Source organism: Staurois parvus, unplaced genomic scaffold (assembly GCF_062004578.1).
Source record: "Staurois parvus isolate SC_StPar_1 unplaced genomic scaffold, SC_StPar_1.0 ptg000827l, whole genome shotgun sequence".
Lineage (NCBI taxonomy): Eukaryota > Metazoa > Chordata > Amphibia > Anura > Ranidae > Staurois > Staurois parvus.
The window spans coordinates 8,479,736-8,623,914 of NW_028318623.1; the positions used below are offsets into that span (position 1 = coordinate 8,479,736).

General features: G+C 44.4%; 1 protein-coding gene across 2 annotated transcripts; it reads left to right on the forward strand.

Moving 5' to 3' along the window:
* Window positions 1-47,387: 47,387 nt before the first annotated feature.
* LOC149443914 (pregnancy-specific beta-1-glycoprotein 7-like) lies at window positions 47,388-117,661 on the forward strand. 2 transcript variants are annotated; one of them, XM_089655146.1, is made up of 11 exons: window positions 47,388-47,495; window positions 54,154-54,465; window positions 74,483-74,767; window positions 77,557-77,832; window positions 84,034-84,273; window positions 87,547-87,858; window positions 95,347-95,460; window positions 99,661-99,764; window positions 103,485-103,529; window positions 109,718-109,793; window positions 117,526-117,661. In XM_089655146.1, exons 1-10 carry the CDS (start codon window positions 47,453-47,455, stop codon window positions 109,757-109,759), a joined length of 1,773 nt encoding a protein of 590 aa, XP_089511272.1. In that variant the 5' UTR covers window positions 47,388-47,452; the 3' UTR covers window positions 109,760-109,793; window positions 117,526-117,661. The 2 variants fall into 2 exon arrangements, with proteins under 2 accessions (XP_089511272.1, XP_089511273.1); XM_089655147.1 differs by having other exon boundaries at window positions 109,718-109,803; window positions 117,526-117,651.
* The last annotated feature ends 26,518 nt before the right edge of the window (window positions 117,662-144,179 follow it).

The window sequence follows — 144,179 nt, forward strand, 5'->3', positions numbered from 1 at the left end:
CAGTAGCTGGGCGGCATGTGGTTAAAATATACTGTATACATGTAGGGCTCAACCCCAAAAGGGCCGCTGATTTGTGTCCCACTAGTGGCAGTCAGGCAAACAGCATAATTCACTCCTTTTGGCTCAATGAACAGTCTAGGAGTATTTTCTCTTTTTGTTTCTTTTTATTTTTGGGGTAACTTGGATAGGGAATTGTATGGATACTCCAGAACTAAGTACAAACAGAACGACTCACTTACAATAGCTGTACTTCAGATACCGATGTTTTCTGCCAAACTAAGAACAAAATCTTCTTGTGAGAGCTTAGTAGAGGCCAGAGTTATGTAACCCTCAGGAGCAGGGGCGGACTGACAACTCATGGGGCCCCCGGGCAATAGGGGATCATGGGGCCCCTGTGTCCTTGCCTAAACTAAAAAAAAGCCTATGAAAAAGGTAGGCCAGGGGCATCTCATGTGGCCCCCAACTGACCCCGGGCCCTCGAGCAGTGCCCGAGTTTCCAAATAGTCAGTCCGCCCCTGCTCAGGAGAGGGACTACTTGACTTCCAGGTTCCAGTTCTCCTACGATAATAATGAAGAGATTGACAGTATGAATCCCTAAGGCAGCCTTTCTCAACCTTTTCAGCACAGAGGAACCCTTGAAATAATTTTCCGGTCTCAGAGAACCACTACTAATAATTATTATATCTACAACTCATGATACATTAGTGAGATGGTCAGGGGGAAGAATTCTCCCTACACGTGTGATCATTGGGAAGAATTACCCCCTTACAGATAACTAAAAAGATCAATGGTGTCAGTGGGAGCTTATCTGAGAGGCAGAACTTGCTTATTGTTAGAGGAACCCCTAATAAACACTGGAGGAACCCTAGGGTTCAGGGAACCCTGGACAAAAATCCCTGATCTGAGCAGAGAAACTTTTTAGTCCAGACTTAGTAAACAGTCTTTAACAAACGAAAAGAAAATGGTTGGTATGTACCTCTCAGGAGAGGAACTACATGGCCCAGCAGTCCCAATAGTGCACAGTCCCAAAAGAGAAAATGCCAGGTCAGATCAATACTCACTATATCCTTTGGGTAACTTGTAGGCAGGTGCAGTCTACTTTCTTCACTGCCGATAGTGCTCCTCCGCAGCGGCACCACTGCTGGAAAGGAAGTCAAGAGGAACTCTATGGGTCTCCGGGGAAGTGCCAAATTGGATGTTGTGGCCTCATGTGATTCTGGTGGCCATCTTGGGTCAGGCAGTGCCTATTTAAGTCCCTGAAAAACAAAAGAATAGCAGCGCGGGATCCTTATCAGCAACATAATACATTTTATTCAATAAAATTAAAATAGTACACTCACGTGTAAAATTCTTGACAATCGGCTCAGGTGATGAAATCAGCAAAATAGAATTATCATCAAGCTGTAATGGGTTGTCAGCTAATGTAGTTCCCCAGCCGGCATATCAGGGAACTGGAATCTGACAGCTGTCACAGACCGCCAATGGCCAGGATCCAGCACTGTTATCTCTGTTGGGGATACAACAGCATGTACTATATAGTACTGTGTGTTAATATCACTTGACCAGTAGATGGCACTGTACACTAAGGTTACCAGTTGTGCATATCTGAAAACTTGTTGGTTCTCTCTCTTTCTTTCTTTCTTTCTCTCTCTCTCTCTTCAAAACCAAGATGTCTGCTGTTACAGTCTGCTGAAATGCTTTGTATGTTTGCAACTTAAGCCACACAAGTAAACCAAGTTCTGCCTCATCACAAGCTACCAGTGTCTTCTCTAACACATAACCAACCATCTCTGCCTCATGGTACACACACTGATGGAAAGTGGGAGGGAGAGTATAGTACAGGGGGGCGGTAACATGTTTCAGAAGACACTCCTTCTTTGTCATAACCTCTTATGGATCCCTCTCCCAGGGATTGGCTGAAACAGTATAAATATTCATGCTGCCCATTTGCCTTGCTCCACACCTGTGTTCCAGAACAACCCACAGTTTTCTAGTATGCAGGGAAGAACCTGCAGCCTGTGAAAACCAGAAACAGACAAAAGCAATCAACAATGATCCACTGACTACAGAGGAGCCAAAAACTAAACAACCTAGTAACATAATAACAGTTTTGCATTTTGCTTTATACTGCCTCAACGAAGAAGTCTCACTTCCATTTTATTATTCTGTTCTGTTCCCCAAGGGACAAAGTGCTTTGTGCCATCTTAGTATGTGGTGTCTAAGGCTCGCTAGCTGTGAGGTCAGACAGATCACACCTCCTGCCTCCACGGCTGTCCAACAACGCAACTAGCAAGGAGATGGCTGCCTTGACAGATGGCACTTTTCTCCATCCCCAAGCATTTGCCCGAGACAAGTGTATCACAAGGAATTCAAGGTAGGGGGGGGGGCGGAACACTGTTCAGCTAAAGTCTTCCATGGAGGCAAGCAGTTTCTTGGAGATGGAGAAAGTGCTGCCTGTCAAAGCTTGGCTGCATTGCCATATGGGCCTGGAGGTAGGAGGGATGTCCCGGTTGTCCAACCTCACAGCTAGCCTTGGGCAGCACATAGGAGGATGGCACAAAGTGTTACATGTAAATTGTCCCTTGGGGAACAGAACACAACTATTAAATTTGGAAGTGAGATTTTCCTTTTACTGAGGCCTTAATGAAGGCCGTATATCATTAATTTGGGCTCATTAGCAAAGTGCAAAGGTAGCTTAAGAAAATTATTCATAATTCCAATAATTCCAATAATACAATCATCTTGACTGATATAAAAAAAATTATAATCATTAACATTCATAGTAGGTTCAGAATAAACATTGGTAAGAAACAAACTGATCATTTTGTGTTGACTTTTTTTGGCTCCTGTCCTCCAAGTGTGTTGTAAAGGTGTATTCCCCGACTGTTCTGCTGCTACCTTTATCCTTTACCATTCTACCCTTATCACTCACACAATCCAATTTAGAAGTTTCAGTTTTGGGCTAATAGTGTTCGGTATAACTATATATTTTATATTTTTTGGGGAGTCAGTGGTTGACTTTTATTCACCAACCTTCCCAGCTTCTCCTACTTGCTTCAGCCATTACAAGGAGTCTCATTGTTCTTGTTGAAGTGTTAATGTAATTACATTTTAGTGCAGCAAAAATAATGAGACTTCCAATAAGACTCAATAGCAGAGGCTAAAGCCAGCAAGGTGGTCCCATAGATAAACATGAAGCTATAGGGTGTTTCAGTCTACCATTGTCAGGCCATAACGCATACATTAGATTTAAGAAAGTTAATGCATTGTTGTCAATTGGGATGAAACACAACCCATGAAAAAAATAGGCGCTGCAAGACTGGTGTAAAGGGGCCCTTAAAAATGTTAACTTTTTTTTTTCTAAACTGGTGATTAAGGGTGAAGAAAACCTACGTTTCGAATTGATTTGTTTACTTGGTAGTGGCAGCATATCTTGCGCAAGGGTAGATTTCCAAGTAGGAGGTTTAAAAAAACAAATCTCAAGCCACATTTAATTGCAGTTTTATTGATTATTCTTTTAATTTAAGTAAAGTTACTCTTTTGTTTCTCTTATCCTTATCTAGTAACCTTTAGACTTTTTTTAATGCTAGTTTGATAACACAGGTACTTACTGGCACCATTTTGCAAACCTGCTGCAGGCTCCAGCACACAAATGTTTAAATTGTCCCAAACTCAGAAAGTGAAAATTTTCTATCTAAAGGTGAAAGATCTGTAAACATTTATTGTGCCTGAGTAGTACCCCGAAAAACATACCTTTCATCTTGAATTCTCCCTGAAAATAAGCAGTGCACTTCCTGCACCTAGGCGCTCTTGTACCTTGTTGCCTCATAGCTGCCCATCTGCAAGATGAGATCATCTAAGGTACGGGTGTCAAACTGGCGGCCCTCCAGCTGTTGCCAAACTACAAGTCCCATGAGGCATTGCAAGACTGACAGTTACAAGCATGACTCCCAAGGGCAGAGGCATGATGGGACTTGTAGTTTTGCAACAGCTGGAGGGCCACCAGTTTAACATCCCTGATCTAAGGCATTGCTACCTTTGACTGATAGTTTCACCAACATAAAGCAAGATTTTAATGCTTAATTCACAAAATGAGGTTTGTTGTCATTGACAATAGTGTATGAACCTGGATAGAAAACTGGTTGCAGGGGCACATCCAGAGGGTGGTAATAAAGAGCGTATCTTCTGATTGGTCTGCGGTTATAAGTGGTACCTCAGGGCTCTGTCCTAGAACCAATCCTGTTTAACTTGTTCATAAATGATATAGAGGTTGGGATAAATAGTTCAGTCTCAGTGTTTGCTGAGGACAAAGCTAAACAGCATAATAACCTCACAGCAGGATATAGAAACTCTACAGGAAGACCTCAATAAAATAGAGGGCTGGGCAAACACATGGCAAATGAGGTTCAATGTAGGGAAATGTAAAATAATGCACTTGGGGGCTAAAAATATGAATGCAAGCTGCACGATAGGGGGAGAACTTCTGGGGGAATCGAGGATGGAAAGCATCTGGGGGTCCTGGTTGATGACTGACTCAGCAATAGCATGCAATGCCAAGCTGCAGCAAGCAGGGCCAGTAGAATTTTAGCATGCATAAAAAAAAGATAAAAAATAAGAGATAAAACTTTACTTCTACTACTTTACAAAACTCTGGTTTGGCCACAACTTGAGCATGCCATCCAGTTCTGGTCACCAGTACTCAGGAAGGATGTGCTGGAACTGGAGAGAGTCCAGAGAAGGGCAACAAAGCTAATAACGGGACTGGAGGACCTCAGTTATGAGGAACCATTACAAACATTAAACTTATTCTCTCTGGAGAAGAGACACTTAAGAGGGGATATAATAGTGATTTACAAATATCTCAATGGTGATTCCAACATTGGAAGGAAACTATTCAGTCTCAGGTCACTCAAGAAGACATGGGGTCACTCAATGAGGCTGGACTAGAAGAGGTTCAAACTGCGTAAAGGGCTTTTACTGTTAGAGCCGTAAGGTTGTGGAACTCCCTACCACAATCTGTGTTTTCAGGGAAATGTTGCTAATTTCAAAAACCTCTTAGATGGACAACTTATTGAGCACAATATTAGGGGATTTGGGAAGTGGAAGAGACTTAATGCACATACACACACACAGGTTGAACTGGATGAATTGGTGTCTTTATTCAACCTTCCAACTATGTAACTGTGTAGATTTGGTGATGTCAGTACTGTGCTGATCAATGTTCTCCTTGCTGGACAGGAAGCTGCACCTGATGACCTGCAGTGCAAAAATCTCTCTGTTTCTGCTTCATCCTTTATGTGGATCTTTGCTTTCTCCAATTCTGCTCCTGCTTCCTAATCATTACCCTACCAGTCAGCATGTAAAAAAAGGCACAAAATATAATGAAAAAAAGTCAAGAAGCAGACACTGATGATGAACTTAGGTTTTTTTCTATTGTTCAACAGTCACAATCAAACAGCTTTAGTAGTACAAAACTTGCTGGAAAAATAAAAACGTTCTCTACAACTGTTGAGAAATGTGGACAGCGTGACAAGCTTGGATAGGTGCCATAGGTAGAATGTTCTTGTAGAATGTTCTTCATGTACAGAAAATGATCAGAAGACTGTAGTCACTGGTCCACCTTCCTTCCAGGCAGTCTCAACGATCAATGTTATTTACTGGGAGCTGTGTCGGGATCAAGTCCCCCACTGTCTCGCTCTAACCTTTAGTTCCTTATCTTCTTGCTATCATACCTACCAAGATGTTGGAGCACAACTAAGATCCTCCACTGGCTGTCAGGAATGGATTGGCCAGCTATGGTGGGACTCACCTGCCTTTTGATCTGCAGTACCAGGGCTGGCCAGCGGGTGTTCCCAGCAATCAGAGACTCAACTTTGCAGCCAGCTAACACCTGTAACTGATTATGCTGGGGTATTTAAGGGATGGCCAGACCCACAGACTCTGCCTTGGTGTGTGTTTGTCCTGGGCCCTGCATCCTGTTTCTGTCCTGCATCCTGTTTCTGAACCGCTGCTGACTTCTCCTGCTCTGATCCCGGCTCGCTCCTGACCATCCCTCTGTCTGACCCTCTGTACCACGCTGCTTGCTACCTGTTCTGATCCCTGGCTTGTGACCCTGACCAATCTCCGCTTGCTCCCCCTGTACCTACCTGCCCTATTGATATTGACCCGGCCTGCCTGACGACGCTTGCTTGTATGTACTGTTATCTGTGGGTGGTTTGGTTTGGTTTGTTTGCACTGTATTATATTTTAGTATTGCACTGCGTTTATGTTTGTATTGTTAGTGTTAATAAATTATATTGTTTATAACATATCTGAAGTCTGCGTTTCCCTGCGTCAGTCACACATCTCTGGTCACACCTGGGAGCCCTGACATTACACCAAGGCCAATCCTGACCAGAAGTGGCTGCACAGGGAAGCCATCTTGGCTTGTTGATGGGAAGGATGGATCTGGATGAGGTTGAGTATTTATCTCTGCTAGTGCTTGATGACAGAGAGTATGCTTATCAGACTCTGAAGGAGTATCCCCGGGATGAACTGCTAGAATGTATCCGGCTCGCTCATGTTCTAGTAGATCAGGGCACAGATTTCTCTATGGTGCAGCCATTGATTCAGGTTTGTGTTGAGTTGGTTTCATCTGGTTCCCCCGAATGCAGGGATGAATTTTTGCCACCATTTAGTGCAGACCAGGTAGAGTCCCTGGTGTGGTTATTAGAGGATGATGTGGGTTACTTTCTGGAGCGTTATTCCACATGTTCACCACAGACACTAAGAGATTGTATAAACGCAGTGCAGTCATTGACCAGACAGGCTTTGTGTAAGCTCAGCTTTGTTCAACCCATACTGCAGACATGGACAGACTTGTTGCACCCAGCCTCAGTCAGCTTACAAAGACCCAGTCCTGCTTCTAACTCTACTCCTGTATTCCCACCAGCTCCTCCAGTTACAGCCCAGTATACTTGGCTATCTACCGCATGTCAGTCCCCTGTTCCCACTCGCTGCACCTATCCTGCCTTTAACCCTGTAAAAAAGCCCTCTGTAGCAACTGCTCCCTCTCCTGTTCCATCCTCCAGTTTTTCTCTGTCTCCAGCTGCTCCATTCGTTTGCAGACCTGCGTTTACTTGCAGTGCTCCAGTAGTTAAAACCAGAAAAAAGCGAAAATTCTTTCCAACCAATACCATCCTGCCAGTATCCAAACCGGTGAACCTGCCTTCCGTGGTTCAGCCTGAAGCCTGTACGCAGCCTGATGCCTGTACGCAGCCTGATGCCTCTACTCGGCCTGATGCCTCTACTCAGCCTGATGCCTCTCTTCAGCCTGATGCCTCTCTTCAGCCTGATGCCTCTCTTCAGCCTGAGGCCTCTCCTCAGCCTGAGGCCTCTCCTCAGCCTGAGGCCTCTCCTCAGCCTGAGGCCTCTCCTCAGCCTGATGCCTCTCCTCAGCCTGATGCCTCTCCTCAGCCTGAAGCCTCTCCTCAGCCTGATGCCTCTCCTCAGCCTGAAGCCTCTCCTCAGCCTGAAGCCTCTCCTCAGCCTGAAGCCTCTCCTCAGCCTGAAGCCTCTCCTCAGCCTGATGCCTCTCTTCAGCCGGATGCCTCTACTCAGCCGGATGCCTCTACTCAGCCTGATGCCTGCATTCAGCCTGATGCCGCTACTCAGCATGATGAACTGATCCAGCTCGACGATCCTATTAGGCCAGTTGACTCGATGCCCGCTGTTGATCCAGATGATCCGGTACCTGATCCAGTGCCCGCTGTCGTGCCAATTGACTCAGAGCCCGCTACCTGATGCCGCTACTCAGCATGATGAACTGATCCAGCCCGACGATCCTATTAGGCCAGTTGACTCGATGCCCGCTGTTGATCCAGATGATCCGGTACCTGATCCAGTGCCCGCTGTCGTGCCAATTGACTCAGAGCCCGCTGTCATACCTGGTGACCCGGTGCCCACTGCCTTGCCAGATGACGCGGTGCCCGCTGGCAAGCCAAATGACCTGATGCCTGGTGACCCAGTGCCCGCTGTCATACCTGGTGACCCGATGCCCGCTGTCGAGCCAGACAATCCGATACCTGATGACCCGGTGCCCACTGTCGTGCCTGTTGACTCGGAGCCCACAGTCTTGCCAGACGACTCGGTGCCCGCAGTCTTGCCAGACGACTCGGTGCCCGCAGTCTTGCCAGACGACTCGGTGCCCGCAGTCTTGCCAGACGACTCGGTGCCCGCAGTCTTGCCAGACGACTCGGTGCCCGCAGTCTTGCCAGACGACTCGGTGCCCGCTGTTCCGCCAGTTGACTCGGTGCCCGCTGTTCCGCCAGTTGACTCGGTGCCCGCAGTCTTGCCAGACGACTCGAAGCCTGCTGTTCCGCCAGTTGGCTCGGTGCCCGCTGTTCCGCCAGTCGACTCGGTGCCCGCAGTCTTGCCAGACGACTCGGTGCCCGCAGTCTTGCCAGACGACTCGGTGCCCGCAGTCTTGCCAGACGACTCGGTGCCCGCAGTCTTGCCAGACGACTCGGTGCCCGCAGTCTTGCCAGACGACTCAGTGCCCGCTGTTCCGCCAGTTGACTCGGTGCCCGCAGTCTTGCCAGACGACTCGAAGCCTGCTGTTCCGCCAGTTGGCTCGGTGCCCGCTGTTCCGCCAGTTGACTCGGTGCCCGCAGTCTTGCCAGACGACTCGGTGCCCGCAGTCTTGCCAGACGACTCAGTGCCCGCTGTTCCGCCAGTTGACTCGGTGCCCGCAGTCTTGCCAGACGACTCGAAGCCTGCTGTTCCGCCAGTTGGCTCGGTGCCCGCAGTCTTGCCAGATGACTCGGTGCCCGCTGTTCCGCCAGTCGACTCGGTGCCCGCAGTCTTGCCAGACGACTCGGTGCCCGCAGTCTTGCCAGACGACTCGGTGCCCGCAGTCTTGCCAGACGACTCGGTGCCCGCAGTCTTGCCAGACGACTCGGTGCCCGCAGTCCCGCCAGTTGACTCGATGCCCGCTGTTCCGCCAGTTGACTCGGTGCCCGCTGTTCCGCCAGTTGACTCGGTGCCCGCAGTCTTGCCAGACGACTCGGTGCCCGCAGTCTTGCCAGACGACTCGGTGCCCGCTGTTCCGCCAGTTGACTCGGTGCCCGCAGTCTTGCCAGACGACTCGAAGCCTGCTGTTCCGCCAGTTGGCTCGGTGCCCGCAGTCTTGCCAGACGACTCGGTGCCCGCTGTTCCGCCAGTCGACTCGGTGCCCGCAGTCTTGGCAGACGACTCGGTGCCCGCAGTCTTGGCAGACGACTCGGTGCCCGCAGTCTTGGCAGACGACTCGGTGCCCGCAGTCTTGGCAGACGACTCGGTGCCCGCTGTTCCGCCAGTTGACTCGGTGCCCGCAGTCTTGCCAGACGACTCGAAGCCTGCTGTTCCGCCAGTTGGCTCGGTGCCCGCAGTCTTGCCAGACAACTCAGTGCCCGCTGTTCCGCCAGTCGACTCGGTGCCCGCAGTCTTGCCAGACGACTCGGTGCCCGCAGTCTTGCCAGTCGACTCGGTGCCCGCTGTTCCGCCAGTCGACTCGATGCCCGCTGTTCCGCCAGTTGACTCGGTGCCCGCAGTCTTGCCAGACGACTCGGTGCCCACTGTCGTGCCTGGTGACTCGGTGCCCGCCGCTTCGTCTGGGGGCCCGAGACCTGTTGCTCCGCCTGAGGGCCCGAGACCTGTCGCTCCATCTGGGGGTCCGGCGCCCGCCGCTCCGCCTGAGGGCCCGAAACCTGTCGCTCCATCTGGGGGGCCGGCGCCCGCCGCTCCGCCTGAGGGCCCGAGACCTGTAGCTCCGCCTGGGGGTCCGGCGCCCGCCGTTCCGCATGGGGGTCCGGCGCCCGCCGCCCCGCCTGGGGGTCCGATGCCTGTCGCCCCGCCTGGGGGTCCGATGCCTGTCGCCCCGCCTGGGGGTCCGATGCCTGTCACCCCGCCTGGGGGTCCGATGCCTGTCGCCCCGCTTGGGGGTCCGATGCCTGTCGCCCCGCCTGGGGGTCCGATGCCTGTCGCCCCGCCTGGGGGTCCGATGCCTGTCGCTTCGCCTGAGGGCCCGAGACCTGTCGCTCCATCTGGGGGTCCGGCGCCCGCCGCCCCGCCTGGGGGTCCGAGGCCTGTTGCTCCGCCTGAGGGCCCGAGACCTGTCGCTCCATCTGGGGGTCCGGCGCCCGCCGCTCCGCCTGAGGGCCCGAGACCTGTCGCTCCATCTGGGGGGCCGGCGCCCGCCGCTCCGCCTGAGGGCCCGAGACCTGTAGCTCCGCCTGGGGGTCCGGCGCCCGCCGTTCCGCATGGGGGTCCGGCGCCCGCCGCCCCGCCTGGGGGTCCGATGCCTGTTGCCCCGCCTGGGGGTCCGATGCCTGTCGCCCCGCCTGGGGGTCCTATGCCTGTCGCTTCGCCTGAGGGCCCGAGACCTGTCGCCCCGCCTGGGGGTCCGGCGCCCGCCGCCCCGCCTGGGGGTCCGAGGCCCGTCGCCCCGCCTGGGGGTCCGATGCCTGTCGCCCCGCCTGGGGGTCCGATGCCTGTCGCCCCGCCTGGGGGTCCGATGCCTGTCGCCCCGCCTGGGGGCCCGAGGCCTGTCGCTCCATCTGGGGGGCCGGCGCCCGCCGCTCCGCCTGAGGGCCCGAGACCTGTAGCTCCGCCTGGGGGTCCGGCGCCCGCCGCTCCGCATGGGGGTCCGGCGCCCGCCGCCCCGCCTGGGGGTCCGATGCCTGTCGCCCGCCTGGGGGTCCGATGCCTGTCGCCCCGCCTGGGGGTCCGATGCCTGTCGCCCCGCCTGGGGGTCCGATGCCTGTCGCTCCGCCTGAGGGCCCGAGACCTGTCGCTCCATCTGGGGGTCTGGCGCCCGCTGCTCCGCCTGGGGGTCCGATGCCTGTCGCCCCGCCTGGGGGTCCGATGCCTGTCGCCCCGCCTGGGGGCCCGAGGCCTGTCGCTCCATCTGGGGGTCCGGCGCCTGCCGCTCCACCTGAGGGCCCGAGACCTGTAGTTCCGCCTGGGGGTCCGGCGCCCGCCGCTCTGCCCGGGGGCCCGGTGCCCGTCGCCCCGCCCGGGGGCCCGGTGCCCGTCGCCCCGCCCGGGGGGCCCGGTGCCCGTCGCCCCGCCCGGGGGCCCGGTGCCCGTCGCCCCGCCCGGGGGCCCGGTGCCTGCCGCTCCGCCTGGTGGCCCGCTGCCTGCCGCTTCGCCTGGTAGCCCGATGTGCCTCTGCCCGATGTGCCTCTGCCCGATGTGCCTCTGCCCGGTGTGCCTCTGCCCGGAGTCCAGCCCGATGTGCCTCTGCCCGGAGTCCTGCCCGGTGTGCCAGTCTTTGATATCCCGCCAGTTACCAGACCCGGGCGGTGGAACATTTTTCCCAGCTAGGACTGTTTGGAGCGTCCTGAGGCCGCTCCTTGAGGGGGGGGTACTGTCAGGAATGGACTGGCCAGCTATGGTGGGACTCACCTGCCTTTTGATCTGCAGTACCAGGGCTGGCCAGCGGGTGTTCCCAGCAATCAGAGACTCAACTTTGCAGCCAGCTAACACCTGTAACTGATTATGCTGGGGTATTTAAGGGATGGCCAGACTCACAGACTCTGCCTTGGTGTGTGTTTGTCCTGGGCCCTGCATTCTGTTTCTGTCCTGCATCCTGTTTCTGAACCGCTGCTGACTTCTCCTGCTCTGATCCCGGCTCGCTCCTGACCATCCCTCTGTCTGACCCTCTGTACCACGCTGCTTGCTACCTGTTCTGATCCCTGGCTTGTGACCCTGACCAATCTCCGCTTGCTCCCCCTGTACCTACCTGCCCTATTGATATTGACCCGGCCTGCCTGACGACGCTTGCTTGTATGTACTGTTATCTGTGGGTGGTTTGGTTTGGTTTGTTTGCACTGTATTATGTTTTAGTATTGCACTGCGTTTATGTTTGTATTGTTAGTGTTAATAAATTATATTGTTTATAACATATCTGAGGTCTGCATTTCCCTGCGTCAGTCACACATCTCTGGTCACACCTGGGAGCCCTGACACTGGCACTTTCCAAACCAAATCACTGCTGAACACCAATGCAGCCTTCCTTTGATGACAAGGGAGCACCGATTCTCCAGTGGAAGCCGTGCCAATGGACCCATAAGCAGATCACCAGTCATTAGTGGGGCTCTAACATAAGAAGCAAGGCCCCACTCTTCCACCAAGTGGGTAACCTCTATACAGAGACAAGGTGTGCAACAAGACAAGTCAGTAATGGAGCAAAATATACATTGTAGCGAGATCACAGGCAATGCAGCTGTTTGATTGTTTGCTGATCCCATCATTTTAATCAAACCTCACTTTGATTGTAAATTGAAAGTGTATGGTAACCATAAAGGTTCCTTTGCCAGAGCTCACAACCCTAATATGGCAGTTTTTGGCCACTGAAACTTGTTTAATATGTCATTTTAGTATTGTCCTCTGTCCTTCCTTCCTGTTTAGTACTAGTTTGTTTAGTCCTAGCTAGACACACCCCATTTCTTCCATGCTCCCTCAGTCAGTGTTAGCTTTTCACAGTGACAGACATGAGCCATTACTAAAAAAATTAATGTTAACAATTTTAACAATAATGGAAAATGTTTTCATGAAATTTGTACCTGGACTCAATCTGAACAGAAAAAAGGGTCTTCCCTGCTTTTGCATGTTAGCCACCTTGACAGCTACTACCCTCAACATTGGAAGACCATACGTATTCCTATGATGCAAGTATCGGTTACTGTACTATCCCTCCACTATCACATGAAGAAATTTACCTGGCTATACGATCGGCTACTGTAGACAACGTATATGAATACTTGGACCACCTGGGTCGAGTAACATCGATTCCTTGACCAGGGGCGGACTGACCATTTGGAAACTCGGGCACTGCTCGAGGGCCCGGGGTCAGTAGGGGGCTCCAAGAGATACCCCTGGTACCTTTTTCATAGGCTTTTTTGAGTTTGGGCAAGGACACAGGGGCCCCATGATCCCCTATTGCCCGGGGGCCCCATGAGTTGTCAGTCCGCCCCTGTCCTTGACATTCTAAGATGCCTTGATACTTTCATAATGGCCTCATCACGATTTTGGTGTTAATTTTTTTCTTTTTCTACCCTAACCCCTTGAGAATCTAGTGTTCCTGCACTAGTACATGTGAATGGAGGGTGCTGCAGTAATTTCCCATTAGGGAGAAGGGCATACCTCCCTGTATTCACTATAATGTCCTGTATAGAGTCCTCTAAAAATGCTATATGGGTTTATTTACTAAAACTGAAGCACTCAGAATCTGGTGCAGCTGTGCATGGTAGCCAATCAGCTTCTAACTTCAGCTTGCTCAATCAAACTTTGGCAGTAGAACCTGGAAGATGATTGGTTTCTATGAAAAGTGACACCAGATTTTGCACTCCCTGGTTTCAGTAAATAACCCCATAAAGCCTTTCCGATTAAAGCGGAGCTCCGCCCAAAAGGGGAAGTTCCGCTTTAAGCCTTTGTCTCCTGCTCCCAATTAAGGATTGGCACCTTTTGGGGAGCGGGGGGGGGGGTATCCAAATTTGACAGGTACCTGCTCCCACTTTCGCTGCGATTGCCTAGGCGATCGGCAGCAGAAGTTGTCCTTCCCTCTCCATAGTCTTCTGGGACATGTGACAGGTCCCAGAAGACTACGGGGCCATTCACAAAGTGCAGCGCTTCTCGCTCATGTCATTGAGCTTCAGAGGACCCAGATACTGAGGACATCTTGTGTTAGAATAGAGGTACTGCAGAGGAAAACTTTGTTAAATTCTTACTAAGCCAAAACCTACTCCCACCCAGGGGCGTATTCACCACAAGGCAAACAAGATGTATTTTTTAGGGGGGTGGCATAGGGACCAGGTGGGATCCATCAGAAGCTGTGGGCTGCTTGACTGTGTATGCAGACCCCAACTCTCGCTCCTAGGGATGTCCAGAGCTGTGAAGGTGAGTGTCTCCCTCTCTTGCAGGGGGTGTGTGTGTGTGGGGGGGGGGGGTATGGTGGTGGGTGTATGGGGGTGGTGGAAGGCTCTCTCAGCCTGTGGGGGTATTTGGTTGACTGTTGTTGGTCATTGTCAGGCTTTCTCTCCAGGGTTGATGTGGTGTTGGTCGGTGTCAGGCTCACTCTGCACGTATGGGGGGTGTATGGGGGTGGTGATGGGTTTATGGGGGTGGTGGAAGGCTCTCTTAGCCTGTGGGGGTATTTAGTTGATTGGTGTTGGTCATTGTCAGGCTTTCTCCCCGGGGGTTGATGTGGTGTTGGTGGGTGTCAGGCTCACTCTGCACACGTGGGGGGGCTCTCTCAGCCAGTGGTGGTAATTGGTTGGTTGGTGTTGGTCAGTGTCAGGCTTTCTCCCTGGGGTTGATGTGGTGCTGGTCGGTGTCAGGCTCACTCTGCACTTGGGGGGGGGTTGATGATTTTTGTGTTGCCTAGGGCAGCACAAAACCTAAATACACCACTGCTCCTACCCCTGTTTTAAATCTACTGTGAAAAGAAAAAGATGAATGTAGTTACTTAATCTGAAATCAATTTGATCCGCTGCCCCATAAAAAGTCTATGGGTAATGTCATTGCTTGTCGCTGCCTCTCCTCTGGGACCCGATTGTGTGATCGGACCGGAACGGTTTCAGAATAGGCAAGTATAGTCATCTTTTCTTTTCTTTCACAAGGTAGATAGAATAGTCTCAGAATAGGGGTTGGAACAGTTTTAGGCTTAGTTAGAATTTAGTTAGAAAGGTTAGTATTTCTAAGCTGTTTTTGTTATTTTTAACACCTGGGAGACAAAAAAAGTGAGGGGGGGGATCCTGGACTTGAGCTTTAAAGGAAATCTTTGATCTGTCCATAGAGGGCAAATAAACATGTTCACTTTAATGCCCAGTTGCCCAGCAGCACATTTCCTTTGCTTTCCAAAGCTGTGTAAGCTCCAAGTTGCTCAAGTTAGAGCTTACACAGGGATAAGGACTATCTTCCTGGCCACCTTGTGACTGTGCTGAGCCAATCACCAAGCACTAGCCCTGTCCTATAAAAAGAAGGGAGGTGAGTGACATGCTTCTCCATCAAGGTGAGTATTTGCTGATGGGGAGGGGGGCCTTCAAGAAACAGGTTGACTGAAATGTCAGCCTCCACAGCAGCACACACTTATCTTCCCTTAACCCCCTCTTCCTTCCCACTTCATTCATCTGCCAGGACCAAAGAGACACCTTGGTATAGAGCAGATGTGACTTACTCCCCTACATCCCATACCACAGAACCGAGGCAGCCCGCTGACCTGGAGGTCGCACACAGCGTTATCTCTTCACTTTCACTGACCAAACAGAGCAGTGGGGGAGCAAACAGGAGTTGAGTATCTGCAAAGCAAGGGTTCAAGTGTATAAAGTTGTAGGGATTTAAATAGACATTTACACCATAGCTGTTCAAATCCCCATCAATAAAAGCTGAATGACCTATAGGGCAGTGGTCTCCAAACTGCAGCCCTTTGCTTGCTAGCTTTTATCCAGCCCTTGGGGCACTATTAAATCCACTGACACTGACAACTGGGCATATGTCCTCCCACTGACACCAACGGAGGGGCACAATTCATTCCAATGACATCAATGATAAGACACTATTCCTACCACTGACACCAACAATGGGGCACAATTCCTCCCAATGACACCAACGATGAGGCACTATTCCTACCACTGACACTAAAAATGGGCATTGCTTACTCCCGCTGACACCAGGACATTTTCTACTCCCACTGGCCTCAGTCCAGTACCCCTGCAGTATGAAGGACAGTATACTGGTTCTTTGATTAGAAAGTTTGGAAAGCACTGCCATTGGGTTTCCGAGCAGCTGGCTATAGATGACTGCTATTGAAGTGTTACTAAACCCTGGACCCTGCCTTCACTATATCCGGTCTCCCCGGACCCTGCATTCATCTGGTCTCCCCGGACCCTGCATTCACTATATCTGGTCTCCCTGGACCCTGCCTTCACTATATCCGGTCTCCCCGGACCCTGCATTCACTATATCTGGTCTCCCTGGACCCTGCCTTCACTATATCTGGTCTCCCCGGACTCTGCATTCACTATATCTGGTCTCCCCACACCCTGCATTCACTATATCTGGTCTCCCCAGACCCTTCATTCACTATATCTGGTCTCCCCGGACCCTGCATTCACTATATCTGGTCTCCCCGGACCCTGCATTCACTATATCTGGTCTCCCCGGACCCTGCATTCACTATATCTGGTCTCCCCGGACCCTGCATTCACTATATCTGGTCTCCCCGCACCCTGCATTCACTATATCTGGTCTCCCCGGACCCTGCATTCACTATATCTGGTCTCCCTGGACCCTGCCTTCACTATATCTGGTCTCCCCGGACCCTGCATTCACTATATCTGGTCTCCCCGGACCCTGCATTCACTATATCTGGTCTCCCCGGACCCTGCCTTCACTATATCTGGTCTCCCCGGACCCTGCATTCACTATATCTGGTCTCCCCGCACCCTGCATTCACTATATCTGGTCTCCCCGGACCCTTCATTCATTATATCTGGTCTCCCCGGACCCTGCATTCACTATATCTGGTCTCCCCGGACCCTGCATTCACTATATCTGGTCTCCCCGGACCCTGCATTCACTATATCTGGTCTCCCCGCACCCTGCATTCACTATATCTGGTCTCCCCGGACCCTGCATTCACTATATCTGGTCTCCCCGGACCCTGCATTCACTATATCTGGTCTCCCCGCACCCTGCATTCACTATATCTGGTCTCCCCGCACCCTGCATTCACTATATCTGGTCTCCCCGGACCCTTCATTCACTATATCTGGTCTCCCCGGACCCTGCATTCACTATATCTGGTCACCCCGGACCCTGCATTCACTATATCTGGTCTCCCGGACCCTGCATTCACTATACCTGGCCTCCCACAGTACACAGAACATGGAAATACAATTGTAAATCTCAAAATAAGTGAGCGCTTCAAACAACTAATACAATCAATTAGTAAATAGAATAAAATAAGAAGAAAGCAGCTGAACACCAAAGGTACCATATAAACCTTCACAGTAATCAAAATTGCATACAAGGGAGAGGTGCAGCGCTAGCTGAATAAATATGCACTTAAATGCTTATTAAATATACACTAATATAAATCAATAAAAGTGCTAATAAAGTGCAAAACAGTGACTAAATGGTAAGTATAGTCCATAGCGTGCTCAAAAATCCAAGAGAGTCCTTAAAGAGCTCCAATCCCTGGATTCGTGGATGAGGTGATAAAGATAAGAATTGCGCACTCACCAGATACGCAATTCAAGTGCGCATTTAAAGCTGACAATTAGAGATGAGCGAATCGAAGTATCCGAAGTGGAATTCGAGTCGAATTTCGGAAAAATTTCGATTCGTGCCGAATCCGAAAAACAGCCTAATTCGGACGCGCGAATCGAAATTTTTCCGAAAATGGCGGCTGACATGTGCGGCGACGGAGCGGGGATGTCGGGGAAGGCGCGCAGACAAGGCGCGCTGCCCCATAATGCATTCCTCAACGACATGTGATCGCATCAGCCAATCAGCAGCCAGCCAGCCAGCACTGTGTAATGGTCGAGGTATATATAGCGGCCATTTTGGAAATCTTCATTTGCCTGCAGTCATTGAACAGAGGCAGACCGCTCTGTACTAGGGACAGGGACAGAGTTAGGGCCACAGAAACGAGAATTGGGGACAGAGAGAAGTTACTTAGGGACAGAGAACCATTACTCAGGGACACAGACTTGTTAATGAGGGCCACAGAATCGTTATTTAGGGACAAAGAAACGCTAGTTAGGGCCACAGAATTCATACTCAGGGACAGACAGAATTGTTACTCAGTGCCAGAGAATTGTTACTTAGGGCCACAGAAACGTTATTAGGGCCACAGAATTTTTACTCAGGGACAGACAGAATTGTTACTGAGTGCCAGAGAATTGTTACTCAGGGACAGACAGAATTGTTACTGAGTGCCAGAGAATTCTTACTCAGGGCCACAGAATTCATTCTCAGGGACAGACAGAATTGTTACTCAGGGACAGACAGAATTGTTACTGAGTGCCAGAGAATTGTTACTCAGGGACAGACAGAATTGTTACTGAGTGCCAGAGAATTGTTACTCAGGGACAGACAGAATTGTTACTGAGTGCCAGAGAATTGTTACTCTCACAGACACAAAATTGTTACTTGCACAGACACAGAATTGTTACTTGCACAGACACACAATTGTTACTCAGGGCCACAGAATTCATACTCAGGGACAGACAGAATTGTTACTGAGTGCCAGAGAATTCTTACTCAGGGCCACAGAATTCATACTCAGGGACAGACAGAATTGTTACTCAGGGACAGACAGAATTGTTACTGAGTGCCAGAGAATTGTTACTCAGGGACAGACAGAATTGTTACTGAGTGCCAGAGAATTGTTACTCTCACAGACACAAAATTGTTACTTGCACAGACACAGAATTGTTACTTGCACAGACACACAATTGTTACTCAGGGCCACAGAATTCATACTCAGGGACAGACAGAATTGTTACTGAGTGCCAGAGAATTGTTACTCAGGGACAGACAGAATTGTTACTGAGTGCCAGAGAATTGTTACTCTCACAGACACAAAATTGTTACTTGCACAGACACAGAATTGTTACTCGCACAGAGACAGAATTGTTACTCAGGGCCACAGAATTCATACTCAGGGACAGACAGAATTGTTACTGAGTGCCAGAGAATTGTTACTCAGGGAAGACAGAATTGTTACTGAGTGCCATAGAATTGTTACTCAGGGACAGACAGAATTGTTACTGAGTGCCAGAGAATTGTTACTCTCACAGACACAAAATTGTTACTTGCACAGACACAGAATTGTTACTCGCACAGAGACAGAATTGTTACTCAGGGCCACAGAATTCATACTCAGGGACAGACAGAATTGTTACTGAGTGCCAGAGAATTGTTACTCAGGGACAGACAGAATTGTTACTGAGTGCCAGAGAATTGTTACTCTCACAGACACAAAATTGTTACTTGCACAGACACAGAATTGTTACTTGCACAGACACACAATTGTTACTGAGTGCCAGAGAATTGTTACTCAGGGACAGACAGAATTGTTACTGAGTGCCAGAGAATTGTTACTCAGGGACAGACAGAATTGTTACTGAGTGCCAGAGAATTGTTACTCAGGGACAGACAGAATTGTTACTGAGTGCCAGAGAATTGTTACTCTCACAGACACAAAATTGTTACTTGCACAGACACAGAATTGTTACTCGCACAGAGACAGAATTGTTACTCAGGGCCACAGAATTCATACTCAGGGACAGACAGAATTGTTACTGAGTGCCAGAGAATTGTTACTCAGGGACAGACAGAATTGTTACTGAGTGCCAGAGAATTGTTACTCTCACAGACACAAAATTGTTACTTGCACAGACACAGAATTGTTACTTGCACAGACACACAATTGTTACTGAGTGCCAGAGAATTGTTACTCAGGGACAGACAGAATTGTTACTGAGTGCCAGAGAATTGTTACTCAGGGACAGACAGAATTGTTACTGAGTGCCAGAGAATTGTTACTCTCACAGACACAAAATTGTTACTTGCACAGACACAGAATTGTTACTCGCACAGAGACAGAATTGTTACTCAGGGCCACAGAATTCATACTCAGGGACAGACAGAATTGTTACTGAGTGCCAGAGAATTGTTACTCAGGGAAGACAGAATTGTTACTGAGTGCCATAGAATTGTTACTCAGGGACAGACAGAATTGTTACTGAGTGCCAGAGAATTGTTACTCTCACAGACACAAAATTGTTACTTGCACAGACACAGAATTGTTACTCGCACAGAGACAGAATTGTTACTCAGGGCCACAGAATTCATACTCAGGGACAGACAGAATTGTTACTGAGTGCCAGAGAATTGTTACTCAGGGACAGACAGAATTGTTACTGAGTGCCAGAGAATTGTTACTCTCACAGACACAAAATTGTTACTTGCACAGACACAGAATTGTTACTTGCACAGACACACAATTGTTACTGAGTGCCAGAGAATTGTTACTCAGGGACAGACAGAATTGTTACTGAGTGCCAGAGAATTGTTACTCAGGGACAGACAGAATTGTTACTGAGTGCCAGAGAATTGTTACTCAGGGACAGACAGAATTGTTACTGAGTGCCAGAGAATTGTTACTCTCACAGACACAAAATTGTTACTTGCACAGACACAGAATTGTTACTCGCACAGAGACAGAATTGTTACTCAGGGCCACAGAATTCATACTCAGGGACAGACAGAATTGTTACTGAGTGCCAGAGAATTGTTACTCAGGGACAGACAGAATTGTTACTGAGTGCCAGAGAATTGTTACTCTCACAGACACAAAATTGTTACTTGCACAGACACAGAATTGTTACTTGCACAGACACACAATTGTTACTGAGTGCCAGAGAATTGTTACTCAGGGACAGACAGAATTGTTACTGAGTGCCAGAGAATTGTTACTCAGGGACAGACAGAATTGTTACTGAGTGCCAGAGAATTGTTACTCAGGGACAGACAGAATTGTTACTGAGTGCCAGAGAATTGTTACTCTCACAGACACAAAATTGTTACTTGCACAGACACAGAATTGTTACTCGCACAGAGACAGAATTGTTACTCAGGGCCACAGAATTCATACTCAGGGACAGACAGAATTGTTACTGAGTGCCAGAGAATTGTTACTCAGGGACAGACAGAATTGTTACTGAGTGCCAGAGAATTGTTACTCTCACAGACACAAAATTGTTACTTGCACAGACACAGAATTGTTACTTGCACAGACACACAATTGTTACTCAGGGCCACAGAATTCATACTCAGGGACAGACAGAATTGTTACTGAGTGCCAGAGAATTCTTACTCAGGGCCACAGAATTCATACTCAGGGACAGACAGAATTGTTACTCAGGGACAGACAGAATTGTTACTGAGTGCCAGAGAATTGTTACTCAGGGACAGACAGAATTGTTACTGAGTGCCAGAGAATTGTTACTCTCACAGACACAAAATTGTTACTTGCACAGACACAGAATTGTTACTTGCACAGACACACAATTGTTACTCAGGGCCACAGAATTCATACTCAGGGACAGACAGAATTGTTACTGAGTGCCAGAGAATTGTTACTCAGGGACACCTAATCGTTGAATTAAATAGTATGTCAGACAACATGCAGAGGAGTGGCAGAGGAGGCAATGTTTTAGGAGCGAGCAGACGTGGCAGCAGAGGAAGGGGTCGAGGCAGCAGTATTCGCAGCCAGAGGCCAGTGCTCCCGGTGTCATCCAGCGGTCGTGTCTCCACCGACAACCCTGCCGTCATTGATTGGTTGGCTCGGTCGTCTTCCTCTTCCCAGGTCACCTCTGACACCTACAGCCAACGGTCGGTGGGTACGTCAGACACAACCGTTAGTTGGCATGGCCCGGGACCAAGCCCACTGAAATCACGTGTCCTCTACCTGCCCCTGTCCTTTGCTGTTCCCTCACCAAGCGAAGTATCGCATGCTGTGGGCTCAGCCCCACTGTACAGTGAGGAAGAGCTAACAGAGGGCGGTCAGGAACGGGGGGAGACATCGGCCTTTTCAGCAGCCAAGCGAACAAGTACTGGCGAGGAGAGTGGCTCGGTAGCCGGTCTAGAGACAGGTCTGTCTCCTGACCCAGACGCAGCCGAGGGGGCTAGTAGTGAGGCGGAGACCCTACTTGATGATGAGGAGGTTGATCGCACTTGGCAGCCTCGTCGTCATCAGGCAATTTCTTCCGCATCATCAGGAGAAGAGGGTGGCAGCTTGGCAGCGAGCAAAACAGTCGGTGGGTTGCCCAGGAGACAGCAGCAGGGTCGCATCAGTGTCAGTGGAGCCAAACGTCCACGGAGTAGAGCACCAGCTCCACTGCAGCCTACCACCACGGCCAGTAGTGGTGCCGGTGCGCACGGAGGAAGTAGCAGTCAGCCAGTGAAGAGTAGCGGGGGCAAAGTTTCCTACTCGGTGGTGTGGCAATTTTTCCTCAAGCCGCCCGAGGAAGTAAACGTAGCCGTATGTCGACTATGTGGCCAGAAATGCAAGCGTGGCCAGGGGGCCCATGTTGGGACTACAGCGTTGCGTCAGCATATGCAGCGTCACCATTCGGTGGCCTGGGAAAACCGTGATAAACATACGGCGGTTCTGCCTGCCCCAGCCCCCGCTCCATCACCCGCTCCGTTACTTGCTCCGTCACCCGACGTCGTCAATCGCCCTCTATCAGCCAGTCAAGGCTCCAACACCTCTGCTGAGGGGAGTTGTCGCTCATTGGCATCTTCCGCTCGTTCAGATGCTCCTTCTCCTGCTACTCCTCTTCTCGGATTCCGTCAACAGTCTTTCTTGGAATCCGTATCCAAGAGACAACAGTTTGCGAGCACGCACCCGACGGTGCAAAAGCTGAACGTCCTCCTGTCCAAGTTGCTGGTGCTGCAGTCCCTCCCTTTCCAACTGGTGGACTCAGCACCTTTCCGAGAAATGATGGCTTGTGCCGCGCCGCGGTGGAGAGTGCCAAGCCGTCATTTCTTTGCCCAAAAGGCAGTGCCAGCCCTGCATTCACATGTAGAAGAGATGGTGGGCCAGTCTTTGAGCATGTCGGTCTCTGCCAAAGTGCACGGCAGCGCCGACGTGTGGAGCTGTAACTACGGTCAGGGACAGTACATGTCATTTACGGCCCACTGGGTGAACGTGGTGCCGGCACAGCCGCACCAGCAACTTGGACAGGTCACGACGCTTTTGCCTCCACGTTTGCACGTCCTTGGTCCAGCAAGCATGTCCGCCTCTACCACCTCTTTTTCCGCCGTGTCCTCAGCCGCCACCCCCGTGCCAAGTCCCATTACCCGACCGGCATATCACATGTGCAGGGCGCAACGGTGTCACGCTGTGCTGCACCTGGTATGCCTTGGCGAACGTAGTCACACAGGGGAGGAACTGCTGAGTGTAATGAACAGAGAAATCGACAGATGGCTGTCTCCGCGCAAACTAAAAATCGGAACCATGTTGACTGACAACGGAAAGAACATGGTGTCTGCTCTGCGTCAAGGAAGGTTGTGCCATGCGCCATGCATGGCTCACGTGTTCAATCTGGTTGTCAAGCGGTTCCTAAAATCCACCATCCCACTGCAAGACATCCTTAAAATGTCACGTAAACTGTGCATGCATTTCAGCCATTCCTACACCGCAAAGAACACCCTCATTGAGCTGCAGCGGCAGAACGGAATTCCACAGCATCGCCTGATCTGCGACGTTGCAACAAGGTGGAATTCAACCCTACACATGTTAGACCGCCTTTACGAGCAGCGAAAGGCCATCACCGATTTCCTGATGTTACAAGCGGATAAAGGTACTCCCCTGTGTAACTTAGATGTCAGCCATTGGCAGCTCATGCGTGACACCTGCCGCTTGCTCAGGCCCTTTGAGGAGGCCACGCTATTCGTGAGTCGGCAGGACTATGGGATGAACGACGTCATTCCTCTGTTGCACGTCCTGGAACAAATGCTGTTAACAATGGCTGGTCAGGGTGCGGTAGACGTGGCGCACAGATCTCAACGCCACATGACCCCTGTGGGGGCAGGACAGGAAGAAGAGGAGGAGGTAGAGGAGGACATTTGTGCTCAGGAATTATTGAGTGAAATGGGTGGTTTTTCCACTCAGCGGACAGGAGTGGAGGAGCAGGAGCATCTGGTAGAGGAGGAGGAGGAGGAGACAGAGGACCCAGACGCACCGTGGCAGTATGCTGTGGAGATGGAGGCAGGGAGTCCCTCGCATTCCTTGGCACAAATGGCCCATAGCATGCTCGGTTGCTTGCGTAGCGACAGCCGAATAATAACCATCAGACAGAGGGATGACTTTTGGCTGTCCACCTTGTTGGACCCTCGCTACCGGTCCAAAATGGTGGCCTTTTTCACACCTGCTGAGAGGGAGGCCAAAATTACGTACTATAAAAACCACCTATGTAGTCAGTTGGTCTCTGCCTTTGTGCGCCAACGTCCATCCTCAGACACTGTGGGCCCTGTGCGCTCGCGTTCCGCTGGCATGGCAGCAGGGGAGGGGTGGGGTGGTAGGAGCAGTGGCAGCTCCACCAGCAGCGGCTGCCTCAGTCTGCAGTCGATGATGAGTAGCTTTCTTCACCAGCGCAGTGAGGAAACTACTAACCAGCCGCAGCAGCAGCAGCAGCATCAGGTGGACCTGGAGCAGGAGCTCAAACAACAGGCTTGGGCCTACTTGGACAGCACCCTGCCAACCGAGGTAGACAATCCCCTTGACTACTGGGCAACGAAACTTGACCTTTGGCCCCAACTAGCTGAATTTGCCCTTGAAAGGCTGTCATGCCCGGCCAGTAGCGTGGCATCGGAGCGCGTGTTTAGTGCGGCAGGAGGTATTGTAACTCCGCGGAGGACACGACTGTCCACCCAAAGTGTGGAGAGACTCACGTTTGTGAAAATGAATCAGGCGTGGATTAGTCTGGATTTCAAACCACCAGTTCCTGACACAACTGACTAAATCCGCCATGAATCATGCCTCAAACATGTGCCACTTTCAGGTCTCCTCACACTGCTGGTGTGTTGAATTTTTTGACATAGGGTGCTGGCAGATTACGGGCCTCCTATAGCTGCTGCCAGGCCCCTAATCTGCCATAGGCCCCTATATACCGCCTCCTCCTGCTGCTGCCAGGTCCAGAGTCTCTCATGGGTCCCTGTACGGCCTCCCATTGCTGCTGTCTCCATCGCCACACTCTGCTGCCATGTGCCACTTTCAGGTCTCTTCACACTGCTGGTGTGTTAAATTTTTTGACATAGGGTGCAGGCAGATTACGGGCCTCACATAGCTGCTGCCAGGCCCCTAATCTGCCATGGGCCCCTATATACCGCCTCCTCATGCTGCTGCCAAGTCTAGAGTCTCTCATGGGTCCCTGTACGGCCTCCCATTGCTGCTGTCTCCATCGCCACACTCTGCTGCCATGTGCCACTTTCAGGTCTCTTCACACTGCTGGTGTGTTAAATTTTTTGACATAGGGTGCTGCAAGATAACGGGCCTCACATAGCTGCTGCCAGGCCCCTAATCTGCCATGGGCCCCTATATACCGCCTCCTCATGCTGCTGCCAAGTCCAGAGTCTGTCATGGTCCCTGTACGGCCTCCCATTGCTGCTGTCTCCATCGCCACACTCTGCTGCCATGTGCCACTTTCAGGTCTCTTCACACTGCTGGTGTGTTAAATTTTTTGACATAGGGTGCAGGCAGATTACGGGCCTCACATAGCTGCTGCCAGGCCCCTAATCTGCCATGGGCCCCTATATACCACCTCCTCCTGCTGCTGCCAGGTCCAGAGTCTCTCATGGGTCCCTGTACGGCCTCCCATTGCTGCTGTCTCCATCGCCACACTCTGCTGCCATGTGCCACTTTCAGGTCTCTTCACACTGCTGGTGTGTAAAATTTTTTGACATAGGGTGCTGCAAGATAACGGGCCTCACATAGCTGCTGCCAGGCCCCTAATCTGCCATGGGCCCCTATATACCGCCTCCTCATGCTGCTGCCAAGTCCAGAGTCTGTCATGGTCCCTGTACGGCCTCCCATTGCTGCTGTCTCCATCGCCACACTCTGCTGCCATGTGCCACTTTCAGGTCTCTTCACACTGCTGGTGTGTTAAATTTTTTGACATAGGGTGCTGCAAGATAACGGGCCTCACATAGCTGCTGCCAGGCCCCTAATCTGCCATGGGCCCCTATATACCGCCTCCTCATGCTGCTGCCAAGTCCAGAGTCTGTCATGGTCCCTGTACGGCCTCCCATTGCTGCTGTCTCCATCGCCACACTCTGCTGCCATGTGCCACTTTCAGGTCTCTTCACACTGCTGGTGTGTTAAATTTTTTGACATAGGGTGCTGCAAGATAACGGGCCTCACATAGCTGCTGCCAGGCCCCTAATCAGCCATGGGCCCCTATACCGCCTCCTCCTGCTGCTGCCAGGTCCAGAGTCTCTCATGCCATGTGCCACTTTCAGGTCTCTTCACACTGCTGGTGTGTTAAATTTTTTGACATAGGGTGCAGGCAGATTACGGGCCTCACATAGCTGCTGCCAGGCCCCTAATCTGCCATGGGCCCCTATATACCGCCTCCTCCTGCTGCTGCCAGGTCCAGAGTCTCTCATGGGTCCCTGTACGGCCTCCCATTGCTGCTGTCTCCATCGCCACACTCTGCTGCCATGTGCCACTTTCAGGTCTCTTCACACTGCTGGTGTGTTAAATTTTTTGACATAGGGTGCAGGCAGATTACGGGCCTCACATAGCTGCTGCCAGGCCCCTAATCTGCCATGGGCCCCTATATACCACCTCCTCCTGCTGCTGCCAGGTCCAGAGTCTCTCATGCCATGTGCCACTTTCAGGTCTCTTCACACTGCTGGTGTGTTTAATTTTTTGACATAGGGTGCAGGCAGATTACGGGCCTCACATAGCTGCTGCCAGGCCCCTAATCTGCCATGGGCCCCTATATACCGCCTCCTCATGCTGCTGCCAAGTCTAGAGTCTCTCATGGGTCCCTGTACGGCCTCCCATTGCTGCTGTCTCCATCGCCACACTCTGCTGCCATGTGCCACTTTCAGGTCTCTTCACACTGCTGGTGTGTTAAATTTTTTGACATAGGGTGCTGCAAGATAACGGGCCTCACATAGCTGCTGCCAGGCCCCTAATCTGCCATGGGCCCCTATATACCGCCTCCTCATGCTGCTGCCAAGTCCAGAGTCTGTCATGGTCCCTGTACGGCCTCCCATTGCTGCTGTCTCCATCGCCACACTCTGCTGCCATGTGCCACTTTCAGGTCTCTTCACACTGCTGGTGTGTTAAATTTTTTGACATAGGGTGCTGCAAGATAACGGGCCTCACATAGCTGCTGCCAGGCCCCTAATCAGCCATGGGCCCCTATACCGCCTCCTCCTGCTGCTGCCAGGTCCAGAGTCTCTCATGCCATGTGCCACTTTCAGGTCTCTTCACACTGCTGGTGTGTTAAATTTTTTGACATAGGGTGCAGGCAGATTACGGGCCTCACATAGCTGCTGCCAGGCCCCTAATCTGCCATGGGCCCCTATATACCGCCTCCTCCTGCTGCTGCCAGGTCCAGAGTCTCTCATGGGTCCCTGTACGGCCTCCCATTGCTGCTGTCTCCATCGCCACACTCTGCTGCCATGTGCCACTTTCAGGTCTCTTCACACTGCTGGTGTGTTAAATTTTTTGACATAGGGTGCTGCAAGATAACGGGCCTCACATAGCTGCTGCCAGGCCCCTAATCTGCCATGGGCCCCTATATACCGCCTCCTCATGCTGCTGCCAAGTCCAGAGTCTGTCATGGTCCCTGTACGGCCTCCCATTGCTGCTGTCTCCATCGCCACACTCTGCTGCCATGTGCCACTTTCAGGTCTCTTCACACTGCTGGTGTGTTAAATTTTTTGACATAGGGTGCTGCAAGATAACGGGCCTCACATAGCTGCTGCCAGGCCCCTAATCAGCCATGGGCCCCTATACCGCCTCCTCCTGCTGCTGCCAGGTCCAGAGTCTCTCATGCCATGTGCCACTTTCAGGTCTCTTCACACTGCTGGTGTGTTAAATTTTTTGACATAGGGTGCAGGCAGATTACGGGCCTCACATAGCTGCTGCCAGGCCCCTAATCTGCCATGGGCCCCTATATACCGCCTCCTCCTGCTGCTGCCAGGTCCAGAGTCTCTCATGGGTCCCTGTACGGCCTCCCATTGCTGCTGTCTCCATCGCCACACTCTGCTGCCATGTGCCACTTTCAGGTCTCTTCACACTGCTGGTGTGTTAAATTTTTTGACATAGGGTGCTGCAAGATAACGGGCCTCACATAGCTGCTGCCAGGCCCCTAATCTGCCATGGGCCCCTATATACCGCCTCCTCATGCTGCTGCCAAGTCCAGAGTCTGTCATGGTCCCTGTACGGCCTCCCATTGCTGCTGTCTCCATCGCCACACTCTGCTGCCATGTGCCACTTTCAGGTCTCTTCACACTGCTGGTGTGTTAAATTTTTTGACATAGGGTGCTGCAAGATAACGGGCCTCACATAGCTGCTGCCAGGCCCCTAATCTGCCATGGGCCCCTATATACCGCCTCCTCATGCTGCTGCCAAGTCCAGAGTCTGTCATGGTCCCTGTACGGCCTCCCATTGCTGCTGTCTCCATCGCCACACTCTGCTGCCATGTGCCACTTTCAGGTCTCTTCACACTGCTGGTGTGTTAAATTTTTTGACATAGGGTGCTGCAAGATAACGGGCCTCACATAGCTGCTGCCAGGTCCCTAATCTGCCATGGGCCCCTATATACCGCCTCCTCATGCTGCTGCCAAGTCCAGAGTCTGTCATGGTCCCTGTACGGCCTCCCATTGCTGCTGTCTCCATCGCCACACTCTGCTGCCATGTGCCACTTTCAGGTCTCTTCACACTGCTGGTGTGTTAAATTTTTTGACATAGGGTGCAGGCAGATTACGGGCCTCACATAGCTGCTGCCAGGCCCCTAATCTGCCATGGGCCCCTATATACCACCTCCTCCTGCTGCTGCCAGGTCCAGAGTCTCTCATGGGTCCCTGTACGGCCTCCCATTGCTGCTGTCTCCATCGCCACACTCTGCTGCCATGTGCCACTTTCAGGTCTCTTCACACTGCTGGTGTGTTAAATTTTTTGACATAGGGTGCAGGCAGATTACGGGCCTCACATAGCTGCTGCCAGGCCCCTAATCTGCCATGGGCCCCTATATAACGCCTCCTCATGCTGCTGCCAAGTTCAGAGTCTGTCATGGGTCCCTGTACGGCCTCCCATTGCTGCTGTCTCCATCGCCACACTCTGCCATGTGCCACTTTCAGGTCTCCTCACACTGCTGGTGTGTTGAATTTTTTGACATAGGGTGCTGGCAGATTACGGGCCTCCTATAGCTGCTGCCAGGCCCCTAATCTGCCATAAGCCCCTATATACCGCCTCCTCATGCTGCTGCCAAGTCCAGAGTCTGTCATGGGTCCCTGTACGGCCTCCCATTGCTGCTGTCTCCATCGCCACACTCTGCCATGTGCCACTTTCAGGTCTCCTCACACACTGCTGGTGTGTTGAATTTTTTGACATAGGGTGCTGGCAGATTACGGGCCTCCTATAGCTGCTGCCAGGCCCCTAATCTGCCGTAGGCCCCTATATACCGCCTCCTCATGCTGCTGCCAGGTCCAGAGTCTCTCATGGGTCCCTGTACGGCCTCCCATTGCTGCTGTCTCCATCGCCACACTCTGCCATGTGCCACTTTCAGGTCTCCTCACACTGCTGGTGTGTTCCATTTTTTGTCATAGGGTGCTGGCAGATTATGGGCCTCCCATAACTGCTGCCAGGCCCCTAATCTGCCATGGGCCCCTATACCGACTCCTCATGCTGTGACGTTGCAACAAGGTGGAATTCAACCCTACATATGTTAGACCGCCTTTACGAACAGCAAAAGGCCATCACAGATTTCCTGATGTTAAAAGCAGATAAAGGTACTCCCTGTGTAACTTAGATGTCAGCCATTGGCAGCTCATGCGTGACACCTGCGCTTGCTCAGGCCCTTTGAGGAGGCCACGCTATTCGTGAGTCGGCAGGACTATGGGATGAACGACGTCATTCCTCTGTTGCACGTCCTGGAACAAATGCTGTTAACAATGGCTGGTCAGGGTGCGGTAGACGTGGCGCACAGATCTCAACGCCACATGGCCCCTGTGGGGGCAGGACTGGAAGAAGAGGAGGAGGTAGAGGAGGACATTGGTGCTCAGGAATTATTGAGTGAAATGGGTGGTTTTTCCACTCAGCGGACAGGAGTGGAGGAGCAGGAGCATCTGGTAGAGGAGGAGGAAGAGGAGACAGAGGACCTAGACGCACCGTGGCAGTATGCTGTGGAGATGGAGGCAGGGAGTCCCTCGCATTCCTTGGCACAAATGGCCCATAGCATGCTCGGTTGCTTGCGTAGCGACAGCCGAATAATAACCATCAGACAGAGGGATGACTTTTGGCTGTCCACCTTGTTGGACCCTCGCTACCGTTCAAAAATGGTGGCCTTTTTCACACCTGCTGAGAGGGAGGCCAAAATAACGTACTATAAAAAACACCTATGTAGTCAGCTGGTCTCTGCCTGTCTGCGCCAACGTCCATCCTCAGACACTGTGGGCCCTGTGCGCTCGTGTTCCGCTGCCATGGCAGCAGGGGAGGGGTGGGGTGGTAGGAGCAGTGGCAGCTCCACCAGCAGCGGCTGCCTCAGTCTGCAGTCGATGATGAGTAGCTTTCTTCACCAGCGCAGTGAGGAAACTACTAACCAGCCGCAGCAGCAGCAGCAGCATCAGGTGGACCTGGAGCAGGACCTCAAACAACAGGCTTAGGCCTACTTGGACAGCACCCTGCCAACCGAGGTAGACAATCCCCTTGACTACTGGGCAACGAAACTTGACCTTTGGCCCCAACTAGCTGAATTTGCCCTTGAAAGGCTGTCATGCCCGGCCAGTAGCGTGGCATCGGAGCGCGTGTTTAGTGCGGCAGGAGGTATTGCAACTCCGCGGAGGACACGACTGTCCACCCAAAGTGTGGAGAGACTGACGTTTGTGAAAATGAATCAGGCGTGGATTAGTCTGGATTTCAAACCACCAGTTCCTGACACAACTGACTAAATCCGCCATGAATCATGCCCCAAACATGTGCCACTTTCAGGTCTCCTCACACTGCTGGTGTGTTCCATTTTTTGTCATAGGGTGCTGGCAGATTACGGGCCTCCCATAGCTGCTGCCAGGCCCCTAATCTGCCATGGGCCCCTATACCGCCTCCTCATGCTGCTGCCAAGTCCAGAGTCTCTCATGGGTCCCTGTACGGCCTCCCATTGCTGCTGCCTCCATCGCCACACTCTGCCATGTGCCACTTTCAGGTCTCCTCACACTGCTGGTGTGTTCCATTTTTTGTCATAGGGTGCTGGCAGATTACGGGCCTCCCATAGCTGCTGCCAGGCCCCTAATCTGCCATGGGCCCCTATACCGCCTCCTCATGCTGCTGCCAGGTCCAGAGTCTCTCATGGGTCCCTGTACGGCCTCCCATTGCTGCTGTCTCCATCGCCACACTCTGCCATGTGCCACTTTCAGGTCTCCTCACACTGCTGGTGGGTTCCATTTTTTGTCATAGGGTGCTGGCAGATTACGGGCCTCCCATAGCTGCTGCCAGGCCCGTAATCTGCCATGGGCCCCCGTACCGACTCCTCATGCTGCTGCCAGGCCCGTAATCTGTCATGGGCCACTGTTGTCGCTTGTTGGCATATTCCGCTCGTTCAGATGCTCCTTCTCCTGCTACTCCTCTTCACGGATTCCGTCAGCAGTCTTTCTTGGAATCCGTTTCCAAGAGACAACAGTTTGCGAGCACGCACCCGACGGTGCAGAAGCTGAACGTCCTCCTGTCCAAGTTGCTGCTGCCAGGCTCGTAATCTGTCATGCGCCCCTGTACCGCCTCCTCATGCTGCTGCCAGGTCCAGAGTGTGTCATGGGCCCCCGTACCGACTCCTCATGCTGCTGCCAGGCCCGTAATCTGTCATGGGCCCCTGTACCGCCTCCCCATGCTGCTGCCAGGTCCAGAGTGTGTCATGGGTCCCTGTACGGCCTCCCATTGCTGCTGCCAGGCCCGTAATCTGCCATGGGCCCCTGTACCGACTCCTCATGCTGCTGCCAGGCCCGTAATCTGTCATGGGCCCCTGTACCGCCTCCTCATGCTGCTGCCAGGTCCAGAGTGTGTCATGGGTCCCTGTACGGCCTCCCATTGCTGCTGTCTCTATCGCCACACTCTGCCATGTGCCACTTTCAGGTCTCCTCACACTGCTGGTGGTTTCCATTTTTGTCATAGGGTGCTGTATGGCCTCCCATTGCTGCTGCCTCCACCGCCACACTGTGGCTCCACACTCTGGTTTTGGCCCCGTGACTGCCCAAATGAGTGAAGTGTGCGGTGATTCTAAGATCGACGGCACTCATCTGCATGTCATACTGACTGACAGTATTATTTCTCTTCCCCAGCAGACTCCAAGGGCATTTAAATTAAAGGTACAGTGTTCTGCACTAATATTAAGTCTCTCTGAAGCCTAGAAACACCCTTTTTTAAGTTAAATTCACAGCGAATTTATTCGACTCGAATCGAATATTGTCCACGAATTCGCCGAATCAGTCGAATCGAATTTTTCATTTCTTCGCTCATCTCTACTGACAATCTCAGGGTCCTCATATGGATCTGGTCAGATCTGGTCACAGAAGCCTCTCATCACCTTGGTAGTGTTTTCCACACACGGAAGAAAGGGCCGCTCTGCAGATGTAAAGGACTCCCACCAGGAGAGCCCCAAGAACAAAGGAGGCCAGATAGTGTGATACCTTATATATAGGGGTGTTTTATTCCCAAAGACACACAGTATACAGGCAGAGGCAGGAAAGATACTGACCATACATTTGAAAAATAAATGGCCGCCGGGGCCCTCGTGGCGCCGGTCGGCGTGACGTCACACCGCTTGTAGCCGCTCCCTGACGCGTTTCGTGCGAAGGCACGTAGTCATAGGGGGTAAGCTAACCCCCTATGACTACGTGCCTTCGCACGAAACGCGTCAGGGAGCGGCTACAAGCGGTGTGACGTCACGCCGACCGGCGCCACGAGGGCCCCGGCGGCCATTTATTTTTCAAATGTATGGTCAGTATCTTTCCTGCCTCTGCCTGTATACTGTGTGTCTTTGGGAATAAAACACCCCTATATATAAGGTATCACACTATCTGGCCTCCTTTGTTCTTGGGGCTCTCCTGGTGGGAGTCCTTTACATCTGCAGAGCGGCCCTTTCTTCCGTGTGTGGAAAACACTACCAAGGTGATGAGAGGCTTCTGTGACCAGATCTGACCAGATCCATATGAGGACCCTGAGATTGTCAGTGACAATCTCAGGGTCCTCATATGGATCTGGTCAGATCTGGTCACAGAAGCCTCTCATCACCTTGGTAGTGTTTTCCACACACGGAAGAAAGGGCCGCTCTGCAGATGTAAAGGACTCCCACCAGGAGAGCCCCAAGAACAAAGGAGGCCAGATAGTGTGATACCTTATATATAGGGGTGTTTTATTCCCAAAGACACACAGTATACAGGCAGAGGCAGGAAAGATACTGACCATACATTTGAAAAATAAATGGCCGCCGGGGCCCTCGTGGCGCCGGTCGGCGTGACGTCACACCGCTTGTAGCCGCTCCCTGACGCGTTTCGTGCGAAGGCACGTAGTCATAGGGGGTTAGCTTACCCCCTATGACTACGTGCCTTCGCACGAAACGCGTCAGGGAGCGGCTACAAGCGGTGTGACGTCACGCCGACCGGCGCCACGAGGGCCCCGGCGGCCATTTATTTTTCAAATGTATGGTCAGTATCTTTCCTGCCTCTGCCTGTATACTGTGTGTCTTTGGGAATAAAACACCCCTATATATAAGGTATCACACTATCTGGCCTCCTTTGTTCTTGGGGCTCTCCTGGTGGGAGTCCTTTACATCTGCAGAGCGGCCCTTTCTTCCGTGTGTGGAAAACACTACCAAGGTGATGAGAGGCTTCTGTGACCAGATCTGACCAGATCCATATGAGGACCCTGAGATTGTCAGCTTTAAATGCGCACTTGAATTGCGTATCTGGTGAGTGCGCAATTCTTATCTTTATCACCTCATCCACGAATCCAGGGATTGGAGCTCTTTAAGGACTCTCTTGGATTTTTGAGCACGCTATGGACTATACTTACCATTTAGTCACTGTTTTGCACTTTATTAGCACTTTTATTGATTTATATTAGTGTATATTTAATAAGCATTTAAGTGCATATTTATTCAGCTAGCGCTGCACCTCTCCCTTGTATGCAATGGAAATACAATTATTTTAGTAAATATGCTAAATATCTTTTCTCACCAGCAGTATATAGCAGTATTTTGACTTCTATCAGTGTCCAGCCGAGCACTGGTTAAAGCTTGTAGGAGGAGTTTTCATTCTGCTGTAGGAGGATGTCTGGACAGTGCTGATTGGCCCTCTGCTGATTACATTCACTCTCCCAAGCAAAAAAAAAACCAAACCTCTCTAGCAATACACACCAAACTGAGCATGTGCAGAGTGACTCCACACGAAATGTCTTATCAGGAGTTAAGAGGGGACACTGGAAGAAGGGGAGGATCAGAGAAGACAGGATCAAATAGCATTTTTACACAATGCAGACGATTGACCCCTTAGGTTCCACAGTGAGTATAACAAGCATGCTTTACTGCATATAGAGACTGATTTTACTGTTGTGGGTTTAGTAACACTTTAAATGCATTCCAAGACAGGCTCATCTCTACAACTCACAGTGAAGAACAGTGACAAATCAATGGGATAATAGCCTTACCTGAGCTGGGTATCTGTTGCGTATTATTTTACTAGAATTCTGAACATAGTCAGCTGCAAGATTTTTTAAGATAACCCTGCGGTCTGATGGCATACAAAAGTTAATTTCCCTTCACTGGAAAATCTTATCAGACTTGAGGAATAGTAAAGGTTAGAGAAAAAATAACCCAGCACAGTTGGAGGACAATAGCTGTCTGGAGATCGAGAGACTGATAACATTGAGAGTTTTTATGGATCGATAGAACTTTGTTTTAATCAATGGTCTTCTGCTAATTTTAGAGAACATTTAGAAGATTTTCATGAACTGCTATAGTTATGGAAGATTCCTGAGAAAACTGTCAACCCCGTTTGTTCAGATCCCGCATAGAGAAACACAAAGGCCCCTCCCCTGCAGAGCCTAGGAACAGGGGCGGACTGACCATATGGAAACTCGGGCACTGCCTGAGAGTCGGGGTCAGTAGGGGTCCCCATGAGATGCCCCTGGTACCTTTTTCATAGGCTTTTTTGAGTTTGGGCAAGGACACAGGGGCCCCATGATCCCCTATTGCCCGGGGGCCCCATGAGTTGTCAGTCCGCCCCTGCCTAGGAATCATCTTCAGGAAGGAAAATGGCGTTAAAATCTTTTATCCAGGGCACCATCTGCTGGTGAATGCTGGTATTCCACTGCAGCCATAAGATGCAAAGGTTTAGTATGTGGACCAATGTGGTTACTAGTTGGACTCCAGTCTGCCAAGTCATGTAGGCTCCATTGGGAAGGTGGTCCAATTGTCAACAAAGTGCAGATGGCAGTAGAGACCCATGGATTATACATACTGAGTGCACTCAATGTTAAGGAAATTAGCTTCATGCACAAAAGGTGGCCATTGTGTGTCAATGATTTCAGTTGTTTCCTATATATTGTTTGTAATTCTAAATATATATATATAAGGGCAGAGATATTTGTTTATTACACATGCAGACTCTACTTCCTTTTTAGTAGTGGTGCACAACAGCTGGGCTTTTATGATCCTTTTCGTACCTTGCAAGTCTACTATACATGGTCTATGCAGACTATCCCCCCTTCAGACTATCATGAATGTTACTGCCAATCTAATCCACCTATCCAACCGCTGAAAGTCCAAGAACCCTCTCAATGTCCCTAAACCCTTCAAAATTTTAACTGACACATACAAAGCGATTCAAAAGCAATCAAACTGTACCCAGACATCAAGTGCTATAACCCAGCCACTAATGCTCTTTGTCTATCACTGCACTTACAAACTTTACATGTCTTCTAAGCCTTCATAGTTGAGGAACCATTAAAGTCCAACATACAGTATCTCTGCAGGGCCTGGAACATCCCATATGGAAGAAAAATATATTTGAAATATATTTTTAAAATATTCTTCCCCAATATATTGACATATATTTGAAATGCTACAATTTTGGCCATATGCAACAATATATTAAAAAAAAAAATATTTCAATTTATGGGGATGCTGACTTCATTTTCCAGCAGGACTTGGCACCTGCCCACACTGCCAAAAGCACCAAAACCTGGTTCAATGACCGTGGGATTACTGTGCTTGATTGGCCAGCAAACTCGCCTGACCTGAACCCCATAGAGAATCTATGGGGCATTGTCAAGAGAAAGATGAGAGACATGAGACCGAACAATGCAGAAGAGCTGAAGGCCGCTATTGAAGCATCCTGGTCTTCTGTAACACCTCAGCAGTGCCACAGGCTGATGGCTTCCATGCCACGCCGCATTGAGGCAGTAATTGCTGCAAAAGGGGCCCAAACCAAGTACTGAGTACATATGCATGCTTCTACTTTTCAGAGGTCCGATATTGTTCTATGTACAATCCTTGTTTTATTGATTGCATGTAATATTCTAATTTTCTGAGATTGTGGATTTGGGGTTTTCATGAGCTGTAAGCCATAATCATCACAATTATGACAAATCACGGCTTGAACTATCTTGCTTTGCATGTAATGAGTCTATCTCATATATTAATTTCACCTTTTAAGTTGCATTACTGAAATAAATGAACATTTGCACTATATTCACATTTTTCAAGTTTCACCTATACTGCATGTTGAGAAGATTTATTACAAAAAATATGAAAAATATTTTTAAAAATACATTTCAAATATACTGTATGTCTTTAAAAATACAAATATACATTTTTGGAATGCATTTTCAAATATATGTAAAAATATATGTTAACATGACTTTTTTTTATATGTTAAAAATAATCTGAAGAATATATTTTAAAAATATATATTTTTTTAAATATATATTTTTTAAATATATTCTTCAGATTTTTTTTAACATATAAAAAAGTCATTTTAACATATTTTTACATATATTTGTAAATGCATTAAACATTGTAGATTATAGACATACAGTATATTTAAAATGTATTTTTAAACATATTTTTTGTATATTTGGTAATAAAAATGCATTTCAACTTGTAGTGTATATATTGTATATATATATTTATTGAAATATATTTTGAAATATATTGAATATGGCCAAAATTGTAGCATTTCAATTATATATCAATATATTTGGGAAGAATATTTTTAAAATATATTTCAAATATATTTTTTTTCCATGTGGGATAGGTCATCCCTACTAAACAATCTGGTGACATCTTCCACCTCTTTTGGAAATCTTTTAGGGCACCCCCTCCTCCCCTTCCCATATCCCTCCCCCAGTTTTGGTATACCTTGCATTCTTTTTTATTTTTCCTATCCTCTTTTTCATTTTTGACTTCCTTTTTCTTTACTATTCTGTCCTTACTACTTCCTCTTTTCTACATATAAAAACTACCAGCAGACTTCCACACCTTTTTTTCTCTTGGGTGTTTCCAAGCTCAATTTATTTAAATGGTGGTTTGGTACGTTTTAAAATTTCATGCAGCCTTACATTTGTAGGCAAATGCCTAAAAGGGCAATGAAAATAGTAGCAAGTGAGTTAGTCTGCCCAGGTTAGGGAAGAGTTAAGTGATTGATCAACTGCTTCCTGTTTTTTTGGGGTCCTTCCTTCTTTATCGTTCGATATATATAGGGGGAAGGCAGGGCTCAAGGGTCGCTTCTTTTTGGTACAGGATCCCATGGTTACCATAGGGTCATGTCATCTGGAAGGATGTAGCTTTCATCTGCCACCCTAAGGGATTCACCAATATTGGACACTGCCAGTTATGGACTCACACCTCACAGGTATGCCTGGGCAGCCGCAATACAGTTAGCCAGAAATTGTGGACTGTATAGCACTTTATGCTGTACTGTCACAGAAACATTCAGCAAATATACAGGATGGAGCAGTTGTATTACAGGGGAGAGGATAAAAGTGATACATTTAAGAATACCTGGGGCAGTTTGGTGTTTAAAACATCAAGGAGATACTTAGACCTGACTAATATAAATATCAGAAGGGAAGGATAAAGGAAGGGGAAAATAAGAGGTGAGTAATAGAATAGGAAAATGGAATAGGAAGAAAGAGGTGTGGAAATAGGGTGAGACTATCAGGAGGGGGAGGTAAGAGGGAAGGAGATGGGTATATGTTGATATATATGTTGATATGGAGAATGTACGATTGAATAAATGGAAAATTGTTAAATTAATATTGACGATAAAAATGAATAAAAAAAAAAATTAGAAAAAAGAAACATTCAGTAATGTTGGTAAAAATGTTCTTACGCCTGGTCTGAAGCGATTCGAAGGGGTGCATGGTGGTAAATGGAATATGAAAGGAACAAGGCTTGTAAAGCACATACTGGGTACAGGAGGAAAGCTACTATGAAGGGTTAACTCGGTAGAAGAAGTGAAGAAAGAGAGTATTTGCCACAGGTAACCAAGAACTGGTGGAAGTGTACAGCAGCCAGTCAATAAAGAGTGGTTCCTGGAATAGATGACAGGTTCTCTGGTAGCGAGGGGGTCAGTTTTCTGACTTCCTCCCTAGAGGTTGGTTCTCCAAATGTATCTGAGACAGAACTTGCAGTACAGAGAGACCCCATGTACCTGTCCGCATGGTATGAGAGAACAGAAAGAGTTAATTTTGTGCACACATGAGCTCCATGCTAGGTGCATGGCGGGACCCCATTCTGTCATTGGGAGTGAGTTACACTGGACTAGTGGATAGGGCATAGGCTCAGCAGTGTCCCTCCTAAATGCAGCATACAACAGGGAAGGTATGTAGTCACACAGGATGGAATGCTTCACAGAGGAACTCTGTAGGTCCTACAGCTGCACAACGTGTACAACTCAACTCTAAGCCGGGGGACCACCATAATGTTCACTTTCACATGAACGTGGCCCAACCTGGTCCTGTGCATTGATGGTCGTGCACATATGGGATGGTACCCCCATGTGCAGGGCAAGTAGACCTCGCTCACAACGTTTTTGTTAGCACATTTAATGCCAACAATTTTTATTTTAACCACTTTATGTACATGGGCCAGACGAGAGCAGTGCAGGAGTGGGTTGCTGTTTATAAACGTCCTCCCGCTTCCCTGCCTGTGCGTGATCCCTGGGAGCGCACAGCACCGCTCTCATGTTATCACCAAGAATCAAAGTGGAAGAAAATTCCAAATTTTGGATTGTCACCAATACAGGAAAAAAGGGAAATCTTCCAATGGGGGCAACCAGGGATTTCATTCACTTTGTAGGGATTTCCCATCAATTCCTGTTTGGACTAAAGAACAGGAAGGAAAGGTAAATCTCCTCAACAGCAAATATCGAAGACTATAGATGCATGTAAAAGGCATATATCTTAATGGTGCCTCATCCCTTGCATTACATAGAAAAATTGAACACAAACTAGGAATGAGATTTTCAGGGTGCTTAAGCCAACTAGAACGGACAATTAAAATTTCATAATTTTACTTACAAATATTGTTTAAAATCCATAAACAACATTCAAAAAGAATTCCTGGTAACATCCAATGTACAAGCTGTGATAGTATTGATATTAGCAGAATCCTTTATACAATGTCTTCTACCTGTTTCGCCCCCTGGTTTCTTCAGGAATGTACAGTATGTATATATATAGGATACTATTACAAATACAAAAATACAAGTAAAATACAAGAAAACATTGACTTAAGCAGTATACATGCACATGCAGACATACAAGAACACACCCAGTCACAATCCAACACCCCAAAACTTGGATTCCACACCCTGAAAATCCAAGTCACTGGATGGAACCTAAACAAGGACTTCACCGTGGCCACCTGGGGTGGGTCTGGGGTAGGGCAGGGTCAACTGCAGTTATAATGACGAAGGAAAAATTGTATAATATAATTCGCACTCTTCTGTAGGGTACATTTTGGTCTACATATTGCCCTATCTGCATAATTTCTACTTACGAAGATCATAAAAGTAACGGTCCCCTAGAGGGAGCCAGAGTGCCACTTTGAACCAATGAACCAGTATATATAAATAAATAAAAAATGCATTTCAACATGCAGTGTATATATTGTATATACATATTTATTGAAATATATTTTTAAATATATTGAATATGGCCAAAATTGTAGCATTTCAATTATCTATCAATATATTTGGGGAGAATATTTTTAAAATATATTTCAAATATATTTTTTTTCCATGTGGGATAGGTCATTCCTACTAAACAATCTGGTGACATCTTCAACCTCTTTTGGAAATCTTTTAGGGCACCCCCTCCTCCCCTTCCCATATCTCTCCCCAAGTTTTGGCATACCTTGGATTTTTCATTTTTGGCTTCCTTTCTTTTTCTTTACTATTCTATCCTCACTATCCATGTTTCAGATGACCGTGCAATTTATTATTATTATTATTATTGTTATTATTATTATTATTATTATTGTTATTATGAAGGATTTATTTCAGCGCTTTACAAATTAAAGGGAAACAACACAGCAACAATACAGATCAATACAAGAGGGTTAGGAGGGCCCTGCTCCTTGGAGCTTACAATCTAAGAAGAAATGTATGCAGTATAAAGGCCGGTTCACACTATGGAAATACAGTCCATATGCGTTTTAGACGTGTTTCCACATGCATGTTGTTGATGCATTTCAGTGCATTTTTTATGCATTCCAATTAATTTTTTCCCCTTTCTCTTTTACTTCAATTTAAATAGGGACATGTGCATTTTAGTGCATTTTTGTTGCGTTCCAGTGTGTTCCTTTGAGTTTTTGATGCGTTTTACTGCGTTCCAGTACAGTTCTGTGCAGAAAAAATGCAGCCTGTTCTACTTTAATTTCTGCATCCGGAACGCACTGGAATTGCAAGCACTGATGTGAACTATGACATTGACAACCATATAACCTACTTCTTGTGTGTATTGGATGCAAAAAAAAAAAACATCTGAAATGCATGTAGTGTGAACTGGCCCTAAATGTAAAAAGGGGGTTTATATCTATAGAAAACACTGTATCATGAATCCAAAACACTCCGGGGTATACGCAAAATCCCCCATTTAAATCTACACCTACATCCCAGTTCAAACCATGGCAAATCCATACTATGTCCTAAATATGTGAATAAAGATCACAGACCTATCAGGAGCTTACAGGCTTTAATCCCATCCAAAAAAGTAATTGTCCACCAAACATTAGAGAAAAATTACAATAAAAGTCAACTCAGGAATACTCACCACCAATACTCCTCAACAGGACTTGAATAGCAATAAAAAAAAAAAGAAAGAAAAACTATCAGGGGTTATAACCCATCCTTACACTATTTAAAATATAAATAAAGTTTTGGCTTTAGTTCTACTATAAGGCACCTGATATACTGTATGCTTGCATACTGAATAATTGAATAACTATAAAGGGAATAAATACATAACATAAAAATAAATGCCATACCTTTAATTTTTATGGTATTAAAAAACTGAGGCTTTATTAGGGCTTTAGGGCTTCAAGCACACGGACATACAAGGTCCGAGCAATGTGTAGAGCCTGCATAATGGCATTTCTGAGACCCACTGCCACCACAGACAGCTGCCCATTGAGATGCATTAGAACAGGCAGCTGTAAGCAGTTGTATGCCGTTATATAATGTCATTATGCAGGCTCTTTACGCTGTATGATCCCTCTGCGGCTGTGTACTTGAAATCTAAAGAATAATTCTCATGTTTGACTGGATATGTTAAATGTGTACATGAAAATTCTGCTGTGTGTTGTTACAGATAGATGCGGCGGGACCTGGGGAGTCTGTAGACTTCACTTTGCCTTTCCCTACATCCAAATATAATCACTTCCAATGGTATTTTCAGAAACCATCGCGACGCATGGGTCTGCACATGCGTAGGTGTCTGTCAAGACATGCAGGCAGCAGGGCACTAGGACCCAGGCGCACCCGTCATCTATGACAGTGCTGGGCAGGCACTAGGACCTAGGCTGCGCCTGTCAGGTCCAGGGCGGGCTACTTAACACTTGTTGCCGAATGGTCTTTCTGCATATCCTGTTACCTGTGTTGTGAGTACTTTGATCCGGATTATCTGACCTAGCTGCTTTCTCCTGTCCTGACCCCTTGGCTTGCCTGACTCTGCTCCTGGATGTTCCCCTTTAGATTTGATCTCCTGTTATTGACCCAGCGTGTGACCCGACCATTCTTTGCCTACTGTTTTGTACCGCACCGACCCCCCCGGCTACTAACACGGCTTGTTTGACTCTGCCCTTGCTCATTCCTCCATCCATCCATCCCTCAGGGATCCCCGGGTCCCCTCACATCAGACTCTCACCCTGCAGGAGCCTCCGGCAGACTCCTCTACCACTGATAGAGATATCCGGTAGCTGCGACCTGGTCCCGGGGCACTCCAAGTCCATCCCCACCATCAGGGGCCCTGGTGAAGAAGTGCTCCGGAACTTAGACTCTGGAGAGGCTCTATCAGGGGCACTCTGGAGAGGCTCTATCAGGGGACTGATAGAGGTGCTGTCAGGTGGTCCGTTACAGGTATTCTAAAGACAAGGTGCTAACAGAAACTCCCTACGCAAGAGCCCCTTCAAAGTTTCGATGAATACAGACTGAGGTGCCATGAGTTTGCTAATGGAACCCTGAAACTGGACAATATCAGCTATCATCATATATGATATTTGAGGATTACCTGCTATCTGTGTGCTTTATTATTTCACTGTTAATTGTAAATTCCCTCTGTATGCTTACCCCCGCAGGAACTGCTGGTGATGACAAGTTCTCTGTTTCGCCATGACTCTTAAAGCTGGTTGGTTTCCATTGACACACCTGGTTGTAGGTTGGAGACTGCTCACACCTGAGTAATTTAACTTAGTATGCTACCACTCTATTATGGTATGCTGAAATAGGCCACAAGCAACTGGTGGCAGAGTAAATAGATGTATTAAGGCAATGCATCATTCATCAGGCAAATGGGCAGATTCAAAGATGCTGTACTAGGTAAAGCGGACACTAACCAACAGGATGGCAATTAATTAAACTATAGAAATATTTAACCAAATTATAACTGGTGCAAACAGGGTTAAAGTAGCAACCAAAGCTAACCCAGAGAAAACAAGGGTCCTTGTGTGCACACTATGCATACAGCCAAAACAGTGGATGGGCATATGCGTTCCTGACGAAGGGGTACCCCTGGAGGTGATTGCAGGGTACTTGGTACCTAAATGGCAATGTTGGCAGTCTTTTGTTGGGGCCCTGCTGTGATGTGGTGCACATGGAGCTATCACTTTAGTAAGTAAAGAGCATTAACTGTGTTTAGCAAGGAATTAAGTACTTCCATCCACCACTCTTGGCATACAATAGGCCTGGTCCCAAAAGCTTTTCCAGAAAAAATACACATACAGTATCTCACAGAAGTGAGTCCACCCCTCACATTTTTGTAAATAATTTAGTCTATCTTTTCATGTGACAACACTGAAGAAATGACACTTTGCTACAATTTGATGTAGTGAGTGTACAGCTTGTATAACAGTGTAAATTTGCTGTCCTCTCAAAATAACTCGACACACAGCCATTAAAGTCTAAACCACTGGCAACAAAAGTGAGTCCACCCCTAAGTGAAAATGTACTCACTTTTGTTGCCATCGGTTTAGACCTTAATGGCTGTGTGTTGAGTTATTTTGAGGGGACATGTTAATTTACATGTTATACAAGCTGTACACTCACTACGTCACATTGTAGCAAAGTATCATTTCTTCAGTGTTGTCACATGAAAAGATAGAATAAAATATGTACAAAAATGAAGGGGTGGACTCCCTTCGGTAAGATACTGTATAGTCCTGAAGAAGCCAGGGGGTGAAACATGTAGAAGACATTGTATAAAGGATTCTGCCAATATCAATGCTATCACAGCTTGTACAGTGGATGTTACCAGGGATTTTTTTTTTACGTTTTTTATGGATTTTAAACAATATTTGTAAGTAAAATTATGAAATTTTAATTGTCTGTTCTGGTTGGCTAAAGCACCTCGAAAATCTCATTTCTAGTTTGTGTTCAATTTTTCTATGTAATGCAAGGGATGAGGCGCCATTAAGATATATGCCTTTTACATGCATCTATAGTCTTTGATATTTCCTGTTGAGAAAATTTACCTTTCCTTCCTGTTCTTTAGTCCAAACAGGAATTCATGGGAAATCCCTACAAAGTGAAGGAAATCCTTGTTTATCCCCATTGAAAGAATTCCCTTTTTTTCTGTACTGGTGACAATTCAAAATTTGAGATTTTCTTCCACTTTGACTCTTGGTTTTATTTCTACCTCCTTTCCAGTTTGAAAGTTAACAGGGATAAATCGCAGATTTTACCTATAGATCAGGAAGCATGTAATCGGTTGGACCCAGGACTACCCTTGAAGTGGACCTCATCTGCCAAACACTCAGGGGTGATGGTATCCCCAAGGATCTCAGATTATTGCTCTCTGAACCTATTACCTTTATTGCAAATGGCTAAACAACGCATGTCTTCTTGGGCACACCTCCCCTTTCACTTATAAGTAAAATTAACCTCATTAAAATGAAATTGCTTCCCTCCTTCTTATACATTTTTAGACATGCCCCTGTATAGAGCCAAAAATGGGTATGCCCAATAGTCTTTGTTTTGTCAACATGTCAACCCATGTACTACACCCAGAAACATGAGGTTTGCAGTTCAATGCTTTAAACAAGATTTTGAGAATGTGAGTGCATAATTTGGAGATTTGGGGTTTATATTTCTGCTTTGAATAAACGGTATTATGCTATGGAAGCTTTTTGTGTTTTAATGAGATTACTGGCCATATCTTGCCTGGAGAGGAGCTGCATTGCTACTTAGCCTGTCCTAGACCACTGTGGAGAGAGGGACGCAATCCCAGAGGAGTCTCTTGCAAGGAGGATCCTGTGTAGTGGTCCAAAAAGTGTTTTGACTCCTAGCGGGTCGAGACATGGAGGTGAGCGCATAATACAGCCACCTGTGGATACGTATCATTACCCACTTTCACAGGTGTTTTTGGAAGAATTAGGTGTTTTTAAACACCATTTTGGACTTTTGTTATTTTTCATTTAAGAAACATGCGTTGTTCCTGAATACTCAAGATATTCATGTTTGTGTTAGTTTTATATCACTATCACGCATGCGTTTTTGTGTATGTCATTGCTATACGCTGGTTTTGTATTTTTTGCCTATTTGTTTTACATTTGTATGTGTACACATGCGTTTTGTTCTTTCTGATTATTCTTATTTTGATATCATTGGTCCCATTTGGACTGTTCTGTTTATCACCATTTGGACCCTAATAGGGTCATTTTTGGGCACTATTATGTAATAGTCGCACTTGGAATATTTCTTCACATTTATATCATTTGTTGATCTTATGGAGATCATTTCACTTATCCAGTAGTGTCATTACTGGAGTTTACTCACTTGTATCTTGAACACATTTTCTTTTTTCACCTATTCCTGATCCTTGTGTGATCGTGGTTTATGTTTAGGATTTACGGCCCACAGGCTGTACTCTTTATGATCAGTCACTATTTATATTAGTCACTTTGTTTGGTGTCATTTTTACATACGATTTATTCCTACCAGCAGCCTCTTCTCATCCTGATGCCAAACTTGCAGGTATGGTGACATCAGTTAGAAGAATGACAAAACTAGTCAGAAAAGCAACCTCCTGAGATTGGTCATCACAACCAGGGCTAGCAAACACTGATGAGCTAAGGTTGAGGCTGATTCCATGGGAAACATGGGACAGCAGGCAGCCAGCCTAATCAGCTGTGGCCTAGGAATTCACTGCCCCACAGCTGCATGCAACAAAGCTAATGATATTATTGATGAAATATAGCCACACGGCCATATATCATGTGCCAGTTTCCCGAGGATTTGGGCTATAGCCCATCCCCTAGAATAAATGGAGGAAATAATAATTATTATCTCAAAGTTGCCTTCTATCATGTGTCAGGTTCCAGTTGGTCTGAACCATAGCTCTTCACAACTGGCAAGGAGAAAGGCTACAGTTCTGTTCATTCAGGTTTTACTATGTGTTAACCCAATCCCTAGAAAAACTAGGATTTTATTTTATCAGCTGGGTAGGGGAACAGTTTGAGTTATTTTATCACAGTTCAAGGTTAAGCTTTAAATATAAGTTTGATGAGTTGACCTTTTCAAATTTAAGTATAACCCAAAGTTTTTTATTTACTTTTGAAAGGAGGATGGTTAGACCTTTTGTCAGTGTTTTTTCAAATGATGATTGTGTCTGATCGGGGAGTTCCTGTTGCTTCCTGTACTAATGATCACACAAAAAGTAGGAAGAGCTCCCCAATGGGAACAAAATCAGCAATGAAAACCGAACAAAGGTTTTACTATTGCGCACACTATCACAATTTTAAACTGATTTTGTGCTGAAAAGAATTTTACAGCTAATAACATTTTTTGCTCTGAATACTTCTCCTTCTGAGAGATAACAATCATTCTAGTGGTTTAAAAAAAAATTGCATAATTTGATAACGCCATGTGACATGAACTTTCACCTGTTTTATGACTGTTGGAATATATTCTTGGTTTTGTTAAAACAAGATACAATTATTCTATTAACTAGCAAACTCCAAAGCTTAAAAGGACTGAAAATTGCAACCTATGAGCACCCAAGTAATGTGTCGGCGTTAACCAAAGCCTTGTTCTTGTGTTGGGACTATGCTGGGCAGTGCTGCCCAACACAGCCCCATACGGTTAGTGTGAACAAGCCCTTATCAGTTATATGGTTCTGAGGACCTCACCCATCTAGGTTATACACAAGAGGACCAGGGGAGATGCAAAGCATCATATGGTGTCACTCAGTACCCCCAAGCAATCTACATCTTGGGAAAACAAATTCAGATGAGGAAATTCTTCCTCTGTGCCCTGAAGCTCTCAAAAGTGTAGCATTTGCCGGAAGGTTTCGGGGCTGATTGCTGGACAACTGGAGATGGACACCAAAAAAATGCTGCTATTTAACAAGGTACATGTGTTATATAGCTGTATAATGTATATAGGAAAATTCTAGGGTAAAATTCCACTATAAGGTGTCCCTGTAAAAGAATAAGTTCTATATTTACCTTTCCATCAGCCCATGTCTTCAGTAGCTTGCTGCTCCCCAGTCACTGCAAGAATTCAACACTTTGGGCTCCTGCTGCCACATGTTGCATTTCATCTCATCAGCTCATACATCGTAATAGGCAGAAAAAAAACAAAACATAAAATGCAATTTTGTAGCTAAAAAGAAGAGTTTATTCAGTCTATCAACATCCATCCTTAGCAGAAATATCGGTTTTGGGAGGAATGACCCTTACATCAATCTGTGCACATAATGAATTGTCAGCACACTTTTACTTCCTACACACACAACAGATGCAAATGAAGTATTGGTGTTATAAATACCTTATTGGTAGTCACTCATCATGTACACACTAAAAATCATATTACCTTCCTCATTACTATCTTTATTGGCTGATATGCTGCCTACTCTCACATAAACACGCACGCTGCACACTGCTACAACCTAGAACATTGAATAGAGTGCTTTCTACTGATGGACACAATGATCTTCCACTGGGCTCTTGTCTTCTCAGCAGGTAATGTGATCTTTTATGGGGGTATAAAGTGATCTCTTATGGGGGTAGGGGTCTTCCAGCTAGGAGTATATAATGATGCACGTTTAGGGATCTTGAGGGTTCCCAAATAGAAATAGTCTCTAAATTGATTTTCAGTGGTCTGATCCCACAGCTATGCAGTTTCTGGAGCTTCCTAAAGTAGATGGAGACCCTAATTGAATGACATGGCTTTCTAAAACATTGTATATCCTAAGCAATTTTTTTAAAATTAGATAATACAGTGTTCAATGTTTTTCCTTTTTTTTATTTTTTACCATTTACTATATACAGTGAGGAACAGAAGTATTTGAACACCCTGTGATTTTGCAAGTTCTCACACTTAGAAATCACAGAGGGGTCTGAAATTCACATTGTAGGTGCATTCCCACTCTGAGAGACAGAATTAAAAAAAAAAAAAAAAAACAGGAAATCACATTGTATGATTTTTAAAGAATTTATTTGTCTTGCACTGCTGAACATTTTCACTGCCTCTTCCATTTTTTAACAATTGCTCCAACAGTTGATCTATTTTCACCAAACTGCTTGGCAATTGCCACGTAGCCCTTTCCAGCCTTGTGGAGGTCCACAGTTTTGTCTTTGGTGTCTTTTGACAGCTCTTTGGTCTTGCCCATGGTAGTAGTTGGCATCTGACTGATTGTGGGGTGGACAGGTGTCTTTAAAGAGCTCAGACAGGTGCTACTAAGTTAGATTAATGAGTGGAGTAGAGGTGGACTTTTTAAAGGCACAGTAACAGGTCTTTGAGAGCCAGAATTCTTGCTGTTTCTTAGGTGTTCAAATACTTATGTTCAGCAGTGCAAGACAAATAAATTCTTTAAAAATCATGCAAAGTGATTTCCTGAATTCTTTTTTTTAATTATGCCTCTCAGAGTGGGAATGCACCTGCAATGTGAATTTCAGACCCCTCCATGATTTCTAAGTAGGAGAACTTGCAAAATCGCAGGGTGTTCAAATATTTCTGTTCCTCACTGTAAATGCATGTGGTCCAGCAGCAATTGAATGTCACTACTCAGGGGGTTTTCTGATGGTGACAAAGGTTGGACATGCCTACACGATGAGGACAGTCATGATTGCCTATACCCTCTACCTAAAAAAAAGTATGGTAATCCAGGGAGAATGGGACAAAGTGTTGTCACTCTATGGCTGCCTGAACAAGTCCTTCATGGCAGGATCACCACTTATTATTTTAATGAATGCTGCAATATTGAAAATGTCTTTTGAATTGTGCTAAAGATTTTTTTTTTTTTACAGTTTTGCATTGTATAATATGGTCTCATATACAGTATGCCTTAAAGCCAAGCCATTAATACAATATTAGGTTTACATAATCTGTGCAAACCTTAATCTATTCGGGAGTTTTTACAGCAGGAAATGGCGTGAGGAACAAATTTGCCCATTTCATGGGCCGTTATCACAAACAATCTGAAGTCAGTCCAGACTTCAACACTTATTTCCTTGAGTCAACCGTAGGATTTTATACAAAGAAAAACAATAAATCAACAAAGCTCATTACTGTGAACATTCCCTAATATAGGGGTGGACACTTTTGGCACTTGCCGAAGAAAGCTGCTACATGGAAAAAAACAAAGGTCGGATGGGAGGGCAAGGAAGAAGGGGGAATGCAGAAAGATGGTGGGACCATAAGTGGAGGCATGGAGGGAAGTAGGAGAAGGAGGCAGAAGTATGAGGGGTAAGAGGGGTCCCCATGCAATGTCAGATCTTATCTTTACTTGTGATGTCGAATATCCATATGGTACTATAACCAGGGTTGTGTGTGCTATATTTCCACGTCCTTTTGTATATATACCAAAATTCTCTATTAGTAGATATGGACTTTATGAAGGACATATAGAAACAACATGAGTATCATAAAAACATTATTTTATTTGTATCACATTTAAATAAAACACCATAACATAAAATATGATTTGCTCAGAGATTCACATATGTATAGATTTTGAATAACTCACATGTAAACTCAACACGTTTCGAATGATCTTCTTCAGGAGTACATGTGAATAGAACATAAATGCATATATTATAGACATGCATTGTCATTGCATTGTTAAACCACTGCATAGGTGAAAACACGTCATACCATTACAATGGAACCCACAGTTTGTCTTTGAAAGCAATACGATCCATTGAAATTCATATAAAGTGCAGTGTTTTTTCATAGAGGCGAATCCTGATATATAACGTTGAAAGCCACAGTTCTTTAAAGTCAATCTCACAGATAGAGATCAACAGAAGATCTAGTGGTTAAAATTGGAGTGGATGCACACATATATATATATATATATATATATTACATTTTAAAATTATGTCCATGCATATCACACGTGCGTCCAAATATAATGCACAATTCCTACCTTCTACATAATGCCAAGGTTGAAAAAATGGTCAAACATGTTTATATATCCTTAATCACTAACTTATACGTCAAAGAGTGGCAACATAGGCTTTCAGTTCATCCCCACCTCAGAGTTCAATGTCTACAAAAACAATGTAAATATTACTAAGTCTGGAGCTCCCATAAGGACTTTTCCAAAGATTGAAAATGAAGTGAAAAAAATATGTATTGGGCTACCAGACATCGCCCGCTACTACAGAGCCTGCCACATGGCAAGAATAGTAGATTGGTCTACGAATCATAGTCGTAAGGCTTGGGTTAATTCAGAAGCTGCCTTTTCGAAGACCCCGCTCGCCTCCTCCCCTTGGCTGAAAAATTCTTACCTTCCGTTTGAGTTCAAGGGACATCCTCTTATAGGCCCCACTCTATCCTGCTATCATCAGATAAGTAAGAAAATAGATTTCTCTTCCACCCCTGGCCCACTCTCGCCTGTCACAATGAACCCAGACTTCCCCCCATGTTTGTCACATGCCTTTCTTGCAGGACCTAACCCCACAGACAGTTTGAGTATGCACCAACCTTTTAAGGATGGGACATTCCTATGTAGAGACCTCATTCTGAATAAATGGCCATCCCTGACCTTGATGCCATGGATGTATAGACAACTCCACCACTTTGTACATAGCTCCTCACATATAAAAGAATACACTAGACATTTCACCCCATTTGAAAAACTTTGTTCAACGGATTCTCCCCAGAGACATGTTATATCTCAGCTTTACTCATGCCTTGAAAATACTATTGACCTTCCGTCTAGGAAAGCTTGCAAGGCCTGGAGCTCTGAATTACAACTCCAACTATCGCCGGAAGACTGGGATCACATTTATGCACATATACACAAAGGGTCCATATGTGTCTCCACACAGGAAAACAACTTTAAACTATACTCTAGATGGTACAGGAGTTCCATCCCTGCTTCACCAATTCGACCCCAACATCTCAGATTTGTGTTGGAGATGTCACCAGGCGACGGGTTCTACTCTTGCATATTTGGTGGGACTGTCCAGTGCTGCAGCCTTTTTGGGGGAAAGTCCAATCTACAATTACACAAGTAACCACATATACCCTGGACCCCTCCCCTGCACAATTCTTGCTTCACCACTCCACACTTCCATTCCGGACATACCGTAAGTCACTCGCCTATATGGTAAACGCTGCAAAACAATGTGTCCCAGTCCACTGGCGCTCAACACATGTTCCCACTATCCGAGAATGGTTTTCTAGGATCAACAAAATTGAGGAAATGGAGGAAATTATTTCTGTTGCTAAGGATCATCCCGAGAGATTCAGGAAAACATGGGCTTGTTGGAGTAATTTAAAAACCACCCATGTTTATCACCTACTAGTACATGAACAACATATACTTTCTGTTTGAATGATTGGACATACTGTGGTCCTGGGGAGCACCTTGTTTTCCGAGATCACACCTGATGCACGTCTGGAGGTACTTTGGTATAACACTGCGGCATACCTTCCCGGATGATTAATCCACGCTTTGCCCCTTTGACTGTTGTGACACATACTGCATCTCAAGCTATATGCCTATCTTTCTAGCGCGGCTCGTACAAAATGAAGTGAGCTATTTATCCGCAAATATCCATTCCACTTCCACTCACTACCTTACCCAAAGGCACCCCCCCCCCTTTTTTTTTTTTCTCTCTCTCTCTCTTCCCTTCTCTCCTCCACATCCCCCTCTCCCACTATACCACCCTACATATCCTTCTCTAACTACCCCTTTCTTTGTCTTATCAGTAGCTCACACCTGTATTAAGCACTTACTATTTATATATCACCAACAATACAGAGCTTTGACCTTCATACAGGAGTGACTTACTTCACATACCCAATCTATGGACACACAAACCATAATATATACATCATTATGTGCCATCCTTACCCAACAGAGAATCGGATAAGTAAAAAGTGCTTTTACAAGCTCCTTAAACAGAGACAAGCAGTTAACCCTCGCAGTGCAGGCCCCACTGCAAGAAAGCTTTTTCACTTTTCCTGAAAGTGTTACTAAACCCACAACAGTAAAATCAGTCCGTATTTGCAGTAAAACATGCTTGTCATGCTCACTGTGGAACCAAAGAGGTTAATCCTCTGCATTGTGAAAAAATGCGTTTGATCCTGTCTTCTCTGATCCTCCCCTTCTTCCAGTGTCCCCCTCTTATATCCTGTTAAGACATATCGTGTGGAGTCACTCTGCACATGCTCAGTTTGGAGTGCATTGCTAGAGAGGTTTTTTTTTCTTGGGAGAGTGCATGCGATCATCACAGGGCCAATCAGCACTGTCCAGACAGAGGTCAGGGGTTCTGCATCCTCCTAGAGCAGGAAGAAAACTCCTCCTACAAGCTTTAACATGTGCTCGGCTGGACACTGATAGTTTATATTTACTAAAATGATTGCATTTCCATGTTCTGTGTAGTGTGGGAGACCAGATATAGTGAATGCAGAATCTGGGGTTTAGTAACAGTCCAGTTTTAAGTGTTTTTTTCATAGTTGCTCATTGAACCAATTCTAACACTCTGCACCCTGACCCATTGAGCATTCCTTCATTATCCCCTAGTAACTGCCTGCGTACTTTTTATTGGGCATGAAAAGTTTGCAGCATTTAACAATATCTTCCCAAGCACTTCTTCCAAGCCACAGAATGCCTTTGGGACCCACTCTTGTGGGTATTAATTTTTATTTTAGGTATTTATATAGAGCTGACATTTTAAGCATGACTTTACATATTGTACATTCATATAAATCTCTGTGCTGAAAAAGTTTACAATCCCTATCTCATTAACATACATACACTAGGGCCAGATTGGACAGGAGTCAATTAACCTACCAGTATGTCTTTGGGGTGTGGCGAGAAACCAATGTACTCAAGTGAAACTAACGAAAACACAGGGAGGACATGCAAAGTCCATGCAGGTAGTGTCATAGTTGGGATTTGAATCGACGACCCCAGTGCTTTATATAGGGTTGCACCGATACTGATAGCAGTGCCGATACCTTTGTGGTGTGATTTGAGCGCATAATAAAATGAATGGGCTCAAATCACACTGCAAAGAATTCATATGTGATTTGAGTAGGAATGCGGTGTGATTGCTGTCTGAATCACATGCAGTTTCCCATGCGCTTTGAGCCATACAAAATGAATTTGGTGATCTGTTCAGCCCATATAATGTCACCGGACCCGGATGTGGCTGGACACGATTCTGCCTCTACATGGTTAGGTCAATCAAGCAGAGTATAAAAGATCCAGGGAAAATGGCGGATGTGAGCTTCCTGAAGATGCCTGGTAGGCAAAACATGTAGAGACAGAATCATGTCCAACAACATCCGGGTCCGGTGAAGTCATATTCGCTTCCGGTTTATGTAGCGCATGTCAACTTCCCCGTCGAGCGGTATTAGCTTCCTGAGCTGAGTATATTAGTGCCGAGGATTGGGCACCAACTAATGTGAGAGCATATTTGGTTGATTTTATTCATTTTTTTAATAAACCTACTATATTATGAGACATTTCTCCTTCCGACTCTTGCTAACCTTGGCTATGGAGTTAATTGGGAGACCATTGAGAAGATATACAGTACACTGATGTTCCAAACTCTTGAATGCAATATATTGTTTTATGATGGGATGGTGGAGCACAAAGGATCTGCATGGAACAATTTATTTGGCACCACAAGATTATGCACCATTGTTTTTGATCTACAACCTGGCGTGGGACTTTTGTTTTTTGTTTTTGTTCTTGACTTTGGACTCATTCATATATACCACTTTTAAGTTTTTATATTTCTGTCACGGTTGGAATATTGTTCATCTAATATGTATGTTTAGCACCATATCTCATTTTATTATATGGTCACAAAATTAATTGCATCACACCCACAGGTTAACTGCTTGTGATTCAGACAGGATTTGCACCGCATTCCTGTTCAAATCACATGCGATTCTTTGCAGTATGATTTGAGCCCATTCATTTTGTATGCGCTAAAATCGTCCTGCAAAGGTATCGGTACTCAATATTGGCGAGAGCTTAACTGAAAGTGTCAGTACTCATACTCGGCAGTAAAAAAATGGTATTGGTGCAACCTTAGCTTTTCAGATTAACATTTACTCGTTATAAAGCCGACAATCAGAATAGAGGCATGGCTTAGTCGCTCAGAAAGCATAAAGGAGCCTTTCTAATGATTTTGCATTTTGATTTTGCAGGTGTGCTTTCATCATTTGCCCAGATTAGCGCCCCCATTGGTGGATCAGGATACCTCTATCCAAGGAATATAAGCGTCACTCCACAACATCAGAAATCATGGACGATAGAGGGTAGTACTGTTAAAATTGCAGATCTTTCTCCTGGTATGAATCCAGTATACAATGGCAGATGCACTGCAGTGAAATGCGAACTGTTTGAAAATGGGACACTCAGACTAGATCAGCTGGTTAGCTCGGATAACAAAACGTACGTACTATCCATCAGTCTTGGGGATGTCACATCAACTGAAAAGGTCCAGCTTAATGTATATAGTAAGTAACTACACCTTTCTGTAGAACTGGATTTTATGTGAATTTTGTTTGTGATTTTACATAATATACCAATGCCCTTTTAGTGGAAATACAATTCATTTTCACTGAGTATCCAATCCCTTCTTAAAAGTCTTAAAGTGTTTGTAAACCCTTATATATGACTAGTGAAGTGACTGGTCTCAGGTGATACACAGAAATGAAACAAATCTTCCTACATAAGTTGTACCTGACTATCTGCAGTCTTCTCTACAGCCATTCAAAGTCCAGAATTTATAAAGCTTGTCTAAGCTGCCAGGAAAAAAAAGGGAGTGAAAGGGACCTGAACATTTTGCCGACAGGATGCACAGGTTAGGTGGTCCTGACACCCACCAAAAATAATGCTTTAATTGTTTGCAGCCACCCTGCCCTACTTTGTCACTCTGTCCTGATGTGTGTCCCTGCCCAGTGCGGAGTCGGTGGTGGAGGCAGAGTGGACTATCCCTGGAGGGAGAGGAGAGCCCGAGCTCCTGGTTGGCTGGACGGGGAGAGCCAGCACGGTAGGGCAGTGAACGCTGGGAGCACTCACATGACAGCAGTGGGGGAATCCTTTGAGATGCCACTGTAAGAAAGGAGGAGAGGAGCTGACATTGAACACCGGAGCAGAGACATACACGGAGGGTGACCCCCTTGCATGTTTGGCCAACCCAGCAACTCTGACAGGTGGAACATTACCCAGAGAGGGGACTGAGCTGTCCTAATGGGAGGAGGCTGAAGGCGTTGGTGAGTTACTGCAGAAGTGGTGTGTCCCTAGGGGGGGGGGAATGCCTGTGGAATAAAGCTCACACCTCTTTTTTTATGGTGGCTGGGGAGGAAGAAAGCAAAAACCAGGGGTCACCCAGTGGTCTTAGAAGAAAAGCAGAGGGGGAAAGCTCTCTGTTGATTGCAATTTGGGAAACATTTCTCTTGGTAAACAAGCACACAAATGTTAATATAACGAAGAACAGATCTGTAAGAGGAGGGGGAACAAAAACACCCCAAACAAGCACAAGCACTATTATAAAATATATGCCTCCGCAGGAGAAAAGCCTAGTGGGCCACACCCCAGAGAGACATCAGGGAGTAAAGGGAAGATACGAATTGGGAAACAATAAACAAGATCAACCCAGATTGTCATCAGGAATATTGAGCATGAATCAGACTAAAGATTTTCTAAATATGGAAAGTGAAGTAGAAACAGAAAATATAGAAGAACAAGGAGCGAGCGCGCAAATGCCCATGAAAACAGAAATTGCAGAAATGTTTGCAAAATTTGAATACTCTATAATAAATGAAATGGTGGTATTGCGTAATGACTTGGGTCAAGTTCTAACACTAGTGGAGGAAACGGAGGAAAAAAATAGAGAAAAATGCTCAAGTAATTATTACATTGGAAAAGCAGATGGAAGAAATGCGAAGAGAGCAAAGGAAGCTATCATACAAGCTGGAAGATCAAGAGAATAGAGACAGAAGGAACAATCTGAGAATCTGGGGCATGCCAGAGTTTTCTAATGGAGAAGATTTGCTGGATGAAATGAGAAAAGTGTTCAATCCCTTGATAGGCAGACTGGTGTCAGCCCAATTGAAAACAGATAGAGTTCATAGAATAAGATGACCTCAAGGGATGCCACCGGAATCCCCCAGGGACGTGGTTGGCGGCTTCATGATTATGAAGCTAAAGCGAATATCTGGAAGAAGATCCAAGGGATATCTGCAATAAAACATGGAGAAATAAATCTACAAATATTCGCAGAGCTGACACCAGAGACTCTGGCGAGGAGAAGATCTTTGAAACTATTATGGGAGCAAATGCGCAATAAAAATATCCAATATGACTGGGGGTATCCAGCATGTCTGATTGGCTGGGAAGATGGACACTCTGTGAAATTGAGGTCCCCAGAAGATTTACGGAACTTCTGTGAAGACATACTTCTATTGGACATACCGGGATGGTCTGTAGGGGATCAGGAGTGTATAGAATTAGGGAAAGAGAAGTGGCAATTGGTTTCCAAAAAGAGAATGAAATAAGGAATGGGTATGGAGGATGGAAGGATGGGGTAGGGCGGGGAGTAAAGGAAAAGTTTTGTGGAATGCAAGCAGAGAGTTTCTATAAAAAGATAGCGGGGTACCAGGAGGTGTAACAGATACCAATTCGTGGGACCAAAGGATTGGAGATGGGGGGTTCCGTTAGGTGTACAGAGTCCCACCCTGGAAGAAGAGTCGACAGTGGGAATAGAACCACATCTGACCACAGGGCTAGAAATAGGCCAAGGGGTTTTAAGTGTAGGGGGATGGAGAAGGTGGGGGTTAGGGGGAGGGAGAGGGGAGGCAGAGAGATGGGTGCTATAGGATGGAGGAGGAGGGGAGGGGGGTCGAGGACAGGGGCGGACTGACCATTTGGAAACTCAGCACTGCCTGAGGGCCCAGGGTCAGTAGGGGGCCCCATAAGATGCCCCTGGTACCTTTTTCATAGGCTTTTTTGAGTTTGGGCAAGGACACAGGGGCCCCATGATCTCCTATTTCCTGGGGGCCCCATGAGTTGTCAGTCCGCCCTTGGTCGAGAAGATATTGGAGGGGGAGGGAGAAGGGAGAAGGAGGGGGGTAAAAACAGATCCTTTAGAAGATATAGTTAGCATTGAGAAAAAAGATGAGGAGGGATGAATGCAATTAACTTTATGACCTACAACATGAAGGGACTAAATACCCTTGGAAAAAAACATGAGATTCTTAGGGAAATAAATCGACGGTCTATCAGAGTAATATTTTTGCAAGAAACACATATAACTCATGATACACATGTTACACATGTTAAGATGTACTCAAAATTTTATCCAACCTGGTATTATGCTGATACACCAATAAAGGATGCTAAGGGGGTAGCAATTGGGATAGCAAAGAATGTGAGATTTAATATCAAAGATAGGATGGACTGATCCAGAGGGTAGATATGTGTTTGTGAGAGGGGATCTAAATGGAATGGAATGCACACTGGCAAATATCTACTTTCCCAATAAAAACCCAACGGTATATGTGCAAGGTGTGTTAAGAAAATTAATGGACTTTAAAAAGGGTAGGTTGATTGTGACAGGAGATTTTAATTTTTGTATGGACCCTCTGTTAGATACAGCGCCTAAAGGAAAGATGGAAGGAGATAAACAGTTAAAGTCCATTAGAAAAATGTTACATCAATATCAGCTGATGGACGCCTGGAGGATTAAACATCCAGGAGAAAGAGATTTTACATTTTATTCATCGGTACATAAGACGTATTCAAGATTGGATAATATAAAGATAGAACATAGACTTTTGGAGTCATTAGTTAAGGCTGACATTGAAGTGATATCAATATCAGATCATGCTCCTGTCATGCTGAAACTGTGTCTACAAGGGGAACGGAATAGAATAAATATGTGGAAGTTGAACCAGACACTCCTACAGGATCAAGAGACTGAATTGAGGTTAAAAAAAATAAAAATACTTTCAGTCAAATGAGACTGAGGAGGTCTCGGTTGCAACAATATGGGAAGCTCATAAGGCTTATATAAGAGGTATTCTGATCGCCATAGGTGCTGAAAAGAAGAAAAGGTGGGAGGAGAGTATAATATCATTGATAAAAGAACTATATGAATTAGAACAACTACATAAAAAGAAGTTAGATACAGATCTATACCAGAAAATAATGTTAAAAAGAGAAGAACTAGAGGATTTAATGGAGCAAGAAACAAAGAAAGTGTTTAACATGGTGGCAAAAGAAAGATACCTATGGGGGAATAGACCAGGGAAATAATTAATGAGAAGATTAAGGAAACATAAATTATCAAATTTTGTGGAGAGAATAAGAGATGAGACAGGTGAAATGGTATACTCAACCACCGCAATAGCCAATACATTCCAAAAATATTACAGAGGATTATATGACGTAAAACCTAAGAATCTAAAAGAAGAAGGCGCAGAAAGAAAAAGGAAGCTATTTTTGAAAGAAGCTTGATTACACAAAGTAGAGGAAAAAATTTCACTATCCTTAGAAAAACCAATATCTCAGGAAGAAATCCAAATAGCCTTAAAAAAATACAATGGCAGGGAAGAGTCCTGGTCCGGATGGATATACAATAAGATATTATAGGAAATTTAAGGAACAATTAATCCCGAAAATCTGCACATACATGAATGCAATTGGAGAGGGAGTCGAGATGAGAATGGAATTGTTAATGGCATATATTACAATTATCCTTAAAAAAGAGAAAGATGTTTCACACTGCACTAGTTATAGATCAATTTTGCTATTGAACACGAATTTAAAACTATACGCAAAAATATTAGTGACTAGGATGAAGGACCTAATGATGGAGTGGATACACTCATATCAGGTGGGATTTGTTCCAGGGAGAGAAGTTAGTGCTAATGGATTAAGATCACTGCTCTTTTTGCAGAAGAGTAAAAAAGAGAAGTTCCCAGTGCTATTCTTGTTGATAGACTCTGAGAAAGCCTTCGACAGAGTAGACTGGGAATTTATGATGGACACATTAGAAGTATTGGGGATAGGTACTAGAATGATGCAGTGGATAAAAAAAAATCTATATAGCTACCCATCAGCATCTGTAAAGATCAATGGCTTGCTGTCACCAGGGTTTAAAATGATAATGGGACTAAGCAGGGATGTCCACTTTCGCCCCTGCTATTTGTATTATCCCTAGAGCCGTTACTGGCGACGGTCCAAAATAGCATATATATTAAGGGAATTTGGATAGGGGATGTGGAATATAAAGTTGCAGCATATGCAGATGTATATTATTATATGTGGAAAACCCTAGGCTAACTTAACCAAATTTAATGAGAATATTAATACATTACGGAGAACTATCATACTTAAAGTGTAGCACACAGGGTAGTGGATGCGTAGTGTAGCACACAGGGTAGTGGATGCGTAGTGTAGCACACAGGGTAGTGGATGCGTAGTGTAGCACACAGGGCAGTGGATGCGTAGTGTAGCACACAGGGCAGTGGATGCGTAGTGTAGCACACAGGGCAGTGGATGCGTAATGTAGCACACAGGGCAGTGGATGCGTAGTGTAGCACACAGGGCAGTGGATGCGTAGTGTAGCACACAGGGCAGTGGATGCGTAGTGTAGCACACAGGGCAGTGGATGCGTAGTGTAGCACACAGGGCAGTGGATGCGTAGTGTAGCACACAGGGTAGTGGATGCGTAGTGTAGTACACAGGGCAGTGGATGCGTAGTGTAGGACACAAGGTAGTGGATGCACAGTGTAGCACACAGGGTAGTGGATGCACAGTGTAGCACACAGGGCAGTGGATGCGTAGTGTAGCACACAGGGCAGTGGATGCGTAGTGTAGCACACAGGGCAGTGGATGCGTAGTGTAGCACACAGGGTAGTGGATGCGTAGTGTAGCACACAGGGCAGTGGATGCGTAGTGTAGCACACAGGGCAGTGGATGCGTAGTGTAGCACACAGGGTAGTGGATGCGTAGTGTAGCACACAGGGTAGTGGATGCACAGTGTAGAAGGGAATGTGGAGATAATGTATTAGGGAAAATAAAAAAAAAAAAAGGGGTGAAGAGCTGAAATTACACACTGCAGAGCTCAGTGAGGAAAGCTCTGAGAACTGATTGGAGGGGAGGGACACACCCCCTCCACACAGCACACAGGAACAGAGCTGTGGCTGTTAATTTTCTGGAGGTCCCTTCCCTGTCACCATTTTTCTTTTGGTGTCAGGAAAACTTGTCAGAAGTGATTCATGCTAATAGCGGAGGAATTAAGCAGCAGATACTGCTTAGTTGACACTTAGCGCTCTTAATTGAGACAAATACACACTACAGAGGGATATGCTTTGTTCATGTTTCATGTGTGAGGTTCACCGCCACTTTAAAAAAAAGAGGTAGGCAGGCAACTACACCAGAGCAGTATGGCTTCCTTGCTCATCCCTGACATTTAACAGCATTAAAGTATATGTAAATACTCACCTTGTAAAACAACCCATTCAGTTTAAAATAGAACTTAAAGGCAAAAAGCTTATGTACAGTATATACTGTATATAAAAATGTCATAAATACCCTTTCCTCTTTTTTTTCATAATTAATCTGGTGTTCTCAGATGCATAAGAAGCTCAGAGAGCTGGGGAGGAGAAACAGTAGGACACTTATCTTCCCAGTGAATTACTGTGCGGAAAGTGTGGGGGTGGGCATGTCAACACAAGTCTGATCAGGCTGAGAGATGGCTGAGTTCTCAGCTCAGCCAGAAAGCTGACCATGCTGTGCTCTCATACCTAGTGTGGTTTTTTTTTAACCACTTTCACTCCTGAAGATTTACCCCCCTTCATGACTGGGCCATTTTTTGCGTTACTTTAACTGACAATTGTGCAGTTATGCAATGCTGCACCCAAATGAAATTCAGATCCTTTTTTTCCCCACATATAGAGTTTTCTTTCTGTGGTATTTGATCTCCTGTGCGGTTTTTATTTTTTGTGCTAAAAGGAAAAAAAGACAGACAATTTTGAGAAAAAAACAATATTTTGGACTTTTTGCTATTAAACATGTCCAGTAAAAACTTTTAAAAAATCTAATTTTGTCATAAATTTAGGACAAAATGTATTCTGCTCCATGTCTTTGCTAAAACAAATCTCAATACGTGTAAATTAATTGGTTTCCGTGATAGTTATAGCGTTTTCAAATGGCGGCATTGATAATGGGATTTTTTTTTCTACTAGTTATGGCAGCGATCAGAAACTTTTAGCGGGACTGCGACGGACATTCTGACACTGGGGGGCGGGAACTAACTTGGTGTCACTGACACCCCAGTAACACTAATACAGTGATCAGTGCTAAAAAAAAAGTATTGACACTGTACTAATGGCACTGGGCAGGAAGGGGTTAATGTGATGAGCGATCAAAGGGTTAACTGTGTGCTGGGAGTGTTTTACTAGGGGGCAGGGTGTGTGTTCTTCACTGTAAGCACACTGATCGTGATAGCTGTACTGTGCACAGCGATCCCAAGCAGTGGGCTCGAGCTGACAGGAAGGAAGATTGTTTGTAAACAAAACAATCTTCCATCTTCCGCCCCATCGGGGATGATCAGTAATCACTGGGCACCAGCGGGTAATCATCGGCCGGGACCCGGTGATTAACATCCGCGGCCACAAATGGAGGCGCAGGCATGACCACCTGCCCAGAACCACGTATATATACGCAAAATTACGTATATATACGTGGTTCTGCGCACAGGTGCCGCCCTGTAGCAGTATATCTGCTATAGGGTGGTCCTAAGCGGTTAATAGGAAAGCCAAGGGACTGGCAGGAACACCAGGAATTTCACACAAAGGAAGCGACACAAAGAGAACAGGATACCTTTCATACAAGTATATGTTACAGCAGCCACAAATCAGGAATATGAAATGTTGGGTTGACATAATCTTTAACTCCTCATCAGGGGCGGACTGACAACTCATGGGGCCCCCGGGCAATAGGGGATCATGGGGCCCCTGTGTCCTTGCCCAAACTCAAAAAAGCCTATGAAAAAGGTACCAGGGGCATCTCATGGGACCCCCCTACTGACCTCGGGCCCTCGGGCAGTGCCCGAGTTTCCAATTGGTCAGTCCGCCCCTGCTCCTCATTGATTATGCTGTTATTCCTCACACCAACAACGAGTCAATGATATTTGTCTGTAAGTGAACACCCCATAAGACATCAAACTCTGCTGTTTCCAGAAAAGTCTCAGTTGAACTGCTAGAGATCTAAAGTAGAAGAAATGTTTTGAAGTTCAGCCTGGGTAACAACATGGCTCCCTCTGCAAATACAGTGGAGCAACTGAACGTAGCCACAGAGGAACAGGAATTGTGTTAATCCCAAAATTACGTAGTTAGTCTGGTTGAAAAAAGACAAAAGTCCATCCAGTTCAACCATAGAAAAAAAGAAAGTTATAATCCTATACCCACCAGGTGGGAAAAAAAGGAAGAACCTTAAAGTGGTAGTAAACTCCCATTGGACACTTGTACCTACAGGTGAGCTTATAATAAAGCTATACCTATAGGTACAAGAAATATCCCTGAAACGTGCACCATTTCGGAGATATTCAGTGTCTCTACAGCCGGTGATGTCACCAGTGCATGTGTTCTGAAGGAACGGCATACCTGTGCCATTCCCTCAGAGCTCTGAGACTCCCGTACGCATGCATGGGATTGATCAACGTGGCTCAGCTGTTCAAGCAGCCAGAGCTGCAAACCCGGAAGGAGGACTGGATGAAGATGGAAGCCCTGTCAGTGCTGACAGCGCACCTCTGGAGGGCTTTGTTCCAAGGTAAGTCTCTCATAATGTGCTCCTATGCAATGCATACTAGCACTTTATGACATTACCTTGCAGGGAGATTTTTTTTTCTTAACTAAAGTTTATGTAGCAATTTTCTAGGAAAGCTAGGGGGGGGGGGGGTAGTTAATTTTTTCTTTTTTCAGGAGCCTGAATAAGAGTTGGGAGAAATAGCCAGATGGGTCAAATTTAGGTCAGGGCTTGGAGAAGTCTCTAGAACTCAGTGGGTGAGGGTGATGAGTGGCTGGTCTGTATGCCTAAGGATCTCAACCAATCCTCAAGCAAGAGAGTTTGGGTGGAACATGTGAGAGCAGGGGTTGGAGTGTGGAGCCTGAGAGGAGGCCCAGGGAAGAGCCCTACCTCCAGGAAGGATCTTGAAAGGGGGAAAGCTAAATCTCACCGGCCCCCTGGGATAGGACCATCTGTGGAGGTAGGGAAGGACCCAGCCTAGCAGAAGACCTGAAGGCAGCTACCAACCTCCAGCTTGCAGAAGAGGGACAGTGAGTACTTCTAAACCCCCTGTTTAGAGTGCATTTGGGTTGGAAACTTGACTAGCCCTCAGCTGGACTTTACACTCTCCGAAGAAGAGAAACCCTTCTGTTACTTAATTCCAGGAAGTTGTCATCATTTTAACCACCTCCCGCCCGCCATATATTAATATGACAGGCGCAAGGTGGTTATCTCGTTCTGGGAGGACGTCATATGACGTCCTCCCATTCTCACTGCGCATGCGCGGCGATCGGCGGTGCGCTGTGTCCCTCGGACACAGTGGATCACCGATCACGGAAAGAGCCGAAGATGTCGGCTCGGTCATGTGATCAGCTGTGTCCAATCACAGCTGATCACATGTAAACAGGGAAATGCTGGTTATCGGAATTTCTCTCCTCACGAGCTGTCACGCTGACAGAGGAGAGGAGAGCCGGTAATCGGCTTTCCGCGGAGGGGACATACAGTTGCAAGAAAAAGTATGTGAACCCCTTGGGATTAAGTGGAGTTTTGCATGAATTGGGCATAAAATGTGCTCTGAACGTTATCTAAGTCACAACAATAGAAGAACACAGTCTGCTGAACATAATACTACACAACCATTAGATGTTGCCATGGTTTAATTACACATAACATGTAAACATTCACAGTGCAGGGAGGAAAAAGTATGTGAACCTTTGGACTTAATAACTGGTTGACCCTCCTTTGGCAGCAATAACCTCAACCAAACGTTTCCTGTAGTTGCAGATCAGACCTGCACAACGATCTGGAGTAATTTTGGACCACTCCTCTTCACAAAACTGTTTCAGTGTAGCAATATTCTTGGGATGTCTGGTGTGAATCGCTCTCTTAAGGTCATGCCACAGCATTTCAATCGGTTTGAGGTCAGCACTCTGACTGGGCCACTCCAAAAGGCGTATTCTGTGCTGTTGCAGCCATTGTTTTGTTGAATTACTTGTATGCTTTGGGTCATTGTCCTGTTGCATCGCCCATCCTCTGCGGAGCTTCAGTTGGCGGACAGATGGTCGTACGTTTTCCTGCAAAATGTCTTGATAAACTCTGGAATTAATTTTCCCATCAATGACAACAATCCATCTAGGCCCTGAGGCAGCAAAGCAGCCCCAAACCATGATGCTCCCTCCTCCATGTTTCACAGTGGGGATGAGGTTTTGATGTTGGTGTGCTGTGCCTTTTTTTCTCCACACATAGTGTTGTGTGTTCTTCCCAAACAACTCAATCTTGGTTTCATCTGTCCACAGTATATTTTGCCAGTAGTGCTGTGGAACATCCAGGTGCTCTTTTGCAAACTTCAAACATGCTGCAATATTCTTTTTGGACAGCAATGGCTTCCTCCGTGGTGTCCTCCCATGTACTCCATTCTTGTTTAATGTTTTCCTTATTGTAGATGTGTCAACAAAAATGTTAGCATGTGCCAGAGATTTCTGTAAGTCTTTAGCTGACACTCTGGGATTCTTCTTTACCTCATGCAGCATTCTGCGCTGTGCTCTTGCAGTCATTTTTACAGGACGACCACGCCTAGGGAGAGTAGCAACAGTTCTAAACTTTCTCCATTTGTAGACAGTCTGTCTTACCGTGGACACATGAACATCAAGGCTTTTGGAGATACTTTTGTAACCCTTTCCAGCTTCATGCAAGTCAACAATTCTTGATCGTAGGTCTTCTGAGAGCTCTTTTCTGCGAGGCATGGTTCACATCAGACAGTGCTTCTTGAAACCAATAAACCCAAAACAGGTGTGTGTTTTTTAAGGGCAGGACAGCTGTCAGCAACACATCCAATATCATCACACTGATTGGAGTCAAGGTTGGCTCACTCCTGACTCCAATTAGCTCTGGGAGAAGTCATTAAGCTAGGGACTCACATACTTTTCCTCCCTGCACTGTGAATGTTTACATGTTATGTGCAATTAAACCATGGCAACATCTAATGTTTGTGTAGTATTATGTGCAGCAGACTGTGTTCTTCTATTGTTGTGACTTAGATGACGTTCAGAGCACATTTTATGCCCAATTCATGCAAAACTCCACGTAATCCCAAGGGGTTCACATACTTTTTCTTGCAACTGTATACACTGATCATCAGGGCACTGATGATCAGTGTGCCCTGATGATCAGTGTAGCCCCATCAGTGCCACCTGTCAGTGTCCATCAGTGCCTTATGTCAGTGCTCATCAGTGCCTCGTGCCAATGCCCATCAGTGCCACATCCGTGCCATATATCAGTGCACACCAGTGCACATCAATGCCACATATCAGTGCCCATCTGAGCTGCCTTTCAGCGTCACCCATCAGTGCCAGTCAGTGTCACCTATCAATGCCAATCAGTGCCACCTATCATCAGTGCCAGTCAGTTCCGCCTATCAGTGCCGCCTATCAGTGCCAGTCAGTGCTGCCTATCAGTGAGCATCAGTGCCACCTATCAGTGCCAGTCAGTGCTGCCTGTCAGTGAGCATCAGTGCCAGCTATCAGTGCATGTCAGTGCCGCCTATCAGTGAGCATCAGTGCCACCTAACAGTGCCCAGTCAGTGCCGCCTAACAGTGCCAGTCAGTGCCGCCTATCAGTGCCAGTCAGTGCCGCCTATTAGTGCCAGTCAGTGCCGCCTATCAGTGCTGCCTATCAGTGCCCATCAGTGATGCCTGTCAATACACATCAGTGCCACCTACCAGTGCCTCCTCATCAGTGCCCATCAGTGCCACCTATCAGTGTCCATCAGTGCAGTCTATCAGTGCCCATCAGTGCAGCCTCATTAGCGCACATCAGTGAAGGAGAAAAATCACTTATTTACAAAATTTTATAACAAAAACTAAGAAAAAAATTTTTTTTTCAAAATTTTCAGTGGTTTTTGGTTTGTTTAAGAAAAAATAAATAACCCAGAGGTGATTAAATACCATCAAAATAAAGCTCTATCTGTCACAAAAAAATGATAAAAATTTCATATGGGTACAATGTTGCATGACTGCGCAATTGTCATTCAAAATGTGACAGCGCTGAAAGCTGGAAATTGGCCTGGGCAGGAAGGGGGTATATGTGCCCTGTAGGCTAGTGGTTAACAGTTCCTTGGGCATCCCATGTACCCCTCATACCAATCCAAGTTCAAACCTCCTAATAAAATCCAAAATAAGTTCAATGACTGTTTACTGTCTCTGGAGTGCAAGTCCGGAAGGAAATGTGTGTTGCCTGGCTGTGCAGGACTATGGGGGACCCAAAACCTCCTAAGGGTGGTGTGCTACATTTACTACCACTTTAAATAAAGATAATGAATGCAGCCACCTCATCTAAGAAGTAGTAAGCTGTAATATATGATATTATATGTTTTGGGTTTAGGCTTCATGGACATGGGCACATTAAATCTGCACTGAATCCTTCTGCCAGGAGCCGGCAGCAAAATCAAGCCTAAAACCATGTGATTGTGAGCATTTACAGGCATGTGGCATTTAGAAGCATATGAGCATAAACTGGATGAAAAGCCTAACCTATCTTCCCTAAGTTATAAAAAAGGTTTGTACGCTTACCTATACTTACCCATTGCTGCCATAGCTCAGCTGTTGTCAGTGCTCCCTCCTCTCTTCTGCAGCAGCCACTGACACAGGGAAGCAGGAGCTGCAGGATCATGTGACTGGACTGGAGAAGACGAAAATAAGTATACAGATCTTTTTTTATACAGCTTAGGTAGGAGAAGGGGAGGGAAAGAATTTTTGGGAATAGATATAATTAGGGTTTTCTTTCACTTTAAGCAAAACAACAAATATGTATTCATTGCCACTACAGAATTTTCTTTTCCCTGTACGCCTTCTATGGGAAAACCCTATAGTAGAGATAGAGAGAGCAATAAAAACCTGACAGCAGTTCCAACCTTTGCCCACACTATCCAACACAAAAAAAAAAATCATTTTTGCCTGATAAGATAAGTATGGGATTTTTTTTTAATCATACCTACCTAGGTGGATGCAGCATTTGTCCCCCACGGGCTCTAAGGCTGAGAACTGGGTGATCAAACACTGCTCAGTTCTCCCAGCTGCTCTGAGCAGAGAGTGGGACTGTCAGTCACTGCAGCCTGCTCATAAAAGGTCTAAATTGTGCTCCCCCTAATCCTCCTAACCTGTTTGAACTTTTTGTAGATTTAAATAAATGTACCTACGATCTCACCTTAAAGAGATATTTTTTCATGAAAGAAGGTACTAGGAACAAAGTCTCTTTAGATTCCGAAGAATCAGAGGGTGAGTCTGGGGATATTGATAGGGATGTCCTACACAAGTTGGAGGAATTGTGGGAGGAGGGCATGTATGATTGTGATGATAATCCCTTCCCTGAAACTACTTGTGAGTATGTTAGCAAGGCAGTTGTCGTCCATACTCATTTTAAACCTGAGGCTATATTTCATCCGCACTGGACGAAAGGTCACTCCATTCTATGAGGATGTCTATTCTGAACTAGCTAAGCTATGTGAAAAAGCTAGACAAGATCACACTTCTGTTATGCCTGTCCAGGAGAAAGAAACACTGGAAGGTCTCAGGAACAACTCTAACATTGTCATTAGACAGGCTGATAAGAGAGGTGGATTGGTCATCCAGAGCAGAGAAAATTATCTGGCAAAGGCCATTAGATTACATGGAGATGTGGACACACAGATGTATGAGAAATTGACAGGAGACCCAATAGGGCAATACAAATATTGCTAGATCAAACATTGAGGGATGGGGTCTTAAACAAACACGTATGGCACTTTTTGTGCAGGTCTTTCCCTTTGACCCCTTGTAAGGGATTTCCGGCAAGAAGAATCGCGATCGGGAACGCGCATGCACATAGGAATTCCCACAGGAGAATTGCCGGTTGTGCGCATGTGCGCAGGAACGCACGATCGCGCACACGCAGGTGCACACGCACGGCAAAGATTGGCGCCAGACGGCCCATTTAAGGAGAGCCTCTGCTCAGGTTCAGTGCTGACTGGTCTTCAGCTCCCCCCTGTGTCCTGCTTGTTCCTGTACGATTCCTCCGTTACCAACCCCGGCTTGTTCCTGACCCGACTTCGATTACTCTCCTGCTACCGGTTCCTGAATTCGGCTCTGCTCCTGACTTTGGCTTTTCCTTCTGATTCTGTACCGCGCTGCCGGACTGTTGATGACCCTGGCTATCCTATGACCCTGCTCCAGTCTCTTGTCCTTGCTACCAACCTTGCTCTGTTGCACGTCTGGCAATCCACAGAACCTGCTCTGTCTGTTATTACGGTGCCTAAATCAGAGGATCATCTGCCTTTCAAGGTCATCATCTGCAAGAGCTGCAAACAACAACCTCTGGCGCTCTTGTCCACCTGGTCCCTAGACTCCCTCTGTTCCAACCTCAGCGGGGTCAGAGCTAGTGACACAAGTGAGGCCGACGTAGTCAATTCAGTCTCCCATCAGGTACGTGACACCCCTCATTTCTACAACATCCCCATGATTCACAAGGATCCCACTAATCCACCTGGGAGAGCAGTCTTATCTGGGTTTGATAGCATTACTAGTAACATGGGGAGTTACATAGACCATTGTTGCAGGAACTTGTGCAGCTTCCTTCTTACCACGCATAGCATCAGACAGTTAATCAATTGTGGTTCACAGTATGTGGTTTACTGCCTCATTTGTCCCTGTGGACTTTTGTATGTTGGCCATACTTCACATACTTTATGCATCAGTTTTGGGGAGCATAAAAGAAACATCAAATGTGAGCAAGAAAGACATTCTATCCCCAGCCACTTTCAAGAGAGGCATGATATGAACCCTGCAGGTCTGAAGGTCTTTGGGTTAGAAAGTATAGTGGAAGATGTGGATACTGGAAGGCGTAATCAGAAATTATGCCAGAGGGAGACCTTTTGGATCCATCATCTTGGTACACTGGCTCCGAGAGGTCTCAATGAGGGATTGGATTTCAGTGCCTTGATAAATTGATGCTCCATGCTTTGTGGTCACTCCATTCACCTATTGGAGTTCTTAGCAATTTTATATATATATATTTGTCTTTCCACTAAGTTCCCATAAACGTGGAAGGAAGAATACAATTCTTTACACAATTACATCCCTTATGATCCTTTTAGATTTATGATGAGAGATCAGTGCATTATTTATTGATCTGTTTAGGTTATTTTAAGACCATTTTATATATTATATATTAGACATGCTGATATGATGTGGGCTAGTGTTTTAATTAATTGGTTACCTTTTAAAGGAAATATATACATGTATTCATTGTTTCATTATGTATTATGTATTGTATACATCTACTCTGGATTTTCCAGCTGACACGGTTGTTTGTTTGAAAGAGACTATAACACTTAGTCCCCTATATGAATACTAGCAATATCAGTTGTATTTTCTATGTATTAATTTTTGTGTATATTATTAATTTCATTTTTATGTATATACATTTATACAGCATGTGTTATTTTATTCCTTCTGCAATGGTTTCCTTGGTGTTGTTTTTTTAATGCCTTTTTTATAAATGTATACATATTTGTATGAGCATTGTACAATAGATACAATAGATTATATCCCATCAATCAAACCAACATCATCTCCTATCACCCATAACACCCACACAGTAACACTCAGACTGGGAGAGGGAGGGGCAGGAATTGGAGCTAATCAAGTGCTCTGCATTCAAATGTACTGACAGGGACTACACTGACAGTAGGAAGGAGCAGTAGAAGCAGAGAGATGAACTGATGAGCCTGTTGCTGCTCTTTCTCTGCCCAACGAGCAATTTGGAGTGGGAAGAGGAGAGCACTGGGTGCTTGGTTGACTGTACAGAATGACAAAAAAATGATATACAAAATAAAGGTAACCGCTGCAACCAATTACATTTCAGTTTAGATAAATTAGATCAATAAGGATGAACTGCAGTGGTCTTGCCTCTGCCTATGTGCACCTTTTTATTGAATCTAGCCTTTAATTTGGTTGATTGGGTATAGTTTGTTCATATGACATTTTTTTTAATATTATTTTAAAGCCTTCTATAGTTATCATGGTCTCTGTATGGCTTTTCATGTAATCGTTCACATAGTTATAAACAAATTTCCAGTTGTCAGACATTTCACCAGATAATAAAGTGTTGAACTTCCTCATACCAGTATCTTTCCATATAATAATTATCCAAGCTTCCTGGCTGGAATTTGAACTCATAAACTCAATTATCTTTATTTGTTTTTCCAGGAATAAGATAGAATTACTTTGTCACTTGTTACTACATATATTCATGTTTTAAATATTTCTCTTTAATAAACTAAAATAAAATTTTAAAATTAAAAATATTAAAAATTTTAATTTAAATGGGATATTCACTTTGCCCAACCATTATGACTTCTCTCTACTTAGACTAAAAAATATATATATTAAAAAGAAATAAATTATATATATATATATATATATATAAAAAATACAGTGTATATAGTATTTACTGTATAATATATATATATATATATATATATATTATATATATATATATTGTATATACTATATATATATATATATATATATATATATATGTCTACGACAGGCAAAATAAGTGTCATCATATTTATAAAGGTGTCAAAGTGTCAACATATTTATAAAGGTGCTATTCACATGAAATTTTCACCACATGTTGGTAACAACCCATGCAATCCATACATACAAAGAAACCAAAACAAATAAGTTCAGAAATTAAGTTTTGTGTAATAACATGGAATGAATTGTTGGCCACCTCAATATCCCTTAAATGAACAGTTGAAGGAGTCAGACATAAAACTGTTGGCCACACAGTATCTGTGCACCTGCATCTAATCAGATGTTCAGGAATTTTGATAGCTGACAGGTCTGGCTGTCAAAATACAATAGCTGCAGCAGTAGATTCGTCCATCCTCGCTGTATGGGTTTAGTGGAGGAAATCTATATGTATATGGTAGGCTTAAAGCGGAGTTCCACCTATCAAAAAATAAAAGTCAGCAGCTACAAAAACTGTAGCTGCCGACTTTTAAAAAACAGCCACTTACCTGTCCCTCGGTCCTGTGGTGTGTCCCCTGCAGCCCGTTTCACTGGCCGTTCTGGATTCCAGGAGGCCGGCATATTCAGTGGGTACCCAATGCGCATGCGCGAGTAGCGCTGCGTTTCATGAATGGTCCTGTAGTCTTCTGGGACCTGTCACGTGTCCCAAAAGACTACAGGGAGGAAGGGAGGGAGGACACGCCTAGGCGATCGGACCGGAAATGGGAGAGGGTACCTGTCAAATTCGGGTACCCGCTCCCCCCCAATCCCCAAAGGTGCCAATCCTTAATGGGGAGCGGGGAGCAGTCCTTAAAGCGGAACTTCCCCTTTTGGGCGGCGCTCCGCTTTAAAGACAAGCTTCAGTCAGTTCTGCAAAAATTAAAAGTCAGCAGCTACAAGATCTGTAGCTGCTGACTCTTAATAAGCAGACATTTACTTGTCCTTGGAGCCAGAGCTGTCCTCACCCGAGCTACTTCTTTGTTGGTCTTTGGTCCGCCAGCATGTTAACTGTGGGCAGCCAGCTGTGACTCTTTGCAGCTTCACAGCCGGCTGCCTATTGCACATGTGTGAGCCACAACCTTTTGGGACAGAACACAGGTCCCAGAAGCAGAAGGCTGTGGGTGGGTGGGGTGAAGAACTTCTGGCGGATCTGCCACATTCCACAGTGATACAACTGAAAGTGGGAGTGGGTGCCTGTCTAAACCAGGTACCTACCCCCCACCCTCAAAAAAAAAATTATTCCAAATATAGTGGTTTAGGGGAGCAGGAGGAAGAGCAGAACTTCCCATTTGAGGTGAAAAGGTCTATTTAAAGCTTGTATTTTTAATTTTAATGAACACCAGTGAGTTCAGCCAGCAATCATTTTTTTCCTTGGTGACCTGGGTGGGTGGATCTAGCCATGGAGTTTCTGGTTATATCTAACTGCTAAAGCCATAACTATTAAAAAAGTTCATGCAGAGCAGTTATTGAGCTATGGGATTTTCCATGCATTCTGATGAATCATCAAGGAGAGCGTGTATGACATCATTGCAAGGCATACAGGCAGGCTATGTATGTTGGTGGAAGCATTGAAGGAGTTAGCTTTTGTGGATGTTTTCATTTATCCAAGTCATGGTACAGCTAGCAAAAGGTAGTCACATTAAACTGGATTATTTTCTCATCTAAGTGGCTTTCTTTTAGTTCTATTAGTGTCAGGAACATATAATAGCATTAGCAGCCATATGGGTAACACAGTCATCTTAATCCAGTTACCATGGTGTCATGAAATGTATGAAGGCAAATATTGCTTGTCCAAGAACATGACAGGGGCATGCAAACTTGTGAAACCAGACTGTTATATTTTCAATAATTTAATGCCCATAATGTCAGAAAGTCTTAGGCTGATTGGTAAACCTCCCAACAATTAACATCTGTCCCAGGGTTCATGGCACCATGTGATCGGATTAAGGTGACGTCAATATCTATATGGCTGGTAATGCTAAAGTATCTTCTTGACACTCATTAGAAGTGAGAAATCCACTTGCATGAGTGGTTAATAGTGATGGGCTGAACACCACCTTGTTCAATTCGCGGTCAAACATTCAAACCTACTGAAAGTTCAACCACGAACTTCGAACAGGAGCCATTAGGATAGCAAGTTATTTCAACACTTGGAATTACTATTACTCAGGCTGGAGTTCCTACATGACCTATGGATGTTGGATTGTTACACGTGAAAGTCAAATTGAAGGCATGCACAATTCATACTCCCTTGCACTTTGTCCTATGTTTGGGCACTGGTCCATTAACGTGACAATATTGGGCTGTTTATTGACCATTCTTTTCCCCCTCCGCTTAGAATAAGATACTACACTGTACAGGTTATCATACTTTTAGGTTCTGTGCTAAGTAAAGTGATGATGATCAAGAGTTTACATTATTTTGAATAAAGATTTGCACTGGAAGTGATATCTTCATATGTAATTAATAGAATTCATCAGTTGAAGTGCTGATCCAGGAAAATACCAGGATTGTCATTGATTTTCATTGTTTTCTCTATTTTGCCTTCTTCTTGACCAGCAATATTAAAAGTTGGTAAAACCTCATCTTGGTTATCTATGCATCCTTGAATGGATGCCCTTCATCCCTCTAATATATCCCAATGGGATCAGGACCTCCATTACCCCTTAGATTTGGAGGACTGGAGTAAGGCTTGGAAGATAGTTGCCAAATGCTCCTTCAATACAATTACCGGTACATTTGAAGCAACATACAAGGTCCTATTAAGATGGTACTGGGTCTCTGCCTGAGTTAACCATGCTTACCCCGAGAGTAGTAACAGATGTTTCTGTAACTGTGGATGCATATCTTGTAGTCCTGCCCAAAACTAGCGGGGTTCTGGTCTAGGGTTTTGGCTTTCTCTAGACCCTTTTCCATCTAACGGCCCCTAGGGATGCAAATTTGATCCTGTTACACTGCCCAATAACCAGTTTATATGCATCACAGCAGAAGGTGGATACATATTTTTTTATTTCAGCCAAATGGACCATAGCTCAAGCCTGGAAGATCTGGTGTGTAGCCTTACAGGGGTGAAGATACATATGACTGCAATGATGCTTCATGAACAAATGTCCAGTATTCTGAATGATTCACATGCCAACGTTCTCAAGGTCTGGGAACTGTGGAACATATGAGTTCCCTTCACTGCAACCGACCTGTTTGGGTCTTGTCTGACAGCTCCCCTCAGGACTTCCAAGTCCAAGTTACCTCCTTCCCTCCCCTCCCCCTTTTCTCTTGCCTATGATCCTCTTTTCTCCGCAGTTACCGCCCTATAGGGTTGGCTGCAGGAGAGGAGCTTCCCCTCCATTGACTGAAAGTAGATTTTATGGACATAGATTTTTTGAATTTTCAACTTATCAGTATCATCCCAATGATTCAGAGTTCTTTTACTTTGGTTACCATGACTGTAACCCTTATTGATCAGTCTGTAATGATTACTCATTATTTAGCTTTTTCGCAGGCAATTCATATGCTTGCTTTTGATTTCTTATGTTCATGCTCAAAACCAATAAACATATTGAAACAGAAAGTTGGTAAAACAGATTTAACTTCGTTGGTTGTTCTCTCCTCACGTGTGATATGGTTTCTACAGTAGTTGGTTGTGTTTCAAAGACTAAAATTCTAACTTTTCTTATTTTGGTTTACTCCACAGACCTGCTCACTTCTCCAACTTTGAATGTTTCTTCATCCATCCGCCCAGTGAATGGTACCACCCTTCGTCTAACGTGTGCTGCGGGTGTTCAGACAGTGCACAATGTCTACTTCTATCAAAATGATCACATCATTGATTGTAGCAAGCCCCATCTGTCCTGCAATGATTCCAGCACCATCTTGGATTTCAATCCAATCCTGGACATCGACACTGGATACTACAGCTGTGTCATCCAGAATCCAGTGAGCCAGAACAGAAGCATACCTCAGTTCATAGATGTTGCAGGTGAGAACCAGATTAACCACTTGCCCTCCAGAGTAATTAACCCCCTTCCTGACCAGGCCATTTTTTGCTATACGGCGCTGCGTTACTTTAACTGACAATTGAGTGCTCATGCAATGCCACACACAGATGAATTTTTTTTCCCACGAATTGAGCTTTCTTTTTGGTGTTATTTGATTGCCTGTGCATTTTTTATATTTTGCGCTATAAGTAAAAAAAGACCGACAATTTTGAGAAAAAAAATTATATTTTGGACTTTTTGCTATTAAATATGTCCAGTAAAAAAATTTAAAAAATCAAATTTCCTCATAAATTTAGGCCAAAATGTATTCTGCTACATTCTGCTAAAAAAAACCCAATACGTGTAAATTAATTGGTTTAAGTGAAAGTTATAGTGTTTACAAATGGCGGTATAGATACTGGGATTTTTTTTCCCCTACTAGTAATGGCAGCGATCAGCAACTTTTAGCAGAACTGCGGGACTGCGGGGGGCATTCTGACACTGAGGGGGGAACTAACTTGGTGTCACTGACATCCCCAGTGACACCAATACAGTGATCAATGCTAAAAAGCAGTACTGACACTGTACTAATGACACTGGGCAGGAAAAGGTTAATGTGAGGGGTGATCAAAGGGTTAACTGTGTGTAGGGAGTATTTTACTAAGGGACGGGGGGTGTGCTTCACTGTAAGCACACTGATTGGGATGGCTGTGCTGTGCCTTGTGCTGGAGCTGACAGGGAGGAAGACTGTTTGTAAACAAACATTCTTCCTCCCCGACGTTGATTGTTGATAATCACCCGGCACTGGCACGCGCGCCCCCTCCCCGGAAATGCAAAATCACGTTTATATACGTGATTTTGCTCACCCGTGCTGCCGTGTAGCAGTATATCTGATGTGCTAAAGATAGCTAAGAAAAAAATAGAATTCAGAATTCTATTTTTTAAAGTTTCATTCAGACCTAGTGTTTGAAATGGAATCCAAGAAGTACTAAACAGGTTGAATTACAATACATATGATTTTTCCGGAATGAAAAACACATAGGAAATTCTATTGGTGTGTGGCCACCTCCGGTTAGTTAAGACTTATTTCATGAAAAACTAAATCAGCCCGTAGGTTGTGTGATTCTCTTTCCTTCCACCATGGGTGGAAAGAAAGAAAATCACTTGAATCCCTACTGCAGCGCTATTGTTTTCTGTCGGTGAGGAGCCTTCCTGGCCGGCAGAACACAATGTTTACTGTTAGCAGCTATAGCCCATACATGGATCAAATCTTACCCAGTTCCTGCTGAAGTGACCACGATTCAAATGTCTATGGCCAGCTCAAGATGTTTCTGAATGTGCGTCCGCAGGCCCGTCCGTGCTGTGATTCATTACAGCACATGCCAATCACTGGGTTCCTACCAACGATTGACCGCTGGGACCCGGTGATGGGCACTGAACACAGCTCTGTCATTGTAAACAGAACTAAGCAGGGAATAAAAACAGCAAGATCCTTGGTAAAAGCAGCACACATTTCACATTGCTAGGCACACAGTTAACCCCTTGCTCGCCTTAGATGTTAGTTCCTTCCTGCCCAGTGTCATTATTTACAGTGACAGTGCATTTTATTAGCACTGATCACTCTATTAATTTCAATGGCAGTTAGTTCCCCCTGTGTCAGTTAGTATCACATTGCCCACCGCACTACCGCAGTCTTGTGATAAGTCGCTGATCACCATCATTAGTAGTATTAAAAAAAACAATAATAATGATAAAACAGTAAAACATAAAGGTGTGATACTTCATATAACCAAAAGGTTGTGAAATAAATTGAAAGTCCAATTCGCATGTAATGGAAATATAATAATAAAATAAGCCCCTCTCCACTGGGACACCAATGCTGTCATAAATGCTTCAAATCTGGTCAGGAAGATAAAGAGAATCCACCATCACCATCACCCAAAAAATTCTGCCTCTTACCAGACCAAATTGACCCCCAGTTATGGACGGGTCAAAATGCGCAATCCAAATTCCAAAAGCAAGCCATGGACCTTGACACTTTATGGCTCCAAAGGATCTAATTGGCCCCCAGATGTAGATGGATAAACACCCGCTGAATTAATTCCAAAAGCAAGCCGTTATCTGGACAACTTTAGGGCTACAAACTTACACTTCAAAAACTGAGCTAAAAGATGAACCACTTCTTCAGTTCAGGGAACATCAGCAGCAGGATCATATAATACAAATTCCAGTAATACGAGGGTTCTTCAAAAAGTCTCCACTTTTTTTTAATATATAATAAATATGTAGAAATGTGCTGAAACTTTTTGAAGGCCCCTCGTATTTCCCATAGTTTGTAAATGCTCCGACTTTCACACAAACCAATCAAAATACACTTATTAGAATTTGTTTTTACATTTTGGCCTAAATTTATCAAAAGATTTCATTTTTATATGTTATAACAGAAAGTAAAAATGCTTGTTTTTTTTCTCAAAATTGTCAGTTTTGTTTATATCGCAAAAAAAAAGAAACAGGTGGTGATCAAATACCACAAAAAGAAAGCTCTATTTGTGTGAAAAAAAATGATATAAATTTTGTTTGGGTACAGTGTTGCATGACCGTGCAATTGTCATTTAAGGTAACACAAAAAATGGCCGAGTCAGGAAGGGGGTAAATCCTTCCGGAGGGTAAGTGGTTATGGTAAAAGGAATGGACTTACATTTGTAAGGTTTCCTGAGAAACAAACATTTCAGTAATTGTACTCGTTGTCTGGGGTTGCTCTTTAACCCATCTACTGTGTTCTCATTGACAGTGAGAGTTTCTGAAGTGACTCTTAGCAATAATGTTACCCGTCCCATCACTGTGGACAAGGATTCCGTGGCTCTGAAGTGTTCATCATATGGAACAAATGTAAGCTATGAGTGGAAATTCATGGAGTCCCCACTGCCACGGAACCCGCGATATCAGCTTACCGACAATAATTCAACCCTCATCATCAGTCCGGTCACAAGGAACGAACAGGGGGCTTTCAAGTGTGAGGTCGCCAACTACTTGAATAAAGCAACCAGCAATCCACTCACCCTAACTTGTAAGTGTCTTGCAAACTTCGTAGCCAAGCTACAGAGTACCTGTTGACCATATTTTAGAATGCCTATAAATTATAAATGGTGAAATATCTATCAATCCGGTGTTAGGGACAATGATTTTTAGCCAATGGTTTCAGGAATTCTACATGCAGTACATTGATCCTACATAACATAGCAGAATCTCCTTGTGATAACGAGAGTTCTTTTTTTGCTCCTTAGGGAGGTAACTGACAGCTGTACCCTCTCTAGGGTGTGGAAATGAGGCATTCATTTTTAGATAAGAAGAATCTTCTATGCAGATCAATCATGTTCTGGTCAGTGGAGGACTGGGAACCTCTAGCCTGGGACAGAACACAATTGGTCTTCACATGGTAGGGACAGATTTCTGAAATTGTGCCACACAAATTATTACATTAAAGTGATTCTAAAGGTTGTAATAAAAAAAAAAATTATACTTACCTGCTCTGTACAATGCTTTTGCACAGAGCAGTCCCAATCCTCTTCTTTTTGGGTCCCCAGCCAGCAGTCCTGGCTCCTCCCCCCTGCCGAGTTCCCCCCAATAGCAAGCCTCTTGCTATGGAGGGCACTCGAGCAGGCTCTCCCGAGCCACATTCCTGTGAATGGACATTGGTCATTCACACACAGAGTGCAGCTCGACCCTGCTTCCCACTCTCTCACTGACTGTGATTGACAGCAGCAGGAGCCAATGGGGCACCAATGAGAAGAGAGAGATCAAGGAGAGCATGAACATCATTAGATCGAGATGGGGCTCAGGTATGTATTAGGGTTGTTGAGGGGGGGAGCTGAATCCAAAAGGTTTTTTGCCTTAATGCAAAGAATGCATTAAGGTGAAAAAACCTTCTGCCTTTAGAACCACTTTAATGTGAAAGGTTAGTGCTCCTAAAAAGTCATGGTTTCTTATGACACACCTTTCCAAAATGAGATTCCTTTGCCACTCTTGGCAATAAGAGCACAGTGGCTAAGTGGTTAGCACTCTGACTTAGCAGCACTAGAGTCATCGGTTTGAATCCCAACCATGGCACTACCTGACTGGAGTGGGTTTCCTCCCACACTCCAAAGACATGCTGGTAGATTAATTGGCTCCTGCCTAAATTGGCCCTAGTACGTGTATGTATGAATGTGAGTTAGGGACCTTGGATTGTACGCTCCTTGAGGGCAGGGACTGATGTGAATGTACAATATATATGTGAGAGCTGGGTAAATTGATGGTGCTACATAAGTAGAGACAGGAGAGACAGGGTAAAAAGGAAAGGTGGTGGTGTCTGTCTCTATGTGAGAAGTGATCTCAGAGCGATTGTGAAAGGGGACCTAGTTGATGGAGAGTGTGATGAGGCTGAAGCATTATGGGTGGAACTGCACATAGGGGTGCGTACTACAAAGGTAATCACTGGAGTTTGTTATAGGCCAATGAGGTTAATGAGGAGGTGGAGACTCAGCTCCTTGCACAGATCACAAGGGCTGGGACAGTGATAATAATGGGGGATTTTAACTACCCGAAAATTGACTGGAGTAATGGCACTACAGGAACAATTAAAGGGCAAAAAAAAAATAAACCTACTAGAGGACACTGTTATGGTGCAGTACATGGAGGCCCCAACTAGGAATGATGCTCTGCTGAACCTGGTAATCTCAGCCCATGCATAGCGTTTTACTAATGTCCATTTAAAAGAACATCTGGGTAGCAGTGACTATAACATGATTTCATTTATTGTTAGCTGTAAACAACAAGCACATACGGGAAAAAAATAAAAACACTCAACTTTAAGATAGCTAATTTTCCAAGGCTGAGAGCTGCTCTCCAAGACTTAGACTGGAAGGGAATATTGGCATCGATGAACACAACACAGAAATGGGAATTCTTCAAAAAGACTGTATGTGAACACACTGCAAAATATATATGGGTAACAAGTTTAAAAGGCTAAAAATCAAACCTATGTGGCTTATCACCAAAGTTAAAAAAGTTATAGATAATAAGAAAAGAGCTTTTATAAAATTTAACATTGATGGAACGCTATCATCGTTTAAACATAACAGAATATGTAAAAAGGAAATCAAGGCCACAAGAATTGAAAACGAACGACAGATTGAAAAAGGTAGCAGGACAAACCACCCAAAAATCTTCAAATATATTAATAATAAAAAAATATTTATTAATAATAAAAAGGTTGCGTCTGAGCATGTAGACCCTTTACAAAATAATCTAGAGTGGGTGACTGGGGACACAGAAAAGGTAAATTTATTAAATACCTTCTGCAGCTCTGTGTATACAAAGGAGCACAGGGGAGCTCTTCTCCAAAATGGGCATGGTATTGACACAGCCCCAGATGATCCACATTGGCTCACAACTGATATGATCCAAAAATATTTAGACATTGTAAAGGTGAATAAAGCACCTGGACCAGATGGCATACACCCACGGGTCCTTAAAGAATTGAGCTCTGTCATTTCAAAGCCATTGTTTCTAATTTTTAGGGAATCTTTAATGACTGGCATAGTACCACTGGATTGGTGTAAGGTCAATGTGGTGCCAATATTTAAAAAGGGGTCAAAATCTTTACCAAGTAAATATAGACTGTTAGTTTAATTTCTATAGTTGGGAAGATACTGGAGAGTTTAATAAAAGACCATATAGATGAGTTCTTGCAGGAAAAAAAATATTTTAAGCAACAGACAGCATAGATTCATGAAAGATAGAAGTTGTCAAACAAATCTGATTTCTTTTTATGAGGTAAGTAAAACCTTGGACAGAGGGGTGGAGGTGGACGTGGTATACTTGGACAGAAGGGTGGTGGTGGATGTGGTATACCTGGACAGATGGGTGGCGGTGGATATGGTATACTTGAATTTTGCAAAAGCATTTGACACAGTTCCCCACACACGGCTAATGTGTAAGGTAAAGTCTACAGGCTTAGAAAAATCTGTATGTAAATGGATAGAAAACTGGCTAAAAGATTGTATTCAGAGTAATGGTTAATGATTCATGCTTTGAATGGTCTAGGGGTGTCAGTGGTGTACCCCAAGGTTCAGTGTTGGGACCTTTACTTTTTAATATAATTATAAACAATAATGGGTCTGGGATTATGAATACCATTTCAGTCTTTGCAGATGACACCAAGCTTTTCAGTGGATTAACGTCCTTACAGGATGTCTCCATCTTACAAGCCGACCTCAATGCTCTGTTTAAATGGGTAACTATGAGGCAAATTAAGTTTAATGTTGATAAATGTAAGGTTATGCACTTGGGGGCTAAGAATATGCATGCATCATATATACTAGGGGGGTACAACTGGGGGAATCAATGGTGGAGAAGGATCTGGGAGATCATAAACTTAATAATGGCATGCAATGCCAAGCTGCGGTTTCTGAAGCGAGAAAAATCCTCTCTTGTATTATAAGAGGTATAGACTCCAGAGAGAGAGATATCATTTCCCCGGTACAAATCATTAGTAATACCTCATCTGGAATATGCAGTTCAGTTTTGGGCACCAATTTACAAAAAGAACATTGAGGAACTGGAGAAAGTACAGAGAAGGGCAACCAAACTGATAAGAGGCATGGAGGAGCTCAGCTATGAGGAAAGATTAAAGGAATTTAATTCATTCTCTCTTGAGAAGAGGATATTAAGGGGGGATATGATCTCCATGTATAATACATAAGAGGGGATATGATCTCCATGTATAATACATAGGGGGGATATGATCTCCATGTATAATACATAAGGGGGATATGATCTCCATGTATAATACATAAGGGGGGATATGATCTCCATGTATAATACATAAGGGGGGATATGATCTCCATGTATAATACATAAGAGGGGATATGATCTCCATGTATAATACATAAGGGGGATATGATCTCCATGTATAATACATAAGGGGGGATATGATCTCCATGTATAATACATAAGGGGGGATATGATCTCCATGTATAATACATAAGAGGGGATATGATCTCCATGTATAATACATAAGAGGGGATATGATCTCCATGTATAATACATAGGTGGGATATGATCTCCATGTATAATACATAAGGGGGATATGATCTCCATGTATAATACATAAGGGGGGATATGATCTCCATGTATAATACATAAGGGGGGATATGAGCTCCATGTATAATACATAAGGGGGATATGATCTCCATGTATAATACATAAGGGGGATATGGTCTCCATGTATAATACATAAGGGGGGATATGATCTCCATGTATAATACATAAGGGGGGATATGATCTCCATGTATAATACATAAGGGGGATATGATCTCCATGTATAATACATAAGGGGGGATATGATCTCCATGTATAATACATAAGGGGGGATATGATCTCCATGTATAATACATAAGGGGGGATATGATCTCCATGTATAATACATAAGGGGGGATATGATCTCCATGTATAATACATAAGGGGGGATATGATCTCCATGTATAATACATAAGGGGGGATATGATCTCCATGTATAATACATCAGTGGTTCATATAGTGAACTCGGGGTAGAGCTATTCACCCTGAGGTCATCACAGAGGACAAGGGGGCACTCTTTATGTCTGGAGCTGTGAAAATGTGGAATAGACTCCCTCAAGAGTTGGTTCTGGCCAGCTCAGTGCATTGCTTTAAAAAAGGCCTGGATTCTTTCCTATATACACAGAATATAACTGGATACTAACATGTATAGGTAACGTTGATCCAGGGAATATCTGATTGCCTTTCGGCGGATAAGGAAGGAATTTTCCCCCCGTAGGAGCTAATTGGATCATAGTTTGCTGGGTTTTTTGCCTTCCTCTGGATCAACTGTGGGTATAGGATTATAACTTTTTTTTTTTTGGTTGAACTAGATGGACTTTTAACTATGTAATAAGATAAATTAAATCACACAACATCTTGGTCATTGCTGAAAGGTTTCCCTATATAAGATTACCCACCACGTGTCACACAGAGAGCTGGTGTCGCTCCTATTGATGTCTGAATGGTTTAGTACAGTATCTACACTCAGGGTCACCAGCCCAGCAAATTTTATTAGTACTAGCCTGATAGGCAAATGTCCACCCAACCACCCACCCTCTCTTTCCCTGGTGCAAGACCTGCCATCATTTGTAAACAAATTCAATATGTCCAAGAACATTGATTTTGAATAAGGCAGACATCTCCTTGCTCGTTATTCTTGGTGGAGTTATCTGCCCATCTACAGGCAGCCTTAGAATTTGGGATATGTCTTTGGCTCAGGCATATCTTTACAGTACATTTTTTTTTATCTATGGACATGTGTTTGGGGCATCTAGAAAATGAATTGTTTCCGTACAACAAGAGTTGACCCACCAAAAAATATTTGCCACCATGTGCATTAGCATGGACAGAGAAGTGACTAGACAATCACCTCCAATGGCAATAGCCTCCAGGCAAATAGCTAAATACACAGATGAAATACATAGCAAAACTGTTTTACCTTCCAAATGATTTGTACTTCTGTCTATCCATTTCTGGGATTTACACTGTTCTGCCACATACTGCAGCCTTGTTTTGGTAAAGAAGGAAATAAAAATAAAAATAAAATTTCAAAAATACTGTATATCTTTAAAAATACAAATCTACATTTTTGGAATGCATTTACAAATATATGTAAAAATATATGTTAAAATGACTTTTTTATATGTTAAAAAATATCTTAAGAATATATTTTTAAAAATATTTTTCATATATTTTGTAATATATAAAACACACATTTCAACATGCAGTATATATATACATATACATATATTTGTAAATGCATTCCAAAAAAGTAGATTTGTATTTTTAAAGATATACAGTACATTTGAAATGTATTTTTAATAATATTTTTCATATATTTTGGAATAAATACGCATTTCAACATGCAGTATGTGTATATGTTTATATATATATTATTAATTATTGAAATATATTTTGAAATATATTGAATATGGACAAAATTGTAGCATTTCAAATATATGTCAATATATTTGTGAAGAATATTTCTAAAATATATTTCAATTATATCTTTCTTCCCTATGGGCTAGAAATGAAATGACATGAAAAGTGTCCATTTATTTGTTCTAAAAGAGTTGTTTTTTCTGCCCATGTGCATGAGGCCTTAGTTTTTGTAATATGCTGCTTCTATTTTTCTTATGCCATAATATCCTTTGCTTTGCAATTACAGGGCTGCCAAATGGGCAGATTACATGTGATGCCCAGGGGTCAGACCAACGCATCCTGCTGTATTGTTCCTGGCCTGGAGGGTACCCACCTGCTCAGGTTCAAATGGTGTACCAAAATGTGACCTTAAATAAGTTGGATGGAGTTGCAATTGAGATACCACTTAACCAATTCCCCCTTGGAACGCTGCTGTCTTGCAGCGGAACACATCAGGGATCTAATGAAATCTGCTCAGTGGTTATTGGTAAGACATATATGCACTGTTTCTAAAAGCTTTTGCAGAGGTTACATGTGGAGGTGTTGCCAGTAGAACACAATAAGTATCAAGTGGTCATTTTACACATGTGGGCTTAAACATTAAAGCAGGAATCAGGAGTTTTGGGTCCCCCTAAAGCTCTGCATAGCCAGGCAACACGCATTTTCTTTCACACTTTGTACTCAGAGTCAGTAAACAGTCCTTGAGCCTGGTTTTGTCATTTTATTAAGGGGTTAAAAACTTGGATGGGTATGAGGGGTGTATGTGATGCCCAAGGAAACTGCAAACTATGTGGACAAAATAGTCTGTCCTTTAGAAGCATTTCAGCTCTCTGGTGTATGTCCTCGGGCCCCAGATGAATCCTCCTCTTCACCGAGCTGAGGGTATTCCCTAGGCAAGAGGACCCAGAAGCTGGCAATATAGAACAGTCCCAGATGAGAAGCTAGTTGGATTTTCCACCTGACTGCCCTCTCCACTTATCTGGCCCAGGAGTACTCACACTGTCCTTCCTGATAGCTCAGTGGGTTGGTGGCTGCCTTCAAGCTTTTCGCTGGGCTGACTCCTTCCCAAAGCCTCAGGATGTCCTCCCATGGAGACGACAGCACAGTGGAGATCCTCTTATCCATCACCTGCCTACCCCTCTAAGGCTCCACACTCTAGTCTTCACTCCATCTTCCACCCTACACTCACTTTACCCCTCCTGCACAGGCTCTGCCACTTTTGAGGTTTGCCTTGGACACCATGCCCAGCCTCCTGCCAGGGGATTGGCCAGAGTCCCTCAAACATGCAGATCTGGGCTTCTTTCCCTTTTCCACCCTTCCTCCAGAAAGCTCTCAGGTTTGTGGAGAGGTGGGAAGGCTCCAGAAGCCCTGACTTGTTAGAATCTCCCAGCCTGTCCTGATATAACCACACTACCTCTCTCCCCAGGCTGACTCATCCCCAGGCTGCTACTCAGCTTCCATCTGACAAAAACCTACCTAACTAACCTGGATGGCATTACAGAGGGATAGCACAAACTGCTGAGGACTTACTCCAGTAGTTCCCCTCTACTGCTCAAGCAGGACATCCTGGCTATGTGTGTATCATGGGCTACTACACTAGTTTTCCACATCTCTGGCGGCCCTCTAGACTTAGGATACATAATTACAACGGACTAAGCCAGACCAATGTAAGTTAGCAATAAAGATCATTCCTGAAGCTCACGTCTCCTGGGGTTCACACCTACAGTTGTGTTCAAAATAATAGCAGTCAGACATCACTAACCTGATCAATCACTGTTTTTGGTAGAAATGATATTTCTACATGGCAAATAATTTATTAGCAGGTGTAGTAGAGTAATAGAAATCCAACAGACATGACATGCATGCTGCTGATTCTGTGTAAATGAATCACTAATTGAAAGGGGCATCTTGGGCTGGAATACCTGTTCACAGGTGCCAAAAGTTGGTTGACTCCATGCAACACAGATGTACAGCAGTTCTCAGAAACAGTGCGACTACAACCAAATATTCATTAAGTCATTCAAAGGAAAGCAAAATCTTCAAACATTTCTCAGTTTATATAGTGAATGTTTGAGTTTGTAAAGAAGAATACAAACACTGCTATTTTTTTGAACAGTCTAATATTCACTTTTCTACAATTTGTTTAGAGGAACAACACAAATTTAATTTATTTTTCTTCATGTTTTGATTTGGAATAGAATGTAATCTGTTCAAGACCAACATAGAGAAAAGAATTAAGATTACCTTGATGTGCCTCCCTGAAATGCTTTGAAACATTTGAAATATTTTTAGCATGTAAATTGTTGGTATCATTGTAGTTCTCTGATATTCTGATATGTAGGGCCACCTGTACTACATTACCGCAGGCTTCCCCCTGCAGCGCTGCTGGCTTCTCCTTCCTTTTTTCCTTCTGGCCGCACTGCAAGGGAATAAGTTCTACCATTGAGCTCCCACCCAGCTTTACGTGAAAAACATCCCATTGGAGCCATGTGCCTGCTGCACAAGTAGACTGCAGCCTCATTCATTCCTGTGGCTGGGCCAATAGTCTTGGCAGATACAGCCATCCGGACGAATATGGAACCAGCCACAGAAATGAATGAGGATGTGCTGCATATTCACAAAGCATGCCTGAGGCTTTTTCGAGCAAAGGCCCAATTGTCACATATAACAAGTTCTCCAGAGCAAGGTTAAATGTATTTTGCTATGAGATTTATGCTCACCACCAGGGTTGTGGATAAGAGGGTACCACCTGTCCTCCTGTATGGGGCCAAGGCCAGCAAAGGGGGGCCCAGGCAGCTGAGTGAATTGAATGTGGGCAGGATCAACACGGCAGGGGCAATTACTGGAACCGATCGCTTGCATGGCTCTCTGAAGCAGCTGAAAGCTGGCTTCTTCTCCTCGCCCTCCCGTTTGCTTTCAGCTGCTGCAGAGGGAGCCATACAGGGGAATGGTTCCAGTAATTGCACCCTTCATAACCATCACCCTCCCTATGCACCATCTGTATCCCCCTGCTGCCCAGGCCCACCTGTGTGCCCCCACCCCTGCAGTGCTGCTGGCTTCCCTCCTCTCCTTCCCACCTGCAGCTGCAGTAACACAATAGGATCCTTCAGGATGAAGAGTGGGGGAAAGGTCCAGTAAATATGTCACATTTGCCAGCCCTTTCCTTTCCTGAATGAACACGAGTGACTGGTACCAATCACTCAATGTGTTCATTCATAACTGAAGCATAGTAAACAGTTTTTTTATTTTTGAAGGGGGCCCTGTCAGGTTGGCTGTATGGGGCACTGTAGTTTCTAACAGCAGCCCTGATCACCACACTTTAAAATACCTTTTGATCAGGGGCGGACTGACAACTCATGGGGCCCCCGGGCAATAGGGGATCATGGGGCCCCTGTGTCCTTGCCCAAACTCAAAAAAGCCTATGAAAAAGGTACCAGGGGCATCTCATGGGGCCCCCTTCTGACCCCGGGCCCTCAGGCGGTGCCCGAGTTTCCAAATGGTCAGTCCGCCCCTGCTTTTGATCTACCTACAGCTACATAGTGCAAGGGTCTAACTGACTGGATGCTGGTTATTTGGATAGTTTGGTTAGGTCTGTGTATGACAAGGTACTTCTAAAGTTGATTGTAAAAAGATTGTATGATTAGATTGTAAAATGTACGGTGAGCTTTACACTGATTGGGGCAGATGGTAAAAATATTTAATAATTTCTGAGAACGTGTAAAAGTTTATCTTGTTTTATATATGTTAATTTGCCTTTCAGATACTCCACAATACCCAGGGTTCAATACCAGCGCGAGGTTTGGAAGAAAGGGAAGCAGTGTCTTCCTCCCTGTTACCTTAAGCAGTACAAAAGCTGCCCAGATCTTCCCATCCAGATTTTCCTGGTTTCGGATGGAACCAACACAAACTGAACTGTCCACAGGAGAAGATTTCTTAATTGTATCTAATGATTATTCCTCATTTCTGATTGTGCACTCCATGACGGAGGAAATGGCTGGGCGTTATATGTGCAAAGCTGAGAATGCAATTGGAGCCAACTCCTTTTTCTTTAATGTGGAGGTAGAAAAAGAAGGTGAGCTATTCATAATAGGTTGGGCTTTTTAGTTATTATTCCTGTTGGGCCCTGGGTTTGCAGTCCCTCTTGTCTATCCAGTGTGTACTGTGCAGTGGCAGATTAAATTAATGGCAGAACAGGCGATGTCTGGGGTCCTTGGTGATGCACTTCAGTGCTCTACAAGGAAATTTCAGTTTTCAAGTCTTTCCAGGTATGGCATTTTTACATAGTTTTATATCAGTCTAGTTTGGACCATCGCAACTTTACATATACCATACCCGTGAAATCTCTCTAGAACAGGGTTCTCCAAACTTCTAAGCAAAGAGTCAGTTTACTTTTCTTCAGACTTTGAGAGGGCCAGATTGTGATCAGGAAGAGTAGAAAATGCCCTGGAGTCAGTTTGAGTACTAGGAGAAATATTGCCCCATTGTTGGTATCAGGGGAAGGAATAGTGACCATTTATTGGTGTCAGTGGGAGGAATAGTGTTCTATTGTTCTATTGTTGGTAGCAGAGATAGGAATTATGCCCCATTGTTGGTGTCAGTGGGAGGAATAGCGCCCCAAGGGCCAGATAAAAGCAAGCAATGGGCCACATTTGGCCCCTGGGTTGCAGTTTGAAGACCACTGCTTTAGAAACTGGAAATCATGGAACTAGATACTACTACAGTGATCTCTGCTAATTTTGGATCCTGCCCTGCTGCATTCTGAACACAGCAGATCAGCCACTTGGCACAGATGCCATTCAGGGAAAGCATTCTCTGATTGGACGAGGTGGAGAGTGTGACATCACCTTTCCGCCTTTCCACCTCATCTGATCTGAGAATGCTTTGCATTCATCGAGAAAATGAAAAGTATTCTCTAAATGGCACCCATGCTGAGTGGTCAGAATTGGATTAAGCTCCGAGTTCGGCTTTAGGCTCACTGCACATATTACAATTTGACTGATCTGTCAATAACTATGTAGCACAAGGGCCTGCCTGACTGAATACAGATTGATTGGATAGTTTGGGAAGGTCCTCATGCTGCGTAATTTTAATAAAACTATAGTTGACTGAAATGAGAACAACCTGGGACCTGTGGTAAAAATAAATCACCATTGGCATTGGGCATAGCATGTGACCCTACATCCAAAGTCATAGAACTGTCCAAAATCTAAATACAAATAGGCACACCTTAGATAATATCACCTACTTCCTTTATTGTGCTGATGGCCAGTTGATTGACCTTGCACTGTAAGAGGGGGTATAAATTATGGCATTTTTATAGCTTTTACTTTTTAACGTGACTCATGTTGTTAATCTTGCTTTCCCATCAAACAGTGCCTTTCTATAGAGGCTTTTGTGAACTGTTTATCTCTTCCTTTTTCTGGTCTGGGTTTATGTTTTTTACAAGCAACAAAACAATAGCCGAAAGTGTAACAGCAAGAGAACTGGCACTGGCCAAGGATACAGTCAAAGATCGGAAGCTTTTTACCCAAAGTCATACCATGGCCACATCAGCCGGATCACCCATATATACAATACATTTACATGTCATTAGGGCGACCCAATTGCCAAGTCATTCTTATTATGATGAGTACCAGTTGGAAGGGGGTAAGGGCCTCAGGGCTGGAGAAACCCCACTGATTCCCTGGAGCATATAGTAAATATTTTAGCAAGTGGGTTTTAAACAGTCAATAGAAAGCAAATAAAGTCCACCAGACGATAGTGAATTATACACGGGTCCCAAACGTTTTGGAAAAATTCCGTAGAGTTGCTCAGTAAGGTCATCAGTTTTACATTGAGGAAAGAACAAAGAGAGGGCGCACAGGCCTAGTACATTACCATAAAAAATGTTTAATTAGAAATAAAATAGGTGTTGTACTCACAAATGACAATAAAGTCAAGGCACATCATAAAAGAACAGCTGGGTCAACACCGCACTGAGTAACAGTCCGTAATGGGGAATGTAGACATCCAATAGGCTGACGTGTTTCGAGGACTTGCCTCTTCCTCAGACGCGTCAGCCTATTGGAAGTCTACATTCCCCATTACGGACTGTTACTCAGTGCGGTTGTCAGAGCCTGGGATCGAACCTGGTCCTTCTGCCGTGAGAGACAATGTTTCTTCTCGCTGAGCCACCTGGAATGCTGGACAGCTCCCTTGACAATTCTTTGGATGATCCTGCCTTGGCCCTGTTTTCTCTTGAACCTTGAACTCCTTGCTCCTCCCATGAACTTCCTATATAAGCCATGTCCATACACTTCCTCCTTGCCAGATTATTGTGCCTTACCAGCCAATATCCCGCTTATTGTTCCTGCTGCCATCTACACCTCCGCTACCGACCTTTGGCTTGTTCCTGACCATGATTTCGTCTCATCCTCATCCACTACCATCTGTGACCGACCCTTGGCTTGTTTGACTCTGCTTCTGCTTATCCCTAATCTGTTTGATCCACTATCGGTTACCGGCTTGCTCATTCCCTGGTGGGGTGATCCTGAGATCTGCGGCCTGGTATTGACACGCAGCCAAATCCATCTCCACCATTAGGAGCTCTGGTGAAAACCGGTTAATGCTTAGACCCCGCACCTCAGATGAGCCTGCGTGATTTCCCAGGGTGACCTGCCCGTGTACCTATCCTGCTGGTTTAAGGTAAGCTTTACACTGCTATAGCAACTGGTCTCTGAACCTGACCCAGACCGTGACAGCGGTGTTGACCCAGCTGTTCTTTTATGATGTGCCTTGACTTTATTGTCGTTTGTAAGTACAACACCTATTTTATTTCTTATTAAACATTTTTTATGGTAATGTACTAGGCCTGTGCGCCCTCTCTTTGTTCTTTCCTCATTCAGTATATTTGGATACCCCCGGTCTGTTGAGGGCAGCAAGGTGTGCATGTTCCAGGACATTCTTAATGTGGTTGCAGCCTGCATCGAGTCCATCCCCAAGTGCAGGAGCATTTGTGTTTGCTGGTTCATGTTTTACATTATTTAGGTACCACATCACCTTTTTTTAACTTGAGTTATGGGTGTGTAGCACTCACCCCCCTTGAGCCACCGGAAGTGACCCAGGTCTCTACCTATTCAGAGGCTGCCAGGCCCAGATACCAGTTCCAAGAACTCCAACAAACGTAGGTTTAATCTAGGGAATATCTTTTTGTAGATTTATTGCAGTGCCCAAACAGGAGAGAGGGATGGGGGTGTAGAATACTCCAAAACACAATGCAGGTACAAGAGGACTGATTCTTCAGAACCATTGAGCAGCAGTAAGGAGGGAAAGCCAATTAATCTAAGACTCTGTATGAGCAGTTCCAGTCCTTGCAGCAATCTCTGGCATTCAACCCTTAAAGCACAGGCACACCTGGAGTCCTAGGCAAAGGGTCCTTATCCAGCCCAGTTTCCTAAGGTAGTGTCCTCCAGGAAATGTATTTTAGTCCAGATTCCTCCAGGCCCTCAGCCACGCAAATGTTGAAGCCTAGCAACAGTACACAGGGTACCCCTCAAAGGCAGCAGCCCCAGGAGAAGTCCCGGCTGAACAAGCCTCCCAAACATTTATCTTCTCCCCAGCCACCTTCTTGTAGCCCCCCAAGGATTGTCTTTATTTCTACTCTATTTCTGGAAGCTTCTTCCAGACACAGGCAGCAGTAATCAACTACCAAGCTTAGGGAAACCTGGCCAGACCTAGAAAATAGATTGCTGCTCCATTGAGTAAAGACAGTCAAAAACTAAATTTATGCTGTCTAGAGCAGGGCACTACTTCTGGTTGTTCAGTCTGAGTTTTCACAGCTGCTATTTTAGGGTTACTAAAGAGCTATGATAAGAGAGGGGAAGTCGTAAGGAGCTTACAATAGTAAAAGTCTATAAGTGGCCATAGACAGTCAGATTATTGATGATTGGGAGAGAGATATCTGGCCAACATTTAGTAAGGCCCCTTCCACATGGGGCAGACTCCACCAGGAGAATCTGTCCCCTGATCCCTGCTGAGCAAGTGGATGGCTGGTCCATGTTCACTCCACTTTTATAGAGCAGACTTTTATGGAAGGTTGCATGTAAATGGACCACCTCTCAATTTACACCTGACTGCCATTCAATCCACTAGATGGATGAGGAATGGATCCCCATCCACCTGTTTTTAGCAGATCGGATCAAATGTAAGCAGTTATAGAAGGACACAAGTCCATTTACAACTGCTGCTTCATAGAGCATAATGAATGGTCCAAACAGGTCCACCAAAAAAAGCCAGGTGGACCAAATTGAACCGCCTTTGTAAAAGAGATCTAAGTCATTCAATATTCTGTCATGCTTATGATTATACAAGTGCAGTACTTTTCTATTTTATTCAATAAAAACTGCTGCAAGGGAGATTTTCCAAGAAGCTTGAAAATCTACCTGCACTCTAAAGATCACTGACCCCCATCTAGCCAGAGCTCTGTCAAAAGCCTTACATTGCAAACAATATTTAATTTATGTGCTTTATTCAACTAGAGATAAACCCACAAATCCATACAAAGTAAACCCATTCACAAAAAAGTCAGCTGTATATAAAAACACTCAGCTCAAGTTTTTGATAAGTCCTTTTGTTAAAAACAAAAAACAGTGTTGTAAATCCATCTTCAATCAAGATGAATGTTGCCCATCGATAGTCAAAAGAAAAAGCCCATCGATATGCCAGCTCACACACAGTGTACTCTGCCACTAATGACAGCTCTCTGGAGTTGTCATTAGGTTAAAGCCTGGTGCACACTATGAAAATATCAGACAAATGATTGTCTGGGGGTTGTTTTTGCCTGCTAGTCTCCATATCTATGGGCAGCACAGCGGCTAAATGGTTAGCACGTCCGCCTGGCAGTACTAGGGTCACTGGTTCGAATCCCAACCACGGCACCACCTGCCTGGAGTATGCATGTTCTCCCTGTGACTGCGTGGGTTTCCTACGGGTACTCCAGTTTCCTCTCACACTCCACTTCCACTCCAAAGACATGCTGGTAGGTTAATTGGCTCCTGTCTAAATTGGTCCTAGTATGTGTGAGTGTGGGACTTTAGATTGTACGCCCCTTGACGGTTAGGGACTGATGTGAAAGTACAATATATATGTAGAAGCACTACGTAAATTGACGGCGCTATATAAGAACCTGAAATAAATAAATATTGAAATTGAAGAGGTTACTAAAAGCTACAAAAATTCTCGTAAGACAGACTACAACTTCAGAAGTGATGCAATATATTGTATTGTAATGTATTCTTTCGTTTTTGAGCATGCCTGCTCTTGGTCGCTTGATTTTTTTCAGACGAATATATAATAAATGAAAATTGTTTGTTCTGTTATCGTACGAGAAAATGTTTCTCCTATAATACCAGAACAAACGATTTTCATGTAATCAGTATAATAATCGTCTGAAAAAGATCAGGCGACTTGTCCCTTTGGATAATTTTTCATGAACTGTCATGATCGGCTCTTGAAAGCTGTGCGCTAATGATCACACAGTCACTCCGAAATATTTTCGATTTTCTCATTGTGTGTACTAGGCTTTATAGTGTATATACTGTGTAAAATGGGGTGGGAATGTGATTCTATTACTGACTAAATATCGACACGGCCATATTTGTTTAGTGATGTTACCACCTTTGCCACCCATTTGAAAGGAGTCATACTCATTAGATTCCTAGTACCTCTGACATAAAATTATCCTATAGTGTCAATGGAAACACCACCATTCACTGTGTTTATAGATTTTTGTAATATTGTTGCTCTGTTAGATTTCTAGAGAAAAGTTACATATTGGCCCTTTTAGCCACAAGGGTTTATATTCAACATATTAAATAGCAAATTGTTAGTAAAGTCCATGTTTAGCTGTTGCTCACACTGACCTATAGCAGTAAAAGGTGTAATATACAGTGGCTTGAAAATGTATTTATACCGCTTGAAACTTTCCACATTTTGTTATGTTACAACCAAAAACGTAAATGTACTTTATTGGGATTTTATGTGATAGACCAACACAAAGTGGCACATAATTGTGAAGTGGAAGGAAAATGATAAATGGTTTTCAACATATTTTACAAACGCATATCTGAAAAGTGTGGTGTGCATTTGTATTCAGCCCTCTGGAGTCAATACTTTGTAGGACCCCCTTTCGCTGCAATTCCAGCTGCAAGTTTCTTTGGGGATGTCTCTACCAGCTTTGCACATCCAGAGAGGGACATTTGCCCATTCTTCTTTGCAAAATAGCTCAAGCTCTGTCAGATTGGATGGAGAGCGTCTGTGAACAGCAATTTCCAAGTCTTGCCACAGATTCTCAATTGGATTTAGGTCTGAACTTTGACTGGGCCGTTCTAACACATGAGTATGCTTTGATCTAAACCATTCCAATGTAGCTCTGGCCGGATGTTTAGGTTCATTGTCCTGCTGAAAGGTGAACCTCCCCCCCAGTCTCAAGTCTTTTGCAGACTCTTAACAGGTTTTCTTCCAAGATTGGCCTATATTTGGCTCCATCCATCTTCCCATCAACTCTGACAAGCTTCCCTGACCATGTTTCATGGTGGGGATAGTGTGTTCAGGGTGATGGGCAGGGTTAGTTTTGCTTTTAGGCAAAAAGTTCAATTTGGTCTCATCTGACCAGAGCCCCTTCTTCCACATGTTTGCTGTGTCCCCCACATGGCTTCTCGCAAACTGCAAACAGGACTTCTTATGGCTTTCTTTCAGCAATGGCTTTCTTCTTGTCACTCTTCCATAAAAGCCAAATTTGTGGAGTGCACGACTAATAGTTGTGCTGTGGACAGATTCTCCCACCTGAGCTGTGGATCTCTGCAGCTCCTCCAGAGTTACCATGGGCCTCTTGGCTGCTTCTCTGATGAATGCTGTCCTTGCCCGGCCTGTCAGTTTAGGTGGACAGCCATGTCTTGGTAGGTTTGCAGTTGTGCCATACTCTTTCCATTTTCGGATGATATATTGAACAGTCCTCCATGAGAGATTCAAAGCTTGGGATATTTTGTAATACTCTATCTCTTCTTTAAACTTCTCCACAATTTTACCCCGGATCTGTCTGATGTATTCCTTGACCTTCATGATTCTGTTTGTTCACTATCCTCTAACAAACCTCTGAGGGCTTCGCAGAACAGCTGTATTTATACTGATATTAAATTACATACAGATGGACTCTATTTACAAATTAGGTGACTTCTGAAGGCAATTGGTTCCACTAGATTTTAGCCAGGGGTATCAGACTAAAGGTGGCTGAATACAAATGCACGCCACAATTTTCAGATATTTAATTGTAAAAAATTCTGAAAACCATTTATCGTTTTTCACTTCACAATTATGTGCCTCTTTGTGTTGGTCTATCAAATAAAATCCCAATAAAATACATTTACATTTTTGGTTGTAACATGACAAAATGTGGAAAATTTCAAGGGGTATGAATATTCTTTCAAGGCACTATAATATAGGTTACTGCATGTTATTGTTCCAATAATATTGTATCACCATAATACATAAGCAAAGTAATATTTGTCTGATTCCGTGCTTACAGATGGTAATGACACACTCTCAGCTGGAGCCATAGCTGGCATAGTGATTGGTTGTATTGCTGTTTTGGCGGTGATTGCGCTTACTGTCGTCCTTGTTATTCGCACTCCCAACAAAGGTAATCAAACACCAAGGGATGAATGTGGCATGCGAATTCAGGGTAAGTAATAAAGCCTTACTTGTTGAAGGTTGCTTGGAGACACTAGACCAGGAAGTATCAGCAGAATACCTAATCACAGGTACCATTTTAAAAAAGGTGTCAGGATATCAGATATTTATTTTAGGGCCATTTCAAACCAGCCCCAGGTTTCAGTGATCCTCAGTTTCCAGGCCACAGTCAATGTTGAACAGCCGTGGTCCAGCTCTAAGCCCAGGATTTGAATTATTGCCCACCAAACATGACTTGTGGTCAGGGGCGGACTGACCATTTGGGCACCCGGGCACTGCCCGGGGGCCTGGGGTCAGTAGTGGGCCCCATGAGATGCCCCTGGTACCTTTCATAGACTTTTTTGGGTGTGGTTTGAGTGTGGGCAAGGACAAAGGGGCCCCATGATTTCCTATTGCTTGGGGGCCCCATGAGTTGTCAGTCCACCCCTGCTTGTGGTATAAATTTTGCCCTGGCTGTGAGGTAAAGCATAGCAGGTGTGGCATGTGTGCTAACCCTCTCTAGCCACAGTGTTAGATTAAGGTCAGGGGTGTATTTACCGCAAGGCAAACAAGGCACTAGGGTGGCATTTTTCAGGGGGGCAGCACCTCCCCCCAGAAGAAGAGATGGAAGAAGGAACACGCGCAATGGCAACCAGGTGGGATCTGAGAGAGGCTGCTTGATGGTGTAAGTAGAGCCTGACTCTCATTCCCAGGGATGTCTCGAGCTGTACAGATGAGTGTCTCTTTCTATCTATATATGGGGGGGCAGGAGTGTTGTTGGTCAATGTCTGGCTCGCTCCGCAGGGAAGGGGGGCGGTGGGTATTGGTCGGTGTCTGTGGGGGCAGACGATTTTTCTGTTACCTAGGGCAGCACAAAACCTAAATACACTACTGGCTAAGGTGACCAGTCAGATGGTGGTAAAACTGTGACTCAACCAATATTTTTACCACACACCCCCACGCCAACCACATGTGTAAACTAGGCCTAAGAGTGCTCTGTGGTACAGCACTGCAGCACACTGGGGTGGGTTTACCAAAACTGCAGAGTGCAAAGTCTGGTGCAGCTGTGCATGATAGCCAATCAGCTTCTAACTTCAATGAAGCTTTGACAAAAAAAAAAAAACTAGACAAACACACACAAGAGGGTGCAAACTCCTCCTGCATTAGCACCATAAAATGTATTCAAACCAAAGAGACAAATACATATTCATAAATGATTATAATCGGCAGACACATAGCATGAATATTTCAGCCTTGGATGATGCGTTCCATTGTGGAACTGTCTGGTCGAAAAGCTAATGCGTTTGGAAGCTCTGAAGAAGGGGGCCTTTGCTTGCACATGACTGGATGAAAGAAATTGTAGAGCTTCCCTTCGGATCTAGAGCAACTGCACTTGCAGTCAGTGGTGTATTTAGGTTTTGTGCTGCCCTAGACAACACAAAAATCGTCTGCCCCCATGACCAACACCCCCCCCCCCCTTCCTACCTCCCGCAGAAAGAGCCTGACATTGACCAACAATACACCTGCCCCCCACCCGGGAGAGCCTTCCACTACCTCCCCCCCCCCCCCCCCCCCCCCCAGCGATAGAGAGAGACACTCATCTTCAAAGCTCCGGAAATCCCCGGGAACGAGAGTCAGGCTCTACATACAGCATCAAGCAGCCCGCAGCCTCTCTTGGATCCCACCTAGTTCCCATGGCACGTGTCCCTTCTTTCATCCCTTCTTCTGGAGGGAAGTGCTGCCCCCCTGAAAAATGATGCCCTAGGCAAGTGCCTTGTTTGTCTTGTGGTAAATACACCCCTGCTTGCAGTGCACAGCCTATTTACCTTTAGTAAATCAACCCCTATGTGTCCATACACATTAAGGAGTTTAGAGGCATATTTGTTGAGAAGAGTTCAGAGGCAGATAGAAAAAAAATCACACGTGTTTTTGAGAGGAGTTTTCAGGAGAAAAAAAAACCTGCTAAACGCTCATAAATGCTTATAAATGCAGCATGTAGGAGCTTTTGGCATTTTCAAGTGTACACTGAAAAATGAACAGACGGGAATATTATGAAAGCAAATGCCCATAAACGCTCTTAAATCCTTATGTAATATGAGCCACTATGAGCATTTTTTTATGCTTTATTTCCACTTTTTCTGCCGGAGGTTCTAGCATTTTTTCTGCTCCTAGTAAGCCCGAGGCAGGTGCGGGGGGTGTGGCCGACCGCATTGGGGTGACACTGGACCCGCTCCACGAAAAGGTACTGTAAGTTGTAAAGCAAGCCGACGATCTCCGCAGGATGGATCCGATCCACCCTGCAGGGATCGTCGGCTTTCTTTCCAACTTACCTTTTCGTGGCGCGGGTCCGGTGTCACCCCGTATAGGTTTCATGCCGACGATCCCCGCAGGATGGATGGGATCTGCAGATTGGGGAGCATAATGGATCAGACTTCGGAGTGTCCTACATGTGTGGATGTTGCTGCGTTATATAAAGCTATTAGAATAGTTTTTCACATTTTAGAATGGGGTGCCCTTTTAAAATTATGGACAGTCTTGAAGCGCCCTCTTCTAAAATGGGGTGACTCAAGACTGTCCATAATTTTAAAAGGGCACCCCATTCTAAAATGTGAAAAACTATTCTAATTTTAAAGGGTGCCTCGGGATTGTCCATAATTTTAAAGGGTGCCTTGACTTAAAAATGTTGAGAAACACTGACCTAGATGATGGATATATTTATATGTGTTTGTACGAAAAGGGTATTTTCAATATATAACTATCTCAGAGGTGGGAGGCAGTAGATGACGTTATTTTTGTTGTCCATCTGTGTACAGGACACCTCTAGGTTGCCATATTGTATTGAATTTTACAGAAAATTATAGATTTCCTTATAGATTGAAAAGGAAAGATTATTTTTAATAACATCCAATTATAATCTGACTTGTGTAGCAATTGTATATGTTTTTTTTATTTCCTCATTTTTTTCCACAAAACTGTAGTTATTCACCACAGCAGCATTGTGGTGAAAAAGTACTGCATGCAGTAGTGTGAACGGACAGAATTGAAAGGCTAATGGTGTGCGCAAGCCCAAAGATAAATAGGATTGCGATGCTCCTTGTTTGAAAGCACTTTTAAATTAGAATTAAAATAAATTGATTCTTCGCTATTCATCTATAGTGCTTTCTAGGTTAGCTAGATAGGATTTTTGTGAGTCAGAGGCTTGCTAGAAGCCTGGGATGAGTCAGCCTGAGAATGAGGTAGAGAGGTTACCTCAGGACAGGCTAGGAGGCCCTACAGATCACAGCTTCTTGAGCCCTCCCACCCCTCTAGAAACTGCTGGAATGTTCTGGAAGAGGGGTGGAGGAGGCCTAGATTTGCATTTTTAAGGGAACTTGACCAATCCCCAGGCAGGAGGTCAGGCATAGTGGCTAAGAGCAACCCTTTAAATGTGGAAGAGCCTGAGCAGCAGAGGAGTCGGAGTGGAAGATGGACTAAAGGAAAGTGCTGGAGTGTGGAGCCTGGGAGGAGGCCTCAAGGAGGGGAGTCTACCTTCAGGCAGGTACTGGGCGAAAGGATCTCCACTGTACCACAAGTCTCCTAGGGAGGACAGCCTGTCAGCCAGGAAGGAGGCAGCCCAGCATAAGGCCTGAAAGCAGCTGCAACCCACCAAGATAACAGGACAGGGCCGTGTGAGTACTTCTACGCCCCCTTGGCCAGATAAGGGAGAGGGCAGTCAGGTGCAATATCCAACTAGTTGTCATCCAGGATTACTTAATTGTCAGCTTTAGGAATCCCTTTGCCCAGGGATACCTTTAGGATAGCTGGGTGAAAGAGAGAGGATTCATCTGGGGTCTGAGGAGGACATCAGTGCCCCCCAAAGAGATAGTTGATAATTTTTGGTCCTCATTTTTGCACAGTGTTGCTGCTAGGAAGTTGTCCTCAAGTTTTACAGTTCCTTGGGCATTCCATATACCCCTATACCCCATCCAAGTTGTTAACCTTAATAAAAACAACAAAAACAAGCTCAAGGACTGTTTTACTGACTGAGAGAAAATGTGTGTTGCCAGGCCGTGAAAAGCTTAGGGGGGACCAAGGTCAAATTCAACTGCTCCTGCGGGGGTAGCGCTGCACTTCGTTAACAGATTTTCACTATACATTGATGTATTTACTGAACTTTTTTTTTTTCCTTTAGAAATCACTGCAATGAACTGTAACTCTGCTGAAACAAATAATAATCATTATTCTACTATCCTGGAGAGCGGAGTGGCTTTACCACGAAGAGATCTTCCCACACAGGTAATGTTTGTTAGTGCGTGTATATGACTGTGTGTGTTGGTGGGGGAGGGGGTTGATTAAAGATTTAGGAAATAATCCCAAACTGCAAATACTTTTTTTTTTTAAAAGAGAAAAAAAGAAAAAAGTTGAGTTATACTCACCAGCTGCTATAGTCTTAGCTGGCAGGACCTGGGCTGTCATGATCTTTTTTACCTGGTAGTGACATAAGCAGGTTTCAGGAACAGCCAGCCAAATGAAAAATCTGCTTTCATTGTTTATTATGGTCAGGATTAAAAAAAAAAAAAATTTTTAGTCTGGTCAATATTGTATATTTATTTTTTGTATTCCCCTTTTTTTGAACCACTTTGCTTTATGCTCCTTTACACTTGTTTATCTTTATTTATTTGCCTTTATGTAAACCAGAGGTCTCCAAACTGTGGCCCGAGGGCTTGATGCGGCCCTTTGCTAGCCTTTATCCGGCCATTGCGGCACCATTTCTCTCAATGAGGCATTATTCCTTCCACTGACACCAATGACAGGTCACTGTTCCTCCCGCTAACACCAACAATGGGGTACTATTTCTCCCACTGATACGAACAATAGGGCACTATTCCTCCCACTGACACCAATGATGGGGTACTATTCCTTCCACTGACACCAATGATGGGGCACTATTCCTCCAATTGAGACCAACGATGGGGCACTATTTCTCCCACTGACACCTATGAGGGCACTATTCCTAATTCTACTGACCACCAACCTATGTTTATTCTCACTGATGCTGGGCCTAGGACATTGTATACCCCAACTGGTCACAATCTGGCCACCCAAAGTCTTAAAGACAGTAAACTGGCCCTTTGAAAAGTTTGGAGATCCTGGTATGCTGAACTCAATAGCTCAAGCTGAAGTTTATACAGGAGGTTCTAGTGAGAATTAGTCTTTCATATTTATGTCATATATTTTGTGTTCCCCTTTATTTTTAGCCAACAGGTGAAGGTTTAGGTACCTATTTGTTATTTATCTCTATCGATATGCCCCTATGTAAGAATAAATTGGTTTGCAGAGCTCGAAAGGTCATGCTGAAATGTATACTGTATATGAGGTTTTATTGAGAGACTTCAAAAAAGATAATCAAAACAATGTTGACTTTTTAGTTAATCCCTAGTGCTCTGAGAATCCAGTGTTGTATATTTTCTGTTTGAAAAAAGATTGTATACACATAGCCATAATACCAAAATATAATATTAAGCAAGGTGACCCTATCAGGTTACACAACATTTTGGATAACAGGTCTGCAATTGAAGAGCTTTTATATTCAGCTCTCTGGTGGCCATGTCTGTTTCATTCCCTTTATTGTAATCCTGCAGTCTCCATACGTCTCCCCTGCATCGAACACTAACAAGAGTGCCAAATGCGCATGTCCTCTGTTTTGTGGTTCAATCTTCTGTTACTTACATTTCTGCAACTTTCTATTTGCATTTACCAATAAAAAAATATTTAAATAATAGTTCTTTGAACACATTTAACGTGTCAGTTTGCATTAAAAAGGCCTGAGGATTTAGATGGTGTATTGCAGGAGTCTCCAAACTTTCTAAACCAGTGGTCTCCAAACTGCTGCCCAGGGGCTAGATGTGGCCCTCTGCTTGTTTTTACTGGCCCTTGGGACATTATTCCACCCACTGTCAGCAACAGTGGGGCATAGTTCCTGCAACCAACACTGACAACAGGGCACTATTCTTCCCCCTAATACTAAAGGTGGGGCACTATTCCTCCCACTGACACCAATGATGGGGAACTATTCCTTCCACTGACACCAGTGATGGGGCACTATTCCTCCCACTGACACCAACAATGGGGCACTATTCCGCCCACTGACACCATTGATGGGGTACAGTTCCTCCCACTGACACCAGTGATGGGGCACTATTCCTCCTACTGACATCAGTGATGGGGCACTATTCCTTCCACTGACAGCAATGATGGGGCACTATTCCTCCCACTGACACCAGTGATGGGGCACTATTCCACTGACAACAATGATGGGGCACTATTCCTTCCAATGATACAAAATGATGGGGCACTATTCCTTCCACTGACACCAATGATGGGACACTATTCCTTCCACTGACAGCAATAATGGGACTTATAACAAAGAGGGGACAATGTTTAGTCCCACTGATGCCTGGACTTTTTCTGGCCACAGTACACCCTCCTAAAGTTTTAAGGACAGTGTTTAGAAAGTTTAAGGGACCCCTGTTACAAACAAAGGGCCAGTTTACTGTCCTTTAGACCTTAGGGGGGGTCAAACTGTGGCCAGTGGAAGTAGAAGATGCCTCAGCATCATTGGGAGTAGATACTTTATCAGGATTGGTGGTCAATGCAAGTAAAAAAATTACATACAGTGCTTCTGGTCAGTAGAAGGAAGAATAGCATCCTATCAGTGGTATAGGTGGGAAGAATAGTGCCCCATCGTTTCTATCATTAGAAAGAATTATGTCCCATCGTTGGTGTCAGTGGAAGGAGTAGTGACCCATCATTGATGTCACTGGGAGGAATTGTGCCTATGAGCAGTGGTATGAGCGGATGAATGCTCAGATCTTCTAGCGGCAGTGGCGTAGATGCACCAAGTATCTTCACTCTCGGTCACAGGATCGAGTCCCGCTGGTCTGGCCTCTCCATTCTGTCAGCATGCGACCAGTGGTCCCCTCTCTCCACCAAGCTCTTAGTGCTCAGAGGAAGAAAGTACTAGAGCAAAAATACTATTCCACCACTCCTTCTACTGCACAGTGTCTATGGGATTTGTAGTCTAATGAGTCAATAAGCTCCACAACATGGCCTACTTCCAGAACTTCAAATATCTTCATTCCCAGTGTTCTGCATACATATCTGTAGGCTTCAGTTCTTCCTCTGCTAGCTGGAGGGGATAGTGCAACATAACATCTAGCATAGCATTAGAAAGTGGAAGTAAACTGATTGTAAAGAGGGAAGAGTCTTCTTCTCCATGTTTCTGTGGTCCAGCACTTGGCTACACATGCGCTGGAGTTATATCATCACTGTCTGCCCAGAGAGAAATGGAGTAGCTTAGGGGAGTGTGGACCTGGCATCTCCAAAGCTGCCAGACTAAGAGATAAGTGTTAAATAGATTATAAAGGCAGAAGGTGTGAAGATTTGAATAACTTTCTCAGTGCAGCTTCCTCTGCAGCTTCCCTCCCCTACTCCCTACTCATCTGAGCCCGATCCCAATCCAGCAATGTGCACAAGAGCTGAGGCTCTCTCTCAACTCATTGGCTTAGAGACAGCAGCATGAGCTATTGGCTCCCATTATTCTCATTCACGCAAGTGAGCAGGGAGGGGGGGGCATCTAGCGGGCACACAGATATGGCTCTGGAGTGAGCAGGCACAAGTGCCCCCAGAGCAAGCAGCTTTGGGGGCACTCGGCAGGGATCGTAGCTGCTCTGTGCAAAATCACTGCACAGAGCAGGTAAGTATGACATGTTATTTTTAAAAAATGTAACCTACACAATCACTTTAATCTTTTCCTAATGTGCAGATATGCTCTGGATACTTGAACAATGCGGCACGTGCTGCTAGAGACCCTGGCCGGTGCAGCTCCACTTTAGCACTCAGCACCTACCAAACAATGAAATATGAGTTCTAAGTGCACTTCAGTTTAACATGTATTAGTGTGTCAATGTTGGTTGTACAGCAATTAAGAAATACATTGCATTTTTTACATAACAGGCAGAAAATCCAAGTGTCTATGAACCTCCGGACACGTTATCTCAGGTATGAAACCACTAAACATTATGTAAAGCGTATAATTCTTGATTATATGATGACTCTGCAGCTCCATTCTGCACTTAGTAGACATGTGCAATTCGGTTTATTTCGATTCAATTTTACCTCTTGGTGGGTTGGACTAGCATCCGAAAAGACTGAATCTGTGTTTTGAATTTGTCCATTTCAATAATATATAGCAATCTTCCACTGCAAAATTTTTCTAATCCACCCAAACCAACGAATATACGAAATGTATCCCGAAAACGAATCGGGTCCACATAACGAATATGACGAAACAAAATTCAATAATCGAATGCATCCTAAACAAAATTATTTGTCTACAGCTTACTTTTGTTTGGACTTGCATTCATTTATGTACATACTGTATTTATGCATGATATTTTAACCGCTTGCCCGCCAACCTATAGAAGAAGTAAACAACACACGTCTCTCTCCTGCCAGCAAGGACATGCTGCTTTGTATTTCTCTGAGAAATACAAAGCAGCATGTCTCCCTAGTAAAACACACACAATACATAATGTAAAACACACACAGCACACAATTAACCCTTTGATCATCCTAGATGTTAACCCCTTCCTGCCCAGTGCCAGTAGTACAGTGTCAGTGCTTTTTATTAGCACTGATCACTATATTAGGGTTCATGTACACTGCAGCTGATAAACTGACGTTCAGGAGCTGTTCAGCATTTTTTTTTTCAGCAGCCCCTGAACTCTCCCTAATGCTTTCCTATGTGTCCATGTACACGTTGTCGTTTACAGGCAGTTGAGTTTACAGTTGTTTTTTTTAACTTGCGTTCAGGAGTAGATTTTACCAGCGTTTCAAACGCCAAACGCTTGTAAACACTTGTAAATGCGGTTAACTGCGTTTATAAGCGTTTGGAAGCATTTTTTAACTGTTCCATGTCCAGATGCTATCCAGAGCCCTTTTTCTTCATCAGAAATGCATGCAAAGCATTTACCATGCATTCAAATGGACCCAGTACACCAACGTAGTCAGTTTCAGGTTTCGCGTGAAGGAAAAAAATGGTAGAACGTGCCGCATTATACTCATGATGGGATTCATAGTGAATACAACCAGAAAAGACAGGTCATCTCACCACATACTGCTCTATCTGCTTCTGCTCTCTCTATTTCTCTCAAAATGTCTGAAATAGATAATTTTTTACTATTTTTCAGTGCATTCTGGGCATTTGGGAAGGTCTCCTGAGGTTATCTTTTAAAAACGCTTCTAAAACGCAAACGCACATAAACGTGGCTAAACTGACGTTTTTTAACCTACATTTTCCAGAAGTCAGTTTCCATCATTCAGAAGAGTTTTCCAAACTCCCCGTGTACATGAGTCCGTAGTGTCACTAGGGATGTCAGTGGCATTTAGTCAGTTCCCACCCAGTGTCAGAATGCCCACCGCAGTCCCGCCATAATTCGCTGATTACTGGTATAAAAACAAATTTAAATTCCAGTATATATACCGCCATTTGTAGACGCTATAATTTTCACGTAAACCAGTTCATCTTCTACATGTATTGTGATTTTTTTTTTTTTTTTTTTTTTTTTTTTTCTACCAAAGACATGGAGCAGAATACATTTTCGCCTAAATTTAGGAAGAAATTAGATTTTTTTTAATTTTTTTACTGGATATGTTTTACTGTATAGCAAAAGTCAAAAAATTAGGGTTTTTTTTTTTCAAAATTGTCCATCTTTTTTTTTGTTCATAGCGCAAAAATAAAAAAAAAAAACACAGGTGATCAAATACCACCAAAAGAAAGCTCTATTTGTGGGAAAAAAGGACATAAATTTAATTTATGTACAGTGTTGCATGATCGAGCAATTGTCAGTTAAAGTAACGCAGTGCCTTTTCACACAGAATGGCCTGGTCAGGAAGGGGGGTAAATCCTCTGGAAGGCAAGTGGCTCATCAGCAGACTAGCAGTTATACTGTGGAGTAAATATCTGGGGATGTGCAAACTTTGTAAATGTTGTGTTGGGGGAAAAAAGTACAGAAAAATGCACAGTATCTAAATCTTTTGCCAAATAAAAGCCCCATCTGTCACAAAAAAATGATATATAGTAAGTTGGAGGTAGACTTCATATGATAAAAGGTATAGGATTCAGAACAAATAGAAAAATACTCTGACACTAAGGGGATCAAAGCATAACTAAATCCCCCAAAACTAAAACCTGTTTATTCATGTCAATGGAAAATACTCTGGCCAATCAAACGAATAAATGTCCAAGCACTAAACGCAGTACCTCATGTACACATGTTTTTGCTGTGTTTAGCGGTTTTCTGCTGTCAGGGGAGCTAAAAGTCTAGGAGAGTTCATATGTAATTGAAGCCTTAACCACTTCCTGTCTGGCCCATGTACATAAACGGCCGGACGGGAGCAGTGCATGAGCATAATAATAATATCAAAAAATAAAATAAAAATGTAAAAAAAAAAAATTTAGAAAAATTATAATTTTGTTATAAACTAATTTGGGGTATTTTTTTTTACTCAAAAGATAACTGAATACATTTTGGCCAAGATTTATGAAAAAAGATTATTTATTTGAAAAATTTTATACACTTTTCAAAATGTTGAGACTTTTTCATTTACAGGTATATAGAAAAAAAAATGTCAGTGGTGAATAAATACCACCAAAATAAAAATAAAGTTTTATCTGTCTCAAAAAAATGCTAAAAAACTCATATGGGTACAGTGTTGTATGACCGCGCAATTGTCCTTCAAAGTGTGATAGCGCTGAAAATTGGCCTGGACAGGAAGGGGGTAAAAGTGTCCGGACTGGAAGTGGTTAAAGGACCACTGGGTGGTAAAGGGTGGGGCCAATTCAATATTGAACCCTATGGACTAAGATTGGGATGCCATTAAAGTTCATGTGTGTGTGAAGGCCGACCGACCAATACTTTTGACAATATAGTGTATATGTGCTTTTTTCCATGTTTTGGCTGTGCTTTCAATTATTATTATAATACAGGATTTATATAGCGCCAACAGTTTGCTCAGCGCTTTGAACTTAAAGTGGTTGTAAAGATTCAAGGTTTTTCTTTATCATCATGTATTCTATACATGAAGATAGAAAACTTTCTGTGTGAAGCATCCCCCCCCCCCTAGTGAGCCAATGAGAAGAGAGCGGGGGCCGGGCCAAGCCATGTCTTATGGACTCAGAGCAGTGGCTCAGGGAGGAGCACGCAGCAGTGCCCCCAGGGCAAACAGCTTTCCCTGGGGGCACTGCTCGATGGGGAGGAGCAGGGACCCAAAAAAAAGAGGATCCAGACTGCTGTGCAAAACCACTGCATAGGGCGGGTAAGTATAGACATGTTTGTTATTTGCTGTTTTTGGGTTTTTTTTTTTTAAAAAAAAGCTTTAGTATCTCTTTAGGATACTGAAAATCTGCTAAAGTTTTTACTGTTTCCTTACATTTTCCCTATATTAAAAAAAAGTCTCTGTAATGCACTAATTGATACACACAGTGTAGCACTAAACAAATAAATATATTGATACTACCAAAAATAAAATAAAATGCAAAAAAAACAAAAAATATATATGTGATAAAAGTAAGTAAAAGTGCACAACACTCAATCCCCCTACAATCCACACTTGAGGGATCCAATCCCAAATGAATAATAAGTGCTATTCACATTTCTGTTGTGTGATGTATGACACATAGCACTGTTTGCACTATATACAGCAGCGGTTCTCAACCTGTGGGTCGCGACCCCTTTGGGGGTCGAACAACCCTTTCACAGGGGTCTCCTAAGACCATCGGAAAACACATATTTCCGATGGTCTTAGGAACCGAGACACCGCTCCTCTATCAGTCTCCAGGCAGGTCCGCCCACATGCAGATACGTCCACATTTCCCTGGACCGCGATGTGTGCGCGGGATGACATGCCGCCCCTGTCATCTGGCCACATCCCCGGGATCACTGAACAGCTCCGCCTCCTCGCCAGTGATTGGCCACCAGAACTGTAGCTCAGGAGAGGCACATAGGCGGCCAATCACCGGCGAGGAGGTGGAGCTTGGAGAGGAGGAGCCGAGCAGCAGCGCGAAGATCAAAGAAGATCGAGCGAGGGAGCGGCCGGAGAAGGAAGACAGCTGACAGGTAAGTGTCTGTAACGTGCAGATGGTGCTGCTGCAGCCAGGTATGCTGGCTGTAGATGGGAGAGGGAGGGAGCGAGCCCAGGCTGGAGCAGGAGTCAGCAAGGTAAGTATCATTGGTGTCAGTGGGAGGAATAGTGCCCCATCATTGGTGTCACTAATACCAATGATGGAGCACTATTTCCTCCCCCCCCCCCCCCCCACTGACACCAACGATGGGGAACTATTCCTCCCCCCACTTACACCAACGATGGGGCACTATCCCCCCCCACTGACACCAATGATGGGGCACTATCCCCCCCACCCCACTGACACCAATGATGGGGCACTATTCCTCCCACTAACACCAATGATGGGGCACTATTCCTCCCACTGATACCAATGATGGGGCACTATTCCTCCCACTGATACCAATGATGGGACACTATTCATCCCACTGATATCAATGATGGGACACTATTCATCCCACTGATATCAATGATGGGGCACTATTCCTCCCACTGATACCAATGATGGGGCACTATTCCTCCCACTAACACCAATGATGGGGCACTATCCCCCCCCCCACTGACACCAATGATGGGGCACAATTCCCCCCCACACTAGTATCAATGATGGGGCACTATCCCCCCCCACCCCACTGACACCAATGATGGGGCACTATTCCTCCCACTAACACCAATGATGGGGCACTATTCCTCCCACTGATACCAATGATGGGGCACTATTCCTCCCACTGATACCAATGATGGGGCACTATTCCTCCCACTGATACCAATGATGGGGCACTATTCCTCCTCACTGATACCAATGATGGGACACTATTCCTCCCACTGATACCAATGATGGGACACTATTCCTCCCACTGATACCAATGATGGGGCACTATCCCCCCCCCACTGACACCAATGATGGGGCACAATTCCCCCCCACACTAGTATCAATGATGGGGCACTATCCCCCCCACCCCACTGACACCAATGATGGGGCACTATTCCTCCCACTAACACCAATGATGGGGCACTATTCCTCCCACTGATATCAATGATGGGGCACTATTCCTCCCACTGATACCAATGATGGGGCACTATTCCTCCCACTAACACCAATGATGGGACACTATTCCTCCCACTAACACCAATGATGGGGCACTATTCCTCCCACTGATACCAATGATGGGGCACTATTCCTCCCACTGATACCAATGATGGGGCACTATTCCTCCCACTGATACCAATGATGGGACACTATTCCTCCCACTGACACCAATGATGGGACACTATTCCTCCCACTGATACCAATGATGGGACACCATTCCTCCCACTGATACCAATGATGGGGCACTATTCCTCCCACTGATACCAATGATGGGACACTATTCCTCCCACTGACACCAATGATGGGACACTATTCCTCCCACTGATACCAATGATGGGACACCATTCCTCCCACTGATACCAATGATGGGACACTATTCCTCCCACTGATACCAATGATGGGCACTATTCCTCCCACTGATACCAATGATGGGACACTATTCCTCCCACTGATACCAATGATGGGACACTATTCCTCCCACTGACATCAGTGATGTGGCACTACTCCTCTCACTGCAAAATTACAGTTATGAAGTAGCAACAAAAATTATTTTATGGTTGGGGGTCACCACAACATGAGGAACTGTATTAAAGGGTCACGGTATTAGGAAGGTTGAGAACCACTGATATACAGTATGTTCCCATAGAGGAAATTCACGTGTTGCACTTTTTATTCATTTGGGATTGGATCCCTCAAGTGTGGATTGTAGGGGGGATTGAGTGTTGTACACTTTTACTTACATTTATCACTTATATATTTTTATGTTTTTTTGCATTTTATTTGTTTTTTGGTAGTATCAATATGTTTGTTTAGCGCTACACTGTGTGTATCAATTGTCACTTACACTTATTGGGTAGAAGGTTAGTGTTAGCAGCTTTAGGGTTAGGGCTCCATTTAAGCGCAGGAGGATCCTCTTTATATTTGTAATGCACGAATGTAATCATTTTCTAATTTGGTACTTTATTTCTTGCCAAAGGGTACTAGTAACGACACAGGAGACCAATGGTACTGCAACTGAAACACAATTTTTCGAAGTAGTTTTGCCAGCTCAGGTAAGTAATTGTAAGTAACTAATATGTATTGATATACAAAATGACAAAAAGCAACAATGTCTTCCATAAATATTTGGAAAAGTATTCCTTCTAACCTTGTTAGGGCCTGTTCACACTAGAAAGCAGTGCGGGAAACCCACATTCCATGAGCGTCTCCCACAGGGGCGGACTGACAACTCATGGGGCCTCCGGCCAGTAAGGGATCATGGGGCCCCTGTGTCCTTGCCCAAACTCAAAAAAGCCTATGAAAAAGGTACCAGGGGCATCTCATGGGGCCCCCTACTGACCCCGGGCCCTCGGGCAGTGCCTGAGTTTCCAAATGGTCAGTCCGCCCCTGGTCTCCCACACAGCGTTTTAAATGCACTACAGCTGCGATCTGCCGCGGGTGTCAGTCTTGGCTCACACTACTGCGACCTGAAAATCGTATGACTTATGGTGCGACTTTGCCAGGCGACTTAAGCACTACTTTGAAGCAACTCTAAAGCATCTTTGAGGGAATGCCTGGGTAATCTTCCTGAAATGTCCTATATATATATATATATATATATATATATATATATATATATATATATATATATATATATATATTACAGTGGGGATCGAAAGTTTGGGCACCCCAGCTAAAAATTTGTATTAATGTGCATAAAGAAGCCAAGGAAAGAGAAAAATCTCCAAAAGGCATCAAATTACAGATTAGACATTCTTATAATATGTCAACAAAAGTTAGATTTTATTTCATTCATTTACACTTTCAAAATAACAGAAAACAAAAAAATGGCGTCTGCAAAAGTTTGGGCACCCTGCGGAGTTAATATCTTGTACTGCCCCCTTTGGGTATCACAGCTTGTAAAGGGTTTTTGTAGCCAGCCAAGAGTCTTTCAATTCTTGTTTGAGGTATCTTTGCCCATTCTTCCTTACAAAAGTCTTCCAGTTCTTTGAGATTTCTGGGCTGTCTGTCACGCACTGCTCTTTTAAGGTCTATCCATAGATTTTCAATTATGTTGAGGTCAGGAGATTGTGAAGGCCATGGCAAAACCTTCAGTTTACGCCTCTTGATGTAATCCCCCGTGGATTTCGAGGTGTGTTTAGGATCATTATCCATTTGTAGAAGCCATCCTCTCTTTAACTTCAGCTTTTTCACAGATGGCATCAAGTTACCATCCAAAATTTGCTGAAATTTGATTGAATCCATTTTTCCTTCTACTTGTGAGATGTTCCCTGTGCCACTGGCTGCAACACAACCCCAAAGCATGATTGATCCAACCCCATGCTTAACAGTTGGACAGAGGTTCTTTTCATTAAATTCTGTGCCCCTTCTTCTCCAAACGTACCTTTGCTCATTCCAGCCAAAAAGTTCAATTTTAACCTCATCGGTCCACAGAACTTGTTTCCAAAATGCATCAGGCTTGTCTATATGTTCATTTGCAAAGTTCAAACGATGATTTTTGTGGTGAGGACGTAGAAGAGGTTTCTTCTGATGACTCTTCCATGAAGACCATATTTGTACAAGTATCTCTTTATAGTGGAATAGTGTACCACAACTCCAGTGTCTGCCAGATCTTTCTGGACGGATCGTGCAGTCAAACGTGGGTTTTGAATTGTTTTTCTCACAATCCTGCGAGCTGTTCTGTCTGATATTTTTCTTGGTCTTCCAGATCTTGCTTTAACTTCCACTGTTCCTGATGACTGCCATTTCTTAATTACATTCTGAACCGAGGATATTGACATCTGAAAACACTTTGCTATCTTCTTATAGCCTTCTCCAGCTTTGTGAGCGTCAACTATTTTCAGTTTCAGTTTTCTAGACAACTGCTTAGAAGAACCCATGGTGCTGATTGTTGGGGCAAGGTCAGATGAGTCTGGGCATTTAAAACCTTTGAGATTGACATCACCTTGTCTTCCCAGACGATGATTGAGAACAATCCATGACACTGGCAGGTCTCAGCTTTGCAAAGGGGGCAGTGCATGCTATAAATTCTGCAGGGTGCCCAAACTTTTGCAGACGCCATTTTTTTTGTTTTCTGTTATTTTGAAAGTGTAAATGATGGAAATAAAATCTAATTTTTGTTGACATATTATAGGAATGTCTAATCTGTAATTTGATGCCTTTTGGAGATTTTTCCATCTTTGCTTGGCTTCTTTATGCACATTAATACATATTTTTAGCTGGGGTGCCCAAACTTTCGATCCCCACTGTGTGTGTGTGTATATATATATATATATATATATATATATATATATATATATATATATATATATATATATATATATACAATTATCTTTTTTTGTGTTTTAATGAGATGTTAGCATTTTTGAAGAAAAGCTGCTGTTCATAGAATTCAATAACTCAAGCTCTAAAATTTTAGCTATTCCCTTTCAATTTGGCTAGAGCAAGAAAGGCTAACAGCTTCTGTCTGGCTTTTATTGGCTATTTCCTGTGGGCCTCACAGGGACAGGAAGTGAAGAAAAGTTTCCTAAATGTGGTCAAAGACAGAAGAAATAATTTTGCTTATATATATTTTTTGTTGGTTTATAATATTTCATATGTGTGTGTGTATGTATGTGTGTGTGTATATATATATATATATATATATATATATATATATATATATATATATATATACAGTCATGGCCGAAATTGTTGGCACCCTTGATATTTTTCCTGAAAATCAAGTATTTCACACAAAAAAGGTATTGCATTAACACATGTTTTGCTATACACATGTTTATTCCCTTTGTATGTATTGGAACAAATATAAAACAGAGGCAGAAAAGCAAATATGACATAATGTCACACAAAACCCCAAAAATGGGCTGGACAAAAGTATTGGCACCCTTAACTTAATATTTGGTTGCACACCCTTTGGAAAACATAACTGAAATCAGTCGCTTCCTATAACCATCAATAAGCTTCTGACACCTCTCACCCGGAATTTTGGACCACTCTTCCTTTGCAAACAGCTCCAGGTCTCTCTTATTGGAAGGACACCTTTTCCCAACAGCAATTTTAAGATCTCTCCACAGGTGTTCAATGGGATTTAGATCTGGGCTCATTGCTGGCCACTTCAGAACTCTCCAGCGCTTCTTTGCCATCCATTTCTGAGTGCTTTTTGACGTATGTTTGGGGTCATTGTCCTGCTGGAAGACCCAGGATCTTGGACGCAAACCCAGCTTTCTGACACTGGGCCCTACAGTGCGACCCAAAATCCTTTGGTAATCCTCAGATTTCATGATGCCTTGCACACAGTCAAGGCACCCAGTGCCAGAGGCAGCAAAACAACCCCAAAACATCATTGAACCTCCACCATATTTTACCGTAGGTACTGTGTTTTGTTCTTTGTAGGCCTCATTCCGTTTTCGGTAAACAGTAGAATGATGTGCTTTACCGAAAAGCTCTATCTTGGTCTCATCTGTCCACAAGACGTTTTCCCAGAAGGCTTTTGGCTTACTCAAGTACATTTAGGCAAACTGTAGTCTTGCTTTTTTATGTCTCTGTGTCAGCAGTGGGGTCCTCCTGGGTCTCCTGCCATAGCGTTTCATTTCATTTAAATGTCGACGGATAGTTCGCGCTGACACTGATGCTCCCTGAGCCTGCAGGACAGCTTGAATGTCTTTGGAACATGTTTGGGGCTGCTTATCCACCATCCGGACTATTCTGCGTTGCAATCTTTCATCAATTTTCCTCATCCGTCCACGACCAGGGAGATTAGCTACAGTGCCATGGGTTGCAAACTTCTTGATAATGTTGCGCACTGTGGACAAAGGCAAATCTAGTTCTCTGGAGATGGACTTGTAACCTTGAGATTGTTGATATTTTGCCACAATTTTGGTTCTCAGGTCCTCAGACAGTTCTCGTCTCCTCTTTCTGTTGTCCATGCTTAGTGTGGCACAGACAGACACACAATGCAAAGGTTAAGTGAACGTCTCTCCTTTTTATCTGCTTTCAGGTGTGATTTCTATATTGCCCACACCTGTTACTTGCCCCAGGTGAGTTTACAGGAGCATCACATGCTTGTAACATTCTTATTTATCCGCAGTTGTGAAAGGGTGCCAATACTTTTGTCCAGCCCATTTTTGGAGGTTTGTGTGACATTATGTCGAATTTGCTTTCTTTCCTCCCTTTTTTTGTTTTGTCCCAATACACACAAAGGGAATAAACATGTGTATAGCAAAACATGTGTTAATGCAATACGTTTCGTGAGAAATACATGATTTCCTGGAGAAATATCAAGGGTGCCAACAATTTCGGCCATGACTGTATATATATATATAATATCATATTTTTTTTTGGATCAAAGACAGAAGAAATAACCTCGTTAACATAACAAAAAACTTGCTTTCCTTTTTTATATTCAGGTACATATAAAACGAAATGACATAAAATATTTTAGTATTCTACTGTTGAGTCAGACAGGAAGGAGGCTCGCCCCCGAGCAGCTGCTCTGTGTGTCTATTTACACAAAGAACGCTGCTCAGCTCCACCCCCACTCTCTAACTTATTGGCTCAGTGGCTGTGACTGGCAGTAGCAGGAGCAAATGGCTGCTGCTGCTGTCTCAACCAATGAGGAGGGAGAAACCCCAGAGAACCAAGGTTCTTGAGCACATCGCTGGACCAGGATGGGGCTCAGGTAAGTTTTAGGGGCTGCTGCACACAGAAGATTTTTTACCTTCATGCATAGAATGCATGAAGGTAGAAAACCTTGAGCCTTTTTTAATAAGGGGTTAGCCTTATTACTTAGAAGTTTCAGTGTGTAACCCCTTTGCACCGGTGCCTCCCGGCCATTTAAGAGTTTCAAAAGCCAGGAGGTGGGGTTTTAGGGTCATGTGACCGCCGTGATTCGCTGTCACAAGGGTAACATGATCGAAAAAGGTCCCGATCGCAAGGGGAGATCGGGACCTTTCCGTGAGACACGGACATATAGGCTGGGAGCACGCAGGGCACACGCTCTGAGCACATACGTATTTTCAAATGGTACGCAAATATGCGACCACTCAGCATCAAGGCCCAGCCACCGAGAGGCCTCATATTTGCGTGTGCTCAGCATCTAGGAGTTAATCTTTCAGATATGCTGATATGGTACAATCATTTCAGACAAACTCAAAAGTATAATAATAAAATAATTTACTTAGCTTGGTTAAAAGAGGTATTACAGATGATAAAGATACATACAGAATCGTTCCACACCAGGGTGGAGTTTTCAGCCCTTCCTTGAGTTCCTGGTGACGACAGCCCGGTGACCCATACTTGAATATGAGTCAAACTCCAACTAACTCTTTGTATTACAATCTTTTATATAGCGGTTCAAACAACTAGTCAAAACTGGTTTGAGCTACACCACAGAATGCAAAGGTCAAAGGTTCCCAACTTCCCACAGCATAATGAGACCATCTCCTAGTATACATGAGGCCAAGTGTGTGTATATGTGTGTATATATATATATATATATATATATATATATATATACACACACATATATATATTGTGGGAACTCGCTTCAGAGTGGTAGAGCTTCTTCAAAGCACACAGCAACTCGCTTCTTTTTTAAGGGCCTTTTTGCCCAATTTTATTTAAAGGAAAAAGTTCCAGAAACACAAATGCTTCCCACACAGGGGTATCCAACATCAAACCAAACAATTCAGCCTTTTGGCTCTTTCAGCTATACCGCTCTATATCTGTCTCCTACAGACTTCTTCCACAGGGTTGTTTTAGCACACAGCTATTCTCAAACAGCTCCTTGCTGCTTTTGGCTTCCACCTCTCCTTGGTGGAGCCCTCCTGACTCCTATCTGCCGGGGTGGAGCCCTCCTGACTCCTATCTGCTGGGGTGGAGCTCAGAATCATGGCCTGGCCTCCCCTAAAAGGCCTGCACACACCTGTGCAATCAGCACGCTGGCTGCTCCCAAAATATGGGCCCAGGATTGGAGATTTCATCCCTCCCATATCTCTAAGAAATCTCCAGGCTACAGGTCCCAAAACAGGCTTTACAAACCAAAGAGGAAACTGATAAGCCAGTTCCCTCTGCATTATGAGATCTGCCTGGAGCCCCTCAACCTGTATAGTTGAGAATCCTGGGTGTCCATCATGATTTCCACCGTGGCAGGATACTGTACTGCCACAATATATATACACAAACACACACACATATATATATATATATATATATATATATATACACATACATACACACACACACACACACACACACACACACACAGGTGTACCTCGGAATTTAATGCATTCTCCAGGACGTTTTGTATTGCAAAAAATTCGTAAACCGAAATTCCCGTAGGAATGTATTGAAAACCAATTAATCTGCTCCGGAGGTCAGAAATTTTTTTTAAAAAGTCGCTGTCACTATAGGTCAGTGCCGGTTTTTAAATGGAATTACCAGCTTTTTTTTTTTTTCTTCACTTTAGCTCAGAGAATCAGCTGTCACTTTCTCCCCAGGTAAAAAAAAGTTTCCTTTTTAGTTTATTTCCCTGAGTTAAAAGAAACAATGCATCCTTTAGCTCCCTGGAAATTGACAGCTAATTCTGTGAGCTATAGTGAAGGGAAAAAAGCCGGCAATTGCATTTAAAAATCAGCACCGACATACACTTCGTATTGCAAAAAAAATTAGTAAAATATTTGTAAACAGAGGCATTATTTTCAATGGATTTTCATTTGTAAACCGAAAATTACGGTACACGTGTGTGTATATATATTTTATTACTTTTATAATAACATAATTGATATCACAATACTACTACTAAGTTTCCTGTAAATCAATGTGTTCAAAACCCACACTACACCTTTACAAACACTTTAAGGGCTCATTTAGACTTGCAGTTTAAGTTTTTACCACCCCCAACTATCCTTCCCACCTTAAACTGCAAGTGCAGATAGACAGGGATTTACATATACTGGTGCTGCCATGCTTTGCTTTGTGGCCCAGGCAAAAATGATCCCTTATCCCCCCGTTGCCGTCAGTGAATGGGGTCATGCTACAATCAAATATATCCATGAATGGGGCCCTGGTGGTGCAGCATTTACAAGATTAAGCCATGGTTCACACTGATGCAGTCCGGAATTCACAGTGTTTTCAGTGTGAATTCCGCACCACATCAGAATCGCACCCTGGTCATGCGAACCGCCACTGGTGTGTATGTTAAGTTAAAAACACCCTGAAAGCGGTCCACAAAACGGTGCAATGTGTAGAATCGGATCGCATAGGTGTGAAAACCCATGCAATCCGATTCTAGTGTGGACCCAAAAAAAGGGTCCTGCACATTTTTGGTGCGGATGCAGTGCGATTGGAGCCATACAAAATGTATGGCTCCAATTGCACCGCACACATATCGCATGTGATTTGCACGCGAATCGCTTTTCAGAGGCGTTTGACAGGCGATGAATAGGTGATATGTTGCTGCCTCACCACCTGTTTTAGCCCGGGTTCACATATGTGCGGTATATTGCATGTGATTCGCACAGGAAACGCACTGCACATATGTGAACGCGGGCTAAAACAGGTGGTGAGGCGGCAACATATCACCTATTCACCTGTCAAACGCCTCTGAAAAGCGATTCTTTGTGGATGGCTTCTCAGGGGTGGCACGATAACAACCACACATCTTCTAAACGTAGCTTTAATGGTATAATAATATAGAATGAAAGAAATAAATGTGTAAAAGGCTCAGTGTTTGTTTGAAATGAAGGAACTTGTTCTGATGAGTAATTAATGTTTACATTTCAGGACGTAGGAATTGAAGAGGGCAATACAGATTCAGCAATGCGGCGAGAGTCCAAACTCAGCATCGACCTACTCAGCATCGACCTACTCAGCATCGACCTACTCAGCATCGACCTACTCAGCATCGACCTACTCAGCATCGACCTACTCAGCATCGACCTACTCAGCATCGACCTACTCAGCATCGACCTACTCAGCATCGACCTACTCAGCATCGACCTACTCAGCATCGACCTACTCAGCATCGACCTACTCAGCATCGACCTACTCAGCATCGACCTACTCAGCATCGACCTACTCAGCATCGACCTACTCAGCATCGACCTACTCAGCATCGACCTACTCAGCATCGACCTACTCAGACTGTATATTGTTGACATTTCCCATAGCGGGAAACAGAGGAAAAGAGAAATGTATCCATCCTATAATCGCAGCGAGCCAATGGACGTACCTAAAACATTTTCCCGCTATTATTATTAAATATTTTGGACTGTGAGTTTATATTACCATAGGCACAAAGAAACGATGGGAGGAGTCAGTCATTGATGTACGCCCCCAAATACCAACCTTCACCAAGCTGGAGTCATCTTCGATAAATTTGACCACATATGAGGCTGACGCCTTACTCCAGCCATTGCACTTCATCTACTATCTTGGTGTTCCTTTTTTTAAATATTTAAACTGCCATTTTAAAATTGCATTGGCTGTCATTAGTGCTGGACCGAAAGCCAGGGCCGGGACAAGGGGTGGGAGGAGGGGCGGTTGCCCTGGGCACGGTGGGGATTTGGAGTGGTGTCTTGGAGAGATGATTTAGAGGGGGATTTGAACTAAGAGTGAATTTCTGTTAGGAAGGGGGATTTGGGGGGGGGAGTTGTGCTAGTAGGGATGATTGGGGTGATTTGTGCTAGGAGGAAAAATTTGAAGGGGGGGGGATTAGTGCTAGGAGAGGGGATTTGGGGGAAAGTTGTGCTGGGAGAGGGGGATTTTGAGGGGGAAGAGAATTTATGCACAGAGAGGAAATTTGAGGGGTAGAGGATTTGTGCTAGGATGGGGGATTTGGTTATGGAGAGGATTTGAGCTGGGAGGGGGGATTTGTATTGGAAGAGAGGGGATTTTTGTTTGAGGAGAATGTGGCTTAGAAAAGGGAATTTATGCTTGGCGGGTAAGTGTTAAGATTAGCACTTTATTTTTTTGTTTGGGGTGGAGGGGATTTTTGGCACATAATGCTCATACATTTTGGAAGTGGAGATGCATAGGCATGCGCACAGGGTGTGCCATGTGTGCCTAGGCACACCCTAATCACCCATAGTTACCAACATTCCTAGATGACCCTCCTCCCCCTACCATCTTCCCCAGCAGTTTCAGGTTCTCCTGCCTCGCATGGAGGACTGCAAAAACATCCCCAAGGAGGATCTTGCTTTCCCCTAGGACTGGGCAGGATGGGGATGCACCCAGGCTCTGACATCGTGCCTAGTCCACTTTTTTCTGGTGTGTCACGTGTGAGCTGAGCAGAAGAATCCAAAGCGAGTATATGCAGAATATATATATATATATATATATATATATATATATACATACATACATACATACATACATACATACATACATACATACACATGAGTGTTTGAGCGTTGGGGTGCACACCCTAATGCAATAGGACCAATGGGGGTTGCTATTTGGCATCCTTGTCCTGGGCGCTAGATGACTTTGTCCTGACACTGCTGACAACTACCTAATAATTTCTATGTAGCAGGAAATTAGTACCCACCTGTGTAATAGTAAGATAAGTTTAAAAGTATAAAAAAAGGATATAAAATATATATTTTTAAGCCCTGGTTTACACTGCTGTGACTTGTCATGCGACTTGTGACCCATTTTATTTCAATTGCTGCCATTCCAATCAATGCAACTCAAGTTGCAGAGACCTCAAAAAAGGTTCCTGCACTACTTTGCTGCCACTTAAAGTCCCATGGTTTCTAATGTTGCATGAAAGTCGCATTGCAAAGTCGCACTTGATACACACCTCACATATTAGATATCCCTACACAATCAAGGCACAATGAGTAAAAGAATAATGTTAGGGCCTTCGTTTTGGTTTATTTGTAAACTGATGTTCTAAAAAAAAGGTCTGTGTCATTACTATGCAAAAATAGTTTTTTTTATAAAAATTAAACATATTTATGTAAAGAACCCAAGGTGGCTCATCAGTTGTTTTCTTAAGTCCTGTACCTGTAAGGAGAAAAATTGAGGGACTGCCAGTGTTAACCTACTGCTACCGGTATGCTGATTTCTGGATGTAAAGTGGTTGTAAACCCGGTAAAGTGAGAGTCCTCAGGTGATACACAGAGATGAAACAAATCCTCCTACAAAAGTTGTACCTGTTTATCATTAGTCCTCTCTCCACTTCATCCTTTCAAATTCCAGAATTTAAACAGTGTTTCTGAGCTTGAGGAGGCAGGGGCAGGGATTTAATGTCACACATTGCACAGCGAAGAGAGAACAGGCAAGTGTAATCTGAGACCTGAGTGGAGAGAATGGACACACCTCAATAGGAATTTCAAATAGGAAAACATGTAAAGCTGAGGCTGTCAATCACAGACTAAGTTCTGGAGCCCCCTTGATCCTTTGGTGTAGGCACAGCACAAGAGGGGAAGGACACCCTTCACACACACAGTCCCATAGGGAAACATGCACAGCTGGGGCTGTTGATTACCTGCTGTGTGCTAGAGGAGGGGTAGGGCCCTCTCCCAGGATTGTTGGCTTTTGTCATAAACTGTCAGGGGAAGGATAAAATAACCCGAAATTACAGAATTTGCTATAGACCAGTGGACTCTGCGGCCCGGGGACCTTTTGCTTGCCTCTATCCAGCCCTTGGGATACTATTGTTCCAACTGACACCAATGATAAGGCACCATTCCTCCCACTTTCACCATTAATGGGACACTCTTCTTCTCACTGATGTCATCGATGGGGCAATATTCTTCCTGCTAAGACCAATGATGAGGCACTATTTCTCCCACTGACACCATTGATAGGGCACTATATTTCCACTTGATACCAACCATGGTTCACTGCTCCCCCTGCTAAAGCCAACAACGGGGGACGATTCCTCCTGTTAAAACCAATAGTGGAGCAGTGTTTACTCCCACGGATGCTGGGATATTTTCTACTCACACTGGCCACAGTTCGGCCCCCCCTAAAGCCTTAAGGACAGTCAATTGGCCATTTGTTTAAAATGTTTGGAAACCCCTGCTATAGACTGAGGTACACACTATAGAAGGATATGCTTTGTTCATTTTTCATTTCAGAGCTTTACAGCCACATTTATAGGTTTATCCTTTGTGAACGGCATTAATATGGAGTTGCGCTCTATCAAGTGTAGGGAAATCGACAAATTTTAAGTTGTCACCAGGGCAAGAGGTAAGAGCAAGTTTTCCAAAGGGGACACCTGTCCCTGTGACAAGTCTCTTAGATGGGAATATGGTTCACCTTGGAGGGATTTACCCTCATTTCCTGTTGCATGTCCTGTACAGGAAGTGAACTTTCCCAAACATGAAACAGGAGGCAAAAAGATAACCTAAAATGGGATTTGACCGCATTCCTGTGCAAATCACATGCGATTTGTGTGAGGTGCAATTGGAGATCACGTGGGTATTCACACCTATGCGATCCGATTCTGTATATCGCACCACGTTTTTCGGACAGCTTTCGGGGTGTTGTTGACTTAACATACACACCCGCAGTGGTTCGCATGAACGGGTGCGATTCTGATGCGGTGCAAATTCCGCACGGCATCAGTGTGAACCAGGGCTGAAGGACAAGCCAAAAGCAGGTCACATGCGCAGTGCGTTTGCCTGAAATGGATCACATGGTACAAAACAACCATGTTCTCCCTGTGCCTGCGTGGGTTTCCTCCGGGTACTTCGGTTTCCTCCCACACTCCAAGGACATGCTGGTAGGTGAATTGGCTCCTGTCTAAATTGGCCCTAGTATGTGTATGTATGAACGTGAGTTAGGGACCTTAGATTGTACACCCCTTGAGGGTTAGGCACTGATGTAAATGTACAATATATATGTAAAGCGCGGCGTAAATTGATGGCACTATACAAGTACCTGTAATAAATAAATAAAAGCATGTGATCTAGGTCAATTGCGTTCCCAAAAATGCTGCAGGCAGCTTTTTGGTGGTGCAATTTGAGCCATTCACAATGTTTGGGCTCAAACCACACGGCACAGAACCGCATGTGATTTGCACAAGAATGCCATGCGATTCCTGTGTGATTCACATGCAGTTCACAGTGTGAACCTAGGCTGAGGAACACAGTAAAATTAGCCATACAAGGAAAGGTTTCTCTCACTCCCAGGCTGAATTAGGGCCGGTTTACACAAGGAACAGCATGTAAATCGCACAGGAAAGCTGTGCAGTTCAAGTGAGATTCACATGCAGTGCGATCGCAGCCCATTCATTTTGAATGGGTTCAAATAACTCCGCACCAAAAGTAGTTCATGCACTACTTTAGGAAACGCTCTGCAAACGGATCGCATAGTCATTTTGTATCATGTGATCTGGTGTGGGCAAACGTGTAAAATTCTTGTTCCTGTAATAAGAAACATCTGCTAACTTACAGTATCTTTTTATTATTCCCTTATCTTAAAGTGATTGCAATTTTAATTTTTGCAATTTTTAAAAAAATAACAAACATGTAATACTTACCTGCTTTGTGTAATGTTTTTGCACAGAGCAGCCCCAATCCTCTTCCCACCTGCTGAGCCTCTTGCTATGGAGGCACTTGAGCAGGCTCACTCCCGAGCCGCACTCCTGTAAATGGACATTGTCCATTCACATACAGAGAGCAGCTCCCCCCCCCCCCCCCCCCCCCGTTGGCTCACTGGCTGTGATTGACAGAGTGAGCCAATGAGGGGAGAGAACCGGGAGAGCTACTGCTCTCATGCACTTCGCTAGATCCAGATGGGGCACAGATAAGTATAATGGGGGGCTGCAGTGGGGAGTTGCACCCAGAGGGTTTTTTACCTTAATGAAGAGAATGTCTTAAGATGAAAAACCTTCTGCCGTTACAATCACTTTAGGCCTGTACACACTTTTTTTTTTCATTCAGCCCTCTGGGTTGAGATTGTGGTACTTCCTAAACTATGTCAGTGCAGAGATCTCCCCCACTGTGTCTGTGTTCTGACAGGGGGACGCCTCACCCCCCTCCCTTCCCACCAGAATGTGCTGATCAGATGCTGGTTTTCCTTGACCACTTGTCAATCGCGCTATAGCCGAATGACGGGTACAGCGCGGTTGTCCAGTTCTGGGAGGGCTTCATATGACATCTTCCCAGAACACGCCCTCCCGCGCACCCCCAGCAGCGCACCCGGCGATCTCCGTAATCACTGTGTCCTACAGGCGCAGCTCATCACATGATGAGGTAAAAGGCCAATCACAATGGCCTTTTACCATGTGATCAGCTGTGTCAATGACACAGTAGATCACCGAGTAAATGCAGCTGCTAGTTATTGGCAGCACTTTCCTCACATTGTCACAGTGTGAAGAAAGTACTGCCGATAACTGGCAATTGTCACAGAAAGATCAGCGCTGATCATCAGGGCCCAGCAGTGCCCCCCATCAGTGCCCAACAGTGCCCCCCCATTAGTACTGCCCAGCAATTGCACCCATCAGTTCCCATCAGTGCTGCCCATCAGTGTCCAGCTGTGCCGCCCAGCAGTGCTGCCAGTCAGTGCCGCTAGTCAGTGCTGTCAGTAAGTGTAGCCCATCAGTGCTGCATATCAGTGCAGCAACATCAGTGCCGATCAGTGCTGCCTATCTGTGCCACCTCATCAGTGCCCATCAGTGCTGCCTATCAGTGCAGCCTCATCAGAGCACATCAGTGAAGGAGAAAAATTACCTATTTGCTAAATATTATAATAGAAAAAAAGAAAAAAAATTTTTACAAATGTTTTGTTTTTTTTGGTTTATAGCACAAAACATAAAACACCCAGCGGCGATTAAATACCTCCAAAAGAAAGCTCTATGTGTGTGAAAACAATGACAAAAATTTCATATGGGTACAGTGTTGCATGACCGCGCATTTGTCATTCAAAGTGTGAGCGCTGAAAGCTGAAAATTGGCCTGGGCAGGAAGGGCGTGAAAGTGTCCGGTAGGCAAGTGGTTAAACTGGCTTCTGTGGGTAGGACAGTTGTACACATGGTCCGAATGTTGGCCGGTTCCTGCTGGTCAGCTGGATGACTACAAATTGTGGCTCTATCACCTCCTCTTGACTCTAGAGGACCATAGAACCTTTCAGAAGTCAGTAAGAAGGAGGGGTGGAGGCCTAATCTGCATAGTCATGAGGGGTCCAGCCAATCCCTGGTTTGGAGGCCCTAGCAGAGTGGTGGACTGGCCTATAAATATGGGAGAGTCAGGCTGACAGGGGAGTTGGGTGGAAGATGGAGTGCTGAGGAGTCTAGAAGGGGGTCCCCTAGGTCAGGTGGGGGAGTGGCCTCTAGGCTGGGCTTGGACTATCTCAGGAGGATACATTCTAGGAGGAGGATACAGATGGGATCAGGCCTGGTGTAGTAGGGAGCAAAGAGGACAGTGTGAGTGCAGTAGGTTGCTTTGGGATCTACTGTACAAGGGGAATGACTGCCAAACGTAACAAGCTTTCTAAGGACAGCATTGAGCTAAGTCCTTTATCCTTGATCTGGGAGATCTTCTGAGAAGCCAGGAGGGCTGGTAGTGCCTGCTGGCTGTGGAGCTGGGAGTAGCTCCGTAGGGGGGAGAGAAGACGTCCCTGCATATAGCTACAAGAAGTGAAGTGATTTTTTTTTTTTTTAAGGGGCTGCTAGTTCCTCACCCATAAAGGGCAGCTGCTAGTGATCCGCATCGACTGATGGCTTTCAAGAAAAGAACAGTCCAGGATCTGATTCGTATATAGGAGAGAAGCATCCCCCTTCCATTGTTTCAAGCCAAATTGGCCATCCCATAATCCCTATTACCCTATCCAAGTTGAAATCCCCTAATAAAACAACAAAACCAAGCTCATGGACTGGTCTCTGTCTTTGCATGCAAAGCTATGTGAGAAATACCTGTTGCCTGGCTGTGTAGAGGTACCTACAACACAGTGGAATCAAAAGTGGAAGCTCCACTTAACTGCCTCCTGCCCCCCTCCGCTGTCACATTGTGGCACCTTTGGGGGGGAGTAGGTACCTGGTTTTGACAGGTTCCCGCTACCACTTCCAGCTCAGTTCGCCCATGGCCCTATGGGACACTTCACAAGTCCAATAAGATTGTGGTATGTGTAGTAGGAAGCCCGCTTAGTCAAGATGGTGGCGCCAACACCCGATAGCTGATTGAAGAATTGGCTCAAGGTGACGACACCACTGGATGCCTGGACAGGTAAGTGCCCTAATATTCAAAGCCAGCAGCTACAGTATTTGTAAATGCAGGCATTTCATTTTTTTTTAGGATTGGGGGGGAACTCGGCTTTCTTTTTAACCACTTTTCCTTCGAAAGGTTTTACCTCCATCATGACCAGAGATTTTTTTTTGCTATTCAGCACTGTGCTGCTTTAGCTGGTAATTGCACAGTCATGCAACTCTGAAACCAAATGAAATTTATATCTTTTTTTTCACACAAATAGAGCTTTCTTTTGGTGGTATTTGATCACCACTGGGTTTTTTACATTTTATTATAGAAACAAAAAAGACTGAAAATTAAAAAAAAAATACAATATTTTTTACATTCTGCTATAACACATATCCAATAAAAAAAATAAAAACATCTAATTTCTTCATAAATTTAGGCCAAAATGTATTCTGCTACATGACTTTGGTAAAAAAAAAAAAATATAGCAATAAGTGTATAATATTTGGTTTGCATGAACGTTATAGCTTCTACAAACCAGGTAAGAAAAGGTAAAGAAAAGTAAACGTGATGGATTGTAGCACCACATTGTACCACCTCTCACATCACACACCAGTGCAAACACATTATACAGTGCGTAACATGTCTGTGCTGGTGTGATGGTCCAAAAATTTGGACCCATATTGGTGATCCTCAGTGTGCTGGTGACATTTTCCCTTTGATGTGTTTTTGACGCGTTTTGCATTTTAATCTGCCTACCAACAAGAAAAAAAAAAGCAAACCGCATGTGCAAAAACGCAAAATGCACTGAAGAAACGGATCAAGCGCAAACTGCATAGGTGTGAACCTAGCCTTTTTGAACCTCCAGTGACCAGCGTCACCTGAGATGTCACATGATATTTCTACAAATATTTATCAAGTCTATATTTTCATAAAGAAAAAAATCTTTATGTTATTTTTGTGTGCCCTAAAATTATCTGCAATTTGTTTTTCATATAAAAAGTGAGATTATGCAGTTGAAAAACACTGAAAAAAAATACTCAAAATTGTACTTAGAAGACACTTTACAGCTCATCCAATTAGAGTTTATTGCCGATTAGAGCCCTTATTCTGGTGTGCACAATGTTTACATTGCCCCGGGCAATAGGGGATCATGGGGCCCCTGTGTCCTTGCCCAAACTCAAAAAGGCCTGTGAAAAAGGTACCAGGGGCATCTCATGGGGCCCCCTACTGACCCCGGGCCCTTGGGCAGTGCCCGAGTTTCCAAATGGTCAGCCCGCCCCTGCATGAGTGCATATGTGGCCTAGCTGCATGTGTTATTGTGCATATGCATGGGGGCAGAGGTTCCTTGGAATTTTTTTCCATTTTTTTAAAGAAATATTTACAATCTTATACATCGTGCATCATACATCTTTGGGTTTTTTTTTTACTTTTTTTCCTTGACCCATCCTTCAAACATAGTCTCAAGACATAGTTACATAGTTAGTCTGGCTGAAAAAAAGACAAAAGTCCATCCAGTTCAACTATAAAAAAAAAAAAAAGTTGTAATCCTATACCCACAGTTGATCCAGAGGAAGGCAAAAAAAACCAGCAAAACATGATCCAATTTGTTCCTGCAGGGAAAAAAATTCCTTCCTGATCCCCCGAGAGGCAATCGGATATTCCCTGGATCAACTTTACCTATAAATATTAGTCTATTCCACATTTTCACAGCTCTCACTGTGAAGAAACCTTTCCGTGTTTGGAGATTAAATTTCTTTTCCTCCAGACCTAAAGAGTGCCCCTTGTCCTCTGTGATGACCTCAGGGGGAATAACTCTACACCGAGTTCACTATATGAACCACTGATGTATTTATACATGGAGATCATACCCCCCCCCCCTTATGTATTATACATGGAGATCATATCCCCCCTTATGCATTATACATGGGGATCATATCCCCCCTTATGTATTATACATGGAGATCATATCCCCCCTTATGTATTATACATGGAGATCATATCCCCCTTATGTATTATACATGGAGATCATATCCCCCCTTATGTATTATACATGGAGATCATATCCCCCTTATGTATTATAAATGGTGATCATATCCCCCCTTATGTATTATACATGGAGATCATATCCCCCCTTATGCATTATACATGGTGATCATATCCCCCCTTATGCATTATACATGGAGATCATATCCCCCCTTATGTATTATACATGGAGATCATATCCCCCCTTATGTATTATACATGGAGATCATATGCCCCCTTATGTATTATACATGGAGATCATACCCCCCCCTTATGTATTATACATGGTGATCATATCCCCCTTATGTATTATACATGGAGATCATATCCCCCCTTAATCTCCTCTTCTCAAGAGAGAATAAATTCAGTTCCTCTAATCTTTCCTCATAGCTGAGCTCCTCCATTCCTCATATCAGTTTGGTTGCCCTTCTCTGTACTTTCTCCAGTTCCCCAATGTTCTTTTTGTGAATTGGTGCCCAAAATTGAACTGCATATTCCAGATGAGGTCTTACTAATGATTTGTACTGGGGAAATTATCTCTCTCTCTCTCTGGAGTCTATATCTCGCCCAACACAAGAGAGGATTTTGCTCGCTTTAGAAACTGCATCTTCGCATTGCATGCCATTATTAAGCTTGTGATCTACCAGAACTCCCAGATCTTTCTCCACTATTGATTCCCCCAGTTGTACCCCCCTAGTATGTATGATGCATGCATATTCTTAGCCCCCAAGTGCAGAACTTTACATTTATCAACATTAATCCTCAGTAGCCACATAGTTGCCCAATTAAACAGTGCACTGAGGTCGACTTGTTGTGTGGGCTCCCCCCAGCCCCCCCCCCCTTAAGGTTGTTCTCTTGCCTGGCTGCCAGAATCAGAGAAGCCACAGGAGCATGAGCTATAGAGCAGTGACTAGACAAGTGGGTGAAGATGGGATGGAAAATAAACTAGAAATGTAAAATGTGCTGGGGGGAGGGAGGAGTACGGAGGATGCAGAGAGATGGGGGGGGTGCAGAGGTATCCTTGGAGTGCAAAGTGAAGAGATTTCCTGGGGGGTGCAGAGGTATCCTGGGAGTGTAGAGTGAAGGGATGTCCCGCGGGGTGCAGAGGTATCCTGGGAGTGCAGAGTGAAGGGATGTCCTGGGGGGTGCAGAGGTATCCTGGGAGTGTAGAGTGAAGGGATGTCCCGGGGGGTGCAGAGGTATCCTGGGAGTGCAGAGTGAAGGGATGTCCTGGGGGGTGCAGAGGTATCCTGGGAGTGTAGAGTGAAGGGATGTCCGGGGGGGGTGCAGAGGTATCCTGGGAGTGCAGACATGTGCTGGGTGTTAGGGGTACAAAGGCCTGCTGGGGGTATGGAGGGATGCTGGGAGGTATGGCGGTGTGGGGGTCTACAAAGGATGCTAGGGGGTGTATGAACAGAAAAAAGAAAAAGAAAATAACTCATCTGAAGGCTACTTTACAACTGTGTTCAGAGTTGCTGTATTAGGGGCTGCTTTTTTCAGAGTGTCCCTTATAGGAGGCATTCAGTCCTGACCGACCTGTTCTGGTCCAAATCGTGTGGCCTGAGCCACCCTGGCCCAGACCGGTCTGGATCAAACCATTTCGTCATTCTGTCCATCCTCGCTGCAGTCGGAGTAGCTGTATTCGGTGAGGCTATACGGTGAGCCGCTGCTAATTGAGCACCTGTCTTCTACGTCAGTCTTCTTTCGGTGCTAAAAACATGAATGAAATAGAAAAATGTTAGTTTCTGCTTTTTTTAAAATGATGCGCTCAGGCTGCATAATAAATGGGGCATCATCTTCAAATGATTTACTTTCTACAGGGGTTAGAGAAAAACTGGAAACATGACATGATGTGCAGGTGTGAAAATGACGACATGTTTTTGTGTTTGAAAGCGGATGTGCTATAACATTCTTTTGCTTCCGCTGTGTGATGAGACACCTCACTAACAGGTGGGAAGCCTCACTTTCATCATTCGCTGCGTGTGCTGCTAGTAATACGGAGTCATGTCAGAGCTTACTGAGCTTCATGGAGGGCATATTGTTGGTTCCCACTCAGCTGGTGCCTCTGTAACTGAAGTTGCCAATTTATTTGCTGTGTTGCGAGGTACAATATCAAAGGTTATGACGGCATATACCGTCTCCGGGAAAACGTCATCTGACAAAGTATAAGTGCGGTCAACATGGTCAACTGGCCGAAAGAGATAACAGGACCAGGGGCGGACTGACCATTTGGAAACTCGGGCACTGCCCGAGGGCCCAAGGCCAGTAGGGGGCCCCATGAGATGCCCCTGGTAGCTTTTTCATGGGCTTTTTTGAGTTTGGGCAAGGACACAGGGGCCCCATGATCCCCTATTGCCCGGGGGCCCCACGAGTTGTCAGTCCGCCCCTGAACAGGACCCAGAATAAAGAAACATCTGCTGCAAAAGTGACTGCAGAGCTCAATCTCAGTCTTCACGGGACTCAGTCTTCAAGGGACTGAGATTGAGCTCTGCAGTCACTTTTGCAGCAGTTGTTTCCTTATTTCAGTTCACAATCCCATGCAATGTCCTTTTGTCTCTTCTGCTTAGTTGACCATGTTGATCATGCTTATGCTCATCAGACGATGTTTTCCCGGAAACTACAAATGCCGTCATAACTTTTTATACTATACCTCGCGACACGGCAAATAAATTGGCAACTTCAGTCACAGAGACACCAGCTATGTGGCACCAACAATTGACCCTCTTTGAAGCTCAGTAAGCTCTGACATGACTCCGTATTACTAGCAGCACACGCAGTGGATGATGAAAGTGAGGCTTCCCACCTGTTAGCCAGGTGTCTCATCACACAGAGGAAGAAAAAGAATGTTACATCACTTCCACTTTTAGTCTGGGTTCACACTGATATGGTCCAGAATTTGCAGCGTTTTCTGTGCTAATTCCGCACCACATCAGAATCGCACCCCGTTCATGCAAACCGCTGCGGGTGTGTATGGTAAGTTAACAACACCCCGAAATCGGTTAGCAAAACGTGGTGCGATGTGCAGAATTGGATCGCATAGGTGTGAATACCCATGCAATCCGATTCTAGTGCAGACCCAAAAAAGGGTCCTGCACCTTTTTGGTGCGGATGCGGTGTGATTTGAGCCATACAAATCATGTAGTGTTCCCATTTTTTTGTCTAACTCCCGAACAGGGGCGGATTGACAATTCATGGGGTCCCTGGGAATCATGGGGCCCCTTGTGTGTTTGACCACACTCAAACCACACCCAAAAAAGCCTATGAAAAGGTACCAGGGGCATCTCATGGGGCCCCCTATTGACCCTGGGCCCTCGGGCAGTGCCTGAGTGCCTGAATGGCCAGTCCGCCCCTGCCCCCGAATATACTGCAGCAGCATTCTGGCAAATTGATCCTCTGAAAGACTCCCCTGCACACTGCTCCAATCCACTGTGCCTATTCTCCCTGAGCAGCACTGTTGACTGAAGTGATGTTCGGGGGCGAGGGGATGTGTTGGACCATTGATGACTCAGACCAGGGCCGTGGATAAGGGGGTACCAGCAGTCCTCCTGTATGGGGCCCAGGCAGCTGATTGAATTGGATGTGGATGGGGAGGGTGATTGGCTTGGTGAGAAGGGGGGGGGGATTACTGGAACTGACCCCTGTATGGCTCTTTCTGCAACAGCTGAAACCTGGCTTCTTCTCCTCTCCCTCCCACTGGCTTTCAGCTGCTGCAGAGAGAAACAACTGAGTACTGTCCGTGATACTTTTTTTATTTGCAATACCATACAATTTTTAGGACAAGCTTTTGGGTATGTCCCCTTCCTCAAGGTCCAAGCAATACTAGAGAGAGAACCATAAAGGGAATTGGTTCCAGTAACTGCCCCCCCCCCCCCCCGCTGCACCCATCACCCTCCCTGTGCACCATACATTTCCCCCCGACACCCAGGTTCCCCCTGTGTGCTCACACCCTCCTCTCCTTCCCACCAGCAATAGTAAGCAATAGGGTCCTTCAGGATGGAGAGTGGTGGAAGGGTCCAGAAAATATGTCACTTACCAGCCCCTTCCTTTACTGAATGAACACAATGAGTGATTGGTACAGATCACTCACTGTGTTCATTCATAACTGAAGCTTAGTAAACTGGGGTTTTTTTTGGGAGGGGGGGCTGTCAAGTTGGCTGTATGGGGCCCCGTGGTTTCTAACAGCAGCCCTGACTCAGACCGTTGTGCTCCATGTTCAGCAGAGGTCTGACTCTTCAGCGTGCAGTCAGCAGAAGGTGTTTTAATCCTCCTCTGCAGAAAATGGAGCAAAATGCAGTAAAGACGCCCATATTATTACAATGTCTGCAGCCTGACTGCATCTCAGTAACAAACTCAGAAGGTTTACTTGGGCTTTAATAACAGCTAGCTATGTCTCAATACTTACCAAGCAGTACCAGAAAACCACAAGAATGATGATGGCGACAAGCAATCCCCCAACCACTAAGCTAAGAATTTTGAGCGTGCCAATAAAAGAATTCTGTGAACTCTTTTCTCCGAATTCATCAATTGCCTTGATGACATCATCTAAAAAAAAAAATTATTAATGAAGATGTTTATATGGAAATACTTTGAAACAATTAATACTTACAACTGAAAATCCAAATCCAGTTTATAAACTGCCACATATATCTGAGATTGAAATTGCATTTCTAATGTTATCAAGTCTTAGTCCTCATGCACACGGGATGTTTTTACAGCGGCTGTTTTTGGCTTTTGACATTTTTTTCTACAGCCAGTAAACCCCCCAGCGTGTTATCCTATGTGTCCGTGCACACAGACTGTAATCAATGTTTTTTGGCTGGAAAAAAAACCCAGGACTTGTAGGTTTCTAGAGGAGGTTTTTAGCTGTAAAAACGGTCTAACGCTGAAAAACGCAGTATAATGCACTGTACTGCTAGGGTGACAGTATGTTAAAAAAAAAACAAATATAAAAAATAAAATAAAAATGTTTAAAATTTTTTGAAAAATTATAATTTTTGGTTATAAACTAATTGGGGGGGGGGGTTTACTAAAAAGATAGCTGAATACATTTTGGGCAAGATTTATGAAGAAATATTATTTATTTGCAACATTTGATAAGAAAAACACTTTTTACAGAATGTTTGGACTTTTTCATTTATATAGCAAAAAATAAAAATCCCAGTGGTGAATAAATAACACCAAAATAAAGTTTTATCTGTCTCAAAAAAAAAATGCATATGGGTACAGTGTTGTATGACCGCGCAATTGTCATGCAACACTGTTAAATCACAGGTATCGTACTCCCTCAGGAAGGGGTGTCATCAGGCAGTGATCTGCTAGGCTCACAGGACCTCCTTAGAATCAGGATAAAGCGGCCAGGTGAGGGCTGGAATAGATCCGTGTGCTCTGACATGGAGAAGATCCCATGCTAGCCCTATGGCGGCTGTGTGTTCAGGATGGAGACCGACAATCACAGGACCTTCTGGAAGCAGATGGCACGATACCTGTGATTTAAATACACAAATGCGCATTTCCTATGCGCGGTCGGTGAGTGTGCATTTCTGTCATTTCCACTGGATCCTTCTAGCTGTGTATACCATGTTATTGATTGAAATATCTCACAAACTTTTGACAACAAATTTTTAAGAACGAACTTTTTGATATGTTTTAGCGCTGCACTTTATTTATTTATTGAGTCGCGAGGAGGTTGTGATCCCCTCTTGTGCCATTAGCTGCTTATTCTCTCATTGACATTTTCTCTCATTTAAAGAGCGCTCACTTTATTTTATATATTTTAACCCTCCTTTAGTTGTTTTTCCTTAAATTGGGCTCACCGGCCAATCTAATTATCACAAGTGTCCGAGATTGTTTTCAGTGATCAAAAGAGCCCTGACACACAATGCCATCCATGAGTTAAACTGAAAAACAAAATATTTAATCTTTGTGACACTTAAATAGAATTTGCATAATAATTTGGAACAGGGTTACTTCTAGGGACAGAAAAAAAAATGTTCATAACTAGCTGCTAGGAACTTAAAAAGAAGCCAGTGTGCATGGAGCCTAAAACTTGTGTCCTGATTTTATTGCGGTCAGATTTTCCTCATTTCCTGTCCCAGTGATGGTGGTCACCAGGACAGGAAGTGTAGGAAATATTCTCCATCAGAGACAAACAGAGGAAAAAAAAAAGAGATATTAACACTTACCATGATTAATCTTGGGCACTGGTTTTGGAGTAGTGGTCGTTTCTACATTAAAAAAAAAAAAAAAAAAAAACGAAAAACAAAATTTAAGTCACATTGCAAAGACGAGGATAAAAGAATCGTTGAGATATTTCAATATCGTCCTGAATGTCTGGTCTGTGCCCCAAAACATGCACATTAAAAAAAAAAGACTTACTTTTTGGTGCCTTAGTTACCCCATCTGGTTCCCCTGTAGGCTGACCCTTGTTTCCACTAAAAAAATTCTTTATCTTGGAAAAGAATCGAGCATCTGTGCAAAAATAAATAAATAAATACAAAATTAAAAAAAACAAAAAAAACAAAATTAAAAATAAAATACGGTTATTATAAGAGAAAAAGAATCAAAAGGAGGTGTCAACACCGTCCTGTGTGTCAGATTTACACGCAGAAATGTATAACACATCTAAAGATCCCTTTAGCCTCCTTAGCGGTATTCCCGAGTGTAGCTCGGGGTAAAATTTCAATACCAAAAGCGGTAACCCTGAGCTACACTCGGGACTACCATGCGGCGCTGCTCAGGGAGTCCCTGCAGCACTTACCTTGTCCTTCGCTCCCACGATGTGTCCCCTGCAGTGTCCCCGGCCATCTCCTCCAGCCGATGCCGGCATCTGGATTCCGTGTTCCGGTCCCTGTGACGTCGGGATGTACGGGCGCCGGAACCGGCGGGAAATTTGAAATTTTTTAAAAATTTAATTTTTGCTGTCATTGCTGTTTCAATGCATTTCACATACATTTTGTCCCGAGTGCTTTGTCCTGCGCCCTGCCTGCATTTTGAATGTTCTTTCTGCCTGGAAACTTAGAAAAGTCCATGGCGTCCAAAAAGCGTCCCTTTACGTCAAAAGCGGTTTTAGAACAGCGATAGTAAATCAGAACCACTTGCAGAATTGAGTGATAATGATTTGTGGGGAAATTCGTCATCAGACACTGAAAACGATTTTGCGACTTTGCTCAGCGATGTGCGAATTTGCCTCTGTATTTCAAATTTCAGTGTTTTTGGTTTAATTATATTATTGAATTACATTTATTATTATTTTTTATGATTATTTATTACATTATAATTTATGATTTCGTGTTTCAAGTTTTATCATACCCGGGATGTTTACTAGACTCTTGTTCGGACAGATTTCAGTTATTCCTGAAATATACAGCCTACAATAAAAAAACTACATATTTCCATGCAAAAAAATGGTTCCGCTTTCAGCACAAAAAATCGGAAAGAATCATACCGCCGAGGAGGTTAAACAAACACTTACTTTTTTGTGGCTTATGTACCGGAATATCATCGGGTTCCTCTGTAGCCTCTTTTCCATTAAAAAAATTATTTTTTATGGAACGCAGCTGTGCATCTGTGGGAAAATTTTTTTTTACGAAAATTAAAAATGAAACATGTTTATTATAAAAGATAAAGAATCAATAAGATGTGTCAATACCATGTTAGGTTTGCGCACAGAAATGTACAGCTCATAAAAAGCTCCCTTGAGCCCAGGTTCACACTGATGCGGTGAGGAATTTGCAGCATTTTCTGTGCGAATTACGCACCGCATCAGAATCGCACCCCGTTCATTTGAACCGCTGCGGGTGTGTATGTTAATTTAACAACACCCCGAAAGCTGTCCGCAAAACGCGGTGCGATGTGCAGAATCGGATCGCATAGGTGTGAATACCCATGCGATCTGATTCTAGTGCGGACCAAAAAAAGGGTCCTGCACCAGTCACTTTTTGTCATTGCGATAATCCAGTGGAACCCAGAGAAGACATGCAGAGTCTTTTTAGACCCTGCATGTCTCATTAAAGAGAACCTGTCACCTAAAAATGACCACATTGTGTCCCCTATGTGATGAAAAAAAAAAGTTTTTTGTAAAAAAATTGTTACACCCAAGCACATAACATCCCTCCCCCCCTTAAATAATTTTTTTCAATATAAAAAAAAGAAAAAACGTCCCTGGCAGAGAAAGGGGTAAACAAACACTAACCCTAGGTTCTCATCTGTGCAGGAGGTGCCGCTGTGGATCCACACGAAAATCCGTGCAGCCGCACCACCAGCACAGACAAATGTGGACCCGCGGGCGGGTGCCATTAATTTTAATGTCACGCCGCCCGCACTGGAAAACGGAAAATGCAACCATACTGGGAACCGAGGTTCCCATGCGGGCTGCGTTTTCCAAAGTAGTGCAGGGATTTCTTTCCCTGCGTGTCATGGGCATGGGAGTCCATTCAAATGAATGGGCTCTCGTACCCATGCAAAATGCGGCCCACACAGCTACATAGATGTGAACCGGGTCAAATTCTGAAAGAATTTTCTTTCGAAAATCTTTTCTAAGAATTTTTGTTTGAATTTCTCACCATTATTGGGCCACAGCAATGGTCAATTTTCGAACGACCATCGAATTTCAGCAATCGAGCAAGTTGGAAATTTTTTGAAAAGTGAATGAATTTCTAATCAATGATGGGAGAATTGTGCGGGAAGTGTAATTGAAAAATAAATGAGCGTGAGCTGTGACCTGGAAAGAAAAGAAGATTCTTGGCCACGAAAATTCTTTTCTGCAGCAACATAAGGTAAAATTAAAGGCTCGGTTGATCAAATTTTGAAATCAATGGTGGTGCTATCAGATTACAAAACGCACAAAATTTCCGATTTTCTATAGAAAATTTGTTCGGAATTTGACCCGTGTATGGCTTGCATTACATTTTGTCATCTTAGGAGACTTGATTTCACTCCTGTCGATTGTCTCTGTGTGGGGTGGCAGAAAAGAGCCATCTGTTGCCTCTATGGTGGGGGCCCGCCTTTCAATGTCAGAAAAGCGCCCTATTCGTGGTGCAATTTCTGGTCCTGTGGATAAACAAAAAAAAATGTAATTAGAATAAAAAAAATAAAATGCATTTACTATAAATAAAATGTATTTTTTTCTGTTTATCCACAGGACAGATACATCCCGTGCACTCTTCTACACATGTGTCCTGATACATCCCTCCACATGCATGGATTCCAGTGCTGTGCAATGTTCCCTGTGTATCTGCTGAGGCCAGCCACTTCACTGGGCATATGGAAGGGATTACAACCACCTTAGAATGCAGGATTAGGGAAAAAACCTTCTGCCTTTAGAATCATCCCTTCCTTCCTTCAGAGGCATTTACTGATATGCCTGGACAGTGTACTGAGCTGCACTGTGTATACTGACTTGTATGGAGGGGTACTGAGCTGTACATGTGCTGCACTGTGTATAATGACATGTATGGAGGGGTACTGAGCTGTACATGTGCTGCACTGTGTATACTGACATGTATGGAGGGGAACTGAGCTGTACGTGTATACTGACATGTATGGAGGGGTACTGAGCTGCGCTGTGTATACTGACATGGATGGAGGGGTACTGAGCTGCACCGTGTGTACTGACATGTATGGAGGGGTACTGAGCTGCGCTGTGTATACTGACATGGATGGAGGGGTACTGAGCTGCACTGTGTGTACTGACATGTATGGAGGGGTACTGAGCTGCATTGTGTGTACTGACATGGATGGAGGGGTACTGAGCTGCACTGTGTATACTGACATGCATGGAGGGGTACTGAGCTGCACTGTGTGTACTGACATGGATGGAGGGGTACTGAGCTGTATGTGTATACTGACATGTATGGAGGGGTACTGAGCTGCGCTGTGTATACTGACATGGATGGAGGGGTACTGAGCTGCGCTGTGTATACTGACATGTATGGAGGGGTACTGAGCTGCATTGTGTATACTGACATGTATGGAGGGCATACTGAGCTGCGCTGTGTATACTGACATGTATGGAGGGGTACTGAGCTGCGCCGTGTATACTGACCTGTATGGAGGGGTACTGAGCTGCGCCGTGTATACTGACATGTATGGAGGGGTACTGAGCTGCATTGTGTGTACTGACATGTATGGAGGGGTACTGAGCTGTACGTGTATACTGACATGTATGGAGGGGTTCTGAGCTGCGCCGTGTATACTGACATGTATGGAGGGGTACTGAGCTGCGCTGTGTATACTGACATGTATGGAGGGGTTCTGAGCTGCGCCGTGTATACTGACATGTATGGAGGGGTACTGAGCTGCGCTGTGTATACTAACATGTATGGAGGGATACTGAGCTGCGCTGTGTGTACTGACATGTATGGAGGGGTACTGAGCTGCGCCGTGTATACTGACATGTATGGAGGGGTACTGAGCTGTACGTGTATACTGACATGTATGGAGGGGTACTGAGCTGCGCCGTGTATACTGACATGTATGGAGGGGTACTGAGCTGCGCTGTGTATACTAACATGTATGGAGGGGTACTGAGCTGCGCTGTGTGTACTGACATGTATGGAGGGGTACTGAGCTGCGCCGTGTATACTGACATGTATGGAGGGGTACTGAGCTGCGCCGTGTATACTGACATGGATGGAGGGGTACTGAGCTGCGTTGTGTATACTGACATGTAGAGAGGGGTACTGAGCTGTACGTGTATACTGACATGTATGGAGGGGTACTGAGCTGCGCCGTGTATACTGACATGGATGGAGGGGTACTGAGCTGTACGTGTATACTGACATGTATGGAGGGGTACTGAGCTGCACCGTGTATACTGACATGTATGGAGGGGTACTGAGCTGCATCGTGTATACTGACATGTATGGAGGGCGTACTGAGCTGCGCTGTGTATACTGACATGTATGGAGGGGTACTGAGCTGCATTATGTATACTGACATGGATGGAGGGGTACTGAGCTGCGCTGTGTATACTGACATGTATGGAGGGGTACTGAGCTGCGCCGTGTATACTGACATGTATGGAGGGCGTACTGAGCTGCGCTGTGTATACTGACATGTATGGAGGGGTACTGAGCTGCGCCGTGTATACTGACATGTATGGAGGGCGTACTGAGCTGCGCTGTGTATACTGACATGTATGGAGGGGTACTGAGCTGTACGTGTGCTGCACTATGTATACTGACATTACACAACGCATTCTGTCAACAGGCCAACCAATCAGCAGACCTACTAATCAATAATGAAAATTGTTGACAACTATTTTTATTATCAACTATAATTGTGTCAATGACACGTTTCAGCCCTTCCTGAATGAACTGTGGGGGCGCCGATGAGCGCCTTGTAGTTCATTCACAAGCCCTGCAGATTTCCAACTGACAGTCCACACAGAGGTACCGGCTGGAAGCTGCAGGGCTTGTCTGCAGGAGCCTGACACCCCCCACCCCGATCCACTGATTGCTGGGGCCAGGCTTTCCCGGCTCCTGCAGGAAAAACAATAATAAATGCACGTTTGTTCTCTGTAAAAATATGTACATGTATTATTTATTTATTGTGAAGAGGTGAACATATAGAGGGTGACATATAGGAACGGCTCATTATTAAAGAAAGCTCCGTCTGTCTCAAGAAATGATGAGACATAAATGGGGGTTACAGCACTGCATGAAGGAGTCACTGCCAGTTCAACCCAGGACTGAAACCAGGACCATCGGGGCAATACTGGCCACTACTGGAATCTCTGTTCATGCAGAGTCTGTCCACAGGATCCCAGCCTTCATTCATTCGTCACTTACTTGGCCTTGCAGATGTGATCTGCACAAGAAGGAAAACCACTGCGAACTCCACGCACAGGGTCATTGTGCCACCAGCCACCCCGATGTAATGATCAAAGTGTTCTGCTAGATGGCGCTCAGGAGGAGACTGCACAGTTGTTTTTACCACAATATTCCTAATAGAAGGGGCATTATTTACCCCATTATAACCAGTATAAGGGACATTATTTACCCCATTATAACCAGTATAAGGGACATTATTTACCCCATTATAACCAGTATAAGTGACATTATTTACCCCATTATTACCAGTATATGGGACAGTATTTATCCCATTATGACCAGTATAAGGGACATTATTTACCCCATTAACTCCAAGATAAGAAACATTACTTATCCCATTATAACCAGTACAAGGGACATTTTCCTGACAGGCTTCATGGCAGCATACGTATGGGTTAGTCCCACCCTGTCTTCTCCTATAGGACCCCACTCCCATAAATCTTTGCTCCTCACCAGAGGCTGTGTTCCTTTTTTGTTCTCCTCCTGTGGCCCTAGTGCAAGTCTTACCTGGTTCCCGCATACTAAATGCTTGTCAGTTCCACAGATCCACAGATAAAGGCAGGGCATTGGACGCGGTGGATGGTTGCAGTGGCGGGAGTGGCATAGCAGGTGTCCCCTCATCACCTCATCCTCTAAATCCGGATGCCACGGGTCTCCTTCCAGCTCCAGGCATCATAGGAGAAGCTCACGTTGCTCCTCCAGGCATCGCGTTAAGGGGCACTCTGGCCGCTTCAATAGGAAAACTTAGTGGGGGTGCGAATCTCAGGTTCCTGACGAGAGGTCATTCTGTGTTTTGCATGCGGGCAACCGGCAAGAGAAAAAGTGCCAACCTACAGGTAGTGACATTGGTCAGATGGATCGTTCAAGAGTCCCTGAAAGAAATTGGGACTAGTCGCACCCGCAGCTCAACGGTTGGGGTGTGCTCCCCTCCCAAAAATCCCCAAGAGGGATTGGAGCCTTCACAACCTAGCCACCTGTCAGCCAGAGCCTCAGAGAGTGATGCGGAGAGTGAGGATCTGTGTATGGGTTTCAGCCTCACTTTGGTCTCGCCCTTAGCCAAAGCAGTCAAAGAGGCCCTGAAGTGGCAAGAAGCCATGGAGTCTCCCCCTAAACAGGAAAATCTACAGAGGTTTTCAAGTGGATACTGAACCTCGGGATCAGTCTGGAAGTCCACCTGTTTGCCTCTCCGTGCAACAGCAAACTGGGGATGTAGTACACCAGAAATCGCTGTCCCCAGACCTTCGTGGTAGATGCTCTGACGGATCAGTGGAGGTTTGGCATGGCTTATGCATTTCCCCCGGTCCCTTTCATCTTCAGGTTTCTTCGGAGGCACAGAGGACAAGCAGAGGAGGTAGTGGCTGTAATTCCATACTGGCCGAACAGACCATGGTTTTCCTTACTGGCGTAGCTCAGCTTTCGTGATCCAGTTCCTCTCCCTCTCAAGCCAGACCTGCTGTTGCAGGGGGCCATTCTTCACCCTTGCCCAGCCCGGCTTCATCTAATGGTCTGGTTCTTGAGAGGGGGAGGTTGGAGGCCTTAGGCTGTCCTGCTGAAGTCATCACTACCCTGATGAATGCCAGAAGACCAAGTACCAACAGAATCTATGGAAGAGTCTGGTCTAAGTTCGTTGACTATATCTCGACCAAGGGCGGATCCTTTAGTGATCCGAGGGTTCAGAATGTCCTGGGATTCCTGCAGTCAGGCCTGGACCTGCCCCTGTTGGTCAGCACCCTCAAGGTTCAAGTTTCAGCCATCTTGGCCTTCACTGGAGTATCACGGGCTGACCACTCTCTGGTTCGGCAATTCTTCAAAGGGGCAATAAGGTTGAGGCCCCAGAGGAAACAGAGGTTCCCAAAATGGGACCTTCCGCTTGTCCTCGACTTCTTCTCTGGTGATGTTTCAGAATCAGCTGGGCAACCCATAGTGAGGGAGCTCTCCATCAAGGTGGCCTTTCTGGTGGCAGTTACATCGGCAAAAAGAGTCTCTGGAATCAGGAACCTTGGCTGTAAAGAACCATTTTTGACATTCTTCCCAGATCAAGTGGTTCTCATCCCTATGCTAGGTTCTAATCCTAAAGTGACCTCGGTCTTCCATGAGAACCAAGAGATTGTCCTGCCAACATTCAGAGCCTCTGGAGTCGATGATGTTCACCCCCTGGACATAGGTGAGACCTTACGGCTATACTTACAGGTCACAGCATCTTTCCGTAGGTCGGACCATCTTTTTATCCTTTTCCATGGGAAGAGTAAAGGACCTGGATCATCCCCATTTTACCCATATGTAGGACATTATTTAAACCCTTTATAATGGACATTATTTACCCCATTATCACCAGTATATACAGTAGGGAATTATTTATTCCATTATCACCCGTATATAGGACATTATTTATCCCATTATAACCAATATAAGGGACATTATTTACCCCATTATAACCAGTATAATGGACATTAGTTACTCCATTATAAGGGGCAATATTTACCCCATTATTACCCGAATATAGGACATTATTTACCCCATTATAACCAGTATAAGGGACATTATGTAACCCATTGTAACCAGTATAAGGGATATTATTTACCCCATTATAACCAGTATAAGGGACATTATTTACCCCATTTTACCTATATGTAGGACATTATTTACCCCATTGTAACCAGTATAAGGAACATTATTTACCCCATTATAACCAGTATAAGGGACATTATTTACCCCATTATCACCAATATAAGGGACATTATTTACCAATTATCACCAGTATGTAAGACATTATTTACCCCATTATCACCAGTATAAGAGACATTACTTACCCCATTATAAGGAACATTGTTTACCCCATTACTACCCGTACATAGAATATTATTTACCCCATTATAACCAGTAAAAGGGACATTATTTACGCCATTGTTACACATATATAGGACATTACTTACCCCATTATCACCAATATTAGGAACACTATTTACCCCATTATCACCTGCATAAGGGATATCATTTACCCCATTATCACCAGCATATAGGGCATTATTTACCCCATTATAAGCAGTATAAGGGACATTACTTACCCCATTTTACCCATATGTAGGACATTATTTATCCCATTATAAGTGACATTATTTACCCCATTATCACCAGTATAAAGGGCATTTTTTACCTCATTATTACCCGTATAAGGGACATTATTTACCCCATTATTACCAGTATAAGGGACATTATTTACCCCATTATAACCAGTATAAGGGACATTATTTACCCCATTATCACCAATATAAGGGAAATAATTTACCCCATTATTACCAGTATATAGGACATTATTTACCCCATTATTACCAGTATAAGGGACATTATTTACCTCATTATTACCAGTATAAGGGGCATTATTTACCCCATTATTACCAGTATAAGGGACATTATTTACCCCATTATAACCAGTATAAGGGACATTATTTACCCCATTATCACCAATATAAGGGAAATAATTTACCCCATTATTACCAGTATATAGGACATTATTTACCCCATTATTACCAGTATAAGGGACATTATTTACCTCATTATTACCAGTATAAGGGGCATTATTTACCCCATTATTACCAGTATAAGGGACATTATTTACCCCATTATAACCAGTATAAGGGACATTATTTACCCCATTATCACCAATATAAGGGAAATAATTTACCCCATTATTACCAGTATATAGGACATTATTTACCCCATTATTACCAGTATAAGGGACATTATTTACCTCATTATTACCCGTATAAGGGACATTACTTACCTCATTATTACCCGTATAAGGGACATTACTTACCTCATTATTACCCGTATAAGGGACATTATTTACCTCATTATTACCAGTATATAAGACATTATTTACCTCATTATTACCAGTATAAGGGACATTATTTACCTCATTATTACCCGTATAAGGGACATTATTTACCTCATTATTACCAGTATAAGGGACATTATTTACCTCATTATTACCCGTATAAGGGACATTATTTACGTCATTATTACCAGTATATAAGACATTATTTACCCCATTATTACCAGTATAAGGGACATTATTTACCTCATTATGACCAGTATAAGGGACATTATTTACCCCATTATTACCAGTATAAGGGACATTATTTACCCCATTATTACCAGTATAAGGGACATTACTTACCTCATTATTACCCATATAAAGGACATTATTTACCTCATTATTACCCATATAAGGGACATTATTTACCTCATTATTACCCATATATGGGACATTATTTACCCCATTATTACCCATATAAGGGACATTACTTACCTCATTATTACCCATATAAGGGACATTATTTACCCCATTATCACCAATAAAAGGGACATTATTTACCCCATTATCACCAATATAAGGGACATTATTTACCCCATTATTACCAGTATAAGGGACATTATTTACCCCATTATCACCAATATAAGGGACATTATTTATCCCATTATTACCAGTATAAGGGACATTATTTACCCCATTATTACCAGTATAAGGGACATTATTTACCCATTACCCGTATAAGGGACATTATTTACCTCATTATTACCCATATAAGGGACATTATTTACCTCATTATTACCCATATAAGGGACATTATTTACCCCATTATTACCCATATAAGGGACATTACTTACCTCATTATTACCCATATAAGGGACATTATTTACCCCATTATCACCAATAAAAGGGACATTATTTACCCCATTATCACCAATATAAGGGACATTATTTACCCCATTATTACCAGTATAAGGGACATTATTTACCCCATTATCACCAATATAAGGGACATTATTTATCCCATTATTACCAGTATAAGGGACATTATTTACCCCATTATTACCAGTATAAGGGACATTATTTACCCATTACCCGTATAAGGGACATTATTTACCTCATTATTACCCTTATAAGGGACATTATTTACCTCATTATTACCCATATAAGGGACATTACTTACCTCATTATTACCCTTATAAGGGACATTATTTACCTCATTATTACCCATATAAGGGACATTACTTACCTCATTATTACCCATATAAGGGACATTATTTACCTCATTAATACCAGTATAAGGGACATTATTTACCTCATTATTACCCCTATAAGGGACATTATTTTCCCTGTTAAACCCTTTTGGCGTGCAGTCTGCGCAGATTTGGGGCTGTCATTGGGTCTGTCAGGCCGCTGTGCACACTACTAGTGACCCCAAGGGGCTGAACTACGCTTGTTTGGTAACGCTGGAGAATTTGATCGCCAGAAGGTGAATTTGTGTTCCAGACGGTGACAATCACAATCGATATAATAACCAACACCTGCAAAAGAGGAGGCAAATCTGTCATTCGCTGCCATAAAAATATCTCCCCTGAAAGTCAATGAAACAACACAGGATTTTTTTTAA

Bases quoted from the DNA above. Each gene is read 5' to 3' on its own strand.
- LOC149443914 (XM_089655146.1), top strand. From the start codon at position 47,453: ATGGACACAATGATCTTCCACTGGGCTCTTGTCTTCTCAGCAG. The intron at 77,833-84,033 runs GTAAGTGTCTTG...TTGCAATTACAG, and splicing joins CAATCCACTCACCCTAACTT to GGCTGCCAAATGGGCAGATT. The intron at 99,765-103,484 runs GTAATGTTTGTT...TTTACATAACAG, and splicing joins GAAGAGATCTTCCCACACAG to GCAGAAAATCCAAGTGTCTA.